The sequence below is a fragment of the Quercus lobata genome, chromosome 2 (genome assembly GCF_001633185.2).
Source record: "Quercus lobata isolate SW786 chromosome 2, ValleyOak3.0 Primary Assembly, whole genome shotgun sequence".
NCBI classification, from domain to species: domain Eukaryota; kingdom Viridiplantae; phylum Streptophyta; class Magnoliopsida; order Fagales; family Fagaceae; genus Quercus; species Quercus lobata.
In genome coordinates this window covers 34,045,526-34,189,704 of record NC_044905.1, presented here as the reverse complement: position 1 = coordinate 34,189,704, position 144,179 = coordinate 34,045,526, and the positions used below count along the sequence as shown (strand labels likewise).

General features: G+C 35.2%; 9 protein-coding genes across 13 annotated transcripts; 5 read left to right on the top strand and 4 right to left on the bottom strand.

Annotated features, from left to right (window-relative positions):
* The first annotated feature begins 5,339 nt into the window (after positions 1–5,339).
* On the top strand, positions 5,340–9,222 carry LOC115975423 (sucrose transport protein SUC2-like). The gene is made up of 4 exons (XM_031096190.1): positions 5,340–6,748; positions 8,335–8,398; positions 8,489–8,532; positions 8,901–9,222. Exons 1-4 carry the CDS (start codon positions 5,540–5,542, stop codon positions 9,084–9,086), a joined length of 1,503 nt encoding a protein of 500 aa, XP_030952050.1. The 5' UTR covers positions 5,340–5,539; the 3' UTR covers positions 9,087–9,222.
* Positions 9,223–45,376: 36,154 nt separating this feature from the next.
* LOC115975422 (embryogenesis-associated protein EMB8) lies at positions 45,377–61,771 on the top strand. Its single transcript, XM_031096189.1, has 14 exons — positions 45,377–45,771; positions 45,876–45,965; positions 48,345–48,406; positions 49,793–49,893; positions 54,023–54,112; positions 54,471–54,593; positions 56,884–56,961; positions 58,248–58,333; positions 59,075–59,123; positions 59,734–59,790; positions 59,870–60,000; positions 60,082–60,165; positions 60,841–60,910; positions 61,071–61,771. Exons 1-14 carry the CDS (start codon positions 45,503–45,505, stop codon positions 61,545–61,547), a joined length of 1,767 nt encoding a protein of 588 aa, XP_030952049.1. The 5' UTR covers positions 45,377–45,502; the 3' UTR covers positions 61,548–61,771.
* A 5,983-nt stretch (positions 61,772–67,754) lies between these two features.
* LOC115974892 (GRAS family protein RAM1-like) lies at positions 67,755–69,149 on the top strand. Its single transcript, XM_031095447.1, has one exon. It carries the CDS (start codon positions 67,755–67,757, stop codon positions 69,147–69,149), a length of 1,395 nt encoding a protein of 464 aa, XP_030951307.1.
* Positions 69,150–81,702: 12,553 nt separating this feature from the next.
* Positions 81,703–90,569, top strand: LOC115975419 (transmembrane protein 18). Its single transcript, XM_031096188.1, has 4 exons — positions 81,703–82,041; positions 82,738–82,843; positions 89,829–89,977; positions 90,096–90,569. Exons 1-4 carry the CDS (start codon positions 81,901–81,903, stop codon positions 90,186–90,188), a joined length of 489 nt encoding a protein of 162 aa, XP_030952048.1. The 5' UTR covers positions 81,703–81,900; the 3' UTR covers positions 90,189–90,569.
* Positions 90,570–92,525: 1,956 nt separating this feature from the next.
* LOC115963486 lies at positions 92,526–92,843 on the bottom strand. The gene has a single exon (XM_031082491.1). The coding sequence runs from the start codon at positions 92,841–92,843 to the stop codon at positions 92,526–92,528; it is 318 nt and encodes a 105-aa protein (XP_030938351.1).
* Positions 92,844–98,414: 5,571 nt separating this feature from the next.
* LOC115975418 (FHA domain-containing protein PS1) lies at positions 98,415–102,666 on the top strand. 3 transcript variants are annotated; one of them, XM_031096186.1, is made up of 7 exons: positions 98,415–98,855; positions 98,942–99,147; positions 99,271–99,342; positions 99,534–101,390; positions 101,490–101,625; positions 101,726–102,114; positions 102,212–102,666. In XM_031096186.1, exons 1-7 carry the CDS (start codon positions 98,597–98,599, stop codon positions 102,452–102,454), a joined length of 3,162 nt encoding a protein of 1,053 aa, XP_030952046.1. In that variant the 5' UTR covers positions 98,415–98,596; the 3' UTR covers positions 102,455–102,666. The 3 variants fall into 3 exon arrangements, with proteins under 3 accessions (XP_030952046.1, XP_030952045.1, XP_030952047.1); XM_031096185.1 differs by having other exon boundaries at positions 99,534–101,408; XM_031096187.1 differs by lacking the exon at positions 99,271–99,342 and having other exon boundaries at positions 99,534–101,408.
* A 983-nt stretch (positions 102,667–103,649) lies between these two features.
* LOC115975417 (protein SENSITIVE TO PROTON RHIZOTOXICITY 1) lies at positions 103,650–106,407 on the bottom strand. Its single transcript, XM_031096184.1, has 2 exons — positions 106,286–106,407; positions 103,650–105,407 (listed from the first exon to the last, which is right to left on the bottom strand). The coding sequence occupies exon 2, from the start codon at positions 105,378–105,380 to the stop codon at positions 103,776–103,778; it is 1,605 nt and encodes a 534-aa protein (XP_030952044.1). The 5' UTR covers positions 105,381–105,407; positions 106,286–106,407; the 3' UTR covers positions 103,650–103,775.
* A 4,676-nt stretch (positions 106,408–111,083) lies between these two features.
* LOC115975416 (tetratricopeptide repeat domain-containing protein PYG7, chloroplastic) lies at positions 111,084–119,045 on the bottom strand. Of its 2 annotated transcripts, XM_031096182.1 has the most exons (6): positions 118,793–119,045; positions 117,631–117,717; positions 117,025–117,076; positions 114,574–114,866; positions 114,224–114,370; positions 111,084–111,699 (listed from the first exon to the last, which is right to left on the bottom strand). In XM_031096182.1, the coding sequence occupies exons 1-6, from the start codon at positions 118,919–118,921 to the stop codon at positions 111,418–111,420; spliced, it is 990 nt and encodes a 329-aa protein (XP_030952042.1). In that variant the 5' UTR covers positions 118,922–119,045; the 3' UTR covers positions 111,084–111,417. The 2 variants fall into 2 exon arrangements, with proteins under 2 accessions (XP_030952042.1, XP_030952043.1); XM_031096183.1 differs by lacking the exon at positions 118,793–119,045 and having other exon boundaries at positions 117,025–117,080; positions 117,631–117,718.
* A 2,190-nt stretch (positions 119,046–121,235) lies between these two features.
* On the bottom strand, positions 121,236–131,589 carry LOC115975415 (5'-3' exonuclease). Of its 2 annotated transcripts, none has more exons than XM_031096179.1 (7): positions 131,116–131,589; positions 129,396–129,566; positions 128,499–128,733; positions 124,677–124,899; positions 124,332–124,489; positions 121,847–122,017; positions 121,236–121,742 (listed from the first exon to the last, which is right to left on the bottom strand). In XM_031096179.1, the coding sequence occupies exons 1-5, from the start codon at positions 131,482–131,484 to the stop codon at positions 124,342–124,344; spliced, it is 1,146 nt and encodes a 381-aa protein (XP_030952039.1). In that variant the 5' UTR covers positions 131,485–131,589; the 3' UTR covers positions 121,236–121,742; positions 121,847–122,017; positions 124,332–124,341. The 2 variants fall into 2 exon arrangements, with proteins under 2 accessions (XP_030952039.1, XP_030952040.1); XM_031096180.1 differs by having other exon boundaries at positions 121,888–122,017.
* Between the last annotated feature and the right edge of the window lie 12,590 nt (positions 131,590–144,179).

Here is a 144,179-nt window from a genome sequence, read left to right as displayed (position 1 = left end):
ATGCTGAGAGTACAATGTGGCAACAAAGATCCAGGAATTTATGGCTAACTAGTGGAGATCGAAACACTAGTTTTTTCCATTCTAAAGCATCCAATAGATTTCAACGGAACACCATCCGTGGGTTATGTGATGAAACGGGTACTTGGAAGGAGGATGATCGAAGTATAGAACAGACCACACTCAATTATTTTTCAATGATTTTTCGATCTAATGGGCCTACTGATCACAGCAAGGTAGTAGAGGCAATTCAACCAAGGATATCTATGGCTATGAATGAATCCTTATTGCATGCGTTCACAGCTGAGGAAGTGTCAAAGGCTCTAAAGCAAATGCATCCAAAGAAAGCACCAGGTCCTGATGGTATGCCTCCTCTCTTTTACCAACATTTTTGGCCTCTAGTGAGTAATTGTGTCATTAAAACTGTACTTGATTTCCTTAATCATGGTTTACTTCCCCCTAATTTTAATGACACTCATATTGTACTAATCCCAAAAGTTAAGAATCCAACTAAGATCAATCAGTATCGGCCTATTAGTCTTAGTAATGTTGTTTCTAGACTTGCTTCTAAGGTCTTGGCTAATAGGCTAAAGCGGTTATTTCCACAAATTATTAGTGAAAATCAGAGCGCTTTTATGTCTAACCGTCTCATTACAGATAATGTGTTGGTTGCTTTTGAGACAATGCATCACATAAGCCAAAAAAGAAGTGGTAAGGTGGGGGAGATGGCTTTAAAGCTTGACATGAGTAAGGCTTATGATAGGGTGGAATGGGGTTGTCTGGAAGGTATTATGAGGAAGATGGGCTTTGCTGAAGAATGGGTGACTATTATGATGAGGTGTGTTAGTATTGTAAAGTACTCTGTAAAAATTAATGGGAAACCCCGAGGATGTATCACTCCTACTAGGGGTCTACGCCAAGGGGATCCCCTATCTCCTTATCTCTTTTTGATTTGTGCAGAAGGACTCTCAGCGTTATTTAAGCAATCTGTGGACCAAGGCTCTTTAAAGGGAATTGCAGCTTGCCAGGGTGCACCGGAGATATCACACCTTTTCTTTGCAGATGACAGCCTTATCTTCTGCAGGGCCACTAGGGATGACTGTATGGCATTGGAACAAGTGTTGGAGACATATGAGCATGCTTCTGGGCAACAATTGAATAGGGATAAAACCTCCCTTTTCTTTAGCCGCAACACTCCCCAAGACATTCAGGATGAGATCAAAAACAGGTTTGGTGCAGAAGTCATTCAACAACATGAGAAATATTTGGGCCTCCCATCTTTGGTCGGAAAGAATAAACGTAACACATTCCGACAACTCATTGAAAGACTAAACAATAAGCTCTCTGGATGGAAAGAAAAACTCCTCTCACAGGCTGGAAAGGAAATACTCATCAAGACTGTGGCTCAAGCAGTTCCCACATATACAATGAGTGTTTTCAAGTTACCAGACAATTTATGTGATGAGATGACTGCTATGGTTCGAAAGTTTTGGTGGGGTCAATCAAATGAAAGAAACAAGATGGCTTGGCTAAGCTGGGATAAGATGTGTCTTCCAAAAGAGGAGGGGGGTCTCGGCTTCAGGGATCTCAAGGCCTTTAATTTGGCACTGTTGGCAAAACAAGGTTGGCGATTGCAAACATGTCACAGTACTCTTCTGTATAAGGTGTACAAAGCTCGTTACTTCCCCCAGGGTGACTTCCTTACAGCTGAACTTGGGAATAATCCATCCTTTGCATGGCGAAGTATCTTCTCAGCTCAAAGTATTGTGCGTAAAGGGTATCGGTGGCAAGTTGGGAATGGAGCGTCAATTGATATCAGAAGGGATAAATGGCTGCCTAGTCCGGTCACTTTTAAACTCACTAGCCCTCCAGTGGCGCTACCAATGGGAATGACAGTTGACAACTTAATCGACCCACACCATGGCACTTGGCAGAGAGATTTGATTCGGCACACTTTTTCTCCAGATGATGCACGGTCAATTATGAGCATACCATTGAGCTCTAGGCTACCCCCTGATCGGCTAATATGGGCATATACTTCCAAAGGCAATTTTACGGTTTGAAGTGCTTATAAGATAGCCTTGTCTTCTTCTTCGGTGCAGAGACCTGACAGTTCCAGCAATGGAAATCGTAGTGGCTTTTGGAAAAATCTCTGGCGATTAAATGTCCCAAATAAAGTTAAATCATTTGCTTGGCGAGCAAGTCGTAATATTTTACCTACAAAAGACAATCTGTGTCATCGGAAAGTCCTTAATGATCCAATTTGCGAAGCATGTGGGTTAGGCGCTGAATCTGGTGGTCACCTTTTCTGGAGTTGTGACCGAGCTCAGGAAGTATGGAAGTTATCAGGAATTCCGTTTGATAATTGTGGGGTACACTTTCGAGACTTCATTGATCTCTTGTGGCATCTACAATTCTTTCAGCGGGTGGGTAATGAATTGTTGGAACTTGTAATAACAGTTGCCTGGAGTATGTGGTTTAACAGGAATGCAGTCCGACAAGGAAAAGCAAGACAAACGGCAGCAACGATTCTGCAGAAGGCACGACTGTTGCTTGAGGAGTTTCAGCTTGCCAACTTCCAACCTTCACAGACGGAGATGCATGTTAGGGAACAGTGGACCAACCCTTCCCCGCCATGGTACAAGGTCAACGTCGATGGAGCAGTTTTTGAGACCCAACAGGCATCGGGTGTGGGGGTCATCATCAGAGACCATGATGGCCTGGTAGCAGCAGCCTTGAGCAAGAAGGTGTTCTGTCCTTTGGGTCCTTTAGAAGTTGAGGCTAAAGCTCTGGAGGAAGCTGTGGACTTTGCTTGGGATGTTGGTATAAGGGATGTTCATTTTGAATGTGATTCAAAAATGATCGTAGATGCTATGCTCGGTGCTAGCTGTCCTCAAGCATCCATCTATAACATCATTCTCGGCATTGGTCAGAAGGTACAGGCATTCAGGTCTTTCCAGTTTTCACATGTTAAGCGAACAGGGAACCGGCCAGCTCACATATTGGCTCAACATGCCAAGAATATTGACAGTTATGTAACTTGGATAAAGGAAAATCCAGACTTTATTGAGTCTGCTTTGGCTCAAGATGTACTGTTTTTATCTTCTTCTTAATAAAGTTACTGTCTTTTCATCAAAAAAAAAAAAAAAAAATATGAAAATTTTAAAAATAATTTGGATAGGATTTATTGTGTGGAGTAATATGTTAGTGGTGATTTGCGAATATCTAATAATTAGTCAGCATACAATATAACCAAAATATAAAACAATTTTGTAACAAAAAAAAAATATAAAAATATTTATTTGAAATCTGGTAATTATGGTAATTGTTTATAACTCCTACAATTTTAAGAAAATATCATATGGCATATAATTTAATGTATGGTGCAAATATAAATAGAAGGTTTTTATAAGGAGTCTTTATAGAAAAATTTAGGCGAAACTACGTTGTTATTCCCTGAAGTTTACCTATTAGGTACTTTTGGTCCTTTAGGTTTCAAATGAGCTCTACTGGTCCTTAAAATTTTAAAAATGAGCACTATTGGTCCATCTGTTAACTTCCGTTAGTTTCATTGTCTATGTGTCTAACGAATTAATGAGGTGGCAAATACTAGAGATGACACATCAGTTTTTAAAAAACTAAATTGCCAAATCAAATTTATTCATATTAATTCATCTTAGTTTAAAAACTAAACAGAAAAAAAGATCAAAAATTAAAATAAAATAATATAATTATCTTCAAAAATTCCCAATCTCATCATTCATTCATTTCTAGATTTCCTCCTCATTGCGGCACCAATCTTGAAGTACACCTAGATTAGGGATTGGGCATCGTTATCTCCTTTAGATACTTCCCAATCATCAAGAATAATAGTCACTAAAATGATAGTTTTCATGATCTTAGAACCAAAATCTATTTTTGAGCAGCATCCATGTTGGTTTTTATTCGCATATTATGTCTACTCAAAAGGAAGATAAGTAGAACTTATTAATGAGAAAGCAAATTGGATGGCACACTTATAATCAGCATCTATCCTTGATTCTCTTGGTTTCTTCCCTTTGTCATCTTTATTCCTTTAGGTACTTATATTGTCTTAACACTTTAAAAAGAGTATAATGACACATCGATGAGATTAACAGTGCGATTCAAGATTAAGGTTGGCGGTGTGAAAGAAATCTGGAATGGACGATGAGAATGGGGATTTTTGAGAATTGGCTGTTTAGGTTTTAATCTTTTTCTTTTTAATTATATTTAATTTTTAGTTTTCAAAACAAAAATGAATTAATATAAATAAATATGATGTGGCAATATTGTTTTTTGATAACTAATATTGTATTTTTCATGTTATTAAAAAAAGTTGCATCATTGTTTCGTTAGACACATGAATAATAAAACTAATAGAAGTTAATAGAGGGACTAATAGAGCTCATTTTTTAAACTTTAGGGACTAATAGAGTTCATTTGAAACTTGAGGAACCAAAAATGCTTAGGGTCCGTTTGGATACAACTTATTTTTAGTGAAACTGAAAACTGAAAACACTATAGTAAAATAATTTGTAAATGTGTGAATAATACTATGGGACCAATTTTTAATATTTTTTAATCTATAAACAGTGCTCTACAATGCGTGAACAGTACTCTTGTCTTAGCATTGTAGTTTTGCCAAAAATTTAAACCAAATAGTCTCGAAAAGTGCGAGTTTTCAAAAACTTATCTTGTAACATTAGAAAAAGTTAGGGATAAAGTCAAAAGCTTTTAATGAAATAAAGATTTTCAAAAAAAAAAAAAAAACGTATAGATATATCATATAGATATACCGTATACAGATAAATACAGATAAATATTATATTAGTCAAGATGAGTTGTTAGAAATAGTTTTAAAAGTACAACATTGCATATGGTTTTTGGAAGTAACAATGAAGATGATAAATAAAACAAATTATCATACCCTACCCATGCTACTGAACAAGATTCATGACAACCCAAAAGATCTCTGGAAGAAATACTATATATATTCCTAACATATATCTACCATTTATTTAATTTAATAGAATTAGTTTTAAAAATATATAGTTATGGGAAGTATCAATTTAGACACTCATATGTAATCCTATGATGATAGTAAAGCAAGCTTTTTTCTGTCAACACTAAAAAAGACCAGATTCTCACCAAAAAAAAAAAAAAAACACTAAAAAAGACCTAGGAAAGAAATTAAGCCTTTCTTCCGAACCTATATCTTTATATCTATATAGTATCATTTATTAAAATGTGGACCCCTTCATAAATTCAAATATGGAGAAACCAAGAACTACACAATTTACTGTCGAAATAAAAGGAAAAGAGTCTTTAATACAGTGATACACGCGTAGGCAGTGACAGTGTTTTCATTGTAAACTGTAAAGTTAAATGGATAAGGCACAAAATTAGCAAAGCCCACCGGCCTCAATTGCCTCCACACTCAAATATAAATTTGTATCAAGCACATACCAGACTCTCTCACTCACACACAAACAAAATCTAAGAAAACAGTCTCTTCTCTGCCATGGAAGTTGAAAGAGCTAGTTCTGAAAGCAAAGCGAGTCCCGTGAGGAATATCTTTCTGGTGTCTTCAATAGCAGCTGGGATTCAATTTGGATGGGCTCTACAGCTATCTTTGTTGACCCCATATGTTCAGCTTTTGGGTATTCCTCACAAATGGGCTGCTTTCATTTGGCTCTGTGGTCCTATCTCCGGCATGCTTGTTCAACCCATAGTTGGCTATTACAGCGACCGTTCCACCTCTCGTTTCGGTCGCCGTAGACCCTTTATTGCCGCCGGAGCTGCCCTCGTCGCCGCCGCTGTTTTCCTCATCGGATATGCTGCTGACTTTGGTCACCTCTCTGGTGATTCCTTAAACAAAACCTCGAAGCCACGTGCAATCGTTGTGTTTGTGGTTGGGTTTTGGATCCTTGATGTTGCTAACAACATGTTACAAGGTCCATGTCGTGCTTTTCTAGCTGATCTTTCCGCAAATGACCAGAAAAGAATGCGTATAGCCAATAATTTGTTCTCTTTCTTCATGGCTGTTGGTAACGTATTAGGCTATACTGCTGGTTCACTCAAAAAACTCTACACGATTTTGCCTTTCACACACACTAAAGCTTGTGATGAGTATTGTGCAAATCTCAAGACTTGTTTTTTCATCTCTATTGCATTGTTGTTAACTTTGACCACATTGGCTCTCACTCTGGTGAAAGAAAAAACTTTTTCAGAACCAGAAGTAGATTCTGCAGAAGAGGTTGTTAAAGTACCATGTTTTGGTGAAATGGTGGGGGCTTTCAAAGAGCTTAAAAGACCCATGCGGATTTTGCTCTTGGTGACATGTTTCAACTGGATTGCATGGTTCCCTTTCCTTCTATTTGACACTGATTGGATGGGGAGAGAGGTGTTTGGAGGTGATGCTACTGCGAAAGGAAAGCTGCTGGACTTGTACAACGTGGGTGTACGCACTGGTGCATTGGGGTTGATGCTTAACTCTGTGGTGTTGGGTTTCACATCTTTAGGGGTGGAGCACTTGGCGCGTGGGGTCGGGGGAGTGAAGCGTTTTTGGGCTATTGCTAATTTCTTGCTAGCTGCGTGTTTGGCCATGACTGTGTTGGTTACCAAGTTGGCCGAGAAGGCTCGCAATGGTCATCCGGTGGCGACGACACCACCGGGAGGCATTAAGGCCGGCGCTTTGGCTCTCTTCGCGGTGTTGGGTGTACCGCAAGCGGTAATTAAGCATTTCTACTCCATATAAAACGCATCTCATGCATTGCATATATTTATTATGTCATAGTTTTTGTTTTTTTTGAGGGGGATATTTTGTCATAGTTGAAGAATTAGACATTTGAATTGCTTTTGTTATAAAAATTATCCACTAAGATTGTTTTATGAGACATTTTTCTTGCAGCATGCATGGGTCCCACAATATTGTGAGTAATAGGTTTCAAGAGATATTTCTCCTTAGTCAAAATCACTTTGAAGTACAAGTTGAACTTTTTTTTTTTTTTTCTAGAGAAACATACAAGTACAAGTTGAACTTTAAGACCTTTAAGTGACCGACATATATCTATTTGTCATGAATGTTCTTAGAAAATTTATTAATGGATAATTTTTTTAAAAAAAAAATTAATATAAATTTAATAAAAAAGTAAAAAATTGTCAAAAAGTTAAAAAAATTTTCCATAAAAAGTTTATACTTATCATAATATGTGGATCCTACATGATTGTGCATCTACACACTATGATAGTACATAATCAATGCATATAATAATTGCTCTTACCCAACACAACAATGATAATAATAATTCTTTTCTAGGTGATGTTAAAGATAATATAAATTAATTTTATTATATAAATCTTATAAATTAATGCCATTTATTATTAAAAATAAATAAATTTAACAATCATTTATCATGGTGTTTAAATAGTACCAATTATATGCTTACTAGTTTCTCCAAAAAAAAAAAAAAATTATATGCTTACTACATCACTTTATTAAGTTTTTTTTTTTTTTTTTTTTGGGTAAGATTTGTAAGATTGAGATCTCGTACATCAACACCGGATGTAATTAGATCCAAATCCAATATGACAAATAAAAAAAAAGTTAAAAAATTAACTTTTATAGCTTCCATTAGATTAGAGATCATTTGATATTGCACAAGATGTCGATCCAAATTTGTAATATCATTTTTCTTTCTTTCTTTCTTTGTTGATTCTTGTTATCTTTGCATGTTCTCTAGATGTGTTACAATTCTTTTTCTCACTTCCTCCCGATTTCTATTTTTGGCCCCATCCTACTTTGTGAGCCACACTTTGCCTTTTCTTTCTCTCTCCTCTATTATTTAATTTGTAATTCATTTTGATAATGATGATTGCGTTTACGTTACAATTCTTTGACATGAAAGAGGGAGACAGAGAGATCTATAGTTTTTGGAATTTAACGCTTAATCCTTGTCACTTTTTGAATTTTATGTCAAATTAATTAATGTCATTATGTTACGCTAAAATTATTTAGTGCATGCCAGAAGATCTGTATTTTAGTGAGATTACCAAACAGAATCAAAATTCAAACCAACCATCATTCTAATAATTAAATTTAAAAATAATAATAATTCAATACTTCCCTCTTTCTCAACTATTAAATTATAAATAAATAAAATAAAATAAAATAAAGGGAAAAAACATGTTACTTTTTAAGATTCAAAATAAATGTTAAAGCTAGAGTTATATGAATTAATGTAGGGACAATATTCAAATAAAGGAACTATTTGTTGAGAGAAAAATAAATAAAACATTCCTTGCATATTGGTGCAGGTGACTTATAGCATTCCTTTCGCTTTAGCTTCCATATTTTCTAGCACATCAGGCGCGGGCCAAGGTATGGTTTCTTTTATCCTATATATATATCCAAACTAATTCTTTGATTGCTTTGAGGTATATTTCTCTTATAAGTGTTGGATCTTTGCAGGACTTTCTTTGGGAGTTCTGAATCTTTCAATCGTGATACCTCAGGTAGATTTCACTTCAGTTTGCTTTATTCTTTTATCTTTTATTTTTCAGTCACATTACCCAGGTTCTAGTTACTTCAACTCATAAAGTTTTTTTTTTTGTTGTTAAATAGATACTTTAATCCGATTTTTTCCTACACTAAACATATATATCACAACGGAGGGGGCAGTTTAGATATTATTATATCTTTTTTTTTTTTTTTTAAATCTTCCAATCAACACATATGTATTTAATGGTGTTTTTAATAAATTTTAAATGCCCGACCTCAGCTTTTATCTTATATAATATTTTTTTTGGATTAGTTAGTATTTGTTTAATAAATTTTGAATTCATGACCTCACCTTTCACTTTTTTTTTTTTTTTTTTAATAGATGATTGTATCGGTTACTAGTGGACCCTGGGATTCCTTATTCGGAGGTGGTAATCTACCAGCATTCGTGGTGGGCGCTATTGCAGCTGCAATAAGTGGAATATTGGCACTCACCATGCTCCCATCCCCACCCCCTGATGTTAACAATTCCAAAAGTGCAAGGCCTGTCATCACTGCCTGTCATTGAGAATTCCCAAGTTCTTTTAGGTTCATCCCCCACTTTTATCGTGGGACAGTTGTAATAGAATAATTATTAGGTACTCCTAGAGTATGATAATATGGTCTTCACTATAAATATAAGAAGAGGAAGCAACATTTAATCATATTCAGGAAAAACTTAATAATTTTCCATTGTAATAGACATATGTGTCCTAAGGTCACCAAATGCTATCACAGCCATTTTTGTTTTAATGGCATCAATGGCTACAAAATCCAAAGCGTCAATGGCTGCATCATGTGTGATACTGCTTTTTTTTTTTTTTCTTTCTATTTTTTGGTCTGTAATACTTTCATGCCTAATAGAAGGAAGGAGAATATGACATAGTCCTTTTTTTTTTTTTATCTGTTTTTATTTTTGGTGATTTTAAAAACCATATCCCATGCATGTATAGATATTGTGGTGATAAATGTAACTTTTTACATCTCATAACCCCAGTCAAGATGATGGATTTGTCCAATAAATACTACAAATATAATGAGACAATCTAAATATAAATTAGGCCATATTTTGGTAAACATATGGCCAATTGGGCAAAGAAGAAAGGAGTTTGTTTAGTCCACATTGAGTAGCATAAAAACTTCAAGACTGGAAAGTTCGTTTGTTATCCCAAACTGGAAAGGTAATGCTCGTTACAGTGTATTTTGTATTTATAGACTATCTTGCTTTGAATTTTTAAAGTAGTTGCAACTTGCAAGTGATAACTCAGTTTGTATGGCATTCCTTGTAGTTTACGTTTGTAATTCGAATCTCACCTCCCTAGTTAGTGTCTATCTAAAAAAAAAAACAACAAAGTGGGCTTGCCAAAATATAGACAATATAACTTGATCAACTTTCTAGTGGGACATTGTTATGCTTAACAACTTGTCAGATTATTCGGTGCATGTCAAAATACTTATAGTTTAGTGATATTATGGGATTTCCTTTGGTTAATACTTGTGACCTTTTGAATTTTATGTCAAGTAAATTAATGTCATGTGTTACACCCAACTTGTCAATATGTATTTTATTGGCATCATAAGATCTCCTTTATAAAGAGAATCTAGGTTCAAATTCCTCCTCCCTAATTCAATATACCTGAAGTACCACACATTTTTCTTATATAAATATGAATCCCACATATAGGTCTAGCATCTAGAATCTAATCACTTATAGGTTCCACATATAAAACATGCATTTATATGAACAAAAGATGTACTATACCAAATATACTAAATAATTGAGTAAAGCTATATATACACAATAATTTTCACAATAATTGAGTTAATAGATTTTTGTTAGTTCTCATTAGGATCCACTACTGATATCACCTTATCATTTACCATTATAGACTAATCACCTTCACAATTGTGAATAATTTCTCTTACCACTTATCAAAAATATTACGATGCACTTTACTTATTGAGCTTTTCAAGATTCATAACAAATTTTAAAGCCATAGTTGTATAAATAATGTAAGGAAAATATTTGAATTAAAGACCTATTAAGAAAGCAAGAAATAAAATATTCCTTGTATATTGGTCAAGGAAGTCAATACCGTACTTGAGGTTGTACCGATTTGGCCAGTGGTACGATATATTTCGAATATCGGTTAATATCGGTGTACTGTTTCGGATTTACCGCTATTTTTTACTATTTTATACAATATACAAAATTATATTTCTAATAACTCAATATATCACATTGGTAACTTTTTATATTTTTTGATGGAGTTATTAACTTTGACCACAACTCATTATATGATAAGTTGTGAGGGGTGAAAAAAATTGTGAGTGTATGTGGGTTCACATTTTCATCACTTACAACCCCTCACATGACAAATTATGACAAAAGTTGTTTAAAATGTTATAATATTAGCATTGTTCTAAATATAAATTTGTTGCAATACCATGGCAATATGGCAATACATGTACATTATGTCACATCATGTTGGGCTCAAAGGCCAAAGCTGAAAAGAAGTGATGGAAAGCTTTCACGTGGAGAGCTCATCTTTTATTCAAAAATTAAAAGCTTTCATTATTTTCAATGCTAGGTAGCTAGTGTCAGTGTACTATAGTCATGCGGAGAGCTTAGGAAACTTCAAAAACAAATACAAAACAAAGAAAGAGAAAGTGAGAAACCAGACACATACATAACAAAGTTCAGCAAAAAAGAAGAGAGGGAGACAGGCAGAGAAGAAGAAAAAAAGGAAAGAAGAAGAAGAAGAAGAAGAAGAAGAAGAAGAAGCAGTTGCTTCACGGCGCCACCCTTGCTTCGTCGTCGTCTTCTTCCTTTTCTCCTTCTTCTTTGTTTTCTTTCCTTACAAATGAGACTTTTCGTGTTTCAGCCCGGTATCCATTTACTGGCCAAAACAGCTGGATTTCGCCAGTACGATTGATATTTTTTCTGATACGAAATAAGGGGGTTATCTGTACCGGTGCACTAGCCGGCACGGTATATACCGACCGTACCGGCCGATACGGTACGGAATTAACTTCCTTGATATTTGTGTGTGTGATCGATTACTTATAACATTCCTTTTAAAGCATTCATTTTGCTTTGGCTTCCCTATTTTCTAACATATTTCTTTTTTGATATACACCACTGTAAGTTTCTTTAAAAAACCTTCTTCCCTTTCCCATGTGTGTGTGTTAAAAAATACCTAGTATTCTCCAAAAAAAAAAATTCTAACATATTTGACATGTGCCAAGGTGTATCCAAAGTTCCAAACTAATAGCTTGTTTGGATGGATGAGGAGTGGAGTAAAGGAAGAAAAAGTAAGTTAAATTACCTTATTTGAATGTTTTTTAAGGGAGGAAGGGAAGAGATTTGGAGGGGTTTGAAGGGTTCTAACTATTTCTAACCCCTCATTTTTAATTTCTCCAAATTGGAGAGATTTGGAGGGAGAGTAGAGCATGGAAATGCTTGACCAAATGAATTACCAAATTTATCCTTATCATATTAACAAAATTACAAACTATGAGAAGACTAATTATTCCCCTCCCCCTTACTTAATTTTAAAAGTATCCAAATAAGGTGGAGGATAACTATTCCCCTCTACTTTCCTCCCCTCTATTCCCCTCTACTCTCCTCTCCCTCCAAACTTCCAAACATAGCATAATTCTGGGAATGTTGTGAGGTATATTTCTCTTAAAAGCATTGGATCTTGCAAGACTTTCTTTGGGATTACTGAAACTTGCAATTGTCATACCACATGTAGATATGACTCTAATTTGCTTTATACTTTTATCTTGAATTGGGGAAAAAGAAAAAGAAAAAAAAGGAAAGAAAACTAGATTATATGCATGACCAAGGTTTGTTAATTCATCTTTCGGTTACATTTTGTGGGTTCTAGTTATTCAATTGATAAAATCTTTAATTGAAGAATAAAGGATTTTGATTTGAATTCCGTCAATGCCAAAAGCCAAAAAATATTTTCTGATAGACATAAATCATAAGGGAGTAGACATTTCAAATAATATTGTATCTATAAAAAGAAAAAAGAAAAAAATCTCAATACATTTCATTGGGTATCTACATATGTATTTAATATTATTTTTTTCTATGTTTGATTAGTTAGATATTCACTAATAAATTTTGAATTTATTGCCTCACCTTCCACCTTGTAGTAAATTTTTCAAACGCTGGTAAGTGGTAACTTGTTGGTGGGGTTTGGGCTACTCAAAATTTTTCACAAAAAAGAAAAGAAAAAGAAGCTACTTTTTAACTTTTTAAAAGAATATATGTACTTTTTTCCTCTACCACCAGGTAAACATAATTTTGCAAGTCATTTAGATAGGGTTACAATCTTGTTAGTGATAAATTGTATATATCACTAACTTAATTTAATTGGACATTTACAAACTTAATGACAACTATTTTAACAATTATGAGAGAGAGAGAGAGAGAGAGAGAGAGAGATTCTAATTTTTTAATTTTTGCTGCCTAATTTTTTTTCTTAAAAAAAAAAAAAAAAAAAAAAAAAAAAAAAAAAAAAAAAAACTCTCTTTTTAGCTTACTTTGGAGGTGATGGTAAAAGGAGACGTCACCACTAGCCTCCAAAATATTTGCAACATAGTAACACACCTAGAGCTCACCCAATGTGAGCCTGAGTGGCTTTGACTCTTCTTAATTTCTCTCTTTCTCTATCTCTCTGATTTCTTAATTTCCAACGTCCAGACTTGCTGAGTTCAATCTATTTTGCTCTCTCTCTTTTCTTAGCTTCTTCAACCCAATTGTTTTTTGTATGCATTCAATTTTAAGAAATTGTTTGTCTACCTTTTAGCAACCTTAACCTATTAGTAATTCCTTCTTTTATCACACTCATTACCTTAACCTATTAGTAATTCCTTCTTTTATCACACTCATTATACTTAATAGGTTATAAATTAAGCTGAAAATCTAGATCCATAGACTAGTTAAAAACAATTGATTCATTCTTAATAATAATTCAGAAAATAATACACTTATGGATTCTATTATTGAGTTATTACGTAGTTAACTTATATATTGAATTGTTTCTATAGAAAAAATGCATAATTCCCAATAGAAGGAATTAGGTCGTCCCTTTTTTTTTTGTATCTGTTTTTATTTTTGGTTATTTCAAAAACCATATCCCAATATATTGTGGTGATAACTGTATCTTTTTCCATCTCATAACCTCAATCAAGAAGATGGATTTGTCCAAAAAATACTTAAAATCTAATGAGACAATCTGAATATGGATAAGGCCATATTTGGGTAAACATATGGCCCACTGGGCATAGAAGAAAGAAGTTCTTTCAGCCCATAATGGACCGACTAGCATCAAAACTTCAAGATTGGAAAGGTCGGTTGTTATCAACGCTTATCTTATCCCCAGCTGGAAAGCTAATGCTCATTAAATCAGTGATGCCTATTTTACACTCAAATTGGGCTCGCCAACAAATAGATACTTAGAATGTCAACTTTCTGGTTGGGCAACTCATGTAATTATTGCCTTAATGGAAACGTCACATTTTACAACCTCCATAAGGTAAAAAATTGTAATTTGATCGTTCAATTTTCAAATGCTTGATTGAAACCAAATTTAGAAGTTCTAACCAAATTTCGGAACAAAAGATGTAGCCAAATCAAAATTTTAATATTTGGTGCACATTCTTAAAATTGAGATTGATCAAATGTAATTATAATCAATTAATTGTTATTGGTTCTTAAGAAGTTATTTTTAATTAATTCCGTGTCATGACTTTATTGGTTTAATTTTAAAGCAAGGCTTTGTATTGATGCCTTGGATAATTAGGTAATCTAGTTGTTTTAAATAAATGATTAGTTATCTTTTTATTGAAGATAATTAGGTAATACTTAAAATTTAGGCAAAAATACAATTTACACATTATAAATTTGGTGAATTGTTATTTTTGTCTACCAAGTTTAAATTTTCTATTGATTTTAGTTCTCTTATCAAGTGCCACTTGGAAAGAAATTGTTGACTCTCCTTATATGACATCAATTAATTCACAAGATTTGGCTTACTTCAAGTACTTTTTTTAACTAGAATATTCTTTTGTTTTAATGAGAAACTGTCCCATCATCTACTAACTAAATAAAAAGTGGAGATTAAAATCTACTACCAGTACCACTTGTCATTGTGTAATTAAAATAAAATGAGACCTCTAGTTAAAATAATACTGAAGGTAAGCCAAACCTAATTCAAATCCCTCTGTTTTGTTTATGGTTGATTTTGAACTGATCTCAACGATTGGACTAATTGGTGTTCAATTGCTCCAACTCAAAATTTAAATATAAAGGCCCAGCACCAGCAGCATAATTTCTTGTCATGACTTGGGCCTAAACCTAACATAAGTTCAACTAAGTAGCCCCATTTAAATCTGGCCCAAACCCAAAAATCAGACGATCTTCTTCCTCTTTAAAACAAATTGCCCTATCAAAAAAGTGGATTCAGAAGATGATTCTATTTCTTCCGGTTAGATTAGTTTTTTTTTTTTTTTTTTTTTTGAGAAACATTCCGGTTAAATTAGTTGTTGATCATAATTTATAAAATTTATCACTAAATTATTTTTAATTTAAATGGAGTGCTAATAGTGAATAATACTATAGCATGCAATAATGTAAGTCGAATTGTGTCATTAACGGCAATTAAAAATTGTCACGTATCAAATGAGACCCCCAAAAGAAAGAAATAACTCTTTCAATCAAATTAAGTAATTAAAAACAACTCTAGTTAAAATTCATCCCAAAAATATAAACAAAATTAGGGACATTCATGTCGATGGTGAAGTTTTAATAATTCTTCATATTCCTTGACACTATATTTGGAAATTTATAAAATAATGAAATGAAATGAGTAGGCCATGAAGGAAGAGAATATCTGAATATGGTGTATTAACTCTAGTGTATTTGAAAGTTTATAAAATAAAGAATGGGAAAAAAGAAATATATGCTTATAAAAGAAAAAATGGAAATGAAAGATAGGGATAACCAATAACATATATACCCTGGAATGTTCTATTTGTTTCGATGGAAAACATTCTGTAAAGATAGTTTTCTGTATTTTCCAATGTTTGGTAACATTAGAATAAATGAGTCGAATAAAAACTATATTTAGTCAACATAAAAAGTATGGCTTATTTTAAAAGATTGTTTTCTACTAATTTTTTTTTTTTTTGAAAACAATTCTATTTTACAGTAAACTAAATAAGAGATTGTTTTTCAACTTATTTAAGGTTGCTAATAAACTTAGGAAAATAAGATAGTTTTTTAGAAAATAACTGATTTTCTAGAAACATTATTGCTAAAACAAACAAAACATTCATCTTTTATTTTTATTTTTCTAAAATAGGGATTAAATCACTATTTTACAATTATTTCATTAAAGAAATGAATATTGCTTACAGTTTTGTGAGGAATACTAAAAGGGAGTGGGAAATGAAATGAATATTCTATGTGAGAATTGTGATCAAACTGAGGGTTAGTGGTATATTGTAATTATCTCTCAAAAAAAAAAATTAAGCCTTAATTATTTGGGTCCTACAATAGAAAATTTCATTGTGGCAATTTTAGTGTAGATATCATCCTCATAAATTGAAAGACTTGCAAATAGAGTCACCACTTAGTATTTAATTACAAGTAAAAATTAAGAAAGAAACCCAAAGATTATTAAAGGTAAATTCAACGCTTAAGCTATTTATAACACTTTTGAGTTGTTTAGCAAAAAAATAAATGTTTATAACACTAGTATTACTATTTTTGTGTGTGTTATAATAAGTATTACTGTTTACTAAAAAAAAACAATAGGGATATTTATCCTACATTGGTTGTGTGTATCTAGTGTCTGCTGTTTATAACTCCAGTCTACAACTACAAAAGTTAGGCCCTTTTGTAGTTATACTATGGTTATATAATATTATTATAGACTTGGTTTAAAGCACTAGTATTACTTAGACGTGGCAAAACGGGCGGGTCAATCAGATTTGTGAGTCAAACAAGTCATTTTTAAACGGGTTAATCGAGTTGCTGGTCAATTGGGTTGAGGGTCGGGTTGGGTTGGGTTGACCCTGTTAGGTTCTAAAGACTTAGGTTTTTATGTATTTAGAACTCTAATGTGTATTGTTGGCAAACCATGATCAAAACAATATATTTAGTAGTGTTTAGACTTGCTCAAAGTTGTATATTTTATGTAAAGTTGGAATCGAGCTGATGCAGAAGTTACTATGCATTTCGGCCTGGCTCGATCGATCGAAGTTTAGGCTCGATCGATCGAATCTCGGGCAGAATGCGTTTTTTTTGCAGAATTCCAACTCAGCCCTAGTTTGTTTAAAACGTTTAGGGTTTTCTAATTTGTCCTAAGTATAAAAGGCAAACTCTAGCCACGTTTTAGTGTTGCTCATATTGCTGTTTGTGTAAATCTCTTGTGAGATCTACAGGAGTTTTTCTTTACACAAACTTAAGGTTTTCAAGGAGGAGATATTATCTACACCTTGATGATCAACTCAGTTGCTACCATTGAAGCTTAAAGAAACACAAGCAGGTGTGCTTGTATCTGGTGGTGAATCCAAGAAAGAAGGAGTCCATGGATTCGGAGCTTGTACGTGGTCGTGTCAGTAAGTTCTACTGATGGGTAGCAATAAGAAGTCGAGCGTGAGGGCTTGTAAATCTTATTGTATGAACTTCGATTTTTTCAAGATAGTGGATTCAGGTTTACTTCGAGGTGCGCCCGGGTCAAGGCCATAGGTCAACAGGGATAGGGTCGTACATTATATCACAAGGCTAGGGCCCAAGGCCCAACGGGCTTGGGGCCTTGCCTTGTGCGGCACCACAAGCCTAGGGTCCTAAGAACAATGGACCCGGGGCCCTGTCTTGTACAATAGCCCCCCCTTGATTCGTGTCCAGATCCCAAGAACGAATCAAGGATGACAAGGGCCAAAGATCTCTCGGGAAGCCCAGACGTCAGATACTGAATGGATAGGATGGTCATTAATGCGCTCTAAAAAGGGGCGTTACGCTAGGGTGACAGGATTAACCGCCATCATAACTTGGCGATTCCCAAAATGAGGTCGCGCGTGTGGGGATTACAAAAAGAATTCAGAAGGTTTTTCTCGCCTCTCTCCCCCATTAAATGCTCCTATCCTATAAATAGTCCATGTTCTTTCCTCAGATCATTTTTTGCTTTCCTACTCTCCAAAATTTCTCTTTGCCGAGCATTCTTCCCCCGTGCATAAATCCTTCAATCAAGATCACCCCTTTCTAAAGCCCACAGTAAGTTTCTCTACTCCTTCCTCTTTCAATTTTTTCCTTCATTTTAGAGTTTAAGAATGGGATTTTCCCATCTTTTGTCCACTGAGGCGTCCTTAGCTAACTTTAGAGAGGTTTTCAACATCCCTGGGGATGTGGATGTGGCTTATTGCCATGAGGTCAACATTGCTCTCCATCGTCGTTTTGGGTCCAACACAGCGTTTTTCCCTTTGATGGCTATCCTAGAGGGAGAGGTTAGGTTTCCCGTGGACCTTCTCTTACTTAGTACTCTTAGGTTTTATGGTTTGTGTCATGACCAACTTCCTCCCAGTTTTTACCAAGTCGTAAGTTGCGTCAGTAGGTTAAATCAGATATACAGGTTACAGTTAAATCACCATGATATAAACTTTATGTATAGTTTATGTGACAATCTCAAGTCTAAAGGCTAGGGATGTACGAGTACGGCTTATTTCATGCCTACCCGATTCTAACAGAAACTCAGCTAGGGAATACGTTAGGGTGAGTGGCAACTGGCTTGCCGACGAGCTCCCCTACCTACTATCATCGCGTGAAGTTAGTCAGTACCGAGCACTTTTGTGAGAGACTGCGCCCCTGGCCCCTTTTTATGGAATGTTGAGCCAAACCCACGTGAATGGGTGGAGTCGTGTTATTGCCTCTCAAAATGGAGATTCGACTAGTTATATTTTTCCCTTTAGATTAAGAGTTTTACAATGGAGTCGCCACTTATTTAATTATTGGAAAAATAAGAAAACCATAATTGAAAAATTCCTCATTTTATTAATTTGAAATTGAATTTACATTGATCATAGGAAAATTACATGGCTTTGGTCCTAGATACAATCTAAGATAAAGTACATGGCTCTATTTCCTAGTTACAATCTAAAAATCGAAAATTACATGGATAAGCATTTGATTTACTAACCCTTGACCTAAGCTTGGAGGCTATGTTACAAGGCAGGAAGGTGTTAGGCACCCACCTTGCCCGGTGAAACCGGTCTTCTAGACTATGGTGGCCAACATTCATATCACATCATCCAATATGTTATCAATCAATTTGCATGTTGAATTTAATGTGTGTGCATGTGATAAACTCTAATTAAATTTATTAAACATTGCATTTGTATTGAAAAATAAATTCTAGTGAATGTGTGTGGATAGTGATAATCTAGATTCAAGGATTTGAAAGAATTATTAAACAAACATGTTTTTCATATTTTTTTATGTGGATTTAAAATTAAATCTAGTGATATGCATGAACATGCGATAAACAACCAAGAACATGTGAAGAATACATAACAACAATTAAGAACATTCAAACATATTCAAGGGAATTATCATACTTTAATCTTAAATTCTCATCATGGCAACATAAACAAACAGTTAGGGAAGGAGATTATACCTTCATGCAAGATCCATATAGTAGAAGAGGAGACTCTTGATGGAGGTCCTAAGGGTGGAGGAAAAGAAGAGTTAGGAGAGGGAGAGGGAGAGTGAGTCTCACTGAATACCTTGAGTCTCAAGAAGACCAAGATATGACAAGGCTACTCAACTTCACTAGAACTCAAGAGAAGAGAAGAGAGAGGAGTTTTTTTTTTTTTTTTGGTCTTGAAATGAAGGAGATGAGGGGTTTATATAGTAGTGATGGAGAAAATATGAATGGAATGTCATTTAATGAGGATTGACAAAGAATCATGAACCTAGACCTCATTTTAGCCTTTGGGGAAATTTGGTGCATTAAATGTGGAGATTGATGAGAGTGAGGAGCAAACAAAGTTCGGTTTTCCCGTAGCTGCTGTAACAGCATGTAAAGCCAACTTCTAAAAATCATATCTGATTCAATTTTGATCGGAATTGTCTCATTCTTGTGCTCAAATTGAAGCCCCAGATGTCTAGTTTTTAGGAAAATTAACCTCATTCACAGATTCAAAATATTCTGAGAGATATTGATAAAATAGTGAGCAGAGGTCATTTGTTAGAAAATGGTTTCAGCACAATTAACATTAATAGGTCCCAAATTAGCTCCCAATTAACATTGAATGGCTCCAATCACTCCCATTTCAGACTTAAATGGTTCCAAATTACTCTAATTAAAAGATAATTGCACAAATTACTTATTGAATAATTAATATTTAACTATCTAGTTAATTAGGTATGTGCAACCCTACTATATAATGTAGTTCTAATCAATCAAATTATGACACATCATTGATCTCAAATTGATTATGCTTATAATAAATTGAAATCAATGATTCATAATCACATATAGTCGGACTTAATTTGTGATGATGCATCTTAGTCATTAAAACTTGATTTGATGATAGCTTTCAATTTGGTGGTCCGATTCGGGCTTATGACCAGTTGATTTAATCATTACAACATCAAGATCATTTTGGTGAAATGAGATTAAGGATCTAATGATCATAATCAAGATGCATATTTCCAAGGTGAAATTACCCTTTTACCCTCCATGTGAGGTTAAATGCGGGTTGCAAAATAGGGTGTCAACAACTTTTATTCATTTATTCGTATTTTCCTTGTGATTGTTTTGCTTAAACAGGCACTAACCATTTCTTGTATTATTTTACTACAAATGGTAGAAGGTTTTAGCCGAACATTAGAGTAGTGCACGTGAAAGATTTGAACTTCGTGCTCTGGTCCGAAATATTTGTGAATTTACATGGGAAACTCCAAGCGTCGCACCTTATACTCGGCTACACTCTCGTCTACACTACTTGGTAGCCCTTTGGACAAGCTTTACCGGTGGATAGCTCGTTGCTGTTGTACATAGACATACGACACGCCAATCTCCTTCCTCCACAGTTAACCGTTGGTGAAGCTCGAGACCTTGGCCTCTAGTATACTACCGCAGACTCTCTTGCACCAGTAAGGGATACCTCAACTGATCTCGTATCCCAAAATCACAGAGTCCACGTACCCATTGGAGAGCGTGAAGCCTCAATTCAAGTAGTTGAGTCAGCGGTAGCTGAGTTAGTTAATTCTTCGGAAGCGGAGGTCGGTCAAGGCGACGAGATGGTGACCAAACGTACAATGACCATCGATCGGTTTTTGCCCGGTACCCGCCCTACAACTCAGCCTTAGCAGTCTCAAGGCAGGGATCCGACTCCCCCTCCTCCTGTCGACCGTACCATAAAAAGGTAGTGCACTGCCAACCAACCACCAAGTGTTCTAAGTGACGCTCCCTCGAGGACCCCTCCTAGGGTATCTAGTGGGATCATAATTCGGGAGTCGACTGGTGGTCCTCAACCCACTGCCCATGTCAGGACCAACATGGCATCTTCCTCTCAAGTCGAGGCAGGCTAGCAGACTACTTTCAAACTTAGTGACGAGCCTCTATTGATGTTTGCCAGTGTTAGAACATGGGCGTAGGGCGAAGAGGGGTGGGTTGCCCAGAGTTTGGTGCATAGCCTCCTCTTGTTTGAGGACGTTCATTTCTTTTCTTACAAAACCGAAGAGTCGTTGGCTAGGCAGCTGTAGTGGCACTTAAACCACTCTCACACTCAGAATGTAGTCCATAGTCTGCTTTACCAACCGTAAGTACTCCATCATTCGAGGATCCTTAGCCTCAAAGCTCCCCTGTACTTGGTTAACCACCAATCGAGAATTCGAGTAGACCTCTACCTCCGTAGCACCTAGGTCCGAGGCAACTCTTAATCCGGCAAGTAAGGCTTCATACTCGGCTTCGTTGTTAGAAGCCCTAAAACCTAGCCTAAAAGAATGCTCTAGCTTTATTCCTTCTGGGGTGATGATTACAATTCCAGCCCCAGCTACTAATGCGCTGGATGCACCGTCCACAAACACCTTCCATGGGAGGACTTCTAGGTGACAAACTATCTCCATCCTTCCTCTTAGGCAAAACTTTACGACAAAGTTAGCAAGAACCTAACCCTTCACTGAGCTCCTAGGTTTGTATTTGATGTCAAAAGAGCCCAACCGAGTTCCCCACTTGGCTATTTTGCCCGTGAAATAAGATCTCTTCAACAATGACTGTTGGATATACTCGATCAATACATTGACGGTATGAGCTTGAAAATAATGGGGCAGCTTCCTAATGGCATGAACTAATGCTAACACCAACTTCTCCAGAGGCAAATATCTCGTCTCGGGGTTGACCAATGTTTTACTGACACAGTATATTAGCAGTTGTACACCCTGATTCCTTAGTAGCACAACACTCACAGCATGCTCAAACACTAAGAGATACATAAATAAGTCTTCATTGGGCTCTGGGGCTGTCAACATAGGTGCCCATACTAAATACTCCTTCAGGTCCTAGAAAGCCCTTTCACACTCCTCGCTCTACTGGAATCCCTTCCACTTCTTCAAAAGCTAGTAAAACAGTCGGCACTGATCAGCAAACTTGGAAATAAACCGATTATGGGTAGCTAACATACCGGTCTGTACTTGTACTTCCTTTGGATTGCTCGGCTGCTTAAGGCACTTCACAACTTCAATCTAATCAGGGTTGACTTCTATTCCTTGGTTAGTGATCAAATACCCCAGGAACTTGCCAGCCTCCACTCTGAAAACACACTTATCAGCATTGAGGCGTAGCTTGTGTTGCTGGAGCACTTTGAACACCTCTTCAAGATCGCCAATATGTCGTGCCTCCCGTTTGCTTTTGACCACCATATCATCAATGTACACCTCAATCGTACTCCCAATCTTATCCCTAAACATCCTCGTCATCATCCGCTGATAAGTGGCCTCGGCATTCTTTAGCCCAAACGACATCACGGTATAGTGGTAGCTAGCATCAAGGGAATTGAATGTCGTCTTCTCTTGATCCTTGGCGGCTAGGGCAATCTAATGATAACCTTGAAAAGCGTCCAAAAAGCTCATCCTCGGGTGCTTATACGTGGCATCTACCAGTTGATCGATCTTTGGAATGGGGAATGGGTCCTTTGGGCACGCTTGATTCAAGTCAGTAAAGTCAACACAAACCCTCCATTTACCGTTCTTCTTTTTTACCACCACAGTATTTGCAAGTCACTCTGGAAAGAATATCTCCTATATTGCCCCGGCCTCTTTCAACCTCTTAACCTCTTGCTTGACAGCTTCGACGTGCTCCTTAGCCAATCTCCTCGGTTTTTGCTTCTTGGGAGGGAACAATGGGTCCATGTGAAGCTTGCAAACTATGAACTCAGGATCCACCCTGAGCACTTCATACGGGTTCCACGTAAATATGACCACATTTTGTACAAGAAATAACAGCATCTCTACTCTATCTTCGTACTTTATACTTGTCCCTATGTGAAAACTCCTATCATCATCCGGTAGCATCCTTGCCCATACCAAATCCTCGACACAGTTGGCCCCTATTTCCCCTTGGGGCTCCTATAATTGCTATAAGGGGACCTCCTCGGCTGGTTCCTTCTGTTTGATCTCTCGGTTAACAGCGGCTACCAAACACTGCTTGGCCATTTACTGGTTTCCTCTTACTATAGCAATACCTTGCTCGGTGCAGAACTTAACCTTCACATGTAAGTTGGACGGAATTACCCTCATTGCATGAATCCACGGCCTTCCTAGGATCGCTATATACAGAGAAAATGAAGCAACCACTATAAATGTCAACATTACTTCCTTACCTTCCATATTCAGAAGAAGCGAAATATGTCCCTTTGAAATCACCATCCGTCCGTTAAACCCGATCATGGGCGTATCGTACTTGGAGAGATCTTCATTCTTTAGACCCAGCCCACTGAACAGGTCGGGGTACATCACTTCAGCACCACTCCCCTGATCTATCAAAACCTTCTTCACTATAAAACCATTTATCAGGGCTGTAACCACCAAAGCATCGTTATGCGGCTGAATTATCCCTTCTAGATCATCGTCATTGAAAGCAATGGACTCCTGAGTGAACTTCATCTTCTTCTCGAAAGGCTATTCGCCCAAACAATATTCTACCAGCGCCACGACCAATACCCCTCTCCTCTTGGACATTGGGGTACCCCTTGAAGTTGTGTGGATGACCTCTATCACTCCCAATGGAGGTGGGAGAGGATTCCCCCGAGGTCGAGCACCTTACTTGGCTTCTTAATTCCTTAGGTCCAACACGAACTCTTTCAAGTACCCCGCCTTCACCAATTGCTCTAAATGATCTTTTAATACTCAGCATTGTTCGGTGGTATGCCCCCTATCTCTATGGTAAGTACAATACAGGTTCTAATTTCTCCTCAACGGGTCACCTTCTATCTTGTTTGGCCACCGAAAGTACGGCTCATTCTTGATCCAATCCATAATCCTATGCATCAGCTCCTTGAACGTCACATTCACTTCACCCATCTGTGCTCCCGGCTCCTGAATTCTCAAATCCTTTCGGGGCCTTAACTAAAAAACCCCTTGTTGTGGATGACTTATGATTGGAGCCTTACCTTTGTTCTGTTGCCGGTCATCCTTTAACTGTTTATATTCTTCAATACATCTCATCAACTACCTCACATCCTTGGGAGGCCTCCTTGTCAATGACTCTCACAATTTGGAATCCTAGGGCTCCCAATCGAAAGGTACTTCTACGATTTTTTTCGTTGCCCCCACCAATCTCGTTGTAAAGCTCCTAATACCAGCTAATGTAGCTATGAAGGGTTTCCCCGGCTCCCATTTTCATTAATAGCAGGGCGTCCACCGATTACGGCACTTGGCTGTAGGTCATATACCGAACATCAAACTCCTGAATCAGCTGGGTAAAACTGTGAATTGAGCCTTTCCTTAACCAATTGAGTCATCTTAAAGCAGTGGGTTGAGACTCGAAGGAAACACCTTACACATTAGTGCATCGTTATAAGTGTGCAAAGACATTATCTTGATATAATGGCTTACGTGCTCTACCAGGTCCGTTTTTCTATCATAAGAGTTGAACGGAGGCCGCGTAAATCTGCTCGGCATAGGGGCCCATTTGATATCTTCTAAGAATGGCGAACAAGCAACTCTGCATAATGCTCGACTAATGGCGTGCATAGCGACATTCTGGGGTCATCATCCTTCTAGAGAAATCAGGTCCCGGCCAGCATATTCCCGCGATTGATCCTAGTGTTGATGGGAACCGGATTGATGAGACCCCTCTCCGTAGCGTCCACCCACACTAGTTGAGCTGTCTGCACGCTTCCCGTGAGCCTTCCTCCTACACCTCCCTCTTGCTTCCAACTCCAAATCTCTCACAAACCTACGCAAACTTTCAATTTCCTCGTCTCTTTCATCACAGCGCCCACGCCCCGAAGTGCCTGATATTTTCCGGTGAGTTTGATATGACCCTTCCCCAAGGCCGGATTGCTCTTCCTCCTGCTCCTGCTCCCTATCTTCACGCCTTTTTTGTCTTCTTTCTCGCCAAGTAGATCCCTGAGAAGATCTCCCAAAATCGCTTTCAGCATAGCTACCCGACCGTCCTTCAAACATTTCCCTGCTTGAGTCTCGGCAGAACCACAGCTACGTAGGAGATTCTCATAGACGGCGCCAATTGTGCGCACCAAAAATATAGTTAACGGGTTCAACCTATACTTGGGCTCACAACTTATTTGTATTGTGGGCTTCGGGTTTCCTACTATGGGTAGTTCCTACTATGGGAGACCCAAATGCACGCTCTAGCCCACGCGAACTCCACTGCTTTTTCTCTTTGAGTTGCCCTTCTTACTACTGATACTATTATCCTTTGCTCTCTTTTCTCTCTAGAATTGCCAACCCCCACTTTTCACTCTATTCTTCTAGTTATAGTTTGAGATAAGTGGAGGTGTTATGATTAATTCCTGATCACTCGTGTGAATGGGGGTCCAATTCCATCAATCCTAAGTGGATGTTCTATTAGGAACAGCGGTAGTGGCATTAAAACTAGTTCCTGCCTCCAAAATGCTATTCGGTAGCGATATTCCCCAAGGTAATATCAGAAAGCCGAGACCTTATATCTCTGGGCAATCACACTCCCGATCAAGTTAAAGTTGATTGGGAGGGGCTTGCCTTTGACGTTTAAGACAGAATGGTCTCATTTCGGTTTTTGGGCTCAAATCAGTTCGAGGTGTGCCCAAGTCAAGGCCATAGGTCAACAGGGACAAGGTCGTACATTGTATCACAAGGTTAGGGCCCAAGGCCCAATGGGCTTAGGGCCCTACCCTGTGCGGCACCACAAGCCTAGGGTCCTAAGAACAATGGGCCAGGGGCCCTGTCCCGTACAATGAAAATTCTTTATAGTCATAAATTCATGATAGAAAAGTCTTTAATGTTAATAACTCACTATCAAAATGCATGTAATTATAAGTTTACAACTTCAAAAAGAGATAGATCTTAAGGAGCACAAAAAAGTATATATTTTAAATTTACATCACTAATACTATCATTCCCACAAAAAAAAAAAAAAAAAAAAAAAAAAAAAAAAAACATGTCATGGACCATGTCAAGTTATTAGCCTCTTTAAGTGCACATGTTCCTGTTTCATTTAAAATAATAGTAAAGTTAAATTACTTAGAAAGATAAACTAACCAAATTTTTAAAAAAAAATTAACATAACATATTAAATAAAGAAGAATAAATAAATATTTTATAAGAATTACACCTTAATCTCAATCTACTCAACATCGGTAGCAGATTCAGCACTGCAAATATTCATACTCGCAAATTGTAGCTCAAGTTTGCCAATTTTGTCAGTATCTTCATCTACAATACAATATTTTAATATAACTTAAGTTACCATGATAGCAAATCAATAAAGAATTGAAATTGCATAATTATGGCTATAAATAAATTAAATTACCTTCAAATCCATATATCCAACTTTTAGTACACAACGTAGTTTCTACATTCTTAGGTAAAAGATGTGATTGATACATAGTAGGAATTTTTTTTTCCAGTGCTAAAACTTGATTTAGAAGCAACAGTGGTTATAAGAATGCTCATGAGATCCCGTGCCATTAGAGAGAGCACTGGAAACCGATTGTAATTTTCTTTCCACCAAGAGAGAACTTCCAACTTTGAATTTTTCTTTTTGCTAAGCCTAGGCTCTTCTAAATACAAGTCCAATTGAGTTTTTTTTTTTTTTTTTTTTTTTTTGGCACCACGACCACTTTCATAATGCTCAAATTCCTAATCATTAAAAAAAATTGCAATGAAAAATAATACCACACAACATTACAATCTTTATTATTAAAAAACATAGCACAACATATACCAAACAAAATGCAATTCACTTACACCATCTTCCATGTCTTCATCATCATCGAGATCATCCATATCACCGCTAGTATGACCAAAACTCCCAACACAAGATGAAACATTTGTAGTGGCCATAGGCTTGGGGCATTCATATTCTGAAAAAACTTATACAATGTAGTTTGAATGCTCTCCACCTTCATTTCAGCAATGTCTTCAATTGGCTCTATTTTCTTGAAAGTAAAGTCCACATAATCCAACTTATACCTTGGATAAACACAAGCTAGCACCACACTATAACAATCCCAATATTTGTCAAATTTACCTTTCATCTATTTTGCCATATTATTGATAAATGAATGTTGGCTCTCCATTTCTTCAAGTAAGAGCAATTCAATTTGAGACACTCCTTGAAAATATAAATTTGCTATAGGGTAATTAGTTCCAGAAAATAGAGTCGTAATGTCATTGAAAAGTATCAAAAACCGAGTTATCCTTTAAACTCTATTCCATTCATCTCTTGATGGACAATGCTTGAAATTAGCATCATCCTCTGCTAAACGGTTCAACACAAAACGATATCTCGTAGCACTATCAATCATGTCATATGTTGCATTCCATCTCATACACACATCTAAATGTAAACCTTTTGTTCTCTTCATGCCAACTATCTTGGCACATTCATCAAATCTGCACATTCTACTCTCTGATCCTTTAAGGTATTTCATAGTTTCTCGGATCTTAATTACCAAGTCATCTATTACTTTCAATCCTTCTTGAACAATAAGATTTAATATATTAGCACCACAATGCACATGAAAAAAGATACAATAAATCCCCCTCATTAAGCTTTTTTTGTGTGAAATCTTGGCAATTATCATTATTAGATGCATTATCTAAAGTAATGGAAAATGTTTTCTTCTCATACCCCATTCTTCCAAAAAATTTAAAATTTTCTCCGATAAAAGAGTTCCTATGTGTGGAGGTGGCATATGACAAAAATTCAAGATGATGTTTTTCAATTCCCAATTCTTATCCACATAATGCGTCGTAAGACAAATATATCCCTCACTTGTAACAGAGGTCCATAAATCCAAAGTCAAACATATTCTACCAGGAATTGATTTCAACTTATTTTTAACGTCATCCTTCTCTTTCTTGTAAAGTTTTAGAACATCAACTTTAGAAGTATTCCTAGAAATATGTTTAACATTTGAATTTATATAACTGAAAACTTTTCTAATGCCCTCATACTCAACAAAGTTGAATGGTAAATAATGCTTAATAATAGCCTCTGCCAACATCTCATGAAACTCTTCTTGAGTTATCTTGTTTTGTAACACCCTACCTTGTCCTTCACCATCTTGTTTTACTTCATTTCATTTTAAGCATTTGAGAAGATGGCGATGTAAGTTTGATGTTCCTTTATGACCATCCGCCAAAAAAAATTTCCCACACCATTGACAAATAGCCTTACCTAATCCTTTTTCATTAATAGGCAATTTCACAAATTCAGTCCAAACTGAAGCAGTGTGTTGTTTTTGCTATTTCTTTTTCCCTAAAACTCTTTTTGGTTTCTTAAACTTTGAATTTGAATCAACTCTTAAAGATGGTGAAGGATTAGTAGAAGTATCCATAATAACAGCATCATCATCACTTTCCAAATTTACGGTCAGAGAAGCAGTTGTACTCTAATTATCAAAGCAAAATATATAATTAAAATTAAAATTCTAGTCTATTTAAAATATCTAAAGAAACTGTGAACATAACAAAATACTACTAGACATTCATCCAAATGACAATGAGTCAATGACATTTTCAATTTTTTCCAACAATCAAACACACAAACAATTAAATATAATGCTAGCATAGCAGTATACTATTGCTAAATCATAATATTTAAAAATCAATCCAAAAAATAAAAACATTTAGGGTTTTAAGAGAATGATGAAAAGGATTTAACTTACCTTCACCATAATTGATGATCTGTGGTTTAGCAGGTGGCAAGATCGAGGTTGTGGCTTGTGGGTGGCGAGAGAAAGAGAAGTGAGAGAGAAGAGTAGTGGAGTGTGGAGCATATATGGCGAGAAAGAGGAAGCTTGGTCTGAAGATTGAAGGACTGAAAGAAGAGAAGATAAAAGAAAAATATAAAAGAAAAGAGTAGAGGCGAAGAGGAGTTGATTGCTACTGAGCAGTGGAGGCGCAAAATGAAACACTTAGTCTTTGAAACTGTGAAAGCTCTTAGGTGTGTGAATATGTGAGTGTCTCAGTGTGTGTGTGTGTGTGGTGTGTCACGTGTGTGTTAGCCATTTAGTGGTTTATGGACTACAGCTACAAGCTCTTAGCCATTTATTGTGTTAGTGTCTTAGTGACTTAGTGTACTAGTGTGAACTGTGAAGTGTCTAGTCAAATTGAAAGGGAATTGGCATATATATATAAATATATATATATATATATATTTTTTTTTGATAAATGGGTAGTCTCATGTCTGTGAACATGCTATCTATTGGCTCCGGCCACATGCTTTGTGCTTTATGCACCTAGCATTCATGACATAGTTTAAATATTTTTTAGTGATTTTTTTTAATGGGTTGTGTCATGGGTTATCCGGGTCGGGTCGAGTTGACTCGCAAAAAATCGGGTCTGGTCACGGGTCAACTTGTTTTTGCTTCGGGTCAAAAAAATTCAGGTTTGGGTCAAGTATTTTTCGGGTCGGGTCAACAAATTCTGACCTATTTTGCCATGTCTAGTATTATTATTTTTGTGTGTATTCTAATAAGTATTACTGTTTATTAAAAAAAAAAAAAAAAAGGGTCAAACTTAAAACACAAAGAGTATAGAGTTTTTGAACTAATTATGACCATTATTTTAAAAGCAAGACTAGTCCAATGGGTCAACTAGTTTATCTGTGAATCGGCCTTTATATCGATCTAGTGTCTTGTAGCACAACTAGTTAGCACTTTCTAATATGTTCATGACATTAATGGTTTAAATCTCTCTCTCCTGTTATAACTCATAACTATTGAATTACCAAAAAAAAAAAAAAAAAAAAGCACGAATATCCCTCAAGAGGTCTTTAACTACTTTCTTATGAAATTTAAATTAAAAAACAAAGGCAAAAAATTAGACCAATAATAGATAAAAGACGGGTTAAGCTTCTGTCTACTGCATTGATCTACTAGATTGAAGCCATGTCTTCTTCTTCTTCTTCTTTTAGTGACATGACGTAACTAACTTTGTACAAATATAAGTCAATTTCTTTTACACATGTTTTGTTTTTATATAATTTATTTTTTCCCCCAGTAATTAATCAACTACAATACGTCATCAAAGCTTTGCAGATTTCTAAAAACATGGAATGACTTAGTATCTATAAATAGAATGTTACACACTAAGATACTTGGCAATTTTTTTTTTAATCTCCTTTCTATATAGAAATGATAGACATTAAGATACTTAGCAACATTTTTTATCTCCTTTCAATGGGATCAACTTTTTTTTTTTTTTTTGAGAAACCAGACCAAGAGCTGCCTGGGATTTATTAGCAAAACAAAAAAACCTTAATGAACATCAAGATATGCCAGAGGAGCAATGTCTCCAGGAAGGTCCTCTAACCAAACTTGTAACTCCGGTCCTGATTTAGCTTTTTTTGCCAAAGCATCTGCAACAGTATTACAACTACGTTTTACATGACAAAAATCATAACAATGTAACTTAGCAGCTTGAAACAGGGAGTCTTCAATAAGATTGTTGAATACAGAGTGGCCCGAAGACCCTTCCTTGAGAGCTTGGATCACTATCAAACTATCACTTTCGAACATTACCACATGGAGGCCAATCTCCACAGCAAACTGAACACCCCGACGGCAAGCAAGAGCTTCGACCTCAGCAATAGAAGGAGGGAGGGGAATTCGCATGGATAATCCCCCAATAACTTCACTGTGACTGTCTCGAATAATGAATCACAGACCAGCGGAATTGGAACTACTGGAGACTGCTCCGTCAAAGTTTGCCTTGAAAGGATATGGGGTCAGAGGACACCATTGATTTGGAGAGGAAGGTTGAATGGTCACTCAGTGCATATCTTGGGCATTGCAATAGTCAAAGAGAAGTCGTCCAACAAGAGGGCAAACCAAGTGTAGTGGCTGGGATGGCTTGTCAAGACGAAGGGCGTTCCAGAGATTCCATAGGGCCCAAGCAACACAGATGAAAAAATTCAGCTCTATTATCGTCATGTATCTACAAAAATCTAGATAAGAGGTCAAAGAAATCTGTTGGTGGTGGAGTAACCGCTTGCTTGAAAGTTGAAAGGCTACTCCACACACTTCCTAGTGCAGAGCACTTCCAGATGGCATGCAGTGGGTCTTCAGTGAGACTATGATTGACATTACAAAGAGAAGTAGGAACAATATGGCGACGATGGAGATTATCCTGAAAGATTTTGCGGAAGCAATATAAAACAAAAATCATATTTTCATTTAAAGATCGTTGTACCACACAACCATGGATTCTAAATAGAACAAAATTGTGTACCTCTCTTAGCAACCCAAGCATGTTGCCTCCCAAGGTATTCACGGCTCTCTCTCTATTTCTTTTGAGTTTTCAGAAGACTGCAGTATCACACAGTAGTTCTGATGGCCAACCACTAAATATGATATTATAAAATCTTATTTTATAGTAGACTTCTAAAACCCTAGAGAGAGATTGGACGTGGGATCCTTAGGGATCCTAATCTTCAGCCGTAGGATTTTCTCAATAACCTTTTTGAACGTTATTGACTTATCTTGAAACACTTTCCAAAAATATTTCTTAATTTTCTCAACCATATTAAGAAAATATCTGAACTTTTACATATTGCAATAATGTCCATCAACACATTGCAATTGACCCCTGAAGATTAGAGAATTACAAATGAGGTCCCATTTCATACAATTTTATATCTATGTCCTTCCACCATACTATATTCCCACAAGCCACTAGGACTGGATAAATATCATTGTCATGTCCTAGCTTATGTGACCTTTAATTTCTTGATTTCATAATTTCTATTGGACTCCAAAATATCTTTAAAAAACTCTTTAAATATATATATATATACAATATTATATATATGAAATTTTTTTTTGAAAAATGTCACCGGTCGGTTTTTGTTCTGAGTCCAATTTCAATATGAAAATCAACTGAATATACTATCTTCTTTAGAGATTGGTGGATTCATTGTTGAGCATTTATATATTTTACTCATTACACACATAACCCAACATGTCTGTATATAGCCTTTAAAATTGGCATCACCAGTTGACATTGTCAAAGTTATGTGCATAATAAATAAATATACACAAACCCCTCATGTTTGAGGACAATAGAAAAATTGTGATAGAACAACCTTTTAAATAACAATGATCACTTCATAAGGTGTCCTTGATTGGATCCAATTCAGTGTATGTACTTGTTACATTACACCCACTTGTTTGCTTAAAGTCACTACTTCAATGATGGAGTAAATCATCCTATCATATAGCAGCACAACAAGTGTAGGCTTCAATGGTAATATTCAATTAATATCCACAGCCTAGAACAATTTAATAATATATGAAAAATCATTACTCCCTATCTTTGGTTCCTTAACCATTAACATGATTTTTCCTACAGAGGTGACATCACATGCCACATTTAAACAATGAAATATACCTATAAAAGTTATGAATGTGAAAATAGAATTTTATCATCAAATAAAAATGCATAGTATTGTTTTTGAGGGCACATAATTCTAACATATCCATTGTACGCAGCCCATTATTGCAAGCTCTCCAAGCAAAATGCTTCAATTTATTAGGGACACGCAACTTCCAAAGTCTTCTTCAAAATGACTCCTAGGGTTTGGATTCAAGCCACCTGCACTATTGGTTGAAGCATTATTAACCAACAATTTATAAGCACTACTAGTAGTAAAAACTCCTATAGGCGTTTGTGACCAGATTAGATGATCAGGGGGGAGTTTGAAACTTAGGGTAATATTCAAGATCAACCTAGCTTTATTTGGCATACAAATTCTGGATTTGGTTTGATTTCCATGCTGCGACTTGGCATCAATAAGGTAACTGACTTTGATACCTGGTGGAAGCGAAGGTGGTGGAGAGATCACAATTCTACAACACTTATCCAGCAGCCATTTATCTTCTCAGATGAGCACAAATTACCCATTCCCTATTCGCCACACCATGCCTTTCTTGATGACATCCCGTGCACCTAAGATGCTTTTCCAAGCGTAAGACCCTTCGGTCGATTCTTTATCCTTAAGAATGGAACAATCCAGGAAAAACTTTGCTTTAAAAACCTTAAAGCATAGTGACTCCAGATTATGTATCATGCGCCAAACTTGCTTAGCCAACAAAGTATCGTTAAACGTCTCAATCCTCTTGAACCCCATACCTCGGTTTTCCTTTGCTTCACAGAGACATTCCCATTTTACCCAATGAATTTTTCGAATATCACTATTATATCCCCATTAGAATTTATGAATCATAGTCTCCAACTCCTATATCAAACCTTTTGGCAATTTGAAACAACTCATGGTATAAGTGGGGATTGCTTGGATTACTACTTTGATCAATACCTCCCTTCCAGCCTAAGATAAAAGCTTTTCTTTCTAATCTTGAAGCTTTTTCCAAACACTTTCTTTAATATAGACAAAAATCTATTTTTTAGTTCTTCCAACAAGGGCAGGAGGCCCCAAATATTTCTCAAGGGTAGGGGACACTTGAAAGTTGTTGTATACAAGTCTACACGTCCAGGTGAGTGTTTGAGTTGAAAAAAAAAAATGTCTGTCTTGTCTCTATTGATTTTCTGTTCGAATCCTTTTTCATAAACTGCCAATAAATCAAGAATAACTTAACATTCAGATTCTTTAGCTCAACAGAATAGAATACTGTCATCCATAAATAAAAGGTGAGAAACCCAAGATCCATTTCTAAAAATTGAAACCCCCCCTAATCAACCCATTAGATTTAGCTTTATGCAGAAGGCTTTAAAGACCCATGGCACACAATAACATGTATGAAGATAAGGGATCACCTTGTCGAAGCGCCCTACCCGGTTTAATGTGTCCAATCGGTTCTCCATTGAGAAGGACAACATATGAAACTGACCTAATGCAAGACATGAGAGTGGTCCTAATTTTCCCAAAGAAACCCAAGTGCCGCATGATCTTTTCAAGGAACTTTCACTTAATCCTGTCATAGGCCTTGCTCATATCAAGCTTAAGAGCCATGTAACCCAACTTCCCCTGGGACTTACGTTTAAGATAATGGAGAGTCTCAAAGGCAACAAGAACGTTATCTGTGATGAGACGACTAAAGAGGAAAGCAGTTTGAGAATCCGATACCACATGAGGCAAAACTAATTTCAAACGATTAACTAAGACCTTAGCAATGAGTTCATAAAATACGTTACAAAAGCTAAAATGTCTAAAATTAGAAACCTTTTTAGGATTTTTGATCTTAGGAATTAATGAGGTAAAAGTGGAGTTGATAGCATCAGGAACAATACCTCCGTTTAGCATTGCCAGCACTGTTACTTAAACATCCTCGCCTACAGTGTGCCAAAAAGACTTGTAAAAAATGGGCGACATGCCATAAGGCCCAGGAGCTGTGAGAGGATCCATTTGCTGAAGAGCCCATTGAACTTCAACAGCTTGAAACTCACGGTTGAGACTGACATTCATATTCGTGGTGATAGTGGGTAAGATACCCTTAAGAATATCCTCAAACCTGGTTGGATTTGAGAGGTAAAAATACTAGCAAAATAATCCTCCACCATATTACCCATTCAACCTTCATCCTCTACCCAAACACCATGATCATCTTCCAAACTCGAAATAAAGTTATGCTTGTTCCTCTAATTGGCTCTGCAGTGAAAAAACTTCGTGTTGCTATCCCCATCCTTTAACCAATCATTATGAAACCGTTGCTTCCACATAGTTTCTTCTTTATTTTGGAGGAGTTGGATTTCATCCTTGAATTTTTTGGTGAGAGTAATTCAAACATGGCAATAGGTAGTCCTATTCCAGATTCGAAGCTTATCCTAACAAATGGAATTTTTTTTAGCTAAAACTCTCACCGGAGATGGTTCAAGCAAACTTACCCACAAGTTCTTGATGATATTCTCACAAGACTTATCTTTCAACCACATAACTTCCAATCTAAATAGCCGACCTTTACGGTAGAACCTCTTGAGCTGTGAATCAAAAACTAGGATGATTGGTCTGTGATCAAAGTGGAATGCCTCCAAGTGATGAACACAAGTGGTGGGGAATCTAAAGGGCTGTTTGGATTTGGTGGAAACTGAGTTATATAACCAGTTTCCATCACCCATAATCCAAAAAATGTGGGTCCCACCAGAGCTCAAGTTGTTTGGATCAATTTTCATAATTCAGTTTCCATCACTCAAACTCACAAAACTGAGTTTGAGTGATGAAAATTGGAAACAACTTTTAGTTGTTTTTAGATTGTGGGAATTGAGTTAGGGGGTTATTTTTGTAATTATCAGCAATATATGGGACCCACCTCCCTGTGTTGTCCACATCATGTCAGATTGGCCATTACTCTCTCCAACTGATATTTTCTCATTTCTCCTCTATTAACATGCTCTTCATTCTCATCTTTTTTTTTCTTCCTTTTAAACTCTCCATTCTCATCCTTTTTTTTATTCTCTTCAAATGCATACCACCACAGCTACACATCAACCCTCCAAAGCTGCTCACACCTGCTTATCATCGCCACCACTCACCAACGGTGGGCCAAAAGAAAAGATCAAGATCTGGGCTTGATTTTGGTTTGTTGTTTGATTTGGGTTTGGTGATTGAAAATGGAGTTTAATTTGGGTTTGGTATTTCAAAAGAAAAATTTTTTGTTTTGGGTTTTAGTGTTTGTTTCAAAATGGAATTTGATTTGGGTTTGGGGTTTCTAAAGAAAATATTTTTGTTTTGGGTTTTGGGGTTCATCCACAAATGTACAGAAATGGGTTTGTGCGTGTTGAGTTTATGGATGGTGGGTATGTCTCACGGTGACATGTGAGGCACTGGGGTTTATGTATGCTCTAAGCTTTTAGTGTTTGTGAGGAAGTGGGTTTGATGGAGTTGGTACAAATTGTGGGAGGAGGCTGGAGCTTTTTTTTTTTGGGTTTCTTTGTTTTATTTATTTAATTCAGACATTGTTGGTGGGTTTCTTTGTTTTGATGGTGAGTTTGAGTTTTTCTGGAAAATCCATATGAAAATGGAAAGAAACAAAGTAAGAAATGAAAGAGGTGTGAAATGAAGAAATGAAAGTGAAGGAAGAAAGAGAAGAGACATGCGGGTAGGCAACTACCTTTCTGACCCAACATAGTAAATGGGTCCTACCACTTTGTGCAAAATTTTGAGTTATAGAGACCAAGATATGAAGCCAAACAAGTTTTAGTTTGAGTGAGTGAAAAAATAGAGTTAGAGAAATGAGTTATGAAAATTGAGTTTGAGTTATGAGAATTGAGTAATGAGTAATGAGAAGTGAGAAATGAGTGATGGAAAAACCAAACAAGGCCTAAGTATCCAGTCCGTAAAAGCTACCCCACAGTCAAGTCTAACCCACACATTTTGAATTCCTGGTTTCCAGTTACACCAAGTGAATGAAAACCCATTGTAGCCAAGGTCCTTAAGTCCACAATAATCAAGAGCATCATGAAACCCTTGCATTTGTCTCTTAGGTCGGTCAAGCCAACCTTTCTTCTCCTCCGCCCTTAAAATTTCCTTAAAATCACCTATACACAACCAAGGGAGAGAAAAACAGCTATTTAAATCTCGAAGTAGAGACGAGGAATCTTCCCAGTTGACAGTTTCATTCAACAGGATCGTTAATTATACATAATATAAATTATAGGCAAAAATGCAAAACTAACCCTCTAACTTTCACTGTTTTTCGTTTCAATATTTTAACTTTCAGTTTTATCAATTCAGTCCTCTATAGCCATGGTAATACGAGTCAAAATTTTCTGATCCAACCCGAAAAATACCTGACCCAAACCCAATTTTTTTGACCCGAAACAAAAGCGGGTTGACTCGTGACCTGACCCAATTTTTTTTACGGTCAACCCGACCCATTAAAAAAAATTCGCTAATTTTTTTTTTTTTTTTTAACTACATCCTTATACTTTGTGCATAAAGCACAAAGTATCAAAACTAGTAATAAAGCACAAGTGCGCAACCATCAATGCTTGACAGTAGACAACTAAGACTAAGACAAGACAAGTCAATGAAGTCACTACAAACACAACACAAGTGACAAGGGTAAGTCAACTAGTCAAGGGCCAACCGGCCAAGGGCTCAGAAGGCTGTCTCACAACCATTAAAAATAAAAAAAAAATCTCATTCAATTTCAATGCTTTATGCTTGTTGCTAGCTGTAGTCCACTCCGATTCACTCCATTGTCCAAAACCACAAAATGCACAATATAAATGAATTAATCAATTATACAAACAAACGGTACAAACCTGAAACAGTGAAACCTAAAGCTGAAAGTTGAGTTCCTCTCCTCACTTCCTCTACTTCTAATCTCTTGCGCCTCCAGTGTCCTCAGTCTGGCCTGGTAGCCTCTGCCCTTCTTCAGTGAATCAGTCTTCACACATTCGGCCTCTGCCCTTCTACACTGGCAACACTACTCTGCTTTCTCACTTCTCTCAGTTCTCTATCTCTCGCCACCCACAAGCCACACGGCCCACACAGCTGCTGACCCATTTAAGAGGAGCACAACCACGAATCATCAACTATGGTGAAGGTAAGTTAAATCCTTTTCATCATTCTCTTAAATCCCTAAATGTTTTTAGTTTTTGGATTGATTTTTTAATATTATGAATTTATGATTTAGCAATAATAATATAGTATACTGCTCTGCCTCTGCTAACATTATATTTAATTATTTGTGTGTTTGATTGTTGAATGTCTGTTTCATTTGAAATCTTGGATGAATGTGTCATCAAATATAGTATACTGCTCTGCCTCTGCCTCTGCCTCTATGTCATTTGGATGAATGTCTTATGTAGTTATGTTTACCGTTTACAATTTCTTTAGATGTCTTAAATAGACTAGAATTTTAATTTTAATTATATATTTTTCTTTGATAATTAGAGTACAGTGGCTTCTCCGGCTATAAATTTGGAGAGTGATGATAATGCTGTAATTATGGATACTTCTATTAATCTTTCACCATCTTTAAGAGTTAATTCAAAATCAAATTTTAAGAAACCAAAAAGAGTTTCAGAGAAAAAAACAAAGGAAAAACTACACACTTCTACAGTTTGGACTGAATTTGTGAAATTGCCTATTGATGAAGAAGGGTTAAGTAAGGCTACTTGTCAATGATGTGGGAAAATGTTTTTGGCAGATAGTCATCATGGAACATCAAACTTGCATCGCCATCTTCTTAAATGCTTATAACGAAAGAAGTAAAACAAGATGGTGAAGAAGAGGGTAGTGTGTCAGTGTTACAAAACAAGATAACTCAAGAAGAGTTTCGTGAGATGTTAGCGGAGGCTATTATTAAGCATAATTTACCATTTAGCTTTGTTGAGTATGAGGGCATTAGAAAAATTTTTAGCTATCTAAATTCAGATGTCAAACATATTTCTAGGAATACTTCAAAAGCTGATGTTCTAAAACTTTACAAAAATGAGAAGGATGATGTTAAAAATAAGTTGAAATCAATTCCTGATAGAATATGTTTGACTTCGGATTTATGGACCTCTATTACAAGTGAGGGATATATTTGTCTTACGACACATTATGTGGATGAGAATTGGAAATTAAAAAACATCATCTTGAATTTTTGTCATATGCCACCTCCACACACGAGAACTCTTTTATCAGAGAAAATTTTAAGTTTCTTGGAAGAATGGGGTATTGAGAAGAAAATATTTTCCATTACTTTAGATAATGCATCTAATAATGATAATTGCCAAGATTTCAAAAAGCAAAAGGTTAATGAGGGGGGTTTATTGTTATGTGATGGTATCTTTTTCCATGTGCGTTGTGGTGCTCATATATTGAATCTTATTATTCAAGAAGGATTGAAAGTAATAGATGACTCGGTGATTAAGATCCGAGAAACTATGAAATATCTTAAAGGATCAGAGAGTAGAATGTGAAGATTTGATGAATGTGCCAAGATAGTTGGTATGAAGAGAACAAAGGGTTTACGTTTAGATGTGTGTACAAGATGGAATGCAACATATGACATGATTGACAGTGCTATGAGATATCGTTCTGTGTTGAACCGTTTAGCAGAGGAAGATGCTAATTTCAAGCATTGTCCATCAAGGGATGAATGGAATAGAGTTTAAAGGATAACTCGGTTTTTGAAACCTTTCAATGACATTACAACTCTATTTTCTGGAACTGATTACCCTACAGCAAATCTATATTTTCAAGGAGTGTCTTGAATTGAATTACTCTTACTTGAAGAAATGGAGAGCCAAGATTCATTTATCAGTAATATGGTAGAACAGATGAAAGTTAAATTTGACAAATATTGGGATTGTTATAATGTGGTGCTAGCTTGTGCCATTGTTCTTGATCCAAGTTATAAGTTGGATTATGTGGACTATATTTTCAAGAAAATAGAGCCAATTGAGCACATTGTTGAAATGAAGGTGGAGAGCATTGAGACTACATTGTATAAGCTTTTTTCAGAATATGAACGCCCCAAGCCTATGGCCACTACAAATGTTTCATCTTGTGTTGGGAGTTCTAGTCATACTAGTGGTGCTGTGGATGATCCTGATGATGATGAAGATAAGGAAGATGATGTAAGTGAATTGTATTTTGTTTGGTATATGTTGTGCTATGTTTTTTTAATAATAAAGATTGTAATGTTGTGTGGTATTATTTTTCATTGCAATTTTTTAAAAATGATTAGGAATTTGATCATTATGAAAGTGGTAGAAGAGCCTAGACTTGACAAAAAGCAAAATTCAAAGTTGGAAGTTCTCTCTTGGTAGAAAGAGCATTACAATCGGTTTCTAGAGCTCTCTTTAATGGCACGGGATCTCATGAGCATTCCGATAACCACTGTTGCTTCTGAATCAAGTTTTAGCACTGGGAAAAAAATTCTTACTCCGTATTGATCACGTCTTTTACCTGAGAATGTGGAAGCTACGTTATATACTAAAAGTTGGCTATATGGATTTGAAGGTAATTTAAATTTTTTTTATAGTCATAATTATACAATTTTAATTCTTTATTGATTTGCTTTCATGGTACATTAAGTTATATTAAAATATTGTATTGTAGATGAAGATGCTAACGAAATTGGCCAACTTGAGCTATAATTTGCAAGTATGAATATTTACAGTGCTAAATCTGCTACCAACGTTGAGTAGATTGAGATTGAAGTGTAATTCTTATAAAATATTTACTTATTCTTCTTTACTTAATATATTATGTTTATTTTTAAATATTTTTTTGTTTAGTTTATCTTTCTAAGTAGTCTAACTTTTTTTGTTTAGCTAGGACTGCAATAGGGTGCCTTTTGGAAGCTATGGTGGAAGCTAGTCTCACTGCAACTGTTTATAACTTCCAAAGAATTTTGTTTTTAAGTGATTGTGGAGGACTTTTTACAACCCTTAACAGCAAGAGAGCTTCGGATTGGCAGGATTCTACTAGGCTTGCTAACCTTAACTTTCTTGTTCAAGGTGGCTTACTCTACAAAATGATCTTAGTGCCCTCTTTGCTAGTTAATCATATAAGTATTGTAGCTAAGCAGGCAACTTTAGTGCCTTTGAACCAGCGCTGGTTGAATCTAGCTTTGTATATGAAATCTTAAATTCTTAATGTTGTTTGTTTTGTACTCCCTGTTTTTTGTATCAAAAAAAAGAAAAAAAAAGAAAGATGCTTGTCAGAAATTTTGAGTTGGTTACTTGATGACAAAGGTGGTGGAAGGCTTGTTAGTTGTATATGAAAAAAATATGTGCTTAATAGCTAAAGTTCCATGCATTAAATCAAGATGTAGTTGTTTTGCTTCAGCTGGAAGTTGAATATAAATCTAGATCTTTTGCACTCTCAATGTGAGTTGCTCTTCTTTCTTAGTCTTTTTAGTTTGATATTAGTCTTTTTGTAATTGAAAAAAAAAATTTGTTTGAAAAATACGGGTTAACCTGACCTGACCCGCAACTCGATTGACCCGTTTTGACCCGTGACCCATTTGACCCGCAAACCCGATTGACCTAACTTGAACCCGACCCGCCCGTTTTGCCATATCTAGTCCTCTAACTTTCAATTTTTGTCAATTTAAGGCTTCGTTACAAGTTAGTCAGTTTTGCCGTTAGATATGCTTGAAACAACGCCGTTTAGTTTTTTGTTTTTTGTTTTTTTTTTTTTAATTCGGAATTAAAAGAAATTAGAAAAATCTTAAAAAAAGAAAACATTAAGGGAATGACGTCATCATTCCCCTTCCCTTGAAATCAAAACAAAACAAAGAAACAAATCAAATCCCAAACGTAAGTCAAAACAGATAAACTTTGAGAGACCCAAATCCCTAACATAGAGAATTTAGGGAAAAAGAAGAGAGACTGAGTCGGATTTGAGAGAGAGAGGAGGTCGGCGGTTTGAGAGAGAGAGAGACCGAGTTCGTTTGAGAGAGAGGCTAAGTCAGATTGAGAGAGAGAGAGAGAAAGAGAGAGAATCGGTTTTCCAAGATGAAGGTGACTGAATCGGTGATTGAGTTTTGATGAAGACCGATTTGTGGAGATTGAGGCCGAGATATTTAGACCGAGAATCCCTATATTGACTGAATCGATGATGGAGTTCTGAATCGGTGATGGGTGTACTCTGTAGTTCCAGCTTCGGCCAAGTTTTGGGTAAGTGATGAAAACCCAATTTTTTTTTGGGTAAAAGTAGTAGTAGAACAATGAATTGCTGTGTGTTTGGTGTCTTTTTCTGTTGAGTATTAAAACTTACATTTATAGGAGCATCAAACATTGAAAAATTCATAGATAGGAGGCAAAAAATTGGACGAGCTTACAAATTGATGCTCCTATAAATGTAAGTTTTATAGGATATTATTCAGCCTCTCTCTCAAACGGACTCGGTCTCTCTCTCTCTCAAACCGCCGATCCCCTCTCTCTCTCAAATCCGACTCAGCCTCTCTTCCTTTTCCCCAAATTCTCTACGTTAGGGATTTGGGTCTCTCAAAGTTTCTCTTTTTTTATTTACGTTTGGGATTTGATTTGTTTCTTTGTTTTGTTTTGATTTCTTTTTTTTTTGGTTAACAATTTTGTTTTGATTTCAGGGGAAGGGGAACGACGCCTTAATGTTTTTTTTCTTTTCTTTTCTTTTCTTTTTTCAGTTTTTTCTAATTTCTTTTGATTCAAAATTTATTAAAAAAAGAAGAAGAAGAGCAAAACGGCATCGTTTCAAACATATCTAATGGCAAAACTGATTGACTTGTAACGGAACCTTAATTGACAAAAATTGAAAGTTAGAGAACTGAATTGACAAAACTGAAAATTAACGTACTGAAATGAAAAACAGTGAAAGTTAGAGGGTTAATTTTACATTTTTGCCTAAATTATATTATTTGTGCAAGCCTATTCCCACCAATAAAGTGGTTGCTAATTGCAAGATAAAACATAGACTACACACCTACACTAATGAATACAAATCTCACGGATTATTGGCACCTGCATTTTACGATACAAACATCATGAATTATACCAAGCCAATAAAGTATTTACAAGTGACAAAAACAAAATATTGACAACACACTTACACTTAAAAAAATGTAAAGCTCCTGGATTATATCATTGATTAGATATATCATCTAAGCTTTGCAGATGTAATTGATTATTTATCTCCTTTCTTTATAGAATGTTACATGCTAAGATACTTAGCAACATTTTTTTATCTCCTTTCAACAGGATCGTTAATTATACATAATATAGATTATGTTATTTGTGATTATTTATCTCCTTTCTTTATAGAATGTTACATGCTAAGATACTTAGCAACATTTTTTTATCTCCTTTCAACAGGATCGTTAATTATACACAATATAAATTATATTATTTGTGTAAGGAAATTTACAATTTTTTGACTGTAAGTGTGTCATTAATATTTTATTTTTTCCACTTGTAAATACTTTATTGGCTCGGTATAATTTATGATGTTTGTATTGTAAAGTGCAGGTGTGTCATCTATATTTTATTATTTTTTGCAATTTGCAACAACTTTACTGGTTTTAATTTCAGATTAAAAAACCCTCCAATAATCCGTGAAATTTGTATTCATTAGTGTAGGTGTATACTCCCACCAATAAAGTGGTTGCAAATTGCAAAATAAAACATAGACTATACACCTTATTATGATGATGATGATTATTATTATTATTAAAGTCATGCTAACGAGTGTCCTTTATTATTTTCAATTTTTCAGTACATATGGTTGTTGAGCAAGTAAATTGATGCATCCTATTCATACTTTCTTTATTTTATGCACTGCTCTGGGATACCAATTGCTAAAGTCTAAACCCTTATTTTTAATATTAAATACAAATGCATTAATGAAGCGCCCACCTAGTGTGCCGTCAACTCCAAAACTTCACAAAATCATATTTACTTCATTTTTGTCGTTATTTATTGCCATTAGCCCACTAGAAAAGTTATTATTTTATCTCTATTATCTTATTTTTTTCAATACTCTCCATTCAAGATTCAACAACTTTTTTTTTTTTTGAAAAAAAAAAAGGTCAATTCTAATCCTTAGTTGTATTTGGATATTTAAATAATGTTGTTATTTTCTTGGGTTTAAGTGTTTAACAATTAAAATAAAAAATTTATTTTGAACTTTCTATGAAATATGTTCTTTCAAAGCTATTTGACTGTATATGATTTGGATATTGGATTATTTACATGAATGATGTGGTCCCCCTCTTACTTTTTTCTTTCTTTCTCAATTTTTGTTATTAATTTACATTAATGGTGTATTTTTATTTTTATTTTTATTTTTATTATTTGTAATAATTATAAAATATATTATTTATTTAATTAATAAACGTAGGATTCAACTAGTGATTGGTTGAACTACTAAACCAGTTAACCAATCCTGCAACTTGGTCAACCTCTGAATTAGTTTCGATAACTATGCTGTTTCCTATATTGGCTATGTGTCCCTTTGCATGTGATTTTGGTCAAGGCATTTGGCTTTGATGGGTTTAAAATATTAATTTATTTACTTTTATTAATTGTGATTTTTTGGATAAGGTTGGCATCTAGTGTTGGTGTTGTTGATTACTTGATTTCCATCGGTTGTGTTGTTGGGTTTGATTTCTAAACCATTTGTCGGTATTGTTGGCTAAAATGGAATTGTGAGAGAGTAACAGTCTTGTTGATTGTACACGGTCAGTTCTTGGTTTTTATTTATAATAAAAGCTTTAGTAATATCATTTATTTTCTTATTATTAATATTATTATTTTAATCGAGTAAGAAATACATTATAGGATATAATTAATAGATGCTCTAAAAATACTAGTTTAGAAAATATTTTTAGAAACTTTATATATGAAAAAAAATTGATTTTTTGACAGTTTTTATATTTATTATGAAAACAGTATTAAAATTTTTCTAAAATTATCAATTAACAAATGTCATATGGGCATTTATTAAAATGAACCTATATTATCTAACTCCATAAATACCTCATCCCTCTCTTCTTGGAATTATCGAAGTCTCATATTTCTCCATCTATACATTTAAGGCATGGAAATGAACCATTAAAAAAAAAAAAAAAAAAAAAAAACTATCGTATGTATAATTAAAAAAAAAAAAAAGAAAAAAAAAGAAGGCATGGAATGGAACTATTTGACTCAACTTAAACAATACGATAAAAGGTTTCTCCAAATAAAAAAAAAAAAAAAATGATAATAGGCTTTTAATCCATGAAAGGCAAGCCGGAATGTGCCAAATTGGGCCCCACACTTGTAACTTGTCCATTGCTAACTAAAGGTATAGTAATTCCAGTTACAAATAAAAAGTCAACTTTTATTACAACTATCTTATTATTATGGTTATTATAAATGTTATTATTTTATTTAGCTGATTGTAATGATTTTAAATGTTACTTTAATTGATCAAATTTACTAATAATTTGTCATGGATAATTGTAACAAAAATTATAATATTATTTTTATGTGATCCAATAAATTTAAAAAAATATTATTTTCACATCAAATATTATGTAATAAGTGAGTTCTAATTAATTTTAACCCGTAAATATTTTAACGATGAAGAAGAGATCTGACGATGGATAACGTACTATACTTAGAAGTACGGTGATCAATGGTTAACATCCAAACCTATCACCAACAACTCAATTTCCAACGTCGAAACTAACGCGCTGTCTCTGGCTATCTTGTATTTCTCTCCTTTACCATACTTACACCAATATTTGGCAAATTTCCATTCCCATTTGATATTGGTGATGGATAGCTCACAAGTAGAAATAGAAGAACAAGGGTTGGGTGCCAATCCGTACGGTCTATTGTTGAAGGCGCTAACATTAATACCCTCTTGGCACTACTTTTTGGCCTTTCTTATTCTCTCCCTCCTCTTTCTCTACAATTTCTTGGAATTCCATTTCCTCCGGGATTTGTTTTCCGGATTCAGAGGACATCCCGTTTCCTTAACTTACAACCCTGGCTCCGTCATCCACGACGCCGTCGTTTCCAAGTGCCGCGTTCTCCGTGGCCGGTACCAACTAAACTAAACTAACTCTTTCTCCTTTCCTTTCCCTTTTATTCAATTCGCTTGGGTTTTTCTCGGGAATTCAATGGAAATGGAATCAAACAATGCAGGTATTGTGCGACGCCATGGCTATCTAGCCCTCATGTACAGACTGTTTTTCTCAATTTCAATGGGAGGCCTCCTGTTTTTAGCTACAGAAGGTGCTCGTCAACTCTTTTATTTTATTTTATTTTTAATTTTATGTTATTGGTTCAGCTTTTTGTGGCATAAATTTTTTTGGGTTGAAAGTTTAAATTAAAATTTTTTTTTGATTGTTTTATTAGGTACGGTTTTCGCGTTCTTTTTTAGTGTCTGCTTGTATAAGTATTGGACAAAACTGATCAATAAGATACTTTAGAATTAGAAGAATACATTGGGTCCCAGTTAATTCAACTGATAAGTCTCTTGTTAGTCGAACAAGAGATATGAAATATGAGGTTCGAACCCGCCCTACTGCAAAAACAAATTGGTGTGTTGGCCTATTGATAGAGCAATTGTTATGGAGTAGTCGCCATACGTTGAAATCCTATTGTATTCTTAAAAAAGAATTAGAAGAATACATGTGGTCGACTCTAATTAGTTTTTTAAGGATTTTGGGAATACGGCTTGGGTGTTGTTGAAGTCAAAATAGAAATGGATACTAATTGATGCACACTAAAATTTGAAACCACCTTTTATTCTCTTATTAAAAAAAAAGAAGATAAAAGAACCCACCTTTTTTTTTTTTTTTTTGATGAATAAGAAAAATCTGTATAAATAAAGCTTCTCTATGCAAAGGAGCACAAAGAAGTCATAAAGACATTTTAGAACTGTTATGTGTATTTTGTCTCGTTTAATATTTGTGTGTGCGATTCTCATCTACTTGTATGCTTGATATCAATAAAGTAACAAACAAAAAATTACGTCTTTATAGCCCAGGAAGTAAGTTCTATCAATTTTTAAGATGGAATGTACTTTAAAATTTCTTGGATTTCCTAGATTTACCTTCATCAAGAACTAGAACCAATTCATTGTCAATAACAGTGGGTATACGATGAGCTACAGTAATGACAGTGCATCTCTTTCTCTTCTCTGATTGTTTCTTGAATTAGATTACCTGTTGCAGTATCTATAGAAGCAGTAGCCTCATCCAACACTAGAATTGTTTTCTTCTTGAGTAGAACCCTGGCCAAGCAAACAAGCTGCCTCTGTCCAACACTCCAATTTTCTCTATCTTCTGCAACTGCATCATTGCCCACATTCCAAAATGAAAATCCAAGCAATAAAAGAAAAATGAGTTTGTGAAAGAGTGGGAAAAGGAAACAATAAGTTTACCAAAACTTATTTACTAATTTCTATACCTGGTGCATCAAGAAGCCTTTGGTCCTGTTTCACTATCTCTGCAAGACGACACTTTCTGATAACCTGACCTATCAAGCTAAGTTAGTGAAGGAAACCAAAAAAAAGAAAGGGAGAAGCTTCAGTGATTCTTTCAAAAAAGTATTTTTGAGTACCAACCTCCCAAATTTCTTGATCCGAATGCTGTTGCAAAGGATCCAGATTACTTCTCACAGTTCCCTGAAACAATGTTGGGTCTTGTGGTATTATACCCAACCTAGACCTTAAATCCTGTAAACCTATTTTACAAATATCAACTCCATCGATCAGAATCCATCCTCCTGAAGGCTCCGCCACCCTAAAGAGCGCTTGAATTAAAGTTGACTTTCCACTTCCTGTCCTCCCCACAACTCCAATTTTCTTCTCTCCCGGGAAGGTGCAAGTGATCCCTTTTAGAACCATTGGAAGTGTAGGATTATACTGGACATGAAGGTTTTCAAGCTCTATCCTTCCATCTGTTGGCCATTCAGGCTTTGGCCTATGATCTTCAATCACTAGGGGTGCTTCACTTGGTATATTTGTAACTGATATCATTTTGTTCTCAACATTACAGATTCCATATCACCCATGCTTGAGACAGTACACTACATTGTTGATTTTTCACATTAGTAGTATGGGAACCCTGTTGCTTCCTTGATGCATTTTCTTTAATGAAATATTATCAATTTGTTTGTTTAGGTATCTAAAATTATTCCAAGTACATTTTCTATGTTGCATCTGTAGTAGAAAGATGCGATGCTATTTGTTTCATTGATCAATTTGTGGTGTGTTTTCTTTTGTGTAGCCCCCTCCTTGCTTTCTCCTCCTCCCCCCCCCCCCTCTCCCGCGTTTTTATAGCAATGTCTATTACACACAACTTTGTGTGAGCAATGTCTATTACACACATCCTTTTACACACAAAGTTGTGTGTAAATTTTTTTTTAAATCGAAATCGTCACTTGAAGTCACGATTGATGTTTAAAAAACTATTACACACAATTTTTGTGCAATAGCTTGTGTGCACTAGTATTTCCCTTTTCTTTTGTTGGCTTTGGGTTAAAGTTTCCCTTTGTTTAAAAATCTTCAGGGTTTCACTTTTTGTTATATGATGTAAACATCACAATTGGTGTCTTGAATTTTGATCTGAGGTTTTACCTAACAAATATTCTCTCTCTCTCTCTCAGACAACTGTTTTATACGTCTGACGGTGGAACCATTGCTTTGGATTGGCTAATGAAATGTGATGGTAAATATGAAACATTCAACTTTAAGTTAGTGACTTTGATAGTTTGATTATCTATGTATACATATGCACATGTGCATGCATAGTAGGTTTGGTACTTGTTATCATGTGATTAAATGTCTCAAGTTGGGAAGCATATGCATAATTCCTATTTATTCAGATTTTGCATCTCATTAACAATCTATCTTATGGAGAAAAAAACGTATATTTTTTTTCTTTTCTTTATTTTAGATTACTTTATGTCTTCAGAATACAACCTGCTTTATTATTAATCTTTCCAGTCTTTTATGGTTCTCTTATTTGTGTATGTGTTTTAATATTTCATGATATTATTACCTGATACTGGGAGGTGTCATTCTTTTTATTATTATTATCATTATAAATGTAGATCCTTATGTTCATATGTTTCTTGGGCAATGAATTCCATTTCCATCTTATATTTGGAAAGCCATTTGTTTGTGGACTGGTGCAAGAATTTCTAGGTATCATCTTTATCTTTTTTTTGGCTAGGTTTATATTATTAAGAGGTTGGGCCTTGGTGTGATGGCAAATGCCTTCCACCAAAAGTGACAAGTTGCAGGTTGGAGTTTGGGAATTAGCCTCTCCAACAAAAATTAGGGTTAAGATTGCATACCAATCACCTTTCCAGACTCCACAAAAGTGGGTGCTTTGTGTATTGGGTACAACCTTATAAGTTTATATTATTAACATGGTTGCAATTATTGCCGAATGGTGGTCCTTATTTTGAGCATTTGGACCCTCTAATCAATAAAAGTAATTATTATATAATTCCAATAAGGTCAAAGCTTTTGATTCAGTGAATGATACAAATCTTTTGAATCAAGAGGTGCCAGAAGGTTGCTAAATAATATTTAATAAATCTACATGATGATGCATGGACCATGGAGGTCTGTACTATACAGTTGTAATAGTTACATTTCAGCATTACATCAATCTGTAATCTTTATATAGGTAAGGACATGTCAACTTTGAAATTTATACTGCATTTATTGAGTTCTCTGTTGCTCTGTGTGTTTCCTCCACCCCCCCCCTCCCTGCCCCAAAAGACGAGATGTTTAGATGTTCAAAATTTACATTCTATACACTCTTGCTTTCTATTGTTGATTTATGGATGATTGCTTGGTTATATTTTTAATTCTTATCTGTATTTTCTATCATTACTACAATTAACATATCCAAAGTAACTGGTACATTCTTGTCGACTTAGATAACTACCTGTTAGGGCATGTTCACTTTTTTTTTTTGGTTGTTTTTTTTTGTTTTTTTGCAACATTCTGATCTTGTGTGGTGTTACAACACTCATGACTTACATTAATGATATGGTAAACCTTTATAGTTTTCTGATTCAGGTATTGAATTATTTTACAGTTTCAGGAGGTGCTTTACACGTGAATAGTTCTATTTCTAGAAATGAAACTACTCCTATCATGGTAGTGGTTCCTGGATTAACAAGTGATTCATCATCAGCTGTAAGTTCTGTATTTACTCCTTCACTCTTGTTTGTAATTACGCACTCCAAGTGCTTACCATTGTTACTCTGGTCCTTTTAGTATAGGAATACAATTTTTCATATCAACTTGTTTGATTTGGTATGGTTCATATGGAATTACTGAATTGACATTAATTACAAGTTACAGTAGATGGATTATTGCATTGGAAACCAGTGAAATTATTATTATGGGAGCTTGATATTCCTGCTGAAGTTTGGTGATCTTGGGTGATGAATCTTAGTACGCCACTATAAATTTCTGGTCACTATCTCAATAAGTGAAAAAACTCAAACTACTTGCTCAGTTTGTCAGGAGTTAGTTAGACATGGCACATATAACACATTGAGCACATGTGGAAATTCATTCAAGCAGGTCTAATTAGTTAGTTGAGCATGAGCCAATAGGAGTGACGCATGTAATAGCCAATGAGAATGAGGCAAGAAGTGTATAAAAAAGGCGTTGTAATCATGTGTAGTCATATAATGAAGATTAAGGTATTGTTTCCTTCTTATTTCTCTAATTCTCTCTAAAGGCTCATTCTTTTGATTATCTCAAATTCTTATGGAGCTTGCATCTTAAAACATCAAAATAGCCCTAAACTTAAGACATAATTGAAACTCTAATTATTTTGAAGTTCAAACACCAAAACCCTAGCTCTCTTGATTCAAGAAACCACTTGAAACCTCAAGATTATCCTAACCCCAAACCAGTTTCCTATCATCCTACCTAAGTTTGATTACTTAGGATAATGTAGGTGTGATTACCTAGTATTTTATCTTTCTTTATTTCACTTTCTATTAGTTGTTTTAATACCAAATAGCCATCAAACATGTTCAAGATCCAATATTTTCTTTACCTAAACCCGTAAACATCAAACCTTATTCAAGAGCGCTTCAAGATCTCATCAATAAATCTAATTTAGTGTTGAATTCCTAAAGATCCTACATCAAAATTAGTATCAGAGCTTATTAAGGCTTCCGTCATACATCACACATCTGATTTTGGGGATTAAGTTTTTAAGACTTGATTGACAAGTAACTAGGAGACCAAGTTACTTGACTCACTTTAGTTTGAGCTTCTTTTAGTCATTAAATCAGGACAGTTTTTCAATAGTTGAAAGTCATGAGTTTTTAAATGGAAAGAAAAGTAGCTAGTTTGCAGGTAAGTAGATACTTAGTTATGGAAGTTTTTTTTTTTTTTTTTTTTTTTTTTGAAATTAGTTATGGAAGTTGATGGATAACTAGTATGTTTGGTAAATACCATTTAGTGGACCTAGACATGGTGTGTAATCCTAGTATGTTTGGTGGATTGTATGTTAAAGATCACATTTAACTAAGCCTAATTAGGGAAATGGTCACATGTTTTCCCATACTTCAACCCGATAACATTTGCCTACAACTACTTCACTCCACATAACACCAAAGCCACATATTCGAGCTTATGAAAAACAATGCATTGAGGACAACTTAGATCTAGTGTAGATCTGATATGAATTTGCCAAAGATGTCATCGTTAAAATTGAGAAGGATGCCCTTTGGAGGCAAGTGATAAGAGGTGAAATATGAATGTGTATGGGGGGCTGGTGTACTAGATCTGTTAATGGTCCATATGGTGTTGGTTTATGGAAAAATATCAATCGAGGATGGCCTTCTTTTTCACGCCATATTCTATATGATATTGGTGATGAGTCTAGGGTGAAGTTTTGGCAAGACTGTTGGTGTGGTGAGACATCCCTTGCAGTCAGATATCCTGACTTATTTTAGATTTTGCAAGGATAAGGAGACTAGTGCGGCTGCGCTTATGAAGTACACCAATGGCGTCCTCTTTTGGGATGTCAGTTTCTTTAGGGGTGTGCATGCATGGGAATTAAAGGCTATGTCAGGTTTCTTGGATACCATATATGGTTCTTCAATAAGGGGGTTTGGTAAGGATAAGATGTGTTGGAAACCTAGTAGAGATAAGGGGTTTAAGGTTAATGATTATTATAGAATTTTAGTGGGTTCTACTAACTTCTGTTTTCCTTGGAAAAGTATCTGGAAACAGAAGATTCCTTCTTGAGTAGCTTTCTTTGTTTGGACTGCTGTTTTAGGGAAATGCTTGACGATTGACAATTTATGAGGAAGGAAGATTTGGATATTAGATTAGTGTTACATGTGCAAGTGTAATGGTGAATCAATTGCCCATCTCTTTTTTCATTGTCCGGTTGCTATGGATCTGTGGGCTATGGTTTTGGGTTTATTTGGAGTAAGTTGGGTGATGCCACAATCAGTTTTTGGGTTCTTAGCGTGTTGGCAAGGCAGGTTTGGTCGTCATTGAAATGGTTATATTTGGTTAATTGTTCCCCATTGCTTAATGTGGTGTCTTTGGTGGGAGAGAAATAGTAGGTGTTTTGAGGATATTGAGAGATCCATACTAGACCTCAAGTTATTTTTCTTTAGAACTTTATTGGACTGGTTGGTTGCTATGCAAAACCAATCATTCCCTTCTTTTATTGATTTCCTTGATTCTTGTAATTTTTGTACTTGATTTGTTGACCCCTTATACACTCCCTTTGTACTAGGGTGTTCCTTTTTTGATATCAATAAAACTTATTACTTATCAAAAAAAAAAAAAGACTCTTACAAAGGATTTAAGAAGAAGTTTCAGTAATAAAATAAGAATAAAGTAAAGAAAAGGTAATAGGATTGAAGTTGGAGCATTCCAATATCAATTTCTACACTAAAAGAGCTCAAGAAAAATTTTAGATATGAAATTTCATAAAATAGATAAGAAAACACTACCAACAATGGACTACTGGGCTATGGGCTATATAGGGCCTTGTAAAATACGAAAAGCATAATAAATAAATAAAATAACATAGATAAATAAAAGAAATAGGGGGCCTTTTCTCCATGGGCTTAACTTTTCCTACATCAGAAAAGCATCAAAGTTTGTTGGGATCTGTTCTCAAGTTATATCGAGTTTGTAGTTGGGGATGACATGCGGGTTTGATTCTGGCAAGATTTGTGGTTTTGGTGATTCTTTCTTTTTTTGTTTTGGGATAAGTACTAAATAATATCCTAAGTGCCGAGAGGGGAGAGGGGGAGGGGGGTGGGCATAACCCAAAGGACAAAATTTAGATACAGTACTTAGATGCTATTCCTTAAGTTCCCCTCTTAAGATTTAGCTATGTGACTTTTTTCTTATGGGATGAAAGTGTATTTTTAGTCAAATATAGCCACATGACTGCATCTTAAGAGGGGAAACCTAAGTAAAAGCATCTAAGTACTATATCTAAGTTTTGCCCTAACCTAAATACAAGGAGTTAAAAAAGGGGTGGTTCCAAGAAGAAAATGGAGAGGCAAAGGGGGAAGAAATGCAACATCAACTCATTCAGTTCAGAAATGCAATAAAATTTTACATTTATATATAGAGAGAGAGAGAGAGATTGGTTCAAGTTACATCTGGTGTGCCCTTTAATCAAGTGAAAAACAATAAATAAGGAGAGAGAGAGAGAGAAAGAGAGAATGCTAGTATTAATTACGAATGAGGTGGAAAGTTATAACATTTAATGGTATTTTTTTAGCTGTTAGGTCTCTTTTAAATCTATGGTGTAAAAAATGTGTAATTTTACAAGAGTTACACCAAATGTAACTTGAATCTATCTCATACACACACATATATAAATCTAACAATGAGCCTAATGAGCGAAAATCAAAAGAATGATGAACTAAAGGCCAGTTAAAAAAAAACCTTCTTTGGTTATTGGTAAGGAGGCTTCTGTTGCCTCATATTTGGGCATATTAGAGGAGGGGTAGTTTGGTATTGGAACCCTAGGTCTGTTTGGAAATTGAGATCATTTGCTGAATTTTCTGATTTGTATTCAATTTACCCATTGCGAAGAAAGCATCAGATATATCCCAAACAAATCTCGTAACCAAAATGAATGGTGAAAGTGAAGAAAGGATACTAATGCTTTTCTTCTTGTCAATAATTCAGGATTAAATCTACTTTGTCCTTAAATATGCTCGGTATTCTTTTTATTTCGAGCTTTCATCATGTTAAAGGAGTTTGTTTATATGAGGATTGTTTAATATTGTTTGACCTTGCTTTACAATACCTATTGCAGTACTTAAAGCATCTTGCCTTCAATACAGCAAAACATGGCTGGAATGTAGTTATTAGCAATCACCGAGGGTTGGGTGGTGTTTCAATAACTGTGAGTTTTTCTTTTCTCTTCTTTCTCCCCCCTTTTATCTGAAATAAGTGCTTTTTTCTTTTTCTGTAAATATATAAATATAATTTTTGGGTTCTAAAATCTGCATACTCGGTGTTTACGAGTTGCTCTCTTCTGATGAAAGTGTTGCACACCTTTAAAAAAGGAAACAGAGAGAGCATTTTTCATATATGCATTTTTTATGTATCTTTGATTATGCATCAACTGACTCTCAGCTTGTCATATATTTTGCTGGTCACTATCAACCTAGCTTTGAGAAGCTGATTGTTTCATTTTTACGTCTTTAAAAGCCTTTTACAATGTTTAACCTTATTTGCTTTTTCTATCACCATTTTTACAGTCTGATTGCTTTTATAATGCTGGATGGACGGAGGATGTACGTGTGGTTATTAATCATATCCATAAAGAATACCCTAAGGCTCCTTTATTTGCCGTTGGAACTAGCATCGGTGCCAATATTCTGGTATCTTATTTGAATGTGCTATAATTATTTTAAGCTTATTTAAATATACACTATGAATGTTCCATTTGAAACCTTTTCTCTTTTTTTTTTTTTTTTTTTTTCCCTGTAAAACTTAAAAGTATATTTAGATATTGTTAATTGTAACATCTTAGAACAGTTTGATCAGGGTTCAGAGAAGCTAGTGTCATCAATTTTATTAATCTTCTCTAATTCATATTGAGGTCAAGTCCCTTGAGTAGTTAAGGTTAGAGGGGGCATTGTCAAGAGGTGAGAGGGTGAGATGGTTTGTGCAGGCAGTGAGAAGTTAATTTCAATTGCCTCAGAGAAATTTAAAGAAGTCTTGGCATCATGCATTCAATTGTCTCTGGAGGTGAGAGGTGGGATGGTTTGTGCAGGCAGTGAGAAGCCAATTTCATTTTAATTTATTTTTAACTATCAGAGGCAATTTTGTAATTTTGCGGTTTCTAGACATGGATTGTACTATTTGTTGTTTGGGTCTTATTTTGGGGTTTGATTATGTCATTGGGTTTTGTTTGTGAGTTTAGTTATTTAGTTTGGGCATGGTTATCAAAGCCCTAGGAGTCCGAGTCCTATCAGGGTTATACAGATTTAGTCATCTATTTATATAAATGTAATGCTTTCTTTCAATAGAGTATATTTTCTAAATTTTTCAATAGTTATAAAGCTTTGTTAAGGTTTGTATTAAGCTTCAAAGATGGACACAAACGGACACACCATCTCAGTAGTTACAAAGCTTTGTTAAGCTTTTTAATGTTTTAAATACCTGGTATTTTGAAGACTCTTAAGGGACAGTAGTTGATGAAAATCTTTGAGTTGAGAAGAGTCTAAATGCTTCATTCATTATACTTATTCCCAAAAAAAAAAAAAAAAAAAAACCAATAGCTTCAAATAGCAGAGTTCTGGCCAAGTATTTTGGTGGGAAGCTTCTACAAAATCCTAGTGATGTTGGCCCTGGTTGAAGAGTGTTGTGGGAAAGCTAATTTTTAAATCACAAAATGCATTTGTGTACTGGGACAGTGGGAGGTGCTTTCTATATTTGATTTTTAATAAATTTTCTTATTTACTTATGTAAAAAAAAAAAAAAACATTTGAGGTGGGGAGGCAGATTTTAGATTCTGTGCTGATAGTGAACATACGTTTGTATAACAGAATGCAAGGTAAGATTCCAGTGTTTAAACTGTACTCCTGAATTGCTTTCAGGCCAATTACTTTGGTGGAAAGCCTCTACAATATCTTTGTATTGTTGATTTTACTGTAGGAGCAGTTTCATTTGGTATAAAACCTTTCTTTTTTTCTTTTTTTTTGAGAATCCAGTTTGGCATATAACCTATATACTTAAACTGTACTCCTGAATTGTTGTAAAAAGTTTTCATTGATGCAAATTTTGTTACTTATCCTAAGAAAAATATTAATCTTCTCTTGACATGAGACTGTATAAACTTTTTTCCTTCATCTATTTTCAATCTCCTTTCCTGAGGCTTGCTGTCAACTCTTGCTTCATGTGTTGGCATTGGTATTACTTGATGCTTCTTGATTTGTCAATTTTTCTTTTCCATGTAGAGTTTTTGTCACATGCTTTTTCACTTTCTTATAGAAATAATTGTTACTTAATGTTTTTATGAAGTATTTCTCTGAAATTGGCACCCACATTTGCTCTTGCTTTGTTCTCTTTTCTCTACTTCTTGAAGGTCCAAGATAGTGCTATATCATCAAAGTAGAAAAGGATCTCCTGCTTTACTCTTCTACCAAGTTATTTTACACCCATTGCTTTGGCACTCCAGCTCTCTAGTGGGCCCTTTCTTATGTTTTAGGTTGATCAGGTGGATGGTGGGTGCCTATGATCTTCCCTTGTCCTTAAGGGAACATAATCTTTTTAGCAATACCTGTTCATTGAGAATCATAGTTGTTTTCTTCTTTTCTTACTTTATCAGTGAAATAAGAAAGTACTACATTCTTGATTGGTCAGTTATACTTTTTGCAAGCTGAACTGCTTGCTACAATATGGAATTGAATTGCTTTTTATTTTATATAACAATTGAGTTTTGTCTATTAACCATTTTTTGTTGTTTTGATGAATTTTTTTAATTTCTTTATGTGGCACTGTCTGCTTAAAAGTTGCTAATATTGATTTGTAATAGACAACATGCTGCATGGCCACTCTTGGAAACTGTATACCATTGGAAGCATTAGTTTGTGAGCCAAATTTTATTATATACTTTTGACATTCTACTTTAAAGTTTAAATCCTTTAATTTGATACTTGTTTGCAGGTAAAATATCTTGGGGAGGATGGAGAGAATGTTCCTGTTGCTGGTGCTGTAGCTATAAGCTCTCCTTGGGACCTTTTGGTTAGTGTTTTACTTAAAATGACTCACTGACATTATTTTTACATTACAAGTGGTACCAGTACTTTTATGTTAGAGATCTCTCATGTCTACACCATGTACTTGACAGTTGTCATGAATCAAACTCTTTCCCCTCTTCCATTGAGTAAAACATTGTCCTGTTCTTCAGTTTTTTCCCTACTATAATCTCTCAACAGGTTATGCTTATATGTGACACACTTCCCTTTGCCCATCTTCACAGTAATTAATAAAATGGCCAACAAGAACAATAGAGTAGAGTGAAATTGGTATGGAGTCTAAAGTTTTTCTTCTTTGTTTCCCTTTCCTACTTTTGCGTGCGTGCATCATGTAGGATCCTAGATGATGGCTTTAATGACTGCACACATATTCTTGGAAGAAAAACATTCTAAGGTGTGCCAGCCACAGACTCAGTTATTGACAATTCAATCTTTAGGCTAACAATTTCAAACGTGTTGCCAGATGTAAATGGTATTTTAAGTTGGGTCATTGGACAAGAGCACTTGTACTCTTGGATATATATCAATCAAGAATCTTTCTGCAGCTAATTTATATGATGATGCTGGTTAGTAGGGAGGAACCTAGATCTGTTTATATGAAAAAAAGAAAAAAAAAAGAAAAAAAGAAAGAAAGAAGCAACCTAGGATAATTAAGCATCCAGTTTGATTCGTAGTGGCAATCTTCAAGGAGCATTTCCAAATTGTCTCCATGGCACCTATGTTGATTATGTTGTGATTTCTACTTACCTAAAAGCTATGTAATTTAAACCATCAATAATGCTAACAGTAGTGGGTGAGTTACATAGCTTTATGTCTGAGGATGTAATATCCTCAGCTACAAAACATCTGGCTTTTAGTTAAAAGGCTTATATTGGAAAACTTTCCAATAAAAAATCATACCATGGTTTGACCAGGTGAGATGCATGGATTGAGGCAGATTCAAAAATGATTTACTTCTATGGATTTTAAGGAAACTCACAACCTCATGTGGTAAATTGTATATCCCAAGCAAGAAAGACCACAGACCAAAATTTGGTTATTTGGGATAGCTTTTCTATCCATCTGTTTGATTGGTTTTTGTGTGTGTATTTGTGGTTTTTGTTTTTGTTTTTTTTGTTAAGGTGTATTGATTGGATTATTATTTGGTCAAATTAGCTACTGTAAAATTTGCAGTCAATGACTTTGATGAAGAACTTGAAATTATATATTTGATTTTGTCAGTTAATTCTTTATTAACTAACTCGATGCTATATCCTTTTCCCTCCTTTATAGATTGGTGACAGATTTATATGCCGCAGGCTGGTGCAAAAGCTTTACGATAGAGCTCTTACTATTGGCCTTCAAGGTTATGCACAATTGTATGTCTGTGCTAACTATTTATTGTGTATGCACTACAAAATCTAAGCAGTTGGGTTTGGATGGTAAACTCTAGAGTTTTTTACTTTACACATCCACCCACAGGCATTTATAGATAGGGTTCGGTTCAAATGAAACCTACAACAATAGCAAAAGCCTTAGTCCCAAAATTTGGGGTTGGCTATGGATCCTCAACAAACTAGTTAGGGTCCGGTTCAAATGAAACCCGCTGTAACTTTTTATTTATGTTACCCCACTTAATTAATTTTTATTGGATTAATATTTTGAGACTCCCATCATTGAATTTATATGTATTCTTTGTTGTGTTATTATTAACACACATGCCAAATTATATTAATAAGATGTTATTTACTATTCTATTTTTAACTCATATTTTATGCATAACTTAAAGTACAATCAAATGTTAAATTTAAAATTTTAATAGATGAGATAGTTATTGATCTTTGATCATCTTGATATTTTGCACATGGAGAGTTTAAAGAGACAATGCAATCTAATAGTGGATTTGTCAAAGGATGCATCCAAATCCAATAGAAATTTTTTAAATGGTTAACATTGATAAAAATTACGCTAGATGTAACTTGAACCTAAGCCCCCCACACACGTGTGTTGAATATAACCCATATATATATATATATATAAGTTTTGATGTCACTAATAATGGTATCTGTTTGTTATTTGCTGCTGGACTTCATATGAGAAATTTTAACTGTTCCATGCAGACACCAGCCTCTCTATTCTCGTCTTGCTAACTGGGAAGGCATAAAAAAGGTTGACTTTGTCTCTTTCTGATAAGATTTAACTTGTTTATGTATTGGACCGCATCAGCATAGTTGTGAACATAAGAAGTCAAAGAACAACTTATAGTAGTTGATGCTATATTTAGACACTGTTGGAGATGAACTTCATATTTTTCAATTTTCCTTTCCTTTGAACTTGAAAATTTTCTTTGTTTTCATTCCCTCACGGGCATATGGACACTCAATTTTTTTTTTTATGAGAGTTCCATAAATATTCAAGACTTATGTCCTTGGTAAAACTAGAAATGCATACCATGCAGAAAAAAATCTGTTTTACTCCCAAGTCAAAGTTCGAAATCAAAACAGCAATTTTGGAAATATGTAACCGGCCTGTTTTTGTAGCTTCAATTTTACATCTTTGTTTCAACATTTCTGCTGTTGCATTTCTAATGTTGTAAGCATAATATTTATCTAATGCTATATCTTCATTTAAGATTTAACTATCATACTTTACATGAAGGGAAAGCATTCACATGATGTTTACTGTAGTTAGGCATTAAATGTTCTGCCTTGCATATACCTGTTATGTATCCTGTTTCAACTAATGCTTCTTTTTTGGGTGATCTCTTGTGCATTAAAAGTCACGTTCTATTCGAGATTTTGACTGCCATGCGACCTGCCTTGTTGGAAAATTTGAGGTACTTTGGCCTGACATAATCACCTATCTTTTCTTGTTTACTTTCTTTTATGACCGAAAGAATCACCTTGCTTTCTCAGACTGTGGATACGTACTACAGGCGCTGTAGTAGTGCTAGTTATGTGGGAAATGTGTCAATACCACTACTCTGTATCAGTGCTTTGGATGATCCAGTCTGTACAAGGGAAGCTATCCCTTGGGATGAATGCAGGTGAATGTGCTCTTTTGTATCTCTGAGTGCTTTATTATACTGTCATTCTATAGCCTTGTTCTAAAACTTAGTCTTTAACAGGGCAAATAAAAATATTGTGTTGGCTACCACAAAGCATGGAGGACATCTAGGATTCTTTGAAGGAATAACTGCATCTGGCCTCTGGTAATTATTTTTATTGATGTTACTAGGATATTACATTAATATATTTCAGAACATTTAGTTAATATCCAATAGTATAGTAGCAGTCCACTTATTATTGTATAGTAGCAGTTCACATGATATTGTATATTAGTAGTCCACATGATAATTTTTTGAGCCTCATAAAGCTCAGATTGCCATTTGTGGTAAGAGATTGGTCCTGATGTCAAATGGGTTGCTTCACTAGGTGCGATGGTGCGCATGAAGGTTTTATGGGTCCAAAGCATCTTGAACTGGCCCCATTATTGTTCAAAAGATTCAGTTTACTTACCTTAAAATATGATCAGTATCATCTCAAAACAGCTTAGGTGTATATTTAGGTTGCCTACACAAAACCGCTAGCTTTGACTATGTTTAGTTAGGTGTTTAGAATTTTTCATTGCTCCAAGCTTGTAGGCAAACCTTTTTTTTGCCATATTTATTTGGTAGGGTTTGCATGATGATGTAGGTTGTGTTGGATATTAGGGAGAGTCTAGGTGGTCTGTTGTAATGTGATTTCAATCACATGCGTAGATGGTTAATTTTTTGTGTGATTGTTGTTGCATCAAACTTTTGATGGTTTTTTCCAATGTCATTCTCTAAGCAGCCGGAATGGGTATGGATTTTTTTAACTAAATTGTTTGCCAATTTTTCTTGCAGGTGGGTAAGAGCAACTGTGGAATTTCTTGATGTTCTACACTCTAGCCCATATATGCATGTACAAAAGAAGGTGAAATCTTTGTTGGATGATCCTTAATTTTTTTTTTTAAAAACTATTGGTATTAAGGCACATAATCTTCAAGAATTCATCAAATAAGTTCTCTTTCTTCCACATGCGATTTACTGGCCATATATGCTCATTAATTCTCTTTATTCTTAAGTGCTTGCAGATTCAGAATTCTGGTCCACATTCAGCATTGGACTCTACAATTGATCAGGGTCCATATGTAAATATCACAGAAGATGGAATGGTGGCTGCAATGTGCAATGAGCAAAATAAAGATGACTCAATAGAGGAAATATCTGAACTGCAGAACATTCATCATGAAAAAGATAATAAAATGGTTTCTGATGCAAAACAAGATGAGCGCTCCACAAAAGCAAAGGATGATTCTTTCCCGGTCATTGCAGACACCACCAAACATGCCACTAGTGTCCAGGATGTCAAGCCACTTGATGTAATTACTCCTATCCGAAGATGCTTAGATCTGCTATCTCGACAGAATAGGTGTTCCATATGGTTGCTTGCTTACATTGCCATTATAACAAGTTGGCCATTGGTAGGCTCAGCTGTTAGCATTGTCTTTAAAAAGAAGCTCAGATATGTCTTACCTGCTGCCTTTTTCAGAAAACATTCTGTTAAATGATCATTGTATTCTGTACATGTTTTTATCATTTGTTGTAATTCTGAAATTGGCATTATCCTACCAAGTTACATTTCCATACTAATTGTCTATGAAATCTCAATAATTCCTCAATCAATCCCAATGAGTGAAGAGGCTGGACAATGAACAGAACAATCAAACTTTTTTTTTCCTTGGAACTTAGTTTTTCCAAGAGAATAAAATAAGTTATGTGAACTTTTATGATACTTTTATATGGTTCTTGAGGGCTTGTACAATTTAAGGCATTGAATTTGAATTTTAAAATCTTTGAATGAAATTTGCGAAGAAGAAGAGCAACACCATGCAGTGTACCCTCGCCTACTTTCGAACCTTTTGCAACTATGCTATAAGGGGGCTCAGCAATAATTTTCAGTTGGAAGGTGGCTATTATGCAGCATTTGGTATTCACTTTGGAAGACCAAAATGAACACAACCATTTTTAGTCCTCAATTGGTTTTGACGCCCGGTTATAATAGGTTGTAGCCAACTCTATAGTGTAAAACCAGAGAACATGCGCGCTCTCTGCATTTGTTCTCCGGTTTTACACTAAAGAGTTGGCTACAACCTATTATAGCCGGAGAACAAATACAGAGCACCCCCAATTGCATTTTCAAAGGCTTTTTATTAAATACAAAAAGTTGAATACCCCGGCTGCAGCATAAAGCTTTTGATCAATGAATGAAATTGCCTTTAGCTTTTACTCGAGTTTTAACCTCCCACCCAATGGCTTTGACAATACTCTCCTAAGCCCCTAAATTGCCCCCCCCCCCCCCCCCCCCCCCTCTTTATATATCTTTGGATTTCTCCATATCCAAATGTGGAATAGTGCAATCCCCCAATACAGATAAAAACTTTGAGACTCTTCACTGTTAGCTTCATAATACACATTTAACAATTTCATTCCAATTCTATTGATCAGACAATGAGTCACTACACCCTTCAGACTCAATTAGAAAAAGAACTCTAAAAAAAACAAGTAATTTCTACTTTCCAAACAAAGTAAACACAAGCAAATCCAAGTAAAAACATGTTTTAAGAATGGAAAAAAGCCGAGAGCCTTATAACTCAACTAGCATCTCTTAGTATTTTTAACAGAGATGTCCAGAGTTCAAATTTTCTCACTTCCAACTATTAAATATCGAAAAAGAAAAAAAATGAAAAAAAAAAATAACAAAAAAGTTTCCATCAATCTTCCCCTTAGAAAGATGCTGGCCAAAATAGGCTTTGACATTGAGTCCGCATGATATGACATGCACCAGGAAAAATGACTCGTGCAGTATCTCCCAAATTTATTAATCCACTGTAGCACGTTGATTATGGACAAAATATTTTGGTAAGAAAATGACATTTTCGACATAAGGATCAAAGCAGAGAAAGATAAGCTTGACGTCCTGATTATACCAAATAAATCCTCGTGGGGGAATTGAAGTTGGGGCGAGCTCCCCTCCCGTTATAATATCTCCAGTTTTCTCCTTTTTTACACCAATGCAAAACACGTGGCAAACAACAAATCCTAAGGTTAGAAAAATCACACGTCAAATACCACTTTTTTCTCTCAATTTTTTCTCTTTCCTTCTTCTTCGCATCTTTCCCCAACATCCCCACCCTAAACGGACCTCACCTACCTGAGCATCAGATGCGTCCAAATTGGCAGATCGAAACTTGATGGCAATGGCTTTGGACTAGAACTGTGGGTTTCACAGCTAAGATTGGCATAGCAAAACAAGAAACCATGGCTGTTTGGATTGACATGGTGGGTTTCATGGCTATGCTGCTATGAGCATCGATGCTCGTTCTGGTGGAGGCGTGTGAAATTGAGGTCCTCCGGCGAGCTTGGGGAGGTGAGACATCGGGTTTGATATGGATTTCTGGCCGTGGGAGTTCCGATGGGTTGTGGGTTTGGCATGAGACTTCTGAATATGCTTTGAAAGCTGTGAAAGAATCAGCCATGGAAGCTTTGAAAGCTTCCTCTCCTTCTTCAAAGCTTTGAAAGCAGCCATGATGTACTTCTCTAATCTTTTATTCCTTAATTTTTTTTTATTCATTTATCCAATTATTTGGCTTTTCTCTTCACATTCAAATCACAATTTAATAAAAACCAAATCAAAGCCCCAATTCATTGTTCTGTTCTCCAACAAAAGTTGTTCCATCAAGCTTTGAAGCTCTTGAAAGAGTTCTTGAGCTTCCTAGATATGGGTCTGGAGTGGCTGATCATTTTGTGATAATGGAAACCATCAAAATATGATTTTGAAAGATCGTTTTTCTTAACAGGTGATTGAAGCAAACCCAGAAAATTTTTTATTGAAAACTGAAAAGGATTAAAAGGGAGAGAAAATTATGTGGATTATTTCTAACCTTAGGATTTATTACTTGCCACGTGTCTTTCATTGGTGTAAAAACATGAGAAAACTGGAGGTATTACAACGGGAGGGGAGCCCGCCCCATTGAAGTTTCCTCTACTTTTCAAAGAATAGTACCTGTCTTTTCTATATGTATGACTATACTGCCTGTGGAGGAAAGGATATTCTTTTCATTTTCTTATATATATATATATATATATAAAATAATTTTACTTACTAGTGCAATGGCACTCATGAACGTGTAAGAATGAATATTCAAAACCAGTAGAGAAAAAGCCAAAGCCAAAGGAAAATGTCAAATAAGTTTCACTTTTGTAATCACAGCCTTTCTTATAAATTAAGATAATAATTGATAGTTCTCTCTATAAACACACTTTGTATGACATAACTGTATAAGTATAAAAGTCACATTTTATTCCTCCTGATTACATACGATTGTATTTATTGAAAAAATAAATATATTTACCAGAATATAAATCTTACATGATATTGCTACATGAAAAGAAATAGAGGTAAGTGAAGTTCGAATGCAGGTGATGACAGGGAACCTAGCTGTTCGACCCAATTGATCTTTGACCTATGACTTTGTGTACCTTTAACCTTTTTCTGTATATATATATATATATATATATATATTAAAAAAAAAATTCTGGTAGGTAGCAAATTCTAAGAGTAATATTTGTATCTTCTACAAAACCAAAATTGTATTTCTATTTTTTTTTATTGACCAATGATTCCTTATTGACTTGAAGAATTCAAAATGAAATGTAATCTAGAATTTATAATGTAATGTTTTCAATAAGTAGTTATGATCCCCAAATCAAAAAATTCTGGTAGGTAGCAAATTCTAAGAGTAATATTTGTATCTTCTACAAAACCAAAATCGTATTTCTATTTTTTTTTATTGACCAATGATTCCTTATTGACTTGAAGAATTCAAAATGAAATGTAATCTAGAATTAATGATGTAATGTTTTCAATAAGTAGTTATAATCCCCAAATCAAAATAATTGAAAAATAGGATATCAAAATGGAGATAACATATATATATATATATATATATATAGATATATATAGAGGTTGGCTTTTTTGGAATATAACCTATGCGGGTCTCGGAGAGATAACGATAAGTAGTGTTAGTTTAAACTTATTTAAGTTCGGGAATCAGCTTCTATAATAAATTGGAGGTAAAAGTGTTTATATGATCTCCCCGGTCCTATAAAAGTAAGAAATTTGGTGTACTAAGTATGACTTTTTTTATTTTATTTATTATGTTGGCATGTGGGCTGCAATATTGCCCCCAGTTGTGGTATCATGAGTAGAAAATTTTCACTTTTTTCAAGAAAACAAATTACCACCTACACATGTTTGGTGGATCATGTCGAGTATGAGACATTATATAGGATGAAATATAGTTGGCAAACATAAATCTGCGTATATAGTGTATCTCTGAAGTTGCCAAATGCCTGTGTTATAGTGCATGGGGCAGCATCAGCTTGATTACAGCTATTATAAAATACACTAAATTAATTGTGCTCTCTTATTAGGCAAAGATCGAATCATTAAACTAGCAACATGTCCTCCCTAAACAGAACAATCTAGGAGAAATTTAGCATTTCGATAGCTCCATGTTTCATGTGATTTTTGAAGAGCAAATGCTCCTATACATTAATTATGAACTAAGTCCAACTGATACCTTAATGTAACAACTTCCAACTTAATTATTAGTATTCCATAGGGTCAATGCTAAAAAGGCTGGATTTTTTCTTAGTGGACAATTTCCTCAAAAAAGGGGTTTAATTAATTTCATCTACACTTAAATCGATATGATATCTAATTAAGAAATTCAACGTTCAAATACTTGATACTATTAAAATCCATAAAATAATTTACAATTCTTTCCAACAAATTATTAATTATTTTTAAACTAAATAAATCGTGAGAGCAAAAGCCCAATCTATTATTATATTTAATGTAGATAAACCAGTTAATCAATAACATAAAAATATATTTTTTTGTCAACCAATAATACTAAATTAAATAGAACTCAATTTAAAATTTAAGGTTTATAATAATTTTTAACTTACTTCCAAAATTGTAAAATAGATGTCAAATTACTTTTAGAGTATCTCTTTCTTCTTTCCTTTTTCCTCCTTTTCTTTTCTCTACCAATTCTCTTTTTCTCTTCCAGCGGTTGGAAAAGAGTAAAGGTTTAAGTTAAGTTAGATTTTTGTTTTTTGTTGAGGGACTACCTGGACTACCTTTATAAAGGTAGTCCCTCAAAACAAAAAACAAAAATCTTTTTTCTAATTATAATTTTTTTTCTTTTTCAACTTAGTTAAATATGCATAGGCTTTTAAAATTAAAAAGGATCTTTAATTTTTAACAAAGCTCTCATAATTGATCCTATAAAATTGTTTTTAGTAGGTGTATTTAAAAATATATATATTTCAAACTCTCCAATGTTTTACGTATAATCCAAATCTTTTACAAACGTAAGTAAGTTTATTAACGCCCCCACTCCCACAGCATCAATCAAACAATTGGTTTAACTCAATTAAAAATTCACCCAAATTTTTCTAAAAAAATAAATAAATTAAAATATCATTTTACTGTGATATAACCTAAAGCAAGAAGTGGCACCTAGCATTCAAGAGAATGCATTAAAAGAAGTAATAAAAAAATTGAAAACAATGAGACAAAATTAGTGGGAAACCATTGAAGGAAACGTGAATATACTAATGCCTTCATGAGTTTTTTTTTTCAAATAAACTCTAGGAGCTCATTGCTCCACATCTTTTTGTATATATAAATAATTGTTCCCAATAAGTAAAAACTATTATTTACCAGCATAATTCATGTTTCTTGTAAAAATCGATCGGGACCAGGTACATTGTAATTGTGACATACAAACTAATTAACCAATCATCTCCTAATCCTAATATTCTCTAAAAGACATCAAATTCTAATTAATGGCAGTCCATCAAATCAAAGTTAAGTTTCTATGCTCTTATCCAACAGACTTTGTACACACACATCCCTATTGGGTTACAATAATGGAAATTTGAAATTTTAGGTCAAAGCAATTAATTAAGAATTTTTGTGCAAGAATTATTGACCTTATATATGAAGCCAAAATTCATTGTAAGAAACTATGTAGGATATGTAGTACATAGACTATGCCATATTTATATCAAAATATATGTCTCTTCCATTTAAGCTGATATATCCTTGTTGATACAAAGCATCAATTATTGGACCCCCAAAATATGATCCAAATTTATTAGACTTAAAAAGGTCAGTAATTCTCTCTAGGTTAAAACATGGAACTCCCTTACAAAACACAGTCAGATGAATACTAAGACAAGGTCTAGGAGAAAAAAATGAGGACACGTATTTGTTGGGACATCTAGAAGGATATAGAATGAAGACAATTCTTCAAGGACGTTAGGTTGATTCCCCATTTTTCTTGCTATTTTTTGTCGAATGGGCATGGCATCTTTTAAGCCTTCCGAAACTACCAAAGGACCAAAAAACAAATCCTTTCATAGATTTCAAAAGCAGCCCAATATAATAATGGAAAGAATATCATTTTGTTTCTTGACTAAACACTGATTTTGAAGAATCAAAAGATACCCATCTCGTTGGAAAAGAAAGGTAAGAAAAATATCCAACATCTCTCTCTTGTCCTTGGTTCTATTCCCATGTGATTAACAAGGAATGTCTTAAAGTCATGCCCACGCTATAAACTTTCCATAAATACTCAACCTTTATGACCTTCTTTTCTCATATTTTCACACAAACACAACTCTCTCCCTCTATCTTCCAAATGGAAGACACATATGAGGAAGAAGATCTTTTGAATCTTAGCCTTGCCATTGTTACAAATTCAGGGAGTGATGAGAGGATAAGGAAGAGGAAGAGAAGGGATACTTTAAGCCCTATGCAGCAGCATTTGTATGAAGGTTGTGAAGGGAAGATATTTAGGCTTCTCCAAATGAGGGAACAAATGCTAAAACTTGAGTCCCACAAGGTCAGAAAAGCAGTAGTAGTTGAAGATGGAAATGGGCTCCATTTGATCCATTTATTGCTCATTACAGCCACAGCAATTGATCAAAACAAGGTGAGCTCGGCTTTGGAGAATCTAAGCGAGTTGTACCAAAATGTGTCCTTAAATGGAGACTCAGTGCAAAGAGTGGTGGCCTACTTTGCAGATGGTTTGGCAGCAAGGCTGCTTACACGAAAATCTCCCTTCTATGACATAATCATGAAGGAACCAACAAATGAAGAAGAGTTTTTTGCTTTTACTCATCTCTACCGCGTGTCGCCTTATTACCAATTTGCTCATTTCACAGCAAACCAGTCCATAATAGAGGCCTTTGAGAGGGAGGAAGCTATAAACAACAGAACATTGCATGTAATTGATTTTGATATCTCATATGGCTTTCAATGGCCTTCACTTATCCAATCTCTTTCTGAAAAGGCATCAAGTGGAAATCGAATCTCTCTCAGAGTAACGGGGTTTGGAAGAAGCTTGGAAGAACTGCAAGAAACAGAAAACAGACTGGTAAGCTTCTCAAAGGGGTTCCGTAACTTAAGCTTTGAATTCCAAGGACTGTTAAGAGGTTCCAAGCTCATTTACCTAAAGAAGAAGAAAGACGAAACATTGGTTGTAAATTTAGTTTTCTATCTGGATACTTTGAATAATTATCTTGAGGTTTCTGACACTTTGAAATCTATACATTCACTTAAACCCTCCATTGTAATCTTAGTGGAACAAGAAGGAAGCCGAAGCTCGCGAAGCTTCTTATCAAGATTCATGGAATCATTGCATTACTTTGCAGCCATGTTTGATTCATTGGATGATTGTCTTCCGCTAGAGAGTGCCGAGAGGTTGGGCATTGAGAAGAACCATCTTGGTAAAGAGATCAAAAGCTTGCTTAACTATGACAATATTAGTGGTATAAATTGCCCAAAACATGAGAAGAAGGAAACATGGAAGGCAAGTATGGAGAGTCATGCTTTTAGGGCAGGTAAATTAAGCTCCAAGTCTATGATCCAAGCAAAACTTCTTTTGAAAATTAGGACCCATTATTGTCCTCATCAATTCGATGGGGAGAGTAGTGGTGGGTTCAGGGTTTTTGAAAGAGATGATGGAAGAGCTGTTTCTCTTGGGTGGCAAGATAGGTGTCTGCTTACAGCCTCTCTATGGCATTGTGTATGATAGATACTCTTCTAACACATTCATCATTTTTGTAAACTTTATTCAAATAATGAACTTTGACAGAAAGTAAATTTTAAATGACTATTTAGTTTACTTATCTTGTTCAACATTTATTATATATAGGCGAAGATGCATTCTTGGTTTAAACATTTTTTTAGGTCAATTCTCATTTTGGTCTTTACTTTTTTGAAACACCTAATTTAGTCCCTGGAAAATGAAATTGTTACCATTTTGGTCTCAACCATCATCTCAGTAACAAAAATATCTTATGTGGTAGACAGAGTGTCCTATTTGCTAATATAATGTTGATGTGTTCATTAAAATAATTTATCTCGACATTCAAAAATGCCACATCAATGTTTTAATTAAAAAAAGCCATGTTAGAAAAAATAATAAAAACATAATTCTAAACTTCTTATTTTTTAACAAATAAAATAAAATAATTAAATTAGAAAAAATTATTTTCATTATTTTTTGGGAAGATATCATGTTCTTTCCCAACATGATTGTTCAGGGTTAATATTCTTCTAAAGAACATTATTGTTCATGTTTTTATCCAAATCACATGTTTGGTTGCCTAGAAAATTTAAAAGTCAATATTTTCTTTTCTATTCTTACATTTTCTTAGCAACTGACCAAAACACTAAAACCCAAAAAAAAAAAAAAAAGCAATTTGAAACCTCCAGCAAATCAAACAAAAACCTCAAGCAATTCGAACCCAGCAAATAAACTCGTAAACCTAGCAAACCAAAACATTGAAACCCAAAAAAGACCCTGCAATCCAAAACCTCTAGCAAATCAAACCAAAACCTAGAGCAAATTGAACCTAGCAAATAAACCCATAAACCCAACAAGGAAACACATAGAACATGCACAAGTACAAAGATCTTCAACAAATTTACAAATAAAAAAAATTCTAAGCACAATGATCTTCAACAATATACACTTTCAATTTCCTAGTACAAACTAATTCTTTCAAATGAAAACCAAAGCCCAGTCAATTCTTTCAATTTCTTGGTACAAACATTTCCAAATGAAAACCCAAACAATTATTTCAATTTCTTGGTACAAACATATCCAACTGAGAAGCCAAACCCACATAAACAGATTAGACCACCAATCACCACCACTACCACCAATTAGTCACCAATGGACACATCAAGCCACTGCAACCCAACCAACAATTCACCCCACCCACTACTTCACAACCACTACCACCGATCTTAGCCCATTTCTCTCTCTCTCTCTCTCTCTCTCTCTCTCTAAACCCAGATCAAAGCCTTATCCCAACAAGAGAGAGAGAGAGAGAGAGAGAGAGAGAGGAAAATGAAAACTGGCCGCAGTGTGGCACTGTGGCTGTAATGATTGAAGTGTGTGGCATTGTGGTTGCTTGATAAATTTTATGTTTGATCACTTTAATTTTTGTAATGTTGTATTTGATTGCCATGAAATTTTAAAAACAATTAGGAAAGTTAGTAAAACAAATCTCAATCTTTAAAGTTGAAAAGGTAAATTTATTTATTTATTATTTTTTCCAATTAAAATTAAAATCGAAGAATTAATTTATTTTTTAATTAAAATGTTAACGTGGCATTTTTAATTGCTCAAATAATTTTTTTTTTAATAATATTTTAATGGCCACGTTAGTATCATGGCATCATGCAAGGCAATTCGTCTACCACGTAGGATATTTTCATTGTTGAGAAGACGATGGGAACCAAAATGGTAACGGTTTTCAATTTTTAGGGACTAAACTAAGTATTTCAAAAAAATAAGGACCAAAATGTATGGACCAAAAGTGTATTTTCGCCTTATATATATATAAGATAAAAATCATACTTTAATATAATTTAACGCTTCATTTGCTTCAATATTAATGATTTCTAAAAAATGAGTCTGTAGACGACTAAATTTCTCGGTTCGAAATAAATCAAACAAGTGAAATAGTTTCACAAATGCGAATTTGTATTGATGATTGTGAGGTACAATTCTCTGTAATTACAAAAGATTGATCCTCTAATTCGATCTCCTTCAAAGATTTGTTGATTGGATTTGTAGTGATGTGATTTTGATTTAAACACAAGATATCCTTCAATTTGGTTGAGGGGTGGATCGAAGATCTTTGGAACAGAATTATAATGAATCTCTGGCTATGAGCTTGTTAGAAATCCTTTGTTCTTCACGTTCTTTGTGTTCTTCGTCTTCGAAGATTTGTGGTGGAAGTTCTCCGGGGCTTTAGAGGCTTGAATCCATGGAGCTTCACTGATTTGTGGTTATTTGAGGTTTCTGGAGGCTTTTGGGCTTGATTCCAGTGACCTTTGAGATCTAGGCAGGTAGTTTGGATGATTCTGCTTCGAATGTTCTTTGTATTTGAAGGTTTGTGGTGGAAGTTCTTCGGGGCTTTGGAGGCTTGAATCCGTAGAGCTTCATTGATTTGTGATTTGTTGATATTTTCGGACCTTTGAGCTTGATTCCCACAAACTTTAGGATCTAGGTAGATGGTTTGGATGATTCTGCTTCAAATGTTCTCCGATTTTGGGGTTGAAGTTCTTGATGCTCTTGAAGGCTTTAAGGCTTGATTCTTGTAAAGCTTTTTCACTTCTGAATCTTGGTCTTCCTAAATGTCTTAGGAAGGCTTCTATTTATAGGAGTTTGGAGGTGGGTGAGCAACACGTGGCAGAGTCCGATTAGTGACACATGTCATAGCCTGATTGGTCCACTTATGTCATCGCTTACACATGCTGGACTGCTTGTGTCATCGCTTACAAGTGCGAGGCTGCTTGTGTCATCGCTTACACGTACGCTGATGCGTGATTGGTTTTTGCATGACACTTGGCAAATTTCCGTTGGCTTCTGAATAGTGATAGCAAAACCTAGCAGCAATACATGGTACTTTGTAATTGGCTGTATTTTGTGGACTTGGTAATGTGATGTGTCAGCTTGTGATAGGTCGGGAATTTTCCTTCTCTACAAATGCCCCCTCGAGACTCGTTCACGCACACAGTTTTGGAGTGTGGTGTGGGAATGAGTTTCGAAAATAGATCTTTACATTTGACTCTTTAAGTGAAGTAGTTGAAGGTGGTGGAGCTTTCAACAGAATTAGATAATTTTCGAAGAGTAGACCCACCCATATGAAAGGCTTTGATGAGACCAAAAAGGGGTCTGCCAATATTTGAATGTACTTGCGTGATCGAGCCTTCTCAGTATAGTTTAAGTTGAAGTAATTTAAAAAAAAAAAAAAAGTATTCTATGGTATTTGAAGTGGGTTGGTGAGGGGGAAAGTTATTTGCAAGAAGTTGGATGTACTTGCAAGATTGACTCATTTCAACAGAGGTTAAGTTGAGGTAATTTCAGGAGAGTATTTTGGATCGTTGGTGGCGATCACAGGGTGTAGAAGATGGGGAAGATGAGAGAATGGTGGCTGGGTACAGCATGCAGAGTCATGGGGCTAACCTTGTGTTTTTAAGAAGTCCAAGCGAAGTAATTTTCGAAGAACATACTTTGGATTACAGCGAGGACATGTGGGAAAGTGGTTGAATGTGCGTGTGTAATTGTTTCACCCAGGTTAAGTTGAGGTAATTTCAGAAGCTTATGGATTCTGGGGATGCTGATGTTGGTGGTGAAGAAGACGGGGATGAAGCAAAGCGAATGGGTGAAACATACGCCACCACGGTGCTGGCCTTGAATACTGGGGCCCTTTTGGTGTAGATGTTTATGGGAAGTACACCTTGGGATCCAGGACTGACTGCATGTCGAATGAGGTCCGACACTAAGTCGTAGAATGTGCATGCATGATGGGACCATGCCGACGGACGTTAAGTTGAAATAATTTCAGAAAAGTACCTTCTGAAATTCTTCAAGCTGATCTTAAGTTGAAGTAATTCTAGAAAGTGAGTTTTGAGGTACCAGCAACGATGACCTTTGGATCCCATAGTAGTGGGGATATGGAATAAGGTTTTGGTGACCATTTACCGGTACCAAAGGATGAATTCTGATGAGCTGGTGCCTTGGAGATTGTTTCAAGTGCTGGATGGAAGACAATTTGTAGGATACCCCAACACTTTTTACCATCTTCACCTACTGCCACTTGTTGGAAAAGCACAGAAAAATGAAAGATGGAGCTAACTTGTAATTCTGGTCTTTGAAACCAGCCAAGTTGCTGTTTGTTTCGAACCATTGCTTCTGTTGGAAAACCAAGCAATTGGAGAGAGACTATGGAAGCCCTAAGGTTAGAAACAGGTGTGTCTGCTGGACTTAGATTTCTTGGCCAACCAAGTCCGAGGAAGCATGGAACCTCAATGCAGACCTTGTTATGAGTAATTTTATGAACAAATGTGGTCGTTAAGGGGAAAAACAAAATTTGGTTGGATCTCAAAACTGCAATGATGTTGTAAATAGGGTTTCAACCGAACCATGAGAGGGTTGATCTCAAACCGATTATGAAACTATATCGGTTGCTAGGTGTTGAGAATGATAAGGCCATAGTGAGAAATGGCTGTGAAAATGAGGACTTGAAAATCTGAAAGAAGTAAATCTTCATTTCACGATTCAGTGTTTTTTTTTTTTTGGATGAGTTCTTAATGAATCAGCCCCTCCTATTTATAGCAGAGAGACGAAGAATAGTAGATAAGTAGTTGAGAATGGTAGTTAAGAATTTTTGGTGAGAACGGTAGATGGGAGGAATGGTAGGCACCGAGCGGGAACGGTAAGTTGAAGACTGGTAGGCACTGAATGAGAATGGTAGGTTGAACTAATGACCCAGTGTAATTTCAAGTTTAAGATACACTTGTGATAGTTCATTTGTATTTTGAAATGGAAGCCTTGATGAAGTCTGGAGAATAACCTTAAGGGAATCCAGACCAAGTGGATGAATCTCAAATTTTGATCTTGGAAGCTTAAGTTTTGGACACTGCTAGTACTTCAGAGAAGTTGGTCAGATTGGTGGTTTCCAAGTCACGAAAAATTGAGCAAGACAAGTCTGGCTTGAAAATCTTGACTTTAGGTCGACTCCAACACAAAAGTCAACTACCTTGGAATCAAGTCATTTGTGCAATTTTCGAGTCTCAAATGACAAAACGGACTCCAAAATCGAAATGTACGCGAAAAATTGAGCAAGATAGGTCCATCTTAAAAAAAATTTGACATTTGGTCAACATTTGCACAAAAGTCAACTTTTTGGAAATTTGACGTTTGCACAATTTCTGAGTTTCAAATGAAGAAACGGGTCCTAAAATCAGAATGTACTCGAAAAATTGAGTGAGACAGGTCCGTTTTGAAAATTTTGACTTTTTGGTGAAGGTCAAAGGTTCACTTGGTCAAAGCATTTTCTCTTTCTTTCTTTTTTTTTTTTTTTTTTTTTTTTTTTTTTTTAATTTCACGCGGTTCGGACCGGATCAGATTTCAGGTTCAAACCAGGTCGGCTGGACAAACGGGTCAGACCGGGATGGTGGAGGATGACGTCATCCATGACGTCATAGCGTTGAGGCACGTGTGGCACGTGTGAGTGGCTTATCCGTGTCGGCGCGTGTAAGCGCGTGAACCGACACTGGCGAATACCGGACCCCCTGGTGGCGCGTGGCAGCGCGTGGATCATCATTTGGGCCTGAAATTTTCAGGTTTTGCAGATCGGAGGCCGTAGAAGACTTCTATGGTGTCAGTTTTTTAAAATTGTGAACAGATTTGCACAGCTTTGAGGGACTAGGCCGTGGGTCGTCGCGAGTCTGTGGCGGCGCGTGGAGGCGCGTGCAGCCGTTTTTGGGCTTGAAATATTTTAAGGTTTTGTAGATCGTGGGCCGATGGATCTAGTGGTGGCACCAGTTTTGTGAAAATTTTCTCAGATTTGTGCAGATTTGAATGAGAAATCCTCGGGACGTTTAGGAGTTTGTGGCCGCTTGTGGCGGCGCATCTGGGCCTGGAATTTTCAGGTTTGGTGGATCGAAGGCTGTAGAAGACTTCTGTGATGTCGGTTTCTTGGATCTATAGTCTTCGGCGGCTCTGACAGTGTTTGACGTCGGTAAATCAGCAAGTGTTTCTGCTTTCAAGGTCGGCAGCTTTGAAAAATATGTGGGCTAGATTTTCATCCCAGGTCTAGTGCAGTAGTTTTTTAGATGACATGTGTACTTTTGTAAGCGTATAAGTGTTTTTTTCTGAGGTCTAGTGTAATATTTTCTTTCTGACAGCATGATACATTTATGAGCACCATTTTCTTTTCAAGGTTTGGTGCAGACTTCCTTGACTTTGAGTATTTGCAAAATCTGACTTTGAGCTCCACAAATCTCTATATAAGGCCAATCGGGGCATGCATTGAGTTGTACAAATAGCTTTCAATGGGTAGTATGATACTTTAAGTGTAGAGAAATTATGCAGAGAATTTTTTTTTTTGACAGGCTAGTGATTAAAATTGAAGCTCTCTCTCTTTGTTATTTTATTATTATTATTATTTTTTTTTAGTTTAGACGTGTCATGAGATTTTCCCCTGACAAATTTTTTTTGTTACACAACATGCTTTCCTCGGTAATTAAGCTACACCAACACTTGTCTTTTCAACGCAGCCATCTCAACAGTCTTTGCAACGTAGCCACATTAAGAGTCTTTACCATGAAGCGATGCCAACGTTTATCCTTGTATTGAAGCCATGCCAACATTCATTTTTGTCATGAAGCAATATTTGCACTTCAATCTACTATAAAACCGCACCATCATTTGCCTTTGTAATGAAGCTGCACCAGCACTCTTCTTTTGTCATAAAGTTGCCTCGACATTTTATTTGGGTTGAGGCCATATCTACACCTCATTCATGCTGAAGCCGTGTTAACACTCATTTTTGCCATGAAGCAATGTCAACACTTCATTCGCACCTGCACTCGTATTGAAGTCATACCATCATTTGCACTGAAGTCGGGACAACATTCATCCTTGCCATAAAGCTATGTCAACACTTCATTTGCACCGAATCTTGGAACCTTGACTTCGGCAATGTTAACAACCATTGGGTCTTTGAGGCTGACTTTTACATTCCTATCATTCCTCCTTACTTCCCTTCTGTTTTCCTCAGGTATGGGAGGTTTTGTATTTCCGCGGCTAGCAATGCTAAACTCCATGTCATGCGCACGAGTTGCTAACTCTTCAAATGTTCGAGGTTTTATCCCTTGTAGGATGTAAAGAAGTCCCCAATGCATACCTTGGATGCACATCTCTACAGCAGATATTTAAGAAAGTCTATCCTTGCAATCCAAACTCAAAGAACACCATCGATTGATATAATCGACCACCGGCTCATTTTCCCATTACTTGGTATTAGTAAGCTCCATCATGCTCACCGTGCGAAACGTGCTATAAAATCGGTCTAGAAATTCTCTTGTAAGTTGCTCCCAACTGTCGATTAACTCAGGTACTAAGTCTGTATACCAATCAAGGGCATTTCCCTTGAGTGAACAGACAAATTGCTTTACAAGGAGGCCTCCTTGAGTCCCTGCGTTCTCATAAGTTTCTACAAAGTGAGCAATGTGTTGCTTAGGGTTTCCTTTGTCATCAAATTGCAAGAACTTGGGAGGTTGATACCCATTTGGCATTCTCATGTTATTAATGCGCTTTGTATAGGGTTTGGTATATATGAGAGAACTTGTAGAAGAACCTCCATATTGTGCTCGAATGGTATTTGTAATCATGTCCTGCAGTTGTTGGACAGATATCGAGGCCATTGAGGTGGAATGTCCGTGTTGAGAAGTGCCTTCACCTCCTTTTCCTTTATCACCCCTAGCGTTTTCTCCTTTCAAGGTAAAGTCAGGTGGGTGCTCAGGACCAAGACTTGATTCACCTGAATCTTGTACCTCCAGCTTGTTCATTAGAGTTGCAATTTGGAGGTCCTTATCTTCAAGTGCTTTTGTGAGAAGGACAATCCTTTGTTCCATTTCAGCCATCTTTTCTTCCATGGTAGAGGTGTTAGTCATCATAACTGACACAACTTCCCAAGATGATGGAGAAGAAAGTGTTTTGATGTGAGCATGTGGAATCTCATCTTTTGGGTTCCCTTTGATGGAAGAGAAATCGTGCGACCAACTTCTTGTGTAGGAAGAAAGGGATTTGCCTCCATACTTGAGGTGTTCCAAGGTAGAGATGTCCTTGTTAATGACTTTGTTTCTTGTGAGAGGGTCTAAGGAGATGATTGTTTGGACCTTGGCTTCCTTGGTTGATTGAAATTGAAGTTGATTGTTTGCTTTAGGTTGGCTACAATTGATTACACCAATGCAGTGGTTGATGGCAATCGTACCAAGTTTAGTTGAAGCAACTATTGTTGAAACTTGAATGTTCTTGCTAGAGGCCATTGGAGTTGGTAGCAAGATGATGAAGATTTCTTTCTTTGAAGAAGAAGGAGATGAGATTCCACGTGCTCACATCAAAACACTTTCTTCTCCATCATCTTGGGAAGTTGTGTCAGTCATGATAACTAACACCTCTACCATGGAAGAAAAGATGAACGAAATGGAACAAAGGGTTGTCCTTCTCACAAAAGCACTTGAAGATAAGGACCTCCAAATTGCAACTCTAATGAACAAGCTGGAGGTACAAGATTCGGGTGAATCAAGTCTTGGCCCTGAGCACCCACCTAGCTTTACCTTGAAAGGAGAAAACGTCAGGGGTGATAAAGGAAAAGGAGGTGAAGGCACTTCTCAACACGAACATTCCACCTCAATGGCCTCGATATCTGTCCAACAACTGCAGGACATGATTACAACTACCATTCGGGCACAATATGGAGGTTCTTCTACAAGTTCTCTCATATATTCCAAACCCTATACAAAGCGCATTGATAACATGAAAATGCCAAATAGGTATCAACCTCCCAAGTTCTTGCAATTTGATGGCAAAGGAAACCCTAAGCAACACATTGCTCACTTTGTAGAAACTTGTGAGAACGCAGGGACTCGAGTAGGTCTCCTTGTAAAGCAATTTGTCCGTTCACTCAAGGGAAATGCCCTTGATTGGTATACAGACTTAGTACTTGAGTCAATCGACAGTTGGGAGCAACTCACAAGAGAATTTCTAGACCGATTCTATAGCACGCGTCGCACGATGAGCATGATGGAGCTTACTAATACCAAGCAATGGGAAAATGAGCCGGTGGTCGATTATATCAATCGATGGTGTTCTTTGAGTTTGGATTGCAAGGATAGACTTTCTTAAATATCTGCTGTAGAGATGTGCATCCAAGGCATGCATTGGAGACTTCTTTACATTCTCCAAGGGATAAAACCCCGAACATTTGAAGAGCTAGCAACTCGTGTGCATGACATGGAGTTGAGCATTGCTAGCCGTGAAAATACAAAACCTCCCATACCTGAGGAAAACGGAAGGGAAGTAAGGAGGAATGATAGGAATGCAAAAGTCAGCCTCAAAGACCCAATGGTTGTTAACACTGCCGAAGTCAAGGTTCCAAGAAGAGGAGCAAATGCAAATGAAAAACGACTTGAAGGATGGCAAAAGAATGAGGTGCGTCGCCTGAATTTTAAGGAACGTGAACAAAAAGTATATTCGTTCCCCAATAAAGATGTGCCAAACATCTTAGAACAACTATTGCAATTGAAGCTGATTGAATTGCCAGAATGCAAGCGGCCAGAAGACATAGGGAAAGTTGATGACCCTAACTACTGCAAATATCATCGCATCATTAGCCACCCAATCCAAAAATGCTTCATCTTCAAAGAACAAATCATGAAGCTTGCCAAAGAAAACAAGATTGATCTAAACTTTGATGAAGTTGTTGGGTCAAACCACGTGACCGTTGCTTGTTATGTACTTCCAACTCTCAGGCAGGGGGCAAACACCATTGGAGTTTACAAATTGATTGACAATAATAGCGCAAGGATCGGCCCCATCAATGGGAAGTTCCTTAAACACTTCTACACTTGAAAGTCAAGAATTACTCTTTGGTAAGAGTTTAAACTGCCCACTGTAGCGCTCTAAGAGTACATGATGTCTTCCCATTACCCTTAAAAGCGTACCAATAAGGAGAAATTTAGTCACTTACAAATTCTGGCACGCCCAGTGGGACCTCTTTGCTTCTCTCTACTCCTTCATTTTTTTTTTTTTTTAGTTCGAGACTGAACTTAGCAAAAGATACTAAGTTGCCTACGTACCCTTGAGAGGGATCAAGTCATCACGTAGTTGAAAAGATTTTTTTTTTTTTTTAAATCCAAAGCCTTTTTTTTTCTTTAGAGTGGGGAGCAATTGAAACATGGCGCAGATTTTAGCACCCTCTACACAATGGTAGATTAGAATTACAAGGAACTCTGTGAGTTCAAGTCCCATGACAACAAAGATGTGGAGTTCTCTATTGTTGAAACATAATAAGAAATGGTTATTTAAAAGCTCTGCTAAGTTTCAAGTTTTTGCTATGAAGTCTGAAAATGGTACTATCAATAGGATGGAAGTGTAGACGACTAAATTTCTCAGTTCGAAATAAATCAAACAAGTAAAATAGTTTCACAAATGCGAATTTGTATTGATGATTGTGTGGTACAATTCTTTGTGATTACAAAAGATTGATCCTCTGATTCGATCTCCTTCAAAGATTTGTTGATTGGATTTGAAGTGATGTGATTTTGATTTAAACACAAGATATCCTTCAATTTGGTTGAGGGATGGATCGAAGATCTTTGGAACAGAATTACAATGAATCTCTGGCTATGAGCTTGTTAGAAATCCTTTGTTCTTCACGTTATTTGTGTTCTTCGTGTGTTCTTCGTTTTCGAAGATTTGTGGTGGAAGTTCTCCGGGGCTTTAGAGGCTTGAATCCGTGGAGCTTCACTGATTTGTGGTTGTTTGAGGTTTCTGGAGGCTTTTGGGCTTGATTCCAGTGACCTTTGAGATCTAGGCTGGTAGTTTGAATGATTTTGCTTCGAATTTTCTTTGTATTTGAAGGTTTGTGGTGGAAGTTCTTCGGGGTTTTGGAGGCTTGAATCCGTAGAGCTTCACTGACTTGTGATTTGTTGATGTTTTCGGACCTTTGAGCTTGATTCCCACAAACTTTAGGATCTAGGTAGATGGTTTGGATGATTCTGCTTCAAATGTTCTCCGATTTTGGGGTTGAAGTTCTTGATGCTCTTGAAGGTTTTGAGGTTTGATTCTTGTAGAGCTTTTTCACTTCTGAATCTTGGTCTTCCTAAATGTCTTAGGAAGGCTTCTATTTATAGGAGTTTGGAGGTGGGTGAGCAACACGTGGCAGAGTCGGATTGGTGACACATGTCACAGCCTGATTGGTCCGCTTATGTCATCGCTTACACATGCTGGACTGCTTGTGTCATCGCTTACACATGCGAGGCTGCTTGTGTCATCGCTTACACGTACGCTAATGCGTGATTGGTTTTTGCATGACACTTGGCAAATTTCCGTTGGCTTCTGAATAGTGATAGCAAAACCTACCAGCAATACATGATACTTTGTAATTGGCTGTATTTTGTGGACTTTGTAATGTGACGTGTCAGCTTGTGATAGGTCGGGAATTTTCCCTCTTTACAGAGTCATTTTCTAAAAGTATTTTTTTTGGAAAATTATCTCATTTTCCTATGTTTGATGGTATTTTTTTGGTAAACTATCTCATTTTTCTATACTAAAGTCCTTAAAATGAGATAGAGTTGTTTTCAATAGTTTCCATATTACTTCTTAACTTCTTTTCTTTAGTGTGACAAAAGATAAAATTGTTTTTTAGAAATTTTTATAAGTTATATTTTCTGTTGAGCAAAGATATTTTTCTTTTGACATAATTTTTTGATGCTACTAAAAACATGAAACGTTGAAAACTATCTTCATAGTAAGTTTTCCATTGAAACAAACAGAATGTAAATGTATGTGTATAAAGTTCTTTACTAGAGACTTGAACTTCAGCCTTTACCCTGATAAGAACTTATATTTGTGGAATGACCATCGGGTAATGGATGCACAGTGATGAGATTGATTATTTATTTTTTTAAGTACAACAAAATTTTTTATTAGCAATTAATTTATCCTTTTTCTCTATGCCATTATTGTAATTATTGTCTAAATGAATGCCATTGTTGTTATTATTGTCTAAATGAATAATAGAATCTTAATTTTTAAATATGGTATAAAATCTGATCATTTTCATATAATTTCCTAATTATTTTCCCCTTACCAAAATAAAAAATAAAAAATAAAAGTCATGTCTATTTTAGCATAAGAACCCTTCTTTTTTTCTCTTTTTTTATTTTACATATTCACTTTTCAAAACATTCTACATTATATTATCTATTTTACACTATATTTCATTAAAATATTAATTTTTGTTATTTTTTTAATTGTGTCTTTTTCTTCACATACAACAACCACCATTTATTTTCTTCCTTCATCATTGAGATAAGTAAAAAAAGAATAAAAAAATTAAAAGAAAAATAAATAATAGTAAATTTACACAATTATATATGTAAGTCATTTTTAGTCCAAATTTTGTAAATTTTATAACTTTTTTATTATACACTCTTTTTTTTTTGGAATTAGATATTTTTTATTATACACTGATCAGTCACTGTTGCGAGTGCTCTAAAAGTGACAAATAATAAAATTACATTATGCCACTTTTAGAATAATTATGGCAAATCTCAAGTGACGACCCAAATCTAATCTCAAGTATCCAATAATTCTCTCTCTCTCTCTAACAGATTAGCACTATCTCACAATCTGAGGGGTTTCGGGTTTTGGGTTTTGGATCTGAATCTGATAGGAATAGTTGAAAACAATGGAGGACTTGAAATCAGCTATGGAGCAGCACATGGAACAAATGGCGGATCTCGTTCAGAAATTCTCCGCCGAGCTCCGCACTGGTTTGCGTCCAGCCTACGACAACTTCATTGGGTTCTTCCACGCCATTGATTGGAAGGTACCCAGATCTGAAAAAGACCCTCTTTTTGCAAATTTTACTGTTTCTGTATTAACTTAGAGAATTTTATGAGTTGGGGATGTTTGTTTGCTTTGAATTTTGATAAATGCATGATACCCATTTGGTGAAAATGTGTATAAACAAAAACCCTCTTTTTCTTTTTCTGTTTTGGGTAGTTACGATTATCATATTCTAATTGAAAAATGTACAAACTGCTTAATTTATGTTATAATTTAAGAGATGCATGGTGATTTATCATGTCAGTGTGATTTGCATTAGTACGTGATGAATTTAATCATTTAACCATTATTCTAACAACCCCGTCATGTGTGTGACATTTTAAATGGGGCTCAACACATTGGGTTTTTAACATTATAAATGGGAGCTAGAGCGGAGATAAGGATCAAACTCAGGATCATTTTGCTTTGGTAGCTTGAAAAAATTTCCAATTGTTCCAAAATCTTAAGGTGTTAAGAAATGTTGAGTTTAATCATTTGACCATTGTTCTAATAATTGTACTTGTTTCATTCATGTTCCAACTGTTTGATATGTCTTCAAAATGATTTTTGTGTATGCTTATGATATGATTTGTAATTTAGAAGGAGGCTTTACTTTAAAAAATAAAAAATTAAGGAGCTTGCAAGAGTCATGGATCCCACTTCTTATGATTCTTTGATGTTCTATTGCTTTTGACAGGAACCTTGGTTAATGGGCTTAATGGGGTTTCATGTTGTATTGTTGCTGTTAACGATCTTCTCAAGGAAGAATGTCAACTTCCAGATGTGCTTGTTCCTTCTTGCATGTAGGTCTATTGCTTTCATATTCTGATTTTAAGTTGCTTCTCATTGTTTATAAGGTGTATGATCCAAAACTGCCTTGATAAAATGGTAAAATACATGAATCTGATGCAAACACTCCACATTAGTTAGCAATGTCCTAGTTGTCACCAAAGAAAATATTGGAGTCATTTGACAGCTATATTACATATATAACATATAATCCTCCAATTTCTTGTAGATTCGATGGCCGAGGAAATAATTAAAGCACAGGATGTTCACCACCTAAGAAATGTTGTTGTTTTCAAAAGCCAGTTTTTTTAGTCTTTCTATGAACACAAAAGTAACATAAACTTCATGCAAGAGAACCTCTTCTATCTGAGATTAACATTTGAGTTTCTTAAAGTATTCAACAAAAGTATGTGTTGTGCATTGTGCCATCTTGTATTGTAATAACAATGAACTTAACTTCCTCGAATTAAACTTTTATTTCTCTGATTACCTATAAATAAAATAAATAAAAAATAAAAAAAGAGCTCAACTTACTCAAGAGTGCAGAATGAATGAGCAATATTATGAAAGATGTCCACTGAACTCCAGTACTCTTGTAAGCATAGGATTTTGAAATTATCTTGATTCTTATGATTCGGTGATACACCATAGGAATCTTTTTTTTTTTTTTGATAAATAATGGAATTGTATTAAAAAAGAAACCAGGTACACCAGGGGTGTACATGAAAAACTGAACATCAAAAAACTTAAATTACAAAGATCAAGCATTTCCAAAAAATTAGAACATGGAAAAAGATTAAAGGACAAACTCCACTCCAACAAGATGTGAAGAAGGAACCAACACACAAGGTTGGAATGCATCTAACTTAGAGGAAAAATAAGGATAGAACCTAGAAGTCAGAACCTAGGCTTACAAGAGTCAACACCAAGCATAAGAAATACCACTAGGAGTTGGCACCAAACCATAGTGACAATTTTAATAGAAACTTGTATTCATTAAAATAATTTGCCTTTGAAAGGAGTACATTACTTTACTCATATAAGCGTACTCAACCCTAATTCTAATTGTCATAGGAAACCCTAATAACTTATTACAAAAATATCCTAGACTATAAATAAAAATACTAATTGGCCTAATTAAATGCTAGGACCTTAAAATCAAATGACAATGGACTAAAAATACAAATGACTTGCAAAATTAAATAATACTAAATTAAAATATTATCTCTTTGAGCCTCTTGCATTGGCACAACTTTGAGTTATGGGGTAGTGTTATGCCAATGTGCAAATGATCTCCAGTGATGGAGGAAACTACTGTGCCACAAATTTAGTCATTTATCCACCAATGTTTTCATCGTTTTTATTCTTTTGTTAGTGAGGGATCATGTTTTCTTTTGCTTGTCTTGACTTGAATTTCATCTTCATTTTAAATTAAGTTGTAGCCTTTCTCAATCTGTACCCATTGACCTCCTAGCATCGTTAACTCAACAGTACAGATTTTCTAGGGATGTAGCAGCAGCAACCCATAATTCTTGTAAATTGTTTGATAATTCCTGATATGTGCCAAACAATATATATATATATATATATATTTTTTTGGGTATTTTCTTATTTTGATAAGTAATAAGTTTTATTGATATAAAAAAGGAACACCCTAGTACACAGGGAGTGTACAAGGGGTCAATAAATCAAATACAAAAATTGCAAGAATCTAGGAAATCAATAAAAGAAGGGAATGATTGTTTTTGCAAAGCAAACAACCAATCCAAAAAAGTTCTAAAAAAGAATTGCTTGAGGTCCGGAACAGAACTCAATATCCTCAAAACATCTACTATTTCTCTCCCTCCAAAGACACCACATTAAGCAATGAGGAACGATGGACCATATATAACCATTTCGATGACGACCAAAGCTACCTTGCCAACACCCTAACAGCCCCAAAACAGTATGCGGCATAACCCAAGTTACTCCAAATAAACCCAAAACCATAGACCATAGACCATAGATCCATAGGAACGATGAAGGAAGAGATGGTCAACCGATTCACCATTACACTTGCACATGTAGCACCAATCCAAAATCCACACCTTCCTTTTTCGTAAATTATCAATCGTCAAGCATTTCCCTAAGGTAGCAGTCCAAACAAGGAAAGCTACTCTAGAGGGAATCTTTTGCTTCGAAATACTTCTTCAAGGAAAACCGTAGTTAGTAGGGCCAACTAAAATTCTATAATAATCATTAACCATGAACCCCTTATCTCTGCTAGGTATCCAACACATCTTATCCTCACCAAACCCCCTTATTGAAGAGCCATATATGGTTTCCATGAAGCCTGACATAGCCTCTAATTCCCGAGCATGCACACCCCTAAAGAAGCTCACATCCCAAAAGAGGACTCCATTGGAGGACTTCATAAGCTCGGCCACACTAGCCTCCTTATTCGTGCAAAATCTGAACAAGTCAGGATAGCTAACAGCAAGAGATGTCTCTCCACACCAACAGTCTTGCCAAAACTTCACCCTAGACCCATCACCAATATCATACAGAATATGGCGTGAGAAAGAAGGCCATCCCTAACTGATACTTTTCCATAAACCAACACCATAAGGACCATTCACAGATTTGGTACACCAGCCCCCCCCCCCACACACACACACACACATCCATATTTAATCTCTATCACTTGTCTCCAAAGGGCATCCTTCTCAATCCCAAATCTCCATAGCCACTTCCCTAGTAAAGCTTCATTGAAAAGTCTTATCTTCCTTATCCCTAAGCCACCCGAAGAAATAGGAGCACAAAAAATAGCCCATTTAACCAAATGAATTTTAGGTTCATCACCAAAACCGCCCCATTAGAAATTCTGCTGAAGCTTCTCAAATCGGTTAGCCACATTAGCAGGTATAGGAAATAAAGATAGAAAATAAGTAGGTAAATTAGATAGGGTGCTTTTGATTAGAGTGACTCTACCTCCCTTGGTTAAATACAAGCGTTTCCAACCCGCCAATCTCCTCTCCATTTTCTCTAGAATCAGATTCCATATAGTCTTATCCTTGAATTTAGCACCCAAAGGAAGACCCAAACATTTCATTGGAAGAGTACCCTGCTTGCAGCCAAGAACATTCAACAATAAGTCAATATTATGCACTACTCCAACCGGAACCAATTCTGACTTGCCCAGATTCATCTTTAGACTCGACGTCGCCTCAAACCAAATAAGAATCATATGGAGAATCAAAATCTGTTTTAGATCAGCATCACAAAAAATTATAGTGTCATCCGCAAAAAGGAGATGAGACACCGCCAAGGATCTTCCCTCCAAGTTACCCACACTAAATCCTGACATGCGTCCTTCATGAACTGCTTTATCCAATATTCTTCCAAGAGCTTCCATCACCAAAACAAACAATAATGGAGACAACGGATCACCTTGTCTCAAACCTCTAGAGCTACCAAAAAACCCACAAGGAGAGCCATTAATCAAAATAGAGAAACGGACTATAGATAGACAAAAGAAAATCCATTGTCTCAACTTGGCAAAGAACCCACTTCTTTCTAACATGTGCAAAAGAAAACTCCAGTTTACATGGTCAAAAGCCTTCTCAACAACATCCAGTTTACAAATCAACCCTAGCACCCCAAACTTCAATCTACTGTTAAGACATTCATTAGCAATAAGAACAGGGTTAAGGATCTGTTTGTTCCTCACAAAAGCATTCTGAGATGCTGAGATTATATCCCTCATAACTGTGCGAAGTCGGTTAGCCAAGACTTTAGCAATAATTTTATAAACCCCCTCAACAACACTAATGGGCCGAAAATCCCTAATCTCACTTGCTGCATGTTTTTTAGGGATGAGAGTAATAAAAATTGTGTTTAAACTTCTCTCAAACTGTCCTTTAGCAGAAAAATGATGAAATACGGCCATAAGATCAGGTTTAACAATCCCCCAGCAAGCTTGGAAAAAAGCCATTGGGAAGCCATCTGGTCCAGGAGATTTATCACCATGAAAACTCTGAATGACATCAAAAATTTCTGCCTCTTCAAAAGGTCTCTCTAACCAATCCGCATTATCGCCGAATATCATTGGAAAAACCAACACATCTGAAAATGGTCGATCAACCTGATGCTCAGAATACAAATTCATGAAGAATTGAGTAATGCAGTCTGCAATCATACCCTCATCAGAAGACAAGGTACCATTAACCATTAGGCTTTCAATACCATTATTTTTTCTGTTAGAATTAGCATTCTATGAAAGAATTTGGTATTGGCGTCCCCTTCTTTCAAGTGCAACTAATCTCTTCTAAAAGAGTTAACTTTTCAATATCTGTACGAAGATTAACTTGTTCTAACCTCTCCTCAACTGTTAATCTATGGGTCTTCTCTTTAGCATCCAAAACATTCAACTTGCTCCAAAGGTCCTGTTTCTTATATGTGACATTGCCAAACACCGTCTCGTTCCACTTTTTTAAATCCAACTTCATGGCAGCCAACTTCTTAGCTAGTATAAAACTTGGGGTTCCTTGGAACAAATAGGATGCCCACCACGTCTTCACTTTGTCGACAAAATTTTCCACCCTCAACCACATATTTTTGAAACGGAAAGGAATTCTACCTCTTCGCTGACTCCCACCCTCCAACAAAATAGGAAAATGGTCTGAAAGTACTCTAGACATCCTTTTTTGTGTAAATTGTGTGAAGTGATCTACCAAGAGCGGGGAGAAAAGGAACCAATCTAGTCGAGAAGTTGAGGATGTATTGGACTAGGTGTAAAGGCCCCCCTCTCATAGGTATATCCATCAACCCATGAAGAGAGATAAAGTCAGAAAATCCATACATAGCCCGAGAGTAGCTAGCAGCCCCCAGTCCCTCTGATGAGAAACAGATTATATTAAACTCACCTCCTAAGCACCATGGCAAATCCCACCAACTGATCAGTCCGGTTAGTTCCTCCCACATCAACCTACGCCTTTTGTTCAAATTTGGCCCATATATGCCTGTAAAAGCCCACTCAAATTGGTCACCAACATTTTTAAACTTGCATGAAACCAAAAAATGCCCCACTGCTTCCTCCACCTTTTCCACAACCCGTCTATCCCACATCAATAAAATACCTCCAGAAGCACCTTCAAAACCCAAGTACAACCAATCTAAGTATGGACAACTCCATATACTTCAAACAACACCTCTAGTAATCCATTCTAGTTTGGTCTCCTGCAAACACACAATATCAGCCTTCCAGGATCGCAACAAATTACGAATTTGAAGCTTCTTTTCAACTTCATTCAGCCCTCTGACATTCCAGGAAAGTAACTTCAAGTTCATTGAGCAACAGAGAGAACCCGATCCCTATTAATACCACTTCGCCTAGCAAAGGTAGAACCATAATTAATAGAACTGAACAATCCCTTCAACTCTCTTAAACCTTTCACCCCTGAACTTCTTAAGCCACATGTTTTCTTGTTCAACAGCCAATAAAAATTCTGTTGCTTGATCTTCCAAACCCTCTAGGGACATGCCAAGGAAGCTATCAAAATTATTGAATCTCATTAAACTATTAGATCACAGATTATGTTTATGAATGCATTTAATTATGGTGCATTTTCTTCCATTTTAAATCTTCCTTATTATAATTTATGGATTTTAAAATTATAAAACATTATCATCTACCATCTACTTGATTATGTAAATTTGAACTCTGAAAGAGGCAGAAGGTGCTTTTCTTTATAGCCATTATTAAAACTATCCTTAGCCTTTGTTGCAATATGCCCCAAATGTTTGGAACATTTTCTCATCTACATGGCACAGGTGCCTGTGTTTTTTTTTTTTTTTTTTTGATTGGAAAGTTTACACACAGTCACACACACCTGGTGGGTTTTGAACCCATGACCTCACCCTCTACCTTGCTCTTACAAGGGGAGGATGTGCCCATTGGATTCAAGCACAATAAGACAACATAGATATGCATTTCATTGAATGTTTGGGTCAGTTTTCTCCTCCTATGGCAATAGAAATAGAGGAAATCAAAATTACTTGTGATAAATCTCTTTATAGGAAAATTCAAACGGCTCTTCTATGGAAAGGTTCCCTACATTATAAAAAAATTAAAGAAAATCTCTTTATTGGTGTCCTAGTGAGACATCCTCTACCATTCCAAAAGCAGGTCATTGCATTCATAGATTAATGTGATTATTGATCTTTATTTTGTTTGGAAAGTTAATGGAGGCTACTTATGGTGCGGCCTGCAATAATGTGGTTTTCAGATTGTTTTTTATTTATTACCTGGGCATGGTCATTACATTTTCTTGAGTGATATTTATTTATCCATCATGTCCTAGGTTTCTTTTGTGAGTCGATTGTGCTTTTTCCCTCAAAAGTTTCTAGTTGTACTGTGATGTGTGTGACGAATTGTACAATGTCTTGATAAGTCACCATTATCAGGTGCCTTTATGCTTGCATGTTGCAAATGAGTGGAAAGTCAAGTGGATAAGTGAAAGCTACTAAAACACAGTGGAACTGGAAATACGCAGACATACACATAAGAAACACATTGTTGTCCCCCCCCTTTTTTTTAATCATGTAATATTTGTTAATGAAACACATTGTTGTCCTCCACGTTCACATTTCTGCACATAACAAGAATTTTTATGCTTTCATTTATGGTTTAATTCTTTTTTCTTTTTATTTTTTTAATTCTCTTTGTAGCAATGTACCGATCAATTGAAATTTGGAATAGCTACCAAATAAGAATACCTAGCATTAAGTCACTATTTTCAGGTGCCATTGTGCTTGTATCATGTTGCAAATGAGTGGAAAGTCAAGTGAAACCACAAGAACACTGTGGAACTGAAAATAGAGACACACATAAGAAATTCATTGTCGTCCTTTCCACGTTCACATTTGTTTGCACACACATAACAAGAATTTTTATGCTTCCATTTACCGCTCGTCTTTTATTCTCTTTGATAATATTATATAAGTCATGATTTGGTGCAGTGGCTGGTGTATATTTTGCTGAGAATTTCAATAGATTACTGAGTGAAAACTGGAAGAGCTTTGCTGGCCAAAATTATTTTGATCCAAGTGGAGTTTTTCTCTCAGCATTATGGTCTGGTCCTCTTCTGGTCATTGCAATCCTAATTTTGGTCAGTGTCCATCACTTTGCAATCAAATTATTCCTTACGTATCTACTGCTGCTGCTGCTGCTTCTTCTGCTTCTTTTTTCTAAGTTGTGCTTATTCTAACCTTATGTTTTCTTCGTAGGTAAACACACTCTTTTCCTTATGTTACCTGATTGTTAGATGGAAAAAAGCTGAACTCAGACATCGCGCAAGAGTTGCTCGTAAGCAGGATTGATTTCCTGTTGCTGTATTGCTGATTGAAGTACCCCCTCCACTCTTAATTTGTGATGTACATCCAATAGGGTTTCCCTGTTGTAATAGGATCTATAGCAGCATCTTTAAATTCAAGAGTTGCTTTACTTTGGGTTACGCTTTTGCTTTCCAAGTTTTGAACTGTGTAAAAATGCCCACAAACCTTGTATACCATTTTGTTCCTTTGTTATAGCATTTTCTTGATTTAATTCAGCGTTTTATACTAGTGAGCACATTCATGAGCCATGTACTTGTCATTGTTGCTGCGGCTGTTGTATCTAGACTTGAAGGCGATCTATTTTGGTCTGTATGCTGTTTTGGGTAGTATTTTTTAATAAGCCAAAGTTTCGTGTTTTCGTTTTAAGATTTATTTGTTGTAATTTCTGAGTTGTCGAGAAATAAGTAACGCTTAACAAGTACAAATGCGTTCTCAGTAAGTCTCCTTTTGTTTCGATGTATCATGTTAAAAGATGTTTTAGTTGAAAATATTTTTAGAAAAAAGTAAGTGTTCTTAAAAATATTTTAAAAATAAAATGTTCATGCTTTGAGCTCATATAGAAAATTCACTAAACAGAGGGGGAGGGCCAAAATGGCCCATTAGCATTAATTTTTGAAATATTTAGCAACAGAGCACTGTTTCGGAAATAATTAGGGAAATACCACTTTTTCGGGCCCTATAGCGGCGTTTTCCTGCAAATTTTTTTTATAAGTCCCATAACAAGTTCAAGGGGTCCTATAGTAGCGTTTTTAAGCCCTATAGTGACGTTTTTGGGCCCTATAGCGGCGTTTTCTTGCAAAATTTTTTTATAAGTCCCATAACAGGTTCAAGGGGCCCTATAGTGGCGTTTTTAAACCCTATAGTGACGTTTTTGGGCCCTATAGCGGCGTTTTCCTGCAAAATTTTTTTTTAGTCCCCATAACAGGTACAAGGGGCCCTATAGTGGCGTTTTTTAAGCCCTATAGTGACGTTTTCGGGCCCTATAGCGGCGTTTTCGGAAAAAGTGGTACTTCCCTAATTATTTCCGAAACAGTGCTCTGTTGCTAAACATTTCAAAAATTAATGCTAATGGGCCATTTTGGCCGAGGGGGAGGGTGTTCCCCTCATCTTCTTACCTTTCAAACTGCCATGAAACATGGCCCAATTTCCGCCTCTCTTCCCCACTGGTGTACCGCATCCAGTCAAACTGCCATGAGCCATGACACGGAGAGAAATCCTCATTTTTCGTACCATTGCTTTCTGCCCCAAACTGTAGAAAGTATATGTTGTTGCAGGAACTCCAAGTCAACATCCACATGGTGTTTCTAAGTCCAATGAAAAAGTGACGTGTACCAAAGAAAACATATCAACACTTCAGCCTTTCATACAACCAAAAGATAAATTTGTCCTCAAAAAATTTGAAATCCTGTCACACTCTCTTCTCTCTGAAATCCCATTTCTCCAAAATCAAATTTCTTTCTCTCCTTCTAGGTTTTTTCTCCCTGGAATCTGAATCCCATTTGTCCCAAATTTTCAATTCAAATCTCCGCCATGCTTTTACACACATTCCTTTTCACTCCAAACCGGCACCACCCAACTACGCCATCGCACTGCTTATCATTGCATTCTTTCTTTCACCCTCCCCTCCACTACACCGCTGCAATACCTAAGTATCCTTGGTCTAACAACCATAAAGAGTGACCCCCATCTCATATTTCACACTAACTTTTCTTTTCTTTTCTTTTTTTTTTTCATTTTTTTTTTTCAATTTCAAACCTATTTTATTTCCTAGGTCTATTTGCTGCTCGTGCCTATTTTTGTTTGTAATATTAGTATATTACAAAGACAAGCACCAATTTTTGTTAAGATTTAAATGTTTTATTTTTATTAATATTTATTGGAAGTTCTAGTCATTGGTAGTTTGTCCGAGTCTTTAGATATTTGGTTATTTGATTTCGTGGCTGAGAAAGCATCTTATGTGTGATTCTATTTTATAGGAGTTGTGGTTAGTGCTAGGATGAAGTGTTCTGATGTAAAGCCTATTTATAGGCCCTTTTCTTTGTCTTTAGGCAGCCTAGTATAACATTTAGAACGATAATGTCCAAATTTATGACATCTAAAGCACTCTACCTTGGATTTGTCAAAATGTTGATCTCATCCTCTGCCTTTGCCCTGAAATTGACCATCATCGGCTCTGAAATGCCTGCTGCCATCTCTATTGCCTCAATCTTCCCTTCCTCTACCTCTACCTCTACCTCTACCTCTACCTCTACCCCTTCCTCTAGAGTTTGAGAAATGAGTAGAGGTAGAAGCCTTTAAAACTTGCTCCTCTGAAGTTGAACTTCAGTTCATCTTCTGTTCATGCACCAACAAGGAGCTATGCAGTTCATCAAGAGAAAATGCATCTATGTCTTTCGATTCTTCAATGGAACACACTACATAATCAAACATTGGTGTCAGGGAACGCAATATCTTTTCAACAATGGTGACATCTTCCATCTTCTCACCATGAAAGCGCATTTTGTTGCTAATCTCCATAGTCCTAGCACAATAGCTGGTGACAAATTCTCCATCCTTTATTTGTAGAGTCTCAAAATCTCTTCTCAAAGCTTGAAGCTGTGCATGCTTCACTCTAGCAGAGCCTTCATATTTTTTCTTCATGGAATCCCAAATATCTTTGGAAGTTTCTTTGCTAAGAATTGCTTCCAAGATGGGACGATCAATTGCCTGGAAGAGATAATTTTTTGCCTTCAAATCTTAGAGCTTTACCATTCCAACACGTCTCTTTTGTTTTTAACTTTGTATCAGTGGTATCAGAGCTGTGAGAAAAGCAAGAGAGAAAGAGTTCCCAAACAGCATTGATGGCTTTAGATTCAAATTTTGTGCAAGCGGCGATCCCACGTTTTGATGGTCACTATGACCATTGGAGTATGCTAATGGAGAATTTTCTACAGTCCAAAGAGTATTGGCTGATTGTTGAATCTAGAATTCAAGCACCAGAACCAAATGCAATCTTGTCAGATGCCCAAAAAACAGAGTTGGAAGGGAGAAAGCTCAAAGATTTGAAGGCCAAAAATTATCTTTTCCAGGCAATTGATCGTCCCATCTTGGAAACAATTCTTAGCAAAGAAACTTGGAGGAACAAGTATTTGTCGAACAACCCCTTGGTCGTATTAAGATAGGAAATGAACATAAAATGTATAGATTAAAGAAAGCTCTTTATGGATTAAAACAAGCTCCACGAGCTTGGTTTAGTCTCATTGAGGCTTATTTTTTGAAAGAAGGTTTTCACAAATGTCCATATGAGCACACACTTTTTGTTAAAATTGGAGATAAGGGGAAACTGATCATTGTCTGCTTATATGTAGACGATCTTATATTTACTGGAAATGATGATGTCATGTTTAAAGAATTCAAGAAATCTATGATGGTTGAATTTGAAATGTCTGATCTTAATATGATGCATTACTTCCTTGGCATAGAAGTAGTGGAATCAGATGATGGGATCTTTATTTCTTAAAAGAAGTATGTGCAAGACATTTTGGACAGGTTTCAAATGAAGGATTGCAATCCTGTAAGCACTCCAACTAAGTTTGGCTTAAAGCTAAACAAAAATCATGAAGGGAAGAAGGTGGACAGTACACTTTACAAGCAAATTGTTAGCAGTTTGATGTATTTAATTGCGACAGGGCCAGACATAATGTATTCTGTGAGTTAAATAAGTAGATATATGGAGAATCCAATAGAAATACATTTGTTAGCTGCCAAGAGAATCCTTCGTTACTTGCAAGGAACTAGAGATTTTGGGTTGTTCTACAAGAAGGGTGAAAAGTTAGAATTGTTTGGGTTTACTGACAGTGATTATGCAAGAGATCAAGATGATAGAAGGAGCACTTCAGGCTATGTTTTTATGTTGGGCACAGGGGCCGTATCGTGGTCTTCTAAGTAGCAACAAATTGTCTCCTTGTCAACTATAGAAGCTAAATTTATTACTGCAATAGCTTGTGCTTGTCAAGTGATCTGGTTGAGAAGAATTCTTGAAGAGCTACAGTTCAAGCAAGTTGAAACTACTACAATTTTTTGTGACAACAACTTAGCAATCAAACTCTCTAAGAATCCTATGTTGCACGGAAGAAGCAAACATATCGATGTGAAATATTATTTTTTAAGAGATCTCAGCAATGATGGAACAATTAAACTGGTTTATTGTCGAAGTGAAGATCAAGTTGCAGATATACAGACCAAGCCTCTCAAGTTGGCTACATTTGTGAAGTTGCGTGGTCTACTCGGAGTTTGTTCACATGCTGCTATAAAGGAGGACTTTGTAGAGGGTTTATCTTCTTTTAAACTGATTTCTACAGATTTCAGTTTAAGGGAGAGTGTTAAGATTTAAATGTTTTATTTTTATTAATATTTATTGGAAGTTCTAGTCATTGGTAGTTTGTTTGAGTCTTTAGATATTTGGTTATTTGATTTCATGGCCGAGAAAGTGTCTTATGTGTGATTCTATTTTGTAGGAGTTGTGGTTAGTGCTAGGATGAAGTGTTCTGATGTAAAGCCTATTTATAGGCCCTTTTCTTTATCAATGAAATTCAGAGCTTTACCATTCCAACACGTCTCTTTTGTTTTTAACTTTGTATCAATTTCAACCAACTTTAGTAGTTCCAGCTTTGGTCATCTAAAGAAGAGACAATCTTTTTGTTGTGTTGAGCTTAAACTTTAAAACTTGTACCAAAGAAATGTAAGACAAGTGCCATGTATAATACAAATGCTTATGTTTTACAAAAGATATAGTAGGGGTGGTTTAAAAATATAGTTGGAGGATCTTCCAAATTTCCTTGTAAGTACATACTGGATGAAATTTATCATTAGAATCAATATATTCTTTGTTCAACAATAGTACAAAAATGGGCTACACCTTTGCAAAAGAAGACTTATAAGCCAAAATATAATGGAAAAAGCATATCCCATTATGATAATATAATGATGGTGGTAGTGTTGCCAAGGAGGTAACTCGGTAAAGGTGTTCTTGCTCTGTTCACACTATCTATTGAGACCTTATTAAAAAGAAAATTTACTTACCTTTCCTCATATTGCGAGGGGTGACAGTAGGTGTTGGTCATTCCTTTTATTAAAGCCCCAAAAAGGTAAATGAGAGATACTATATGAATAGATATCATGCATATGGTCTTATTTTAACAAGTTCTATTTGTTTACAAAGTATAAAAATTCACTAACAATGCATCTATTGAAATTTGCAATTCTTAATGCCAAACTCTCATTTTTATATACAATACAATCTCAAATAGATAATCACCATTTAAATTTTCACCCACAAAAACGTTCAACATCCCTAAATCTCTCCTCCATCTGAATTATCCTCATTTTTAACCACAGATAGCGAACATCAAAATGATACTAAACTCCAACCCATTAGTGGATTATGAACCATCAGACTTGGCAACAAAATGTACAGTTAATCACAGTACTTGAATAGTATTCTCATATGGAAGTAGGAGGGATTGAAACAATAGATCAATAATGGCCACTTCCACCACAATGAAAACCCATTTCCACTATGAAACTGAAGTGATTTCAACCAATCTCCTTGTCCAATGCTGCTTGAAGTTCCCAGAGCATTATAATTTAGCCACAAAGCACATAACTAATTCCCCTCCCCTCCTAAAAATTTATAGTAAAAAAAAAAAAGAAAAAAGAAAAGAAACAAAACAAAACAATAAAAAAATGAAGGGAGTGTTAGATAATCAGAGACATTGTACAAAGAGCAAAATGGGAAAAATTGAAAACTTAAAATCAAATTGATGCAATAGTTTTAGCTACAATACAGTTTAAGTTAAATCCAAAAAATTTCAATGATAGAGCAACAAATAGACCAAGGAAAAAAATAGGTTTGAAATTAAAAAAAAAAAATTTTTTGAAAGGAACTCACCTACATTGCACTTGGATATTGATTTCCTTAGCTCTCTCAGTTGCAAAAAAATAAAATAAAAATAATAATAATAATAATAATAATAATAATAATAATAATAAATAAATAAATAAATAAATAAAATAAAAATGTTAATGTGAAATATGAGATGGGGGTGGCTCTTTATGGTTGTTGGACTAAGGATACTTAGGTATTGCAACGGTGCAGTGGAAGGGAGGGTGAAAGAAAGAAAGAGGATAAGTGGTGCGACAGCGTAGTTGGGTGGTGCCGGTTTGGGTTGAAAAGGAATTTGTGTGAGAGCATGGCAGAGGTTTGAATTGAAAATTTGGGACAAATGGGATTCAGATTCTAGGGAGAAGAAACTAGAAAGAGAGAAAGAAATTTGATTTTGGAGAAATGAGATTTCAAAGAAAAGAAAGAGAGTGTGGCGGGATTTCAAAATTTTTGAGGACAAATTTGTATTTTGGTTGTATAAAAGGCTGAAGTGTTGATGTGTTTTCTTTGGTACACATGTCACTTTTTCATTGGACTTAGAAACACCACGTGGATGCTGACTTGGAGTTTCTGAAACAGCATATAATTTCTCCAAACTGTGACCACATACCCATTACACCAAAGTCACAACCGATCTCCAAAATAGATTGTCATACATTATTAAAGAGAGAAGGAAAGAAAAACACCTAACCTAATAATCTAGCATGGGGCCAGAGACATTATATCACAAAGTGGGCTCTAAAGAGGACATCGGAGATTTAAGTGGGGGAAATTGTGATGCCCTAGAATGATATTAAATTAGTAGTGTGTGTTAAGTTCTACATTGAGTTTATACTAGCTTGATCTAAGCTTTATAAACAAATATAAGGAGACTCAAGTCACTCAATTATAATTAGACTAGTCCTTTTAAGGTATACAGCAACCATGACTAACATTTTTCCTTGGGCTAGAATTGTTTTAGACCCCTTTTGTTCCATGTAAATGGGGCACAAATTTCACCCCTAAGTTTAGTAACAAATTCAAATAACCTTTTTTTTAAAGGAAAATTCAAATAAGTAAACTGTGTAGTACTCTAATTTTCCAAATCTTTAGTGTGTTATAATTATTTCAATAGTAATTTGGTATACGCCATCGTAAAACTTGTATTATCTATATATATAATTGAAATAGAATTTATTTACTATCAACTTTTCTATACTTCCAAATTAAACCATGAAGTTTTAAAAAATAAAAATTAAACCCTAATTTTATTTTAGTGTGACATTATTTGTGGCCTATTGAGTGAAACATTAGTCTTGAAAAAAATTCAAGAGAGAGAGTGCGTGTGTGTGTTTTCTTGGCAACTGCAGTAACCCGTTTAACCTCCCCTTTAAGGTCCCATGCCAACGTTAGCCCACCAAACACTGTCATTAATAAAGTTTATTTTATTTTATTTTTTTTAGAGAAAATTAATATGATTTAAGTTTGTGTGTTTTGATGAGAAAGTCTATCACCAGTCACAACACTCTTGTTTTGAGTTGTAGTGGGTGTTGGTGGCTTTTTTTTTTTTTTTCTCCTTTTTTTTAACGTATGGTGGGTTAACACATCATCTTGTTGTGAAAATGTTATGAGACTTTGTTGTGCTTGTAAAAGAACTTATTTGTGTCCAATAAAAATAGAGGTCTTCTATAGGCATAACAAAATCTCACATAAAGTGAGGTGTCAACCCACCATAGTTCTGAATAAAATGAAGAAAATGAATAATGTTGCCTCCACAACATATTTTCCTAACAAATTCTAGGTGGCATGTTTTTTTTTTTTTTTAAATAATTTTTTTATAAGATAGATGGAAAGCTATTACTAGATCTTATTTGGGTTTACCACTTGAATTATTTTTTTCCCACTAATAATAGCTAGCAACTTTTGGTTTGTTATAAATTTGTTGTGAAAATATTGTAAATGTAGCATATATAACAAAAATTATTATGAAATTATAATGACCCTAAATTTTCTTACACATATTTGTAATTAAGGGACCGAATTTCAAACTTTAACCATGGTAATATTTGAGAGGGAAGAGACCAAAATTCAATTGACCCTATATTAAAAAAAAAAAAAAAGAAAAAGAAAAGAAAAGAAAGAGACAATTTAAAGCAAATTGCAAATAAGAAAAGAGTAGCCGTTAAAGTGTATTACAACGGTCACCTTTTCAAATATTCGAAATCGAAAGCCTCCAAAACGAAATCGAAAGCCTTTTCCAATATCTCCATTTCCTCAAGTATAAATTGTATTATTTTAGAACAATTATAAAATCCTCTCTCTCTTTCTGTGGAAATCCTCACCAATGGAAATTCCATTTTCATCCCTGATCCTCTTTGAAGCATAAAACCCAGAAAACACACAAATTTTTCAAACCCCAATTTCTTTTTCTCTCTCTCTCTCTCTCTCTCTCTCTCACCCAAGAAAGAAAAGAAAAGGCCAAAACCCCACCATGGCTGACAAGAAAGAACCAGAAATGAAAATCCCAGTTTTCACAGTTCTTAAAAACGGTGCCATCCTCAAGAACATCTTCATTGTCAACACACCTCCATCACCAACCTCCATTTCCCAAGATTACGAAGAAACCTTAGTTGTTGGACGACACCCAGATTGCAATATCACCTTAACTCACCCCAGCATCAGCAGATTCCACCTCCAATTCCATTCAAACCCTTCAATCCAGCACCTTTCTCTCATTGACTTATCTTCAGGTATATAAGTCTCTATCTTTGTTTCTTTCTTTGATTTTGAGTATTGGGTTTTTGATTCTTGATGGGTGTCTTGACCTTTGTTGCAGTGCATGGGACATGGGTTTCTGACAAGAAGGTGGAGCCAGGTGTGCGCGTGGAGCTCAAGGAAGGTGACACTGTGAGGGTTGGTGGCTCCAGCAGAGTCTATAGGCTGCATTGGATTCCTTTGAGCTGCGCTTATGATTCCGAAAACCCATTTGTGCCACCGGCATTTGAAGACAAAGAAGACGAAAATGCGGAGGACATTTATCAGGTAAGGCAGTTCTTTGCTTTTACCAGCAACAAATTTACAATACCAACAAGTTGTTTGTAAGATTGTTCTTATTTATTTATTTTTTTTACCTTTTTTTTTTTTTAATTATTGGGGATGTTTTAGGATGTTAAATCTTTGTCTATTGAAGAGAGAGATTCATTGGTAGTGGAAGGAAAAGAGGAAAATGAATATCAGGTGAGATTAGATTGCAGATTGTAGATTTTTTTTTTCTTTTCTTTTTGATAGTTGTATGTTACAATGGGGGATGAGGGATTTGAACCCTGGTTCTCTTTATTGAGCTACAAGGCTCTTGGCCAGATTTTTTTTCTTCTAAAATGAAGTTGATTTTCCTTTTATCTTTGAATGTTCTTTTTGGGTTTTTACAGGATGAGAATTCTTTGTCAGTTGAAAATAGAAAAAATGAATCACAAGATTTAAGTTTGGTGGAGCTAGAGTCTTTATGTTTTAATGAGAAGTTGGAACTTATTGCGAAGAAAGAAATACCATCAGCACCTCCATTGCCTGAAAACATGGTATTTGATGAAATGGAAGGAAATGAGAGCTTATCAAGAATTGATCATGAACTGAAGGAAATTTTTGGCCTTTGGTCTGGGCCCTTGGAACCTAGAGCTGAATTGGTGAACTTGTCTTTTCCTGTTGGGGGAGAAGTTATATCAGAGAATGAAAATCGACAATTGGAGGAAGAAAGTATGAGCTCAAAACCTCATTCTGTCACGGAAGTGTTGTCTGAAAGAGATGCGCCTGAGAGCTCCTTAATAAGTTCAGAGCAAGAATTTGAGCTTTCAGTAAATAGAGGTTCTCCAATTTATGTTCACGACGAAGATGAAATGCATTCTGTGGCCGAAGTACCTAAAGAAACTGAGAACATCTCATTGGGAAAAGACCGTAGCTATTGGTCTGGACCTCTAATGATGGAGAACTTGTCTTTGCCGGTTGAGGAAATTCCTGTAGTGACTAATAATCAACAAGTCAATGAAGAAAACCAGACCCCACAGTCTGTCTTGGCTTTGCAATCACCATCTAATGGAGGAGTGGAAGAAAATGGCACAACAGAACAAGAAATGAACTTCCTGCTGAGCCTGGAGTATGCATCTTCTGATGAAGAGGGCAATCCAGAAGCTGAATTACTTGAAGAAACCAAAAACCATAGTGTATCAAGGAAGAGCAATGAAGTGATGGAAATATCGGGCCTTTATTCTGTACCCATTGCAATAGAATCTGCTGATTCATCTTTGTTTGCTGGGGAAATTCTTGTAACAGTTCTCTCAGAGTTTACAGAAAACAAAGAAAGCCAGAGTCCACAATCTGTTGTTAATGCAGCAGGACTATCTGAAGTAAAAATATCAGAAAGCGCCCCATTACAATCAGAAGAAAAATTGAATTCACGTAGCATTTGGTCAAGAAGAGGTAAAGCTGCTAGTGTTCCTCTGATTCAAACAGGTGAGAGTAGGAGTGAGATCATCATGGCTGGCATTGATGCTGAAGTTGGAACACATAATCGGGAGAATACAGAAAATAAATCAATTTCAAAGGCTCTTTTCACTGGTTTAGATGAGGAAGAAGAAATCTTTACCCCGAATAAGGAGAATTTCACCCCAAACACTCTTTTAGTGAAGTCCTTGAAAAAGAACAGTAGGGTAGAAGAAATTAAGCACTCAAAGGCTCTTTTCACTGGTTCAGATGAGGAAGAAGAAATCTTTACCCCGAATAAGGAGAATTTCACCCCAAACACTCTTCTAGTGAATTCCTTGAAAAAGAACAGTAGGGTAGAAGAAATTAAGCACTCAAAGGCTCTTTTCACTGGTTCAGATGAGGAGGAAGAAATCTTTACTCCAGATAAGGAGAACTTCAGCCCAAACACTCTTCTGGTTAAGTCCTTGAAAAAGAAGGTTACAGTAGAAGAAACTAAGCACTATAAGTCATGCAGATCATCCTCGTCAAAGGTTACTTTCAGCCCTGGTATCCATCCAGAAGAAGACACGACTGCCTCTTTAGACAAACAGAACCATACACCAAAAGTTCTCCAAGAACGGAAATCAGCTAGACCAACCTCAAGAAATCGAGTTAGGTTGGAACAAGGGATAAAGAGGAGATCAGATAGGGTTCCCTTTCAATCTTTACTGGGGAAGTCAACAGGCAAAAGCAGATCAGAGGCTTCAGTCCCTGACACTGCAATGGGAAGCTGCAATTCTGTCACCAGTACTCAAACAATGGTGAAGAAGGTCACTAACATCTCTTCTGTAAGTTGTTTAAAATTAAATGCTACATCTGTTTAATAATTTACTCCCATGGTATTAAGTTGCTCTTTACATCATTTGCAGAACAACTCCAATGGAGAGGCTGGGAGAAATTGGAATATGATAGTGGACACTGCTGCTCTTCTGAACAAGGAGTCAAGGAAGACATTGCATCTTTTGCAGGGTCTTAAGGGAACTCATTTGATCATTCCAAGAATGGGTAACTAAATTATTTATGCAGTTCTCTTATTTAAATTTCACGATCTCATATTTACTCAACTAGTTCTTCTTCCTACAATTGATGATTTTTTTTTAATCAGTCTTAAGGGAATTGGATTGTCTGAAGAGACGTGGCAGTCTGTTCAGAAGAAGAACAGAGGCTTCTTTGGTATTGGAATGGATTGAAGAATGTATGGTGAAAACAAAGTGTTGGATGCATGTGCAGAACTCAATTGAGGAGGCAAGGGCAATTGCTCCTACCCCTCCTGCTACGCCTCAATCTTGTTTTAGCCAGGGCACTATGGGGTTTTCTTGTGGGAAACCAAGCTCGATGCCATTTTCAAACCATTGGAATTTAACAGAAATTGTTTCACCAACAGAAGATGACCACATCCTTGACTGTGCTCTTTTATACAGGAAAATGAAGAATGATGGACGTCTTGTCCTTCTCAGTGATGATGTTACACTGAAAATCAAAGCCATGGCAGAGGTACTATCTCTGCTAATATAATGCCCTCCCTTCCCTAGCATTCTTTCCTTTTGCACTATATGAACTCTGGAATTATATTTTCTGTTTGTTTTTGCAGGGTTTGATCTGTGAGACAGCACAGGAATTCCGTGAGAGTCTGGTGAACCCCTTCTCTGACAGGTTCTTGTGGGCTGATAGCTCTCCCAGAGGGCTTACATGGTCTTACAAAGATGATATAGTTTTAAGGGAGCAGTATTATCGCTGCCCCTTAAAGAAGTCAGCCAAAGGAGAAAGTGCAAAGGGTTTGAAGCTCATTCTGCATCATAATTCTCATTATGGGCAGATTTATTCAGTCAGATAAACAATTCAGTCTGTATTTTTTCTTTGTTTCCTTTTTGGGACGATTCAGCCTGTATTGCAGTAGTGGCTGGTACCTATAATATTCTTTGAACTAAATGATTATAGAAATGGAGCTCTTTAGGTCAATTCGAAACCTGGGATTATTGTTTTTCTGCTGCTACCTATAATATTCTTTGCACTAAATGATTATAGAAATGGAGCTCTTTAGGTCAATTTGTGACCTGGGATTATTGTTTTTCTGCTGGTGTCTACAAACAATGCTACTGATTTTGACCGTAATATTCTGGGACCAGATCTTCTGCTCTTGATAGATAGTTCTTGCTCTTCTTCAACCACTTGTCCAAGTGATGGATGTAACATAACATCTGAGTAAATGTATGACCAATTTTTTTTTTTTTTAAATTTTTTTTTATAGTAAATGTATGGCAACTTAGGCTTGATTTTGAAGCATGGTTTTTGGATTATGCATACATTGGTATTGGTTTGTCTTCTATTGGCGGGAAATCAAGGAATTTAGGCTAGTCACATGATTATTTTTGGAGCCTTCTAAGGAAGTATTCACATAATTTCTCCAAGAATCACTCCTTTGTATAATTGATTTTGAAGTTTAAAATTTTCACTGTTTAGAGACCATGTTGAGGTAATCATATGATAGGCCATATAGATTTTCTTCCACTATTTCGTTTTCTTTCATCTTCAACAGATATAATTACATTTTCGGATTATTCACTTAAGGAACCTCTATAGGAAACCAAAGTACGAAAATAGGATATGAATAACATTTTTTAAAGGCTCTTCTTTTCTGGCTAGACTTGAAGGTTCTCGGGGAACAAAGCGAATGGGGGTAACCAGGAAATCATATAAAAAACTGGTAAGTTGGTCAACCTTAACACATCTGACATTGGATCATTTAACAAGTCATGCCAATCCCTATCATGGAATCGATATTCTATGAGCATTTGGCATCTATCTAGTATGCTATGTACATCTTACAATGTAGTTTTCGATCACCTTAGGGGGCGGGGGGACGGGTGGGGAGTCCTAATACAGTTCTTTGGAGTAATGATACTCTAAATTTCAACCTATTCTGGCAGCCTGAGGTGCAGCTTCCAGAGTTGCTCATGCAGTTTGTAATTTTCTTCTTTGCTTTGTCTTGATGAACAAACAAATGGCCTTGGAATATACAATAGAGAAGCTATTAAAGAAAATCAATTTATTAAAGCTAAAGAAATTAATTAGTACATGGGATCACAATCTTACAAAATATTACAGATACTAGGAACTTCAAGCCTGCAGCCAGTATAATTTGAGTTACATCAACATCACTCAGGATTATTAGAACTTGATTCTGCCCCAGTTTTCTGAGTGAAATTACAGGACCCTGGCACAGTGTAATTACATGACCCTGGTATAAGAAAAGATAAAGAACTCTCTGAATCTTCATATGGGGGTCGAGGGAACTCATGAAACCCACCAAAATTCCATGTATCAAAGTTCAATGGCGAGAAATATCCGGTTGGATCCTCAATATTTCCTTTCACATCAGCAGTATTTTGTACTTCATTCCCATTGGGAGCATTGGAGCCAAAATTGAAATTTATACTTCTGACCTTATTTATTGCTTCATTGCCTTCCCCTCGATCAGGTGGTACATTTGGGCCTTTAGTTTCTTCAAGGGGAATGGCAGGAGTGTGTCCTTGGAAAAGAGCAATGTGTCCAAAAAGCTTGTCTTTCCTTGAGAATGTTGTGCCACAGGAACAAAGCCATTTATCCTTGCCACAATGCTTTTCATGAGTTTTGAGGTCTGCAATAACTGAGAATTTTTTGGTATTGCATCTGCTGCAAGTATAGCTTTTATCGCAATGAGTCCTTTTATAATGGTTTTTGACACATAGAATAGTCTTCAGAGGCTGAAACTTTTTGTGCTCCTTGTTCCGCTTGCAGCCAGCATATGGGCAGGAATACCTCTTAATAAGCATTGGTTCAGAGGTGGCCTCTTTATTGGGTTTTGCAAGGGCTGCTGGGGTTTTGTACTCATCCCCGTGACCACGCATGTGCATCCGTAGATTTGCATCCCGCTTGAAACCCTTCCCACATATCGTACAAAAGTGGGTGTGAGGTGCAAGGATTTCTTCTTTTTCTAACTGTAAGATTTCATAGGAACCAGGTGGAAGGTTCTCTCCTTCATCCGCATCTTCATCATCTTTTGATTCATGTTCTTCCATATTGTAATTTTGTTCATTCCCACAATTAACAGTTATATCCATCTGGTTAGACTGATCAGAAACTTTGCTTCCACTATTATTTTGCAGCTGAACACTGCCGTTCAGGCCTACTGTGGAAGGCAAGAAGAGCCCACCAAGCTGTCCAAGCTGTCCAGTAGGAGTAGTGCCGGAAAGGGGCTTCACAGATGGGAGAAGACTACCTGCAGTAGAGATCAACTGAACAATAATTGAAGTAAGATCAGCAGTGATGAGCTGCTTTTGCTGAGCTACAAGTTCATCTGGTCGCCCCAAGGCTTGGCTTCTCCTGCCAACAATCAAATGCACTAAATCCTGGAGCTGATGTATCTTTTGCTCCAGGAAAGTGAGATTATTTAGCATTGCTCTTGGATCCCAGTCTTGGATTTTCTCTGTTTGAATTGTTCCATTCATCTGAACATCTTCTTCATCTGTAACCTTATTATGATTATTAGGGTTACAAGGAAGTGAAGATTGGGTTTCAGAACGTTGCTTGAAATCTTGGAAAGGTGGTTCAATTCTAGCGTTGTAATCTAACATGGAGGGATCCTCCCATTTCTGCTGAGAACGCTGAGAACTGGTAAGAGGTGTGTCATCGGAGGAGATATTCTTAAGTAATTCATTCCCTGAAGGGAAAGACTTTCCCCAGGTGTCTGCAGTTGGACATGGCATCTCTTTGTGATCCATTTCCAATCCTAATTGCACCTATCACAGCTGGAATATTGCAATGAATTAGACTATAGCAATCAAAATTCAGAAAGAAAAAACACTGCCACCACCATCATATTGCTCAATTAAGATTGCCCATTTTTTGAGAGGGGGGGGGGGGGGGGGATGGGAAGGGGAAGGATAGAAAACTAGAAAACCTTAAGCATCAAATAGACAATCTAACTCTACACAGAAATCACAATCTCACTCAGAAATTTAGACTCCCAATTCATTCTCTCAATCAATTTAGAGTAAGGACTTTATTATCATTCCATTTCTTTCGACCAAATTCATTCAGTTTCTTTATGTACTTATGGTAGGATAATAAGGATCCAACCTTCTCCCAGAAACTCAGTCATGAAATCATTACGTTGATCCTACCAATGATTACGAGCTACCCTTTTTCCATTAGAAGTCAACTTACTCACAGAAATTAAAAGCTTCTTCATTCAATTGATTAGCTTAAGTTAATATCCTAAGTATCCCCATAAAGGCTCAAACTTCAACATGTTACTGAACTTAATTACCAAAAACTGTCATCTTTCTTCCATTTTAAGACTAATATAAGATCCAAAACCTAATTCAAATAAGGTTTGAGCTTAATCACTTAAAAGCCTCAATTTTATCCCTTTTGTAATTCAATCAAATAACCCCAAATTTCCAAAATTCAAACATTTCAGTGAAGGAAAATCAAGGATCTCAATATTTAGCCAATACCCATGATTACAAACTAAGAGTTAAGAGCTAATTAAGAACAACTTCAAGATATTATGAACATGTACCATGATAATAATAAAATTAAAAAAAAAAAGCTATACGTTTTTTCTCAATAGAACCCTAGAAAGAGAAGTAACTCAAAGAAAGTGATAGAGTGAGATGCTCACCAGATTCAATATTGCTTGGATACCCTTTGTCTCCTCTGACTTGGGTTCTCAATCCATATGTTTCAAAGAGAAGAATTGAAAATGAAAATGAAACTCAGCTGAGTCTATTGTCTATATTATATATCAGCAAAATTTTGTGTTTACTATTTTTACCAAAAGGAAGTCTACCTGGAGTTTGTAACAAAAGTGGGGTCCACAATTTGTCAACCCCATCAATCTCAACCGTCCATTGTTGGGTCAACATTGACCAATTGAGTGAACCCCATCAATCAGAGCCGTCACTTGTGGGACCCCTTTTGAGGTTGGTGCAGTAAATCACAAACGTTGGTGGGTCACGACTTAGAGTTCTGATAAGATTGGTTTGTTTTTGTGTACTAGCTTTTGTTGTTTTACATAGCTAGGCTAAGAAAAAAAAAAGGGGAATCTTTGAAGCTTGATTGGTTATGAGATGGTCCACACCAACTGGATGGTACTTTAATTTTTAATTTTTTAATTTTTTTTTCCTCTGATTCTGAGAAACGCATATGCAAATTTGACTTGGCTTTAAAAGTGTTTAACAAGTTGTTTTTTTCAATTCAGGACTTAAAATATAGTATGAGATAGTTTTGTTTTGGGGAGAGTTAACTGATAGGAAGGTACCAGGAAGTTACGCCACCGCCAGGTTCTACCAAACTACTGCCTTTGTTTGCTCTTTTTATTATCAACAGATATATATATATATATATATATATATATATTTATATATATGATCTTATTTTTATATATTTTTGAAACATGAATATCTAGATATTTTTCGGTATTTGATTATTTCCGAGTACTCATATTCCATACATTAAGTAATTATAAGAACATCTCTAATTGAAAATAGTCCTAAAATACTGATTAAAAGTCTTGAACTCGAAGCAGTTTATGAGGCTTGAAAATTGCTCGACTTAAACATGAGTATTTAGACTTTTTAAGTATTTGATTATTTTTCAAGTCCTTGTTTTACAACTAATTTCAAGATAGTGACTAAAAGTTTTAAACTCACAGCATTTTGGACCTGACGAGGCCATGAAAACTGCAAGACCACATCTTGGAATGTATGGATTATTTTTAAGAAGAAATAGGTGAGCTCTATTATATCATATTATATATGCATAATGCAACACCTTCTCGTAGGTTCATGGGCGTGGCAGAGGACAAAAATTAAAGAAACAAGAAGAAATTTCCTCTTGTTTATTACATCTTCAAAGAACTAGTATTACTTGGGTGCAATCTAAATTGACAGACACGTGTTCTTTTTCATATCTTCTTGTAGGCATGTTATACAACGTAATGTTTGACTTGAGATCGAGATTATCCTTTGAGACTGAAATACTGGGATTCGAGGAATTTGTCGTTTTCGAATCTAAAAATCAAGTATGACGAGTAGGGATATCTCAGTTATTGCCGGTACAAGTGTTATGTTTAAATCGTTTAGACTCTGTTGAGTAATACTATAAAACTCCAATAATTTTGCTGCCACTATCATTGACTTTAAAATTATGCAGAACTTTAAAGAGTCACAATTCAATTTCTTTTTTAATTTTATACGCAAATAATTGAGTATACTAAGAGACTGACTTTTCAATTTAAAAACAAACCAAAAAAAAAAAAAAAAATCCAAATGATGGAGAAATTGAGTCATAAGTATTAAATTCACTCTTAAAATGTGATATGGATAGTTACTTTTGGTACACAATTGTGTTCAAATAGACAATAAATGAGGGAAGAGGATTTGACCTAAATTTTCTTACAAATAGTTGATCTATTTAGGAACTTTTTATCTAACTTTTTGTTGAAAGTATGTTAAAATATACTTGTACTTTGAAAAAATTTGAAAAAATGAGAAAAATAAAAAGATTTTAAAAAACTATACATAAAAGCTAAAGTTTAAAGCTAATGCTAAACCTCACCCTAGACAGTATCATCAAACTACGACATTTTCGAATTTTTCTCTATGATTAACAAGATGAAGAATAGATAGTCTCATTGTGAGGAACATTAGTTTTTTATTTTTTTATTTTTATTTTAAGGAACTAAATAGATATAATGCATTGAAGTTTTGAACTTCTTGTATAATCATCATTTTCTTAGTTTTGTTAAACAGATGTGCAATTAAGATCCTCTTTGTTTTAACTTTTAACCATCATTTTAAATGAAGAAAGTTCATTCCATGATTAAAAGTTTTTTTTTTTTTTTACTTAAATGGTATATAGACGTATACACTTTTAAATTTGTACTATTTAATTTGAACTATAAAATGGTTTCATTCAAATACAAATGATATTTCGAGAGGAAATCATAAGAGTGTTTGGCTGTCTTTTTTTTTTTTTTTTTAGTTGAATTATTTGAATGCTGCCTACGAGCTTGTCGTATTGCATTCTGATTTTGAAAAAGCTACATGGTTTGGCAGATTAAGAAGATTATTTTTATTTTTATTTTTTTGATGGATATGTAGATTGATTAGTTTGGTGAGAGTATGAATAAGATATTACCTATCACGGTGGTTTACTTTAGATACTAATTAAAAATGAACTAGGGAAATTAACTCTGAACTTGCAAAATGCGTTTTTGGGGGATACAAATTTGCTTGCATTTTTCTTGACAAAATATATGTTGGGATTCGCGACTAAAATGATACTCCCAACTCCCAAGTCCCAGGAGTGATTTTTAAGATAAAAACTTCGAAAAAAAAATCATTTGCATTGGGGCTCTACTCTATACTAACTATCTTAGAGTGTGTCAGACAGGGTTCTAGGAAGATTAGAAATAAGGTTTTTTTTTTTTTTTTTTAATTAATTAAGGTGGGAAAATGGAGAGAAGTGGAGGTGGATTACTTCGTCCCTATTATTTTATAAAGATTTATAAATTATAATTTTTTTTTTTTTTTGGCAGGGAAAGAAATTTAAATTCTAATAAAATAAGAAATTCGTAGACATCAAGAAAAACTAATCTCACCTCTGAAGACACGTAGGATTTTGACCCCACTCATTATGGGCTAAATTGTGGAAGTCAACTCAAGCCCAATGAAATCAGTTTGAATTTTTGATATTGCAACTTGCATCAACACAACAAGACAACGCCTATTTTTTTGGGCTCATGGATTCTACGCATGGTTTGAAAAAATTGGGATTGCTTAAAACCCAATACAAGCTGTCCACAACAAAGCCACTGGTGTTACAATTATGCAAATGAAATGTAGCATTGAGCTCAAACCCACAGACAATAAAGAACATTGAGCTCAATACTTATCGGATAAAAATAAATAATAATTGGAATGGCCACCGACTAGAATCATGGTAGATTATATAGCCGAATATAAAAAGTAGAATAGAGGATTCGTGTAAGACACATTGTTCTAAATTCATTTTTCTTATAAATAATAGTGCAAATGCTACAGATAAAATGGTTCATTATGAATAATGGAAGAAAAAATGATAGATTTATGTAAAAAGTTGTGCCTACCAGATACAGTCGACCACTTTAATAAATATAAAAATGTTGTGAAAAAGAGTTGCGTTTATAATACTATTAATAAACTGGTCAAGTTCTTGTGGTGGGTGGTTAGAAAGCCAGGTGCCATATTCCTTTTAGTTAGCCTACCACACTTGTCCATCTTACACTACACCTTTTTGCCAAGTGTCAACCATGTATTCCATGCACTTCATATAACTGCAGCCCCATGACTTTATGTTATTATAACATGACAACATGAAAATAATTTTTAGTAGGCTCAAGACCAGGCCCAAGTCTAGCATAAGTTTATATGATTCACATTGGCTTGAGAACAACATGACATTAATGATTTCACACTAGTGACATATGCAATGACAATAAGAGGATGGTGACAATGGAATCTCTATCTTGTGAAATGAAAAGGACTTATTTGAAATGTGATAGAACAAAGACAAAATGATTATGGAATTCAGTGGACATGGGTGTTTCTTTAGAACAATCTCCATTCATATCATTTTCATCTTTTGTTTATGGAGAGAGTGCATCTCTTTTTCTTGTTTTGTGGGATTTGCTATTCTTAAAGCTCTACTAAATGATTTTCAACTCCACTTTATAAAAAATTATAAGGTCCTCATGGTGAACATGTGACGTAGTCAATCATTCCACTTAAAAACTTTCACATGTTTAAAATTACTAAGTTAAAATTTTATTTAAAATAAAAACTGATTACTAACTCAGTAATTTTAAACAAGTGAGAAATTTTTAGTGAAATGGTGGACAAGTGACGTGATCCACCAAAAGACTATATAATTTGTCCCACTTTAAATTTGTTGCATAATAAGTTACGAGTTCAAGTTCAATGTTTGGAAAGCCTTACGGTCTTCCAATTTGAATAAAATAAATGACAACTTATGCTCATAAGTAGTCCAGCAAGTTATTATTGAGAAGGAAAAAAAAAAGTAATCCAGCAATTTATTTAGTATCAATTTGAATACCAGGCAGTTTTCGGTTGTTTATTTGATAGCATTTATTAAAAAAAATATAGTTCTTGATAATTTTTATTTAAATGTGTGACAAAAAGTTAAAAGCTAGTTTATTTTCTAAAATGCTAAAAATTAGATTATTTGCAAAACAGTTGAGAAAGCAAAACCAATTTAATTTTGCTTTTTTGTTTTTTTTTTGTTTTTTAACCTTTTCCCAAGCACACTATTATTCCGACGACTCGCCTGCATAGCATGAATTATTTATGAGAGTTGTTCAATAAGTTTTTGATAAAAAGTAAAATAATAAACACACAAAGACTTTATTTTACCAAACAAATAAAAATAAGATAAGATAATGATTAAAATTACAATAATACATATAATGGGGGTCATGTCATACAAATCATAAACATTCAAAAACGTGTTTCAAAGTGCAATAAAAAACAAATACTCTTCTTAGGCATTACAAAAAATAGAAAAAACAAATTGGGATGATTCATTCAGAGGCCCTCATAAGTAAAATCCATTCAAACCATGGAACATCTGCTCACTGTTTATCGAAAGCTCTATGCCATGCCAACCAAAATGAGGTTCTTGACACATGAATATGCTCGTTAGCCATAGATCATTGTTAGAATTAATACATGCTGCATGAAATCCTCAGTCAAATCATCTGTCCTTTGATTTCACAGAAACTCCTTTATACATTTTTGCACGGTCCTTCAAAGCATCTCGTCGAGGCCGTGCCACCTTATTGTTAGGGTCAAAAAGCAGCACTTCTTCAAATGCTTTGAGAGCAGAATTGTACTCTTTCTTCTTCTCATAGGCATCACCAAGGTTGTTCCAAGCTGTGACATAGCCTGGCTGAATCCTCACAGCTGTTTCGAATTGTTTAATTCCCTTGTCAAGCTTCCCATCACGTACATAACAGACCCCTAGCGCATTGTAAGCCTATACAAATATTTGATAGGTCAAAATGAAAATCAGCCAGGTTCCAACTTACTAGCTTTAAGAAAGAACTGTAGGAGAGCTACAACTATATGCCAATTTTTAAAAGCATGTAAACCCTGAAAAAAAATGACAGGTTTCATTTATCACATTAGCATATGCAGCCTAACACATAAGGAATCTAAAGTCTTAATCAATACCTAAATAAATGGAAAATGTAATAAAATAAACAATCTGCTTGATACAAGGAACCATGTTAATGATCCACTCTTTAGGCAAGATTAATTTGTTGTTTGTGATGTACAATATGTGGATAACACCTACCTGTGTTTTGCCTACTTGATGTACTCAATTTGCTAAATTGGATCTAGTTTTTTTTTATTTTGATGTAAATGCTAAGGTGCCCTCTGTGGTTCTTCCTGGCGTTTTTGTATTTGGTTTCTTTTGTTTGTACATTCTGTGTGCCTCCCTTTGGAGCTTTGTTTTCTGCTCAGCAGGAGTTGTTCTCTGATTTTTTTATTAATGAAATCCTTATCATTCATATAAATTTGCTATTTGTTGAATTCAGCTTGTTGTGCTTTATAACTAATACCATTTTACATGTAGTAATATACAATTTACAATTTTTTTTTTTTCTCCGCTAAATACAATTTACAATTTAATCCAAGATAAATTAAATGATATATTTGAATTGCAGTACGCCAGAGAATCTAATTGAAGCACTCTGTGTTTTCTTCTTTGAAGTGCTTGTGCAATAAGCCATACATTTGCATTTTTCTTTTGCTAATTTAATGCATGTGAGTAGGCTAGCATGCTTAGATGTGTTTTATTTGCCTTTATAAGATGCTGTACTTGAATCAATGAATCAATAAACAAGCCAAAATAGTGGCATTGATGCAGTACAAAATTTTCAAGGAATTTGGGAATAAACAAAAGATAAAAAAAATACATATATATAAATAAGCCTTGGAATCAGCACCTAGACGTACTTGGAATCAACACCAAGCAAGTGAAAACAAAATTTAGGAATCAATAACTAGGGTTGCCTGGAATGAACACCAAGCTATTGAAGGAAAAACACCCAAAAAAAAAAAAAAACATTTTACTACTCAATCAAACTATAAACAAAACTAAATTCTAAGTTCTTTAAATAGAGTTCTAAATTTATTATCCTAGTCAAGAAATGAAACAAATCTAACCAATTATATTAATTCAATTAACCTAGTACAAAAGGATTTAAATTCCTAAACCAATTAGGAAAAAAAATGTTAACACTTTTATTAAGTAACTAATCCTAGAAATTAAATGATTAGACCTTAGGCCCAACTAGTAGTAGGCTCCATCCATAAGGTCATTGGTTGGGGAGTCATCTTATGTCATCGTCCATATGGTCACTGGTTTTCCCCCCTTCTAATTTCATTTGATATGATTTTGTGGGTTTGGTTGCAGTTGGGACACTTTTGGCAATGAGGCATTATGGTGAAGGGTTTTTTTTTTTTTTTTTTTTTTTTTTTTTTTTTTTTAATTATTTGGTATCTATATACGTACCAAGTGAACCTTCAACCCCCGACCTCACCTTCTATTGAGAGTGAAGATTGAGCGGGTTTTTAACAGTTAGTGGATAAAGTTTGAAGAGTTTGGATGATAAGGTGATGGCAGTTCTCTGGTGGGTAAGCAATGATTGGTAATAGTTGGTAGGTGGCAAAGTCAATAATTTTGAAGATCAATGACAACCTAAGTAGCAGTAAGATACACAAAATTTTCTTCTCTCTTCAATCTAATCCAGGTTTGCTCCAAACACAGAGGATATCCAATATCCCATTTGATCCAATCCAATCCCATAACTTATACACAGACCACCAAACAAGACCTAGTTTTATGGGAATGAAGCAAATCAGAATAAATAAATTGTGTTCTTTCTTACTTATCAAATAAATAAATAAATTTTGTGTTATAAGATAGGTCACAGACAAGACGTAGAAATAAATTTATTATTGCATGTTGAAGATCTAATAAGGAGAAAATCTTATTAACCTATATTATCAAAATGAATTGCCTCTTGCATTAATCACTAACATACAACTATGTCCATCAAAATTGAAAACTCAATATCCAATTCATGAACCCCATTGTTTAAAATATGATCTTTATTTTGTTCCTTTTTTTTTCACCAAATAATAGAAGATTCCCGAATTCCAGATACTATAATGGCACACATAATAAGTCAAACCCAGATCTCCTCACCTCCTTAAGAAAGATACCGCTTAGTCTAAAAGGCCAGTTGTTAGAATGCTAGATTTTAATTATAAGCAATTTTAAGACAACACACAAACACAATCTACATCCACAAAAGAATCTTACAATAATAAGACCACATTGCTTCTATCTGTAATATAATTACAATCCTGTCTACTACCTTAGCAAAACAAAAAAACAAAAAAAGATACCTACAGTTATAACAGTCCACACAGCCTCCTAGAGAAAAGAGTTGAAACAAAGGGATATTTAAAGGTCCAAGATATCATACCTGGGCACGATCTTGATCATCTCCATCCCATTTCTCAATTGCCTGAAGCAAATACTTAGTAGCAGCTGGATAAAATTTCCTCCTCAGCATCACCGCGCCAAGTTCAAAATACTCGGTTGCACTGGCATCACCACTTCTTACCTGTTCCTGAAATTTTTAGTGAGGGGAAAAAAAATAATAATATTATTCAGTGTCCATTACTGTAGCAAAACAACCACAGGGGGGGGGGGGGGTTCATAAAAAAATCAAATGTTTCTTCATTTAAAGTTATAAAATAGTTCAGGGAGGTTGTGAAGTATTTATCAAGCATTTTCCTATCAGGAGAATGGTGTGAAAAAACAGGCTCTTACCTGCAATTCTTTAGCTGAAAGATCAAGTTCTCTGCGTACAAGGACTTGACGAATCACAAAGAAGGTTCCAGCCCCAAGCAAACCTAATAATAGTAGCAAATATGATAGCTGGATTCCTAATTCAAATAACTCTCCGATCTCATAAACCGCATTTGTGCTGATTTTTTCACTTGCATGTGCCACTTGCGCGTGAATCAACCAAAAGGTTTGTGCAAATGAGAACACAGATACCCAATTTAATGGTCTTTTCCCATCTTCAATATCTTCAATAATCAAATGGTTCCTTACACATTCTGCAATACAATGATGATATCAAAATAATGATATGGGAAGCATTACAACAACAACAATTAGTCTTAAAATTTTGGGTCGGCTAAAATGATGTTAAGTAATTGAAGAAAAAACTTGTGAAAAGGCTAAAATGATGTGAAAATCATGCGCAGACTGTCAGAATAATATCCAAAACTCAAATGTTGAATCATTATCTGGTTGAAAGAGATTACTATAAAAGTTGGTGTTCAGGATAAATGTACTGATGCTACTCCATAAGCTGAACTGATATAAACCGATCAACATTTTCAAAATGCAGGACATGTATAATTCTCAAACAAAACCTAAGGCTCCAGTTGTTTCGCAGAAAACTACCCCTCACAGGGAAATTTTTTCTGCAGAAAATTTTCTCAGGAAAATGAACAACTTTCAGTTGTACTGAAAACTATTTTTCCTGGTTTGACAGGAAAAATAGAATTCCTTTTGCAACCCACTTCAGCTCTAGCACCTTTCACCAACAACAATCTCCATTTTATCCCTCTTGTTGCTCATCACCCACAGAAATGGTGCTTCTCACAAAAAGCCTTATCATCCAATCCTCATAACCAAGAGATCACAGGCACATCTTCACCAGGTCTACTCCAGTCTCCAGGAGATCAGTGACCACATACTTAAGGCTGTCAAGACTTATGCAGCCTTGACAAAGGTTTTGCAAAGGGAGGTGTTGTAGGCTTAGATGAGGAACGTGGGGTGGGAGAGTGGGAGGTGGAGAGGTGAATGGATTATGGTGGTGGTGGTGGTGGTGGAGGTGGAGGGAGAGAGGGGAACATGGTAGAGGTGGATTTGAATTGTCTATAAATAAACACACACACACACACACAGAGGGGGGGCGGGAGGTGGAGCTGGTCACTGATAGTTGCTAGGAAGCACGAACATGGACATGGGTATGAGAAACGGGTAAGACACAGTGAAACGAGCAATTTCTAGAAAATTATAAAATGAAATGGCCGGTATGACACGAGTACAACAAGGATACAACACAGCTACGGCACCCTAAATGAAGTATCCGTGCTTCCTAGGATAGTTTCCTATTGGTGACAGTCGTTCTTCAGTGAAAAGCTTTGGGAATGTAGGTGGCAATTCTGAGCTCTTGGCACTTTTGTTGGCTGTGGGACTGAAAATGATTTCCATTTTGCTAAAGCTCAAGTTATTTTCTATCTCTTACCCCTTCTTTTGCCATTAACTAAGATATCATTTTCCTTGACCAAATTGTTCCTCAATCCAAACACCGGAAAATGCAGGAACTGTTTTCCTGGAAGTAATTTTCAGTGAAACAAACAGAGCCTAAGGATGCAATTGACAATCTAGTTGTTGATTTTGTCATGATTTGCATACAAGTGTCTTTTAAATTCCATGAATTAATGGAAAAAAAAAACTCTATATAAGTTGGAAATTGCCAATCCCAAATGAGTTGAATTGAAGTTCTCAATCAGTAGAAAAACCCACAAAGATAGGAAGATAGAGAGAATGAGAGCTCAATTTTATAAAGACCTAGAAGTTCCCTAATAATATATTTGAACGGAAGTCCAGATGCATGTGCACACACACCCACATAAGTGCACAGATGCAACATGTATATGAATATGCATCACTGACTTGATCAGATCAACCATAACGGGCACGACCATCATCATTAGTTATTTATTGACCGTGCAAACTTAATCACACGATTGATACACAACGTAAATGTTTGTAACCTAAATTGACATGTTGATGAAGTACATTCTCACTTTCAGCATGCAAAACATGTTGTAGGGTATATATCGATGTCATTATAAAGGGTTTGTCAATGATCTTTAGCTCAACTAGCACTTCCTTCTCACATGATAATTGGTTGGAGGGTGAGAACCTGGGTTCAAGATCCACTGGGTGCATGTGTTACTTACCAGTAAAAATATGTCATTATATAGTGCTCTAAAAGAACCTAGATAAATCTAACCAGGTAGACAATGTCTATGTCAAAAACAATGTTCAATGAAGCATAAATAACATTCAAATTTTATGTTTTCAAATATGAATTTTGTTTCCTAGTTAAATGCCATATGAAACAACAATATGCTGATGGTATAGCCACTAAAATGAGATAAACATGAAAGATTAAAGCATAGAACAGGGAATTACTCTCAGAGTTTTTTAAAGTAAGGAATTCCATTGCCAATTCCCTTTGAAATATCTGCCTTCATCCACAAAAGAATAAAAAGTTAGTAACTAGAGATGTATAGGAATGATCATTTAAGTTCTTAGAAACACAGCAGGCAACTTCAGACTCAATAAGCAACCAAATACTAGTAAAACTAACATTTGGACACTTTTCAGACTTAATTAGGGTTAATTTTCCTACCATGGCATAAAAGCTACTTTCCAAGACCCCCTTTTCATTAGATCAGATTTTTCTTGGATCCTTAGGGATCTCCATTAGTAGAGGTCTTTATGACAGACATGATTAAAAGATGAAATGAAGAAAATTAAAAATAAAATATCCAATGCCGAATTGATGACCTACGTATAAATTAAGAAATATTCTTTGAATCTGGAAAAAAATGAAAAAGAAACAACATTGCTGACAACTATTTGTTTGTTTAGAAGAGTCCTCCAAATATTCTGGTCTTGGATTACTGATCAGTTTTGAGATTTTTTTTTTTTAATATGAATAGAGAAGAGTCACACTCACACATAAGTGCAAGTTGTATGCAGCAACAATTGTGAAAAGAATATCAGAACACATACCTGAAAATTGGGAAATCTAATAAGGTTCACTCCATAGCCTGTTGTAGAGTTTATCAAAACTGGTGCACCATTGCGCTGAACAATAGCCTGGGTGGTGAACAGCAGCATTAAGAGCAGTAGGGAAACTTGCATATTCTCCAACAAACTAGTAGCATTAGAAAGAGAGGCATGCTATATAGGTTTGATCTATTTAAACAAAGCAACATAAAATTGCTCACAAGGAAAATGAAATAAATATTTCAAAGTATTATTTGAAAAAAAAAAATTCAGTTAAATAGGACAGCAAATTTAAATAACTATATTTTAAACCAACTTGTTTCATATCCTGGATTGTCTCACATTGTGTTGTGCAATAAAATCTATAATCATATCAACTTAAGTCATCTCATCACAAAAGAATCAAATCCTATCATACAGGATTTGTGAGTAATCTGTGCAATTTATCTTTACTAGATAATTTGAGTTGAATTAAGGGGAAGAGGGGAGAGAGAGATGATTCTCCTGGATGATACATAAAGTAAAGAACTAAATTTCACCATTCCTGCCAAAAACAATAAACAAGCCAAAAAAAAAAAGGAAAGAAAATGTTCTTCTTCTTTTTTCTAATGCATTTTTTGCAGCCCATATGAATAAGAGAGACTTGCAACAGGTGGACATCACAAAATCGGAAGTTCAAAAAATGGCCATTCTCAACAAATCACAATAGTGATATGTTACATCAAGATTCTTACCAATGTAGCACATGACACCCACCCATACACAACAGCCTATTTGTCTAAATTCAAGTCCAATAACTGGATCTTCTTTTCTTTCAAATCTCTGAATCATACCAACCAGGTTCTATTCATATTTAACTCTAAGCTCCGCCATTTTATAACCTTTTTGCGCTTGAAATTCTCCCATTAACTGCTAACATCACTCTCAGAACGAAACAATTGGACAGTAAAAAAAGTCTTCTTTCTGATCAGGATTGTAACTTGGCTTCAGTTTTGCTTCAAACTATGATATGAAGGTAAATTTTGAACAATTAAGATTATAAAGAGTATAAAGTTTCATCTTAAAATGAAAATCATTTTCTGCTTTAGATTATAGTTTCATCTAATTTGATTTGAAAGACACACACATACGTATATATGGTAAGAGATGGAAGTAGTTGGTTTACCTGGAGAGAGAGCTTGTGAGGCTTGAGTTGGAGAGACCAAAATGGGAGAAGAGAATGAGAATGAGAGAGATGGAGTTGGTGTTGCATTTGAAGTGGTGGAGATGATGATATGGTGGTTTGGAGAAGCATTTTTTTTTTTCTTCTTCTTCTTCTTCTGTTTGCTTTGTGAACTCTGAATTTGGAGACAACAACAGAAAGTCAGAAACCGAGAGATAGAGCCAATGGGGATAAAGTTTTATTATCTCTTCTTTCATCCACTCTACTCTACTGCCTATTTATCCTGGGACAAACGATAATAGATAAGGCTGTGTTTGGTTTGGGTTTATTTTCTATTTCAGTACTGCCCAAGTAGTCAAATTATCAGTGAAAAGAAAGCTGTAAAAACTAAAGATTAGATAAGGCTGTGTTTGGTTTGGTTTGGGTTTATTTTCAAATTGAATAGCCCTTTAATTATTTTTCGGTCCATTTTTCTCACCACTACCTTCCAAATTATTTGAAAGGAGCAATTTTCACTTTAGTGTATAAAATTTCCCATAAAAAAATGTATAAACTATAAAATTAAGGAGTTTCTTAGAAACCATCTTCTATTTTGTTGTGAAACTTAATTTTGGATCATTTTCACGACTTATAATTTATAAGGTAAATATTGTAATGGGCTGTTCCAAAATATGTAAATCAATTAAATGTTATATTATTATCTCATTATATGTCTAATATTATTCAAACTAAAAAAAAAAAGTCTTTATTGTTATCAAGTTTAAAAAAAATTCCCTCTCCTTTGTGTGTATGTTTGTTTCTAAAAAAAAAGAATAGGTAATTGTCTGACATTACTTAAAAGAGTGTGCTATATATAGTATAACTTGCATTACTCTCCCTTAAAAGTTACTATGACTTGTAAGTGGAGTTGTGATCTGCATTTGTGTTAGAACTCATTTTCATCTCTCTTGTATGTGTGTCTGTGTTTGTTTCTAAAAAACCCTAAAGTACAAATATCTCAGCACTATGTTTAATTTTCTTCTAACATGTAGTTAAGTTTTTTTTTTTTTTTTTTTGAAAGAAAAAGAAAAGAAAAAAGGAATAGTTTAGGTAGAACGAGACAGTAGCATGGCAGCACCCAAATCATAAAGTTCTAAAAATTTAACTTAGATCCTAGAACTCTACTACTACAAGAGTTAGGCATTTTTTATAGTGGTACTTTGGGTTAAGTAATGTGTTTGAACTTGATGAGAGCGTGTAATTAAAGTGTGTATTTAGCGATTAGTTTGTTTCTTAGGAAAAAAAAAAAAAAAAAAAACCTTAGATCCTAGACAGTAAACAGCCAAAGTGTCAAATGCAGTAATTTTTTTTTTTAAAATAATAATAAAGATATGAACAAATTTTTGTGATTTCTTTTTAGTTGAACAAATTGATATCATTACCACTTAGAAATATGTTATGTAAAAATGGTTGGGATTGGGAGGAGTTGTCGACCGCATAAATTCGTTGGAAGGAGACAAGAATTTTTTTTCTTCCAAATTTTAAAATTATATAATATATCTATATTATTATAAAAATATAGTCATGACCTCTTTATCTATTTGTGGAGATGGTATTAAGTGTAACAAGGATACTTGTTTCGCCTCCCACGTAAGGAATGTGGCACTCCTAACTCCAAGTTATGGGCCTAACATTGCATTCCCTAATAAATCAATCTCTCTTGACTTAAAAATGGATACTTTGATTGTTGTTATAGCCATCCTGAACCCTTTTTAGCAAGGCATACATCCACAGTTTCTCATATTTGCAAGATTGACTTGAATTAGGCTTATTTGGATATTGCTAAACATTTTGTGTGGTTGTGCATATACGTTGTATTTTGTATGTGTGGCAAGCTACTTGATTATCCCTATTAATAAGGTATTAAATGTGATAGTTAAATGTGATGTTGAGTTTTGGTGGCCGTGCATATAACGTGTAGCAAGTTTTTCCTGTACTCATAGTCATACATAACCATAACCCTATAAACATTTAATGACAGAAACTGCCCACCCCTACCTTTCCTCCGCCCAATTTATGTACCATGAGTCAAATGTATATAGGGTAATGTATGAGTCCAGATCCAGCACTAAAAGGATCAAAAGAAAAGACCCGAAATAATGTAAAGAATTAAATTGTAAGTGAAAGTCACGATTTACTGTACTTCATTAGTAATTGGAAGGGTCAATAAAAAATAAAATCAAGACTCACTATAAGTGGAATCCTAAAGTTTCTCTTTGAAAGAAGAGAAAAATACCACTAAGCTGTGAGGCCTTTAATAATAATAAGATCCCACTAAAGTGGCATTCTAAGTTTTAATTTCTTCAATACCTTAATTTGAATGCATAAGCTAAGACAATTTTCTTTAGTTGCCAGAAATGTTTTAAGCGAATTTGCATATACTACTTGAACGAAATAAAGAATGTACCAAATGGGATGTGTTTCAATTAAGATAACAATAACGAGGATGAAGTTTGAACAGGGAAGATGATCCGCATAAGAAGTTTACACTATGAACCAAAATGTCCCAGAAAGAAAAGAGAAAAATATATCTTTAGCATCATGCCAAAGGGCAAGGGGTGAAGAGAATGAGGAAAACTTGGTCCAAGGTGAAGCTATTGACATCTTGTCAAGTAAGAAACATTCTAACCAAGAGAAAGCAATATATAAATCTGTAGTCCACTCAGATGTATAGTTCAGGGGAGGAAAAACGATAAACAGATAAGCATCAAAAATTGCATTTGCGGGGATCGCCGCATAGACATATTGATCAAATTTAAAGTTCCTGATTTCCAACAGCCTGCATTCGGAAATTGGAGCCCGTTTTAGCCAATCCAACATTGTTGTAGTCTCTCAGAAATAAGAATGGTGCCTGACCGCATTGCAAGCCACCATGCCCTGTGAAGTTTCTCTTATCCCCACTGCAAAAAGAACCCTATGAACCAGCAAAGAAGTAAATAATTAAAATAAAAAACCAAATGGTTGCCACCGGGGAGAAAAAAATAGAGCGAAAGCATTACTAAAAAAGCATAGCCATACCTACAGTAAAATCTGCAAATGGAACATCAAATTTTAATAACCTGTTTAGCCCTCTTCATTTTTGAGCTACTAAAGCTCTCTGCTAGAATATGGCAGTTCACTTGAATTGTCAGTTAAATGTCTCTAATGCTCTTGGTTATCAAGCATACTAATTCTTCATCTGGAGATATCCTACAAAATCAACAATGACGTTAGTCTACTAGAGCAATTTATAGTGCTAATCAAATAAAACCTGGCAAGGGTTTATTCCCTCGGCCTCTTCTGATATCTTTATCCCTCCATTTCTGAATAAAATTATTCCATAACATAACAAAGTAACAGACCATGACTTGCTTGTTGAAGAGAACATATGTAAGGCAATGTGAGTATTTTAGCCAGATTGATCAAATAAAAGTGGCAAATTTGCTTTCAAATTGCAGATATATCTTAATAATAGCCATCAAAGAATGGAAATTATTTTTCTATGAATAAAAACCATGAACATCATATCAAATTATAGTAAGGTTCTAAATATGCTTTATGCTAGGTATCTTCTAAACTAAGGCCAGATGTCAATTAACATGAATGAGAGAAATAATGAATTTACAAGAAAGGCAATTACATTAGGGGTGACAAAATCGGACACGAACCGCGAACCCAACACGACACGATACGACACAAAATTAGTAGGTTATGGGTTGAGGCTTAATGGGTTCGTGTCATATTTGGGTTGAAACGACTAACTCGTTTAATAAACAAGTTGGATTAGTGTCCATCATATGGAACCCGTTTGAACTATCTGACCCGTTTAATTAATGACATTTTACCAATATACCTTTCAAACCCTAAGTATATAAACTTATTAGTTGTTGTGGTTTATTTTCTTTGACATATTATGATGGACTATTTGTGATATTGTAATATGATTTAGTTTTGAATGATTATTTGTAATATAGTTACTCATTAATTTTGAATTTTATATTAAAAATATTTATTTGTTTGGTTTTTCATAATTCATATCAATTTCGTTAATACCAAAATTAGTTTTTTTTTCTTCGTTTTGATAAAATTTGATAAATAGGTCTACACGACTAACCTGTTTAATAAATAGATTGTGTTAGGGTTGAGGAATCCTGACTCATTTAATAAACATGTTGGGATAGGGTTGACTCATATAGTTGAATACTCATGAGTCGACATGACACGAACCCGATACGCGAACATGAATTGCCACCCCTAAATTACATAAGTTTACTCTCCAGATATTTCTTTGAAGATATCTATGCTAAACTAGCACCCCTATATGAATATATATATATAGTCTTTTCAGCAAAGATTTAATTATTTTAGCAGAAACTAAGGATCTATTAGTTCAACTTAGCTCCGTACTAAAGGAACATTTTAACTAATTTCATTGCCATCTAAATTCAATATTTGTGCATTTTAAAGTGAATTTTTCTGAGGAAAATAAAGTTGAATAATTTTATTTTGAAAGTAATGTCATTATGGTTAATCATCCATCCCCATCCTCCATTTGACAAAATTATGGTTGCACAGTTTGTTCATAATTTGTTTTTTCTATTTTTTTAAATATTTGAGACTGGTGGGGGTGTCTTGATGTCAGATGCTGTATAATGGCCATAATCATTGGGCTTCACCTTTAATATGTAGGTATTTTGAACACTCATGACAAAAAATTTTGCATCCTACAATTGTCTGAGTTAAATCAGACACTTGTCTCATTAAAAGTATATAATAAAATTATTTGTTGCACTTCTAGAACTTTTCTCTTTTTGTGAGTGCTAACATCTGAGAAAGTTGAAGTAAACATTTGATAATCTCCCAATTTCTACTCCAAAAACAGAATAGGCACCTAATATGAAATTTCTTGTGATTTTTTTCTAAAATTTCAAGTTTTATTTTTTTGGATAAGTTATGCCTCAAATTTTAAACATCTCGTTAGACAGAAATGTAGAACATAAGAATGAGATGTGAAAGCTGTGTCACTATATTAACTTGCCATTTTTATGCATGAGTTATGCATGAATTTCAACCAAATGTTATGGTAAAAATCATAGTGTACGGATTTGATTTGAGCAGATTAGCCTTTTATAGGTTCCTATTCAACCCCATAAATACTTTGCACAGAAGCCATTTAGAGTTCAATCCAAGAGGGTTGCTACCATTGGGATTTATAGTGTTAGAGCCTCAAACAATTACTTTCACTGCTCTTTTGATTCTTTAATGCAAAAACTTCGTGTAAAAATTCCAGCCCCGGTAGACTGAGTGCTCGTTTGGTAATGCAGTTTTAAACTGCACTTTTTCAAAGTATTAACTTTTTAAACTTCATTTTTTCTAGGTACAGCTTTATCAAACAACTGCATTTTCAAAAAGCAGAAAATAAGCCATATCACACGGGCACTTAAAATACTCCCAAGAGTATTCATTTCAATCCCCAAAAGAAGTCTAGTCTTAACTCATTCTTTAAAAAGATGAGAGAAATCACCTGTTGGGTCTTAGCCATTTGAAAAATAAGATCCATGAGATTGATGTGTGAGCTTCTTAGTTCCTTCCAACAATTTGAAGAAATTATATAGAGCAGTTGAATCATTGTGTGCTTCTCTCTTAACCAACCATTCCTCTTTAAGTTGAACATCAACATCCCTGCATGACAGTGATTTCAGGAATGAAGAACTAGGGATGATTGAAAAAACTCAGAATTGATCAAAGAAAAGAAAAAAAGAAGGGAACTCTGATTGAAGAATTTTCTATGGCAAAACCTTCCCCAGGAAAAGTCCCTCACTAAGCAAAAGAAAAGGGAAAAGTAAAAATAAAAAAGGAAATGCTTTACCTCCTCAAGGCAAGAACCTTGTAATTCCTCCGCAGGTAATCAGCGTGCTTTGTAAGGGCATCTTGAGCATACTGTCGTCCTACAGTTCTCACTGCAGCAGCATTTAGTAAATTTTCCAATGAACCATGCTTTTTTAAAAGCTTTAGGGCAGTCTTTCGACCAAATCCAGGGGCCACATGTTGGATCCCAGGAACACCATCAACATCATCACCCACAATGCATCCTACACAAAAACAGCAGTGGTTAGATAATGAAGAGAAAATAAAACACATTATAGCCAGTGGTTTTCACAGGAGGAATAAGTCTTATTTAGATGGCGCAAGTGGTATATTTGTTCTTTGATCACATGGTGGTAGTATTTAAATAGTGAAGACAGTTTGGAAAGAGAAAGAATGTACAAATCTAATCGCCTTCTTGTTTGTCCTTGTTACTATTATACTTTTTCTCAATACAACCATAGAGAATCCTAAGCCTTAGTATCAATTAGATCAACTCTCTCATTTTGACCTTACCCCATAAAAATTCAATGTCATGATTCAATCTCCGGATTTCACTTTAATACAGGACAAGACAAAAGTAGTGCAGAAAAGAAATATATGAAACTATCATTTTGTTGCTATAAAAACTGACACCACCTGCATATATCACTGTTAAGATTTAGCATTGGCAATTTCTGTTTGAAGAATTGTAGGTGAAATCAAGTTTTGGGAGCTGTTTGAAGAATTGTAGGATGAAGAATTTCACTCAAGCGAAACATTAGAGCAACCTGAACATTCGCCTCACATGTATCGTACTTCTAATTCTATTTGTAAAACTTTTTGTGCTGGCTTTTTAAACTACCTATAAATACTATTTAATGCACAAATTTTCATGCTAAGAAGGCCACCATATCATTGAGAACCTTGAAAGCCTTCCCTTGTGTCTTGAAAAAAAAAAAAAATTGTTCTTATTCTTGTTCCCTTATGTTGGACCCTTAATCAAGAACTTCAAAAACCTATATCTCTGTTGAAACCACAGAGATCCTTGCCTTGTATCAGTGCATGCGCTTAGATCTCGTAGTTCCATCTTGAAGCAGACACGTCATTAGTGAAGGACAATTTGGAGTTGCTCAGTGAAGTAAACAAGTTGTATAATGGGTAAAATAGAGTTAGCTACAAAGGTTTTGTAAGTTAGTCCGTAACTCTTTTTACAGTGGATTTCCTTGTGGGGTAGATTATCTCTGAGTGGTTTTTCCATTGAAGAAGTTCTTCATTGGTTTTCAACTTTGTTATCAAATCTTTGTGTTCTTGATTTTACTGCTTTGATATTACTGTGTTTGATTCTGATTTGGTATCTGTGATTAATATATTTGCTTGTGCTAAAATCCACAACAAACTTCTAGAATTGCTGTTGTTTAGTTACATAGGGGTCAAAACAGAATTTTCAATCACTAATGGTAACTTAACACCAACATGAGATATAATTCTACTGATCTATTAACTTGTAAAACAATTGCAACTATAGGTGCAGAGCTCATTCAGGTTGGGTTGGTTTTCCATCACTGAATAAAAAATGAAACCCAGAAACAATTTGAAAAACAAAAGAATACATTATCATGGAACAAACCAAGCCAGGATGAATATTTTACTTTGATTCAGCTCTTACAAATGTTTACATTTTTCAAAGCACACATAATTACACAAGAAACACATTAGAAACCAATAAACAAAAAATACCATCCTGATGTAGGACAGATTGGAAAAATCAGTCTATGTATGGGCTTAGGGTTAGGAGGTTTGAGTATCTAAGGTTTAGAACTTTAGAAAGAATGGTCAAGGTCCAAAGAATGCCAAGGGTTTTAGTAGGGAAGGAAAAGGTTTGATTTATAGTTGCAAAAGAGGTGAGAAGAAACTGAATCTGAACTTGTTCACAGGTTGTGAACATTACCATGAACACTAGTCTAAATGATACATATAAATAGTGCCAGTGCACATAAATAATACTTGTGATTATGTGAATAGTATACATAAACAAGTTCAACACTCCAAACACTCAAATTCTATTAATCAACTCTTTTAATTTGAGTACAACGGCACATATAGGCACCAGATCTAAACTTTTCCTAATAGGACTAGAATTCCTACTTTGACTAGTAAACACACTTCTAATTGAATTGAACCATGGACCAAAGCCTGTACATGAATCAAAATCCACAACCAACAATTACCCCTAATTACCCAAATACCCTTGACTCCAATGAAAAAACAAATAAAATATTAATGACCTAATTAACTAATGGACACTTATTCCTAAACCAAAAAAGCTCCTTGCTTGGCTTTGCCTTAGTCTTAGGCTTCCAAAGGGAATACATCTTCTCTTGCCAAGCAATGGTTGTGCCATCATGTTTGCACCCAGCTTATTAAGACCAAATAAACAAATTAAGCTAAAAGGGTGAGTAGGCCCATTGAAATGGTTTTAAAAGAAAGAATTGGTGAACATCACTCCTCACTCCTTCACTCGCTCCTCTACATAGTACACAAGCTATCTTGAGTTTGGGTGTGTGTAGCACATGAAATAATTAATTTAATACCAGATCGCTTGTACCAGGCATTCAACATTAACTGCCATGAGAGCTTTTCCCCACTCCAAATTCTTCAGATATAAACAAAAACAGTTCATCTTGTGTGTCATGGTCTGGAACGGCATATGAAAGTAAGTATAAATTTTTATATAGTCATACACATATTTATTGTGGCCAGTTCCCTGGTCCAGTTTGAGTTGTCTTAATAATGATCTTTTTTTTTTTTTTTTTTGATAACGTCTTAATAATGATCTAGATTAACAGAAAAGGAGGTCGTTTGGTTCAGCTCTCAGGTTTCACCATCTAAGCTGCAGATGAAGCCACAGAGATGAAACTCATGAAAGCTGTAAAGAACTGTCCAAAGGGAGAACTCCCAGCTTATTCTTTAACAACAAAACTGTAGATCTACTCATAAGTTACTCTTTTCTTAACCAGCAACCACATCATTGAGACAAAAATGAAATGCTCTATAATACATTACTGCAGAATTATTGTCCAAACTATTATCATGTTCTCACTACCCTCTGCCAGTTCCATGGCTCTCTCTAGATAATTCTTTGCGAACCAAAATTACAAATTTCTAAACCAAACCAGAGAACATCATAAGCAAAATAAGATCTTCCAAAAGAGGGGAACACTACATGAGAAACTATAAGCAAAAAATACCTTCAAGGATGAGATAAATCAATATATTCAAAAATTGCAATGATCCAATGTACAATATCGTTTACAAAAAAGTTATCTAATCTGATATAAAAAATTTAAGACGACATATGCATTAATGAAAAGTTGCACTTGGTGTGGAAAAAGCACTCTGCTCAACTGCCCAAACAGAGCACTTCAACTTTCAGTATCCCCTTCAGGAAATTTGTGTTAGAGATGGTATCCTTTACAAAGTAAAATTGTTGATGTGGAGTGAGCACTTAAATCAGGGAAAGTAGTATTAGCCATTCACCCCTCAACAAGGGTACAACCAAAGGAGTGCAAACAAAAATAAATATAGTTAAATGTCAACTGTAGGAATTAATTGAGTTTTTCTTTGGTGGGAAGTGTTTATTGGGGGGGGTGTGTGGGAGAGATGGGGGGGTGGTCTTTTGGCCCCTTATTTTGCTCTCTGGGTAAGATTATCTATCTTCTAAATTCAAAAGGAGAAAAAATGAGCACATGGGTATTTGTAGAATGTAAATTGTATCCAGCAGTTGTAGAAGATTAATAATTAGAATATGAAAATTGACGAATACCAAATTACATCTCATACTTACTAAGGCTCAAATCACAGCACGGATTGCAATCATATTGAGCTATGTAGTGCTTTAGGGTGTAAAAGGACCATCGGTCTAACTCTGCTAAAGGCATAACAATTTGGACATCTTCTGAAATCAATTGCTTAAAATCTTTATCAGGAGAGGCAATTACCACCCGATAGCCTTGTTGTAGAACTTGTCCTGCAAGTGTAGCTACAACATCATCTGCTTCATAGCCCTCAAGTTTTATGACCTGTGTGAATATGCCCTCAATAATGAAAATGTTGTACTACAGCATATATACAAAAAAAAATTCTTATCCAAGTCTTTTTTTTCTAGAAATATATTTTCAATGATAAAAAGAGGATATTCAAGTGCTTTTGGACTGTTATGTCCAATTGATTGACTATTATAAGACAACCATAATATGAGAAGAGCTTATTTAGCCACAGAAAATGTGCAGTCTCCCTACAATCCAAACAGATCACATTGACCACCATCGTCATTAACTAAAAATCCTTTACAAGCACATTGTTTGAGAAGTTATTGAAGCATAATGCTTTTTCTTTTTATTAGTAAGTTATACACACACCTAGCAGGTGTTGAACCCATGGCCTCACCCTCTGCCTTACTCTTACAAGGGGAGGAGGTTCCATTTGAGCTAAAGCTCATTGGAAGTTATTAAAGTATAATACAATTGATGAACACTTCTTACAATACAAGCTGCTTTAGATTCATTAAAATCTTAAGACTTCTTTGTAAAAAAGTAAAAATTATTATTGATGAAGAAGAGGAACCCCATGTACACAAGGTATGTAAAGAAAGTACTCCTAAAGAATTGCATTGTATAAGAATTACTATCAAGCATATTCATAAAATATAGAAAGCATGAAAAGATCATAGTCATAATCTTACTGGCACATTGCATTTTCTAAAAACATCCATGATGACTCCATGCGACTTTCCAACATGACCCCTTGAAAATCTTTGTGACGCTGGTAATTGTCTTAAGAATTTCATCCTGTGTGCTTTATATGAAGGTAATAACTGTCGGCGATGCTCACTACCACCCTCCCCATCAAGAACCTGCAAAACAATATTTTAGTAATTATAGATTCAAATCAATTACCATTCTTTCTTTTCTTTTCTTTTTTTGTCTTTTTGGATCAGAAAATCTATCACCATTTCTAAAACGAGCCATTATGCTACACCATAATTTCTTGTTGCAGTCAAACTATCCTAACTTTAAATTAACTGAGAAAATCAAAAAACTTCAAAAGAGGAAAATTCAAATTTGAAGAATTGAACTCAACAATTATCTCATGTAACAGTTTTGAGCCAGTAAGCAGGATATAGACTTCTTTACCAACACACCTAATCAAGGATACAAGTACAACCAACAGGCATGCCCTACAAAGGGAAAAATAAAATAAACTTTACACTGACAATTCAGCAGCATCCCTATAACTATAACAGAGAGCAGATGAATGAGAACTCTAGAAACATGCTTACATATTTGACTCCATGTAAGCCAGGCAACTGACTAATCAACAGAAAACAGAAGAGTTTTATACACTTGGCAATGGGAACTAATAATCTCATCCCAATAAGGTGATATTATATACAACTGTAGGTTGTAATATGTGTGAGTAAGCTTACTTGGGAAGTAAAAGAATGAAAAAAAAAATGAAGATTAAAACAAAAGTTTAGTGGCTAGCTCGAGCGTGGCCACAATGCAAGCAACAGTGTGATTGACAAACAGAGTGCATCAAATGGCAAACACAATGCTTCAACCAGCAAACAGGAAGGCTATATTGGCAATTGGCGAAGTCCACTTGAGGACAAGCGGAGTATAAATGAGGATGAACAAGTATGAGCAAGGTCAGACGGATGCTCGGTCAATACTCGCCTGACATCAGCTTGAGTGAGATCATATAGATAAGTCAATCTTGCCCGTGAAGGAAAGTTACAAAATGCCCAGATTTTACAGTAAAAAAAGAGGAAATGAGACATTTTGCCTCTAACGACTATTAACAGGTCATGGCACAAATTTTTGAGCTTGTACAAACCAAAGTGACTTCCAAAGGTAACTTTTCAATGCCATTCTTCATTGTCTATAAATATAGCTTTCATATTCAGTCTTTTACAAATTTTACACAATTAGAGAAATTCACACAATTCTCCAAGATTGCTACTTAAAGAATTCTGGCTTAGTTGTATCTAGAGACAAACTTGCAAGTTGCTAGTAATCCTTTAGAAAACTTTTTGTGTGGGGACAAATGTTGTCATAAACATAGCGGTTTCATTTGTGCCTCTAAATCATTATTTTCTTTCGTTTGTACCCAACACTGCATTCTAGAAAATACCTTGTTTGTGTGGAGTCTATTGTTCTTAGTTCTTACTCTACATCATATTTCATGACTTTTTCACTTTAGAAACAAAAGGGACTAAGGTTTTGCAAAATGGGTCATGGGATGCAGTTGAATTATGATAGTTAGACTCCTAAGAACTGAGCAAGGAAATAGTTTTTGACTAGCAAATAAAGACTTTGCTTTTGGTCTATGTACCATATTATGCAATTCACCATGAAGACATATTAAACCAAAAGAAAGTAAGAGACACAGAGAGAGCTTACAGCAATGACAGGATCGCTATGGCTGACTTGAGAGAAGAAAAGAGAGACCCAGTGACCGAAAGAACGTAAACTTGGTGTGCTTCCCACATAACAAAGAGGATTAACATCCAAGAAAAACACCCTTTTCTTCTTTGCGTCGTTTTCTGGCACCAATTGCTCACAAGCTGTTGAATTCAAAGACCCAGAACCAGAAATGGAAGCAGAAGCAGTGATAGCACCAAGCTTCACTGCTTGAGTTTTCCGAGTTTTGTTCGTTTTTGTTTCGAATTTGGGAGTCCTACATGAGAAAGAGAGTGAAATGGGTGATGGGGTGGGAGAGAGACGAGGCTGAATGTGAACGTGGGTACACACCGCAATTTGTACCATCATCTTCAAACGCCACCGAATGAGAAAGAGATGTTCTTCTTCACCGGAGAGTAGCAAAAATTTCCATGGCTGATTTTTTTTTTTTTAGTCCTTCAAGTTTAAAGGGATAGCTTTTTATTATTCCTAAAATAAAAATGAACTAGTTAAAATGTTGAATAGAATATATAATTTAACTTTTAATGAGATATTATTCCTTAAAAAGAAAAAAAAAATTGAAAGATTGATATATAACTTATAGAAAACACTTTTAACAATACATCAATAACTCTTCTTCTCTTACGCTCTATTTGTTTCAACATTATTATTTTTTGGAAAATAGATCAATTTTTGAAAAATATTTTCCAGAAAGCTATCTCATTTTCCGGTGTTTAGTAACAACATTGAGAATGAGCGTGAGAATATTTTTTGATGTTTAGTATGCAATTTTTTTATTTATATTTCTTATATAATTTAAAACATGTACACACATATATATAAATTGACAAGGAAATATATCTTCAATAAGTACAGATAATAATAACTTTTAATTGTCTACTATTTTTACTAGTACACTAATTGTTAACTATGGTTAACTACAAGTTTTCAATATTACTCTAAATTATGCATTTATGTGATGTATCTGTATAATATATCATCATTGCATAATATATCCGCCAACAAATACAATTCCCCTAAACAATTATATAACAATATTTTTAATTTACCGTAAATACTGTCCTATGTAAAAGCAATTTAGAGCCATTAAGGCACTATATTTAAAATTTTATTTTCGTCTTTTACTTCATTCATTATTCTTCTTCTCTTCTTCTTCTTTTTATTTATATATATATATTTTTTTTGCACTTTTTTGTTCAAAAAAGAAGTAACTTCTATCTAGAATCCATTAAACCGAAAATTTCTTAGAGAAAAAATAAAATCAAGCTTGAAATTCAAAGCAAAGAATTGAGATTTTGGTAGAGAGGAATGAAATAATAACTGTTGCAAATCTGTTCTCCTTTGCAAGTTGGAGCTATTGACCGATCAGTGAGAGGAAAAAAAAAGAGAGAACTATATTATAGAGGAGAAGAGAAACATGGAGAAAATAGAGACGAGAGACAGATAGAGAAAAAGAAAGATCTATAGGAAGAGGGGAGACTAGAGTTAGTGACAATGAGGGTATGAGAACTAAGGAGAGAAAAAGTAAAAGGAAGAGAGAGAAAATGAAAGAGCTTACTATGAGAGAGAGAATGCACAAAATATTTATGTTTCCTGTGACTACAAATGAATATAATATTTATAGGAAATGCAACACATGATAGAGAGATTGTTTTCCAAATTTTTTTTTTGGAAAACAACCTATAGAAAATAAGTTTTATTTTTATTAGTGTTTTCTGTTGACTAAAGATAGTTTTCTGTTGACAAGTTTTTTTTTATGTTACCAAACACTGAAAAATATGGAAAATTATCTTTACAAAACATTTTCCAACGAAACAAATAGAGCGTTATAATTCATAACTCTTCTTCTCTTATAATTCATAGATTGATTAAAAATCTATCTTCATTACTATTTACAATTCTATATCTAAGGAAACTCGACTTTTTTACTAAATATTTTGTTTTTACAAAAAAATTTATTCAAATTTATTTAGTTATATAGCACCTTTTAAAACTCGAATTTGACATAATGCTTGAAATTTTTTATTATTATGTAACATTTTTATTGTCATAATACTTGGAATTCAAGTTTGCTAACTCAAGTTCCAAAAATATACTATTTAATTAAATAAGTTTGGACATAGACTTCTAAGTCGGCTAAATGATTGATGGGGTGGGTGTAGAATGGGAGAAAATGGGCTTTTGCCTTTTTTTAAAAAAAAAAATCAGCATTTTGTCACCTTTCTCAAACTAATTAGGAAAATGTCTCTATTTTGAAACTCGGTTTTTGGACAATCAAGTTATAACAAATTGAAAATTTAAAATTAAAAAAAAAAAAATTCTAGAGCCCTATAGTAGCGTTTTAAGGACCCTATAGTGACATTTTAGAACTCGAGCTCCATGAACTCGAGTTTCATGCAAGTATTTTTTTTTTTTTTTTTAATTTGATCGCCTCATACCTATAGTGGCATTTTAAGAAGCCCTATAGTGACATTGAAACTCAATTTTGAGAAAATCGAGTTTTAAAATAGGGACATTTCCCTAATTAGTTGCGAAAATTGGGCAAAATGTTGGATTTTTTGCTCGAAATGAGCAAAGACCAATTTTCTAGTGTAGAATGTGTTACATGTTAGGCATGGGGTTTGTTAATTCATATTGGTGGGTATGAATTCCCAACATTTGCTTTTAAATTTAAAATAGCATTTTTTATTTAATTTACAATATCTATTTAATATTTAAAATATTTTTTAATTTGTATATGATTATTAATTAAACCTTACGTCAAATTATTGCTGATTAAACTGTGCATTGAATGAGTATAATTTTTCTTGTCAACTTTTTATTTATTGCATTAATATCAATTCTCAACAGCTTATTGTTTTGTTTTTGTGAGTTTTTTGTTTTTGTTTTTTTTGTAATATATGTTTTTTTTTTGTGTGATTTCTTAATCAAATTTATCTGTTTTTCAATTATATCAATTGATTTACGTTTTCCTCAACAATAAATAAATAAATAAAATTGATTTACGTTGAATTAACTTTTGTAATTTTTTTTTTTTCCTTTAGGAAATATAACTTACATTTTTCTACAAGGCTCAAGTCGCATTACATTCATTGAAAACATTCATCATTTGCCATCACGTTAGAGACTTGGGAGCCGTCCTGTAGTTCAGTTGGCTACTCTTCTAAATACGTCCGCCATTCTTCTCCATCTTGAGCCATCCTTGCCAAAAACTGATTTTAATATTGTAAAAGTTGTTATAAGGTTGCAATTTTTTTTTTTTTTTTTTTTTTTTTTTTTTTTTTTTTTTTTTTTTTTTTTTTTTTTTTTTTTTTTTTACAAAAGAGTGATTAGTTATGTTAACTAGAAGCTACTTTTAAAACTAAACAGGTAATTAAGCATTATATTTCAATCTCAGTGTATAATGTATTTATTTGTTAAAGCTTACTTCTGCATATTCAAGTTTTTTTTTTTTTTTTTTGACGCTGCATGGTTACAATCTAATCTCTGTTTGTTTTTTTGCTGGAAACTATCTAATTTCTTTTCTTCTTCTTCTGTAATCTAAAATTGTATATAATCTATATTGTGCTTGGGATCTCATGCACACAGTGCAGAAGTTTTTTGAAGTTGATTTTGATTTTTGTGTGACTGATTCTCATTATGAGTTTCTCAAATCATTCTTAGGAAGGAATGCAATGAGGTACCTTATACGTATGTCTATTTTTCGTGGCAATTTTTTTTTTTTTTTTCATAAGTAAGACTTTTTCTTCTTCTTTTTTCCCTCACCCATTTCATTCTATCCATGCAATTGAACTGAGCAAGCTTTATTAGGCAAAGGAACTATAGCTATAAATGCTTTATTATTCTTCTTCTCCTATCAGACAATTTCACGAGGGTAACCACTACCCAAATTCCTCAAGTACCTTATTTTTTGTTGTTTTGCTTTTTTTGTTTTATTTTTTATGTGTTCTTTAATTATTTTTATTTTATCAAAATGATATTTGCATTATTGAGTAGGCATGAAACGTTGCTATCTATATTAGTCATTGCAATTTTAAAATTTGTAAACACATACAGTATGATCAAACTACACCACCTTTATTATCTTTTTATTTTGTCTATAAAATAAAATACTAAAAATTACAATTTTTTACAAAGAAAAATAGTGAAATATTGGAGGAAATTAATAACAAGGTAGCGATGTCTATGTCAATACAATTTCAAAATTTACCACATCTTACAAGAACTCAACTAGTATAGCGAAACACCTATTGTGTACTTTTTTGACAGTGCAAGGAATAAAGAATTTTGAGAAAATTTTATCTCACGAGAGCAAGCTTGTATTTCTTATAACTAAATATTACAATTAGTATATGTACAAGATACTAGAATTATGTTTTATAATTATAAAATAAAAATGAAACGCAAGAAGCAATTATGCAGTGTTTAGCTAGACTTTCCAAGAATACAAAACCATATATTATGGTTTATGATAATTTTGATGAGTAATATCATCTACTGATTCAGTGCTATTATAATCATGATAATTGATTTCCTCAACTGATTTGGGAGAAATTATTGGTTCCTCTAGGAGGACCACTAATGTGGTCCTCCTTGCTCCTGCCAGCCAATAAAAGAGTGCCACGTGGCCATTTTTCTGATTCAGCTCCACATCAGCACTTACCTATTTCCTTAACTCTTGTTAACAAAACCAAACCAAGGTTAAAACTAAAACAAACTTACCCACAGCCAAAAACCCAAAATCAAACACATTTGCCTCTTTCTTTCTCTCTCCCTTTAGCTCTATTTCCCCAATATCTCTCTAGAGAAGAAATTCCCATCTCTTTCTGTATGAAATTGAAATTCAAAGTCGTGGCTACTACAACAGTGACAGCAACGGCAACAATAATGATAAAGATAAGGGATAATTACACATAACCCACCTGTGGTTTGGGTGAAAATCACGTTGCCTACCCGTGGTTTGAAAAGTGTCACTTAACCCACCTGAGGTATGTTCTGTTTGTTTTCCGTAACCCACCTCTGTTAAAATTAGGGGTAAATAGATATTTTTGCTCACATTTTATCTCTCTCTCCTCCCAAAACAAAAAATAGAACAAAAATGCAAAATGAACAAGATCAAAAATTGGAATTTGTCTCTCTCTCCATTCACACAAATTTTGAACATAAAGAACATGAAGAACCCACCAAAGCCATCACCACCACTACCACTGAAATACCACAAAATCAAAACACCACAACACCGGCCACCACCACCGAACCACAACCACCTACAAATCACCTGCCACCACCACTACAACATTAACACATCACAAACCCAAAAATTCCAACAAAATTTCCAACCCATAGAACCACAAACAACCACCAAGATCCACACCCATTGCCACTGCCAAACCCACCGCTGAATCACCAGCCACCACTGCCAATCAAACACCATGACCCAAGACCAATCTTCAAAACCCAGAAACATCGATCAAACCCAAGACCCACAACCCACATGATAAAACCATCGATCAAACCAAGAAACCATAGAAACATCGATCTAAACCCAAGACCCACGCGATATAAACCCATAAACGACCAATCTTCAAGCCATCGACGTTAGTCTTCTAGCCTTTACTGTTGCCATTGCCACCGAGATAGACTTGGCTGACATGGGAGAGTCGATTACGACGACGTTTGGCAAAACCCAGATCCAACCCAACGTCATGCTCCTCCTCAAAACCCAGACCTAATCCAACACTGTGCTCCTCCTCAAAACCCATACCCAACCAGCACAGCCAACTCGTGCTCCTCCACAGTCATCACCCAAGCCACCACGACCCAAAGCTACCGACAATTTGAACTAGAGTGTGAGAGATGAGATAGACATGGATAGAATAGAGAGAGAGAGGGGTAGAAAGAGCGTGAGGAATAAATTTTTGTGTCTCGGAGAGTGAAAGACCGTACAACAAAGTGAGGTTGGTGAGGTCGATTTCAAGCTCAGGGGTTGGGTTCTCTCCCTTCGTGTCTCACTGTGATATTCTCTCTCTTTCTCTTTCTCTCTGTTTGTGTGTCTGCATGAGGAATAAATTAATGTATTGAAAAGAAAATAAGTTAACGTGATAAGTAAAATTTTCCTTGTGTTATTTTCTTTTGACTGTGTTACAAAAATATAGTTTGTGATTTATTGGAGTTCTTGAGACAAGTTTCTAAATTCTTACAAATAGCATCTTTTGATCTTATTTTCTCTTGTTTTAGTGTCTTTTTTTTTTTGTTTTGGGAGGAGAGAGATATAAAATGTGAGCAAAAATATCTATTTACCCCTAATTTTAACAGAGGTGGGTTACGGAAAACAAACGGAACATACCTCAGGTGGGTTAAGTGACACTTTTCAAACCACAGCTAGGCAACGTGATTTTCGCCCAAACCACAGGTGTGTTATGTGTAATTATCCCTAAAGATAAAGATAAAAATAGTGCGATGTCGTTCACGGAGGCGAGGAGGCTGATGAGATTAGTGAACGTGGAAGTGTGCGAGAGCATGGGCATCGCTAGATTGAACGAAGAGGCCGCCGCTTTCGCTCAGGTTCTCGACGAAGCCAACGTCATTCTTCTCTTTCGCAACAAGGTTTACCTTCATCCCGATAAGGTCGAAATCTCTCTCAACCAGCATCTTTGCCGAGAAGCAAAGATAGGACCCAAAGCCCACAAGCTCCAATTGGTTTTGGTATCGGATTTGGTGGTCATGGGAATTTTGGGTTTTGGTTTTAAGACTCATGCCCATTTGATCTTAACAGGGATGTGGTTGATGAGATGAAGGCAAATAGATGTTTTAAGTTTTTTTGAATTTGTAATGTGGGGAGGTTAATATCCTGAGTCCTAGTTTTTAACTCTAGATTGTGATTGTGAGGCTTTTAGTTGTTGGGTTTCATGGTTTTGCATTTGAATGTTGTTTTTTATTTTATTTTATGGGAATTTGAATATTGTTGTTGATGCTGCGAAATTGATGTCCCAAAGTTTTGAAGAATTGGTTCTGATGTCATATAAGACCAAAATACTGAGGCACATGCTAAGGCAATGGTGTGCATTAAGGTGTGTTGGGTGATGCACAGCTGTGTGCAATGGGGTGCGTGGGCTGCTGCTGTGTAGTACCAAGGAGTTAAGCAGTAGGTTAGGATGGTCAGAGGTAGTCAGTTAGGCTACTGTGTTTTGGTATGGTTGTTTAAATTTGGAGTTGTAATTGCTCTTTAGAAGCTCAATTGTCCTAGCATTAGTTTGTATGTTAGGCTATATTCGCTATGTTAGCTTTTAGTTATTGTATTTGCAAATAATTTTTGTGTTTACAGATGAGGTTGATCTTTGTTTTTAGATCTCATTGTAAATTTTGTTCATTTTGGCAATAAAATTTCTCAATTGTTAGGCGGCTTGCTATTGAGTTTGAGCTTGTTCCCAATTATATGAACTGTTTTTGAATAATGCCTCTCTCATTGAGTATCAGGGAAAATTATTGGTAATGTTGTTAAAAGTAAGGATGTCAATACCGTACCGGAGGCCGTACCAGTTTGGCCACTGGTACGATATATTTCAGATATCGGTCAATACCGGTGTACCGTTTCGGGTTTACTACTATTTTATATATTTAATATATGTATATACACACACACACACACACATACACATGCAAAATCTCTATTTACCATAAAACAATACCTCAAAAATTCATGTTTACTATAAAACATTACTTCAATTAAGAACAAATAATTCATAGTTTTAAACTTTAACATCAACTAAAAGAAAAAAGAAAAAAAAAAGGGTATATTTCATGTTTCGGTCCTGTATCCAATTACCGGCCAGTACAGCCGGATTTCGCTGGTACGATGCCGGTACGGCCGGTATTTTTCCGGTACGAAACAAGGGGGTCGAGCGTACCGAATTGCTGGCTGGTACGGTATATTCCGGCCAGTACGGTACGGAATCGATAACCTTAGTTAAAAGGGCAATTTCTCATTGAGAAGTATTTTGTTTTGATGGATGAACTCTTCAAAAAAATAAGATGCTGATTCATCTTTTTTGATACCACTCAAAGGGAGATATACACAAAAGTTATACAAATTCTGGGTTGTACCAGTAAATTTTATGTCTGTGAGAATGCCTTTTTTCTGTGACACTCAGACCTAAGGATCCCGGGCCTAAATAAAAGATTTTGGTGAACCGGGCCTTGACTCACCGCAGCTAACAAGCTGTTTAAGAATCAAGTAATATACAGGGGATGCTCCTGACAATAAAAAAAATGACAAGCAAGGATATTCGTATTGAAGAATGCCAAAAAACAACAAGGTAAATTCAAAAAAGGAAAGAAGCAGGATTAACAAAGTGATACAAAATTAATGCTAAGGGGATCCTGGGATTAATGAGGCATATTTCATTAATACATTGTCTGTTAAGTTACAGAAAGCTCACTAGGACGCGATACAAGGTTCAATCAAGCTCAAAAATTACAGTCTTGAGTGGCTATTTCAGCCTTCAAAACTTGCAAAGTTTGATTCTCTTTGAATCCGAGTATGTGCAATAGTGGCTTTTACAGGATACCGGGAAGCAATATTTGTTTTCCTTTGGTGTTTTTCTTTCTCTTCACCACAGATTTACTGATAGTTTTTCTAGAAAATCTCTTCTTTTTTGAGTTTTTTTTTTTTTTTTTTTTTTTTTTTTTTTTTTTTTTTTTTTCGCTGCTCTTTCTTCGCAACCCATCCCTTCCTTTTATAATGGAGTTTTGGTCTTCCCGGGGAACCATTGGTTCCCCTGTTTTACCTTTTTGCAAACAGAGCACATCCTGTACCTATCACTCGGTAAGTCCCATTTCCGTTTTTTCTCATCCTTTCCTTCTTTCAACTCTGATTCTTTTGAAAGTTCCTGGTTGGCCATCTTCTTTGGGATGTGCTGAGGTATGCCCTTCTCGGCATCCCCGTTTTTGGCAGTTTCCACTTTTCCCTTTTCTTTCCCATCTGGGCGGAATCCTGTTTTGCCAACTTGAAAGCCGCTTGTTATCATTCTTTCTTTTGTGCTTCCCTGTTCTGGTTCCCCGAGGTTTTTTTTTCTGTCTGTGTCATGAGAGGTCGCTGGGTTCTACTGGCGCTTGTGTTCTTTTGCTTTTATTTCTTATCTTCTTCTTCTGTCTTTTTCTTTCGAGCTGTCCTAGTCTTCCTTTGTCTTTGTGCCTGAAGGGATCCGCGCCTCTTGATGGTTCTTGAGGATCCTTACTTCTTATCCCTTGCCGTGGTTCTCTTTTTTTTTTTTTTTTTGCTTCTTCGTCTGGGCTTCAAGATCCCCTGGGCCTTTTTATTCCTTCATGGGTCTCCTGCATCTGCTACTTTGGGCTTAGCTTGATTTTTCCTTTTGGACCTAACTCATTTTTTTGGGCCTCCTTCACCATGATCTTTTTTAGACCTCAACAATGTCTTATGTCGTGAAGCCAACCTTATTATCCCAACCAAAACAGCACATTCAATACACTCAAATACAACAACATTCACTATTATATCTGTTACAAGAAAGTGGCACAAGGTTATGGTTATATGTCTACTCTAGAAGAAGCAAAACAGAAAGAAGGAATACTTTACAATGCCAACCAAAAACAGCACATCAGAATGAAGAAAGATAATTGAACAAACAATTGAAACTTCTTACAAAGGCATAGATATTAGATAGGTCTATTCTTCCTCCTATTTTGTTTCTGTGTTAAGAGGACTCTTCCCTAAATTAGATTATTTCCCTTCACTCTTTGGAGTATGTGATTGTGGTGTCCTTGGACTATGTGGTCCTCTTCCACTAGACCGAGGACTTAGCTCCCCTTTTAGTTCACCAACACGAGGATTATACGAGGCATGTGGGCTCTGAAAGCTTTTAGGGTCATTTGATGGTGTTGCTGTGGAACTTGTGATCTTAGGACTACTTACATGCCTAAACTCACCACGGCTTCTTGTGATAACTTCACCAAAAATCTCTCCTTCACCTGCAAGGGAAGCTCCAACACCCAACTCTGCCTCCTGTTTGGTGGACATCAAATATGCAATGAATGTGTAAAACATTTTAAGCAGTACTAGTAGGATTAGTAAGGACTTATTATATGAAAGACTAAAGTAAGGATTTAACTTCCAAGTTTTTAAGAAGAAAAATTTATCGTAGCAAGGGTAAATGGTAAAGCTGGTGCCTCTTCATACTCTGCTACATCCAAGTCTTGAAGATGAGCACCTTTGAAAAACTTGGGCAAAAAGTACTGCCTAACAGGAACCAAAAGCATGATTAGCAATGGAAACATAACCCCCGCAATTGGAATCCACACAAGTCCAAAACATGTAAGCAAATAAATTGTTTGGAAAATGGTGAATGTTGCAATTGACTTGAAAGGCACTGTTTCCACAAAAGTAGCATGGTACTCCTCAAGGACTCTACAGGAAAGAAATTCATTTTATCTTAGAGATAGTGAAGAAAGGAAAATATAAATAAGCTAAGGGAAAGGATTTAAAGTTGTTACTTGTATCTTCTGCTAGGTGTTGTGAAGAGCAATAAGATTCTTTCCCAGAATTGGTTGCCGGTAAACTTTCAATGACCATGAATGCAAAGTAGCCCCAAAGAGGTGGGGATCTTTTTGATTAAGGGCATAGCTGCAACAAGCTTAACTATCATCAAGCTTAATGATCAGCTGCTATCTTAATGATCATCTGCAAAGTTGACCACTTCCTTTTGCTCCTCCTTAACCTTGCACCTGCTATCTTAATGATCATCTGTCAGGTATCACCTAATCCTTGTTGAGTGTTTTTCTAACTTGTAGGCTGGTGTTAAAAAGTGTTTTGGTTGTTGAAAGCCACTTGATACCTGCAAATTAAAGATTGAATAGTTAGATTAGCCTCCATACTAAGAGTGCTGGTGTAGACTGAGGACATAGAATTGTGGTCAGCAAGGAGTAGGTTGTAGGCTTTTTCTGCTTGGTACTTACCAGACTTGGAATGTTTCCACAACAATTTGTCTTGGCCAGCACCTACCTTGGAGATGGGGGTTTTAAGAATTTCAACACTAATAGTATGAGGGTATAGGGAACGGATTAAATCAGGTTTCCAGGTGTGTGCAAAATGGTCAATAAGGTTAGACACAGTACCAAAGTTTAGATTATGATGCTGAAGAAGCTAATCACTGTTGAAATGAAAATACTTTTCATTTATATTAGTTATATTCAATTGGATGAAGAACAGTGTTGAATAATACAATTTTTATCTAGAGGATGAGAAGGCATAACAAAAGAAAATATACAAAAAGGAATGTATTCTAACATATCCTAAAAATCAGCCTATTTTCATTGCCTTCAATATACAAAAATAACATTTCCTACAACTTTCGCTCCTCTTATCATCAATCTATACTTGTTAGTTGCATACTTGTCAAGAATCTTCTAAGTTGACTCATCAAAAATCTTTCAAGTCAAATCACTTTGTCCTGGATTTAGTTGCATAAAACCATTTAAGAAAGAATTCTGCAAAATTAGATATGGACATTTTCAGTTATTAGTAACAAAGTGATCACTATTGATACAAATAAATAAACATAACTAATGAGGAATACAAAAAATTAAAATAGCAAGTATATTTACCTGATTTAAATGATTCAAGCAATTGTTACTTTGAAGCATGCTTGTTAAGTTAACATTTGGAGAAGCACCGCTCCAATAAGAAAAAAGGATCTACATTCAAATTATCTTAACATCAAATGGTAGATATTTATAAAAATGAAATATAAGTGCATAAATCATTTTATTTTATTTTTTACTTGTACCTGATTTAATAGTTGAAAATGATTTGAACTACTAGTCATTGGCATGCCTAGAGAATGAAATACCTATAAAATACTATAAGAGATTAAAATGTATGATCATTTAAAAGTAAATAAAAAAGAGGATGCAAGGGGCTTAGATCATACTTGATTATTGTAGTTCTCATCCATGGGTACACTGGATGGGTGCATCGGTTGGCATAGACTTGTACATTGTGGTGCATATGTTGAGATTTGTGAATTAGTGACAACTGTTGTAAGGCATATAGTGTTATTTTTATAGGACTATCATTATTGACAATGCAAGTAATAATGTTTTAAAAACCAATACCTTCTAACATGACCAGAGTTTGCTGGAAGTCCTCTCGTGGGCAATTGTTCTAAAAAAAGAGAGGATATATTGGGCATTATTCACAACAAATAAATAATTGAATCATTGAACTAATTTTTTTTTTCAATTTAAAATTTAAAAACAAAAATACTTACTTGATCTCGTAATATCTTTTAATGCCTTCCTTTTACGCTTCTCCATGTTGCTTTTCATTTTCGCATTTGTAACTCCTTTTGGTTGCACACATGGGGGATCTAATATAGGCAAACTATTGAGTGAGCAACTTGTCTTCTCAACATCACCAGAGATGGTATTATCATCAAAACTATTTTCTCTTTCACCATCATCTCTTGCCACACTTAACACCTCCATATCTTTCTTGACTAATTCTATCATCTCTCTAATTTTTCTTTTGCACATTTTAGTATGTCAAGTTGTTGCTGCACTTCTTGTGAAAATTTCATAAACTGAGCGCATTAATTCATTTCGACGTGATGTCATTGACAACTCATCATTTGCATTGGCTGGTTTTGCATGATCACATACAACACTATCTTTCTTTGCATCTTTTGTCCATCGTTTCAAAATATATTGAACAGGAAGCTCTATTACATTTTTCACAATAAGTATTCGCAAAGCATGTTGACATGGTAACCCCAATATTTCAAACATTTTACAGCTGCATGTTACAACATTATTTGAGGAGTTAAAATGGACAACATGAACCCTCCGACCACCTCCTTCAATGACTTCATAGGTGGAAGACATTCCTTCAGAATTAACATCTTGGTGTGTGACCCCCAAAGTAGAAGTAATTTCTAACTCAAATATTTTAAACATTGTATAAGTATAAACAGATGATGCATGTTGCAAAAGTCCACAATTTTGGGCTATTTGAAAAGGTGTACCTTATT

Coding starts and splice junctions, on each gene's coding strand:
- LOC115975423 (XM_031096190.1), top strand. CDS start 5,540: ATGGAAGTTGAAAGAGCTAGTTCTGAAAGCAAAGCGAGTCCCGTGAGG. Junction 6,749..8,334: donor TGTTGGGTGTACCGCAAGCG/GTAATTAAGCAT, acceptor ATATTGGTGCAG/GTGACTTATAGCATTCCTTT. Junction 8,399..8,488: donor CACATCAGGCGCGGGCCAAG/GTATGGTTTCTT, acceptor GGATCTTTGCAG/GACTTTCTTTGGGAGTTCTG.
- LOC115975422 (XM_031096189.1), top strand. CDS start 45,503: ATGGATAGCTCACAAGTAGAAATAGAAGAACAAGGGTTGGGTGCCAAT. Junction 56,962..58,247: donor GCTCTCCTTGGGACCTTTTG/GTTAGTGTTTTA, acceptor CCTCCTTTATAG/ATTGGTGACAGATTTATATG. Junction 59,791..59,869: donor GCCTTGTTGGAAAATTTGAG/GTACTTTGGCCT, acceptor TTGCTTTCTCAG/ACTGTGGATACGTACTACAG.
- LOC115974892 (XM_031095447.1), top strand. CDS start 67,755: ATGGAAGACACATATGAGGAAGAAGATCTTTTGAATCTTAGCCTTGCC.
- LOC115975419 (XM_031096188.1), top strand. CDS start 81,901: ATGGAGGACTTGAAATCAGCTATGGAGCAGCACATGGAACAAATGGCG. Junction 82,844..89,828: donor GTGCTTGTTCCTTCTTGCAT/GTAGGTCTATTG, acceptor GATTTGGTGCAG/TGGCTGGTGTATATTTTGCT. Junction 89,978..90,095: donor TCATTGCAATCCTAATTTTG/GTCAGTGTCCAT, acceptor TTTTCTTCGTAG/GTAAACACACTCTTTTCCTT.
- LOC115963486 (XM_031082491.1), bottom strand. CDS start 92,843: ATGAAGAAAAAATATGAAGGCTCTGCTAGAGTGAAGCATGCACAGCTT.
- LOC115975418 (XM_031096185.1), top strand. CDS start 98,597: ATGGCTGACAAGAAAGAACCAGAAATGAAAATCCCAGTTTTCACAGTT. Junction 101,409..101,489: donor AGGTCACTAACATCTCTTCT/GTAAGTTGTTTA, acceptor CATCATTTGCAG/AACAACTCCAATGGAGAGGC. Junction 101,626..101,725: donor TTTGATCATTCCAAGAATGG/GTAACTAAATTA, acceptor TTTTTTAATCAG/TCTTAAGGGAATTGGATTGT.
- LOC115975417 (XM_031096184.1), bottom strand. CDS start 105,380: ATGGATCACAAAGAGATGCCATGTCCAACTGCAGACACCTGGGGAAAG.
- LOC115975416 (XM_031096182.1), bottom strand. CDS start 118,921: ATGCTTCTCCAAACCACCATATCATCATCTCCACCACTTCAAATGCAA. Junction 117,718..118,792: donor CTCACAAGCTCTCTCTCCAG/GTAAACCAACTA, acceptor TTCACCACCCAG/GCTATTGTTCAGCGCAATGG. Junction 114,371..114,573: donor TTTCAGCTAAAGAATTGCAG/GTAAGAGCCTGT, acceptor TAAAAATTTCAG/GAACAGGTAAGAAGTGGTGA.
- LOC115975415 (XM_031096179.1), bottom strand. CDS start 131,484: ATGATGGTACAAATTGCGGTGTGTACCCACGTTCACATTCAGCCTCGT. Junction 128,734..129,395: donor TTAGAAAATGCAATGTGCCA/GTAAGATTATGA, acceptor ATATTCACACAG/GTCATAAAACTTGAGGGCTA. Junction 124,900..128,498: donor GTGCTGTGATTTGAGCCTTA/GTAAGTATGAGA, acceptor GTTTTTGTGTAG/GATGCATTGTGGGTGATGAT.